The sequence below is a fragment of the Uloborus diversus genome, chromosome 4, assembly GCF_026930045.1.
Source record: "Uloborus diversus isolate 005 chromosome 4, Udiv.v.3.1, whole genome shotgun sequence".
NCBI lineage: Eukaryota > Metazoa > Arthropoda > Arachnida > Araneae > Uloboridae > Uloborus > Uloborus diversus.
Window position 1 is genome coordinate 79361530 of NC_072734.1, and position 132315 is coordinate 79493844.

The window sequence follows — 132315 nt, forward strand, 5'->3', positions numbered from 1 at the left end:
CACAGCACTGCATACACAACACGCACACACGCATACATACACACACACGAACGCCTACACTCACTCGCGCGTGCACACACAGCACTGCATACACAACACTCATACATACACACACACACGCACCCACACACATGCGCCTACACAAACACACACGCGCATTCATACACACATACGCTCGGGATTGCGAAAAACATAATTTGAATTCAAGATGCCAAAAATTCAAATTAATACATTTTTTTTTTTTTTGTGATTACGATTCCTTATTCGTAGAAAGGAAGTAAAGTGAAATGAATCAATGATCCTTTAAATCCCTGATAATCTTATCAATTTATTTCAGTTTGATTATTTTTTTTTTTTTGCCATCGGCCAACGGCATCGGCCATCGGCCATCGGCAATCGGCCATTTTGAGGAAAACAATCGGCCATCGGCCATCGGCCGTCTTTGAACAATCGGTCAACAATCGGCATCGGCCCATCGGCCAAAAAATGCCATCGGTCGAGCCCTACTCGTTATATCATGCCTCGTTATATCGCTCATTCAGATATATCGCTCTTTTCTTCTGTCTCCTGAAATATTAAAGCCTAAAATAAGAAAAAAACTTTACTTTAAGTTTGAAACCATTTCTGAAAACATATGGTATTGCACAGAGAAGGTCTCTTTTTTCTCTATTATGTCAATGAACAAAAAGAAGCAATTCTTCTGAATTCGCTGGAAAAGCAGCAGCAATTCCTGCCATCCAAATGTACATACCCACACAGTATATTTCAGTTTAAGATGGTCTGTAAACTACTTGACATCTTCTTTTGTATTGATACATTGCCTTTACAAGGAATGAGAGACATAGTAGTCCATGTAGAAGAGAACATACGCCCTTCTTTTAGTACAGAAAAGATTTGTAATTGGTTGCACAAACCAGGATTTGCAACAAAGAAGGGAATAATGATCTGGACGGGCGAAATAGTTTCCTGGAAACAATCTGGTTTATTTTACTTTTCACATCCTTTCTACTGCAAGTAAAACGGATTAGAAAGCCTACTCGGAATAAGAGGGTACTGGAATGCTCATTCTTATCTCGCGGTAGCTCAGAAAGATCGTCTTCATTCGCCATTTGATGATTTCAACTTTCTGAAGGTGAAAATTTACTTAAATTTTAATAGGTGTGATAGTACCCACATCGAAACCATTAGAAACTAATGTCAAAAAGAATGAATGCCAATTTACTTCTGTATTAGACATAACTATTTTTAATGCCCTGCGTTATATCGCGCTTTAGAATAGATCGCTCTTTTTTTTTTGTCCCCCGAAAAGCGCGATATAATGAGGGGTTACTGTATTGAACACCAAGAACACAATGTATTTATGAGTGTTGGGAAAAGAGTAAAATAATCTTTTTCAATATAAAAGCATATATGCATTATTTTTATTGGCGAACATTTCATTATGAAAATTTTACATAAAAATGCAATTCCAAACTTTTTGTTTTAAAATAAACTTAAAAAACACAAAACAAAAATATATATACACTTAATTTCTTAACTTTCTTAAGAACGCAGCCTGTGAAACTTTTTCAACCAGATTTGAATGTTAAAATCATATTCGAGAATACACAACAAAATTTTTGATTAAAGATATACAGGAATGGATTAAAAGCCTATTACTATCAAACATATTTGCAGAGTTCATTCGCGAGATTAAAAAAAGCGCGATGCAACTTAAAAGGAAAAATAAAAACAGGCACTATAAAAAGTATACATGACTTTAAAAAAAAAAACATACTTAAAAAAAGACATTTTTTGAAAAATTATATTTTCAGTCACACCCATTTATAGGGAAGTCTAAGAGGCTAAATAAAAATCTCGTTATCACCATAATTTCATTATAAAAATTTAAATAACACATAGCAAAACATGAAAAGGAATTGGAGCATTATCGCCATAAATTCACTAGCACATGGATTTGCTATAAATGGGCATGACTGTATATGTTTTAGAAAAAACTCAAAAACCATGACTTTGCACATTACCCAGTTAATATGCAGATTAACTGATTTGCTGCAATAACTAGCAGAAGCAAGAATTTTCTGCATTCTACTTAGGTAACGCACACAGTAACAGCTTCCCTATTGTTAAAGCTCAAAAGCTTTCCTCTCATTTCCAATTTTCCTACTCCTTCCCCCTTTCCTTCCATTTTCAGTTTACCCTTTTAAATGTTTTCACTAAGTAAGCATATTTTCCTCATATGTTTTAAAAATTAATTTCTTTACTTATAATATTTTAAACTAATTTAAAATTGCTTCTATTGCCTACTTTATTCATTACATTGTTTGTATAATTATGTTGATTGTATTAACCTGATCCTTTAGATATCAAAAGATAAATAACATTACATTAGTTTCTTTTACTTGATTTATCAACTTATTTATTGACTGCTTAATTGTATTAACTTGATTCTTTAGACATAAAAAAGATTGCATGGTAACTTCGGATGAAATGGTGAAAAACCAGCGAATGAAAACATGTTGATTAACTGGGATTTTCTTGTGTTGTTGAAAATTAAAAACTACATTTTTTTTCTAAATTCCTTTAGTCATCTTGTGCATTAATAGTTGAATATATGTACAAAAACTTTCACCAGGGATTGAAATGCAGGTTCCTTTACTGGTGTTGCTTCTATGTTGTTCAGACTACTTTACAGTTTACACGTAACAAGTATAAATGTTTTTTTTAAGGGCTATGAAAATAACATTTTAAATTGGAGTCAGACATTTTCTTCTATTACTGCAAATAGTTTTATAGTTTTAATAGTTAACTTTATTGCTTTCCCCCCAAAACAACTTATTAAGAAATTGTTACATAACAATAACTGCATATAATTAACTTCAATATTTACAGGTATTTATCAAAATAATGGAAACACTCTGTGACAAGTGTGTTGGGAATCGATATTCTGTCGTAAATGTTCTGTTAATAAAGGTGCCTTCTGACTAATCAATCACACTGGTTAATCCAGATACTGATTGAGTTCTGTGGTCACTTTTGCTGCTATTTTTCACTTTTTAGGCATTACAACCCGCTTCAATACCCATTGGTTTTTTTCACTGAGCTTATCTTTCCGCCCACTATTTTGCTTTGTCGGAGCTTTTCCTACCACGCTGTGTGTATACTGTCATAGTTTTAGATACTGTAATTCTAGAAACATAAAAAAGTTGATATGTTTAAGTTATACTTGCTCCAGCTAGACGCGCTCCAACAATTTGGCCTCTTTTAAAATTTAAGAGGTCCGACATTTCACGTGCTTGAAAAAAATCCAAGCCTTCCAGAATCCAACTTCAATTAAGTCAACATATGCTACCAGAAGGTGTACATTGCTAATGATAAAAAAACCAGATATCTAGTTTTATTCTTTATTAATTATGAAGCTTATTCAAAAATGTCACTTTTATTCACAGGTGTTTCCATTATTTTGATATATATATTTTTTTTTAAGTCAAAGTTTTTTCAACTGTCAAGTAATTAAAAGATTTATATGCATTTGATATTTAACATCCCAAAACAGGCATTCTTACCATAATACACGTTAAACTGAATTTTTAGACCAGTACACTGAGTTGTTATATATTTGCGGTTCTGTGAGTGGGTTCAACAACATAATCCACAAAAATAAACCTGCCGCAAAACATGACATGAAGATGGCCTTTTTAGGTTGTTCCAAGCTCAATAACTGCCCAAAATCTGGGAAGCCCATATGGTTGCAAAATGCATGGACGATGAAAGGAGCAGCAACATGACCTGGAAAAGAATAAATTAGCCATTTAGATAAGTCTTTTGCTCAGATTCTTATAACATAAATAACAAATTAAAGTTCTTGCAATCAAGAATGGCAGTCAAGCTATATTTCTGAATGTTATAAGATTGCACAGATTTTAGATTTTTTACTCATTTCCCGGTTAAGCACTGTTACTAGTTTCCTGCATTAAAAAAGTCTTTGTATATTTTTTGAAGCAGTTTGTTAAGCAAATAGGAGCTCGAGCTCTTTTGCTTAAGCAAACCGTACTTTTGAAAAAAAAAAAAAACAGTTTTAAATAAAATGATGCTTTAATTACAAATGTGTGATTTCCTTTTAAAAGAACTGTGGAGCAAATTGGTGCATTTTCTTCGAACTTAGATGGTTTCAAGGTAAAAAAATATTATTGATGAAAATTTACTTTTGGCTTCAATGACATGATTGAAATAGTTAAGGTAGTTGAAAGGTAGTTATATTTTCTAAAAATAAGTTCATAATTTAAATTTTTTTATGTCAAAAAATAAGTCTACATATCTGATGAATGTTGGCACAAAATTAAGGTTATGTGAATATTTTTGAATCTGATATTCAAAAGAGTCAAGCAACTAGTCTGACTTATCACAAAGACTAGTTTTCTCCTTCACCAGGCTGAGGTTCAACTGAGAGCAATTTAAATACAAAGGTGATGACCGACAACAGGCTCTGAGCCTAGCTAGGCTGGTCCTAGTCAGTTATTCTCCAATAAAGATCAAAGGCGCTTTTAAAGCTATCCAACCCCTTGCTCGTTATCCCCTCTTCCGGTAAGCTGTTCCAAGTGCCCACGACCCGACTAAAGCAGTATTTTTTCCTAATTTCCAGGTTAGCCACAAATTTAACTTACTTAAAACAATGAACCCCTCGTCCTGCTTTCCATGCAAAAATTTAACCTATTAACGTCTTTCGTTTTGATAAATTTAAACCACTGAATCATGTCTCCTCTGATTCTCCTTTGTTTCAGTCTATACATACACAGTGGTAGATCTAGAACTTGAGCGGGGGAGGGCGGGGGAAGGGGGGGGGGCTAACCTCGATCAAAGTGGAGAGTCACCGTTTTAGAGGGTCTTTTTTGCGGATACTCTCAATCTCAGTGGGGAAGGGGGGCGAAGGGGCATTGCTTTTAAAGGGACATACATCCTTGTTTAAACAATATGAAATTTTCTCCACAAGTGCTCCTTCTCCCGAAAAACTTAGGACTTTAAATAAGGTTTTTTACTTTAAATAAATTTATATAGTATACTGAAGAATATAAAAATTTTCGTGAACATTTTAAAGGTCTGAAAACACTATATGCACCTCTGTTGGATATAAAGCTGAAAGGTACCGCCCCATGGCCAGAGCTAAGACCGAATTACAAGCAAACACCGAATATGTCAGTTACAGCACCCAAAGATTGCAGATGCACTCTAGCTTTATGCTCATGAGTCTGGAGTAGCTAAAATAACCTCTTATAAAGCTGAGTAGATTATCACATTGGTAGATAAAAATACATTCGCATAACAGAAAGAGGTGTACCAACATAGCATGGCTCCCTTACGAAAGAGCGAAGATAAAAGCTAAGGGATAAATCTTATACCCCAGCTACTGCTAGAGAAAGGCAGTAAAAAGAAGCGGATGCGTTAAGAGGGTTAGGACTCTCCCGTAAAAATTTAAAAAATTGATGTCAAAAACACAATTTTCGAGACATTTTGGTGGTAAAGTTAGGTGAGAAGGGGGTTGAGGTTCCTTCTCGAGTATTATCCCTTATTATAGTCAACTAGCATTCCCGTACCCGGCATTGCTTGGGTAATGGAATTAGCAGGGGTTAACTGCTTGGTGCACCTAGTTTTGAAAATCCCCTATAATAATTATTTATTACCTATAACTTTTTCTAATTTGGGGAGGATCCCGGGGCTCCTGGACTCCTTACACATATGCCCTTGTCCTTAACCGATCTTTAACTGTTATTAACAATCCTTTTAAAGTATTGATTATCTTTGCAAACACAGGCCATCCACATTTTATTGATATACCTATGTTTAAGCAAAAACTTTTTTGTATACAACATTTTTAGTTTTATTTTTCTGGTGCTAAAATTATTAAGCTGCTTGATGAACTGACTTTGGAGCAAGCTACATAACATTGGCCGTATGAAAAAAAGTCTTCTCTTAAATCGATCCCTGCTACTTTTAATGTCTGTCCTTCTGACTTATTAATGGTTATTGCAAAACAAACTTAAACAGGAAACTGCACTCTTCTAAATTCAAGAGGATCGTCCGCCTGTGATGATGTTCATAAAAACTTCGTTTCTAGTTTTGAAAAAATGAAAGCAATAGACAGAAACATTATGATTTGACTTGAGAAAAGCCTCGAAGAATCACGTGAGAAACAAAAACAATATCAAATTTATAGTTCGCTATCGACCAAAAGTTGAGATGAAGTATTGAATAATGATTTGAATGGAGGAAAGCCTTCGAAAATAAGGGATTTGAATTTCAATGACAGGTTTTAATTTCGCAGAAATTAATGGGTTTTAATTAATTTCTCTCGAACTAATTGAGATTTCGAAAAATCCTTTCTTAGTGGTTACTTTTGTAATCATGCGGACATGCCTGCCAAATTTCAAGTCTGAAGCTTCAGTGGTTTTGGCTGTGCTTTGATATATATATATATGTATATATATATGTTATCTCAGGACATTGCTTTTTATATATTAAGATCTCAAGCTTTCTTTAGCGATATTAGGGAATCAAATGCGCTTTCCAGAAATTTGAACAAATAAAACGTTAAAAACGCAATTTTATGCTATCTGTGATGGCCTAGGGCAGGCCCGGATCTATGTAGCCACAAACCCCGCTGTGCGGGGTGCATCCTTAAGGGGCCCAAGGGCCTAAGAAATTGAATGAAAAAAATTTAAAAAAAAAATTAGCATTCAAGACTTCTTAACATTGCAAATATACACTGCTAGCCACCGGGAGAGGCCCTAGAGATTTTGTTGCAGATGGGCCAAAATTTGTAGATCCGGGCCTGGTCCAGGGTCTCTCTGAAAGTTTTTCGCTGTAGAACTTGGGGAAATCACTATTATAGACTATCTTTGGGGAAGTTAAGAGAGGAATTCTTTGGTGATTTACTTAGAAAAATTTTCAAAATTAGAGTCTTTAAGAAGGAGTGTTAGGCAACTCTTCAAAGGGGCTCGGGTGAGAGATGTAAATAGGGTTGCTGAAAAAAAGGGGGTATTTAATAAAGAGGATGTAGTTACTTTGTGGGTGGGAACTAACGATGTAGGCCATAGTAACAACGATGAGTTTACAAAGGAATGGGATTCCCTGTTGGACAAAGCAACCAACTGTTCGGCAAATGTCCAAGTGGTTGGTTTACTTCCCAGGTATGGAGTGCATAGGAGTTGGTTAAACCAACGGGCTAGGTGTATGAACCTGGTACTCAAGGAAATTTGCGTTAAGCGTAGTATCAGGTTTATTGATGTGTGGAGTAAATGTAAATGAGATTGGATTGCTAGGGATGGCCTACATCTGAGCTAGGGATGGCCTACATCTGAGCTCTACGGGGGTCAAAATGGTTAGTGGTTTGGTTTTAGAGGCTTCAGAATCAAAAAACTAAGTTGGAATGGGGGGCATGGTTTAAGGAGCAGAATTCGAAAGGGTACTAACTATTGGGATTTTAGTAGAAACAGAAATAGGGTGGCTTATAAGAGAAAAGATTTTAACACTTGGGATTCAAACAATCGTGCAGCGTTAAATAAAAGTAAGATGGGTTTACTTAAGGTTTTTTATACAAATGCTTGTAGTATTAGAAACAAGATGGAAAAATTGAAAAGCATAATTATAGACGAGAGGTTGGATATTATTGGAGTTACCGAGACATGGGCTACCGAAAGTGATGATGATTTATTATCTATTGCTGGGTATAATTTGTTTAGACAAGATAGAGTAGGTAAAAGAGGTGGTGGGGTTTTATTTTATGTCAGAGACACTTTAATTTGCAATGAATTGGTAATTAATGATAAACCTAATGAGATTGATATGATTTGGCTGGAGTTGATTAGTAATAAGGGCAAAAAACTACGTGTGGGGAATATTTATAGGCCACCCAACTTAAGCCAGGGTCAAGACGAACAGATGTTTAGTATTATTAGTGACATTTCTAGCAAGGGGTCAGTCATGGAGCTTGTTTAATTTATATAGGTAAAAACTTTAAATAAACTTGAAATGCATGTGAAAATTAGATGAAAAACTCACCTGTTCTTAAAAACAAGTAAGTTGAATAAGCACCAAACACGGTTGTGTAAGCAAACTGAAACACTGAAACATACTGAAAATTAGAAATCGTTTAGGTAAATATGTCATGGCAAACACAATATTCAAATTGCCCACAACTTGAAATCACATACCATGGGAAAATTATACAGCTACATAGAAAGAATCCAATACTTACATGACTGAAGAATGGCTACTTTGAATTTTGCTCCATGAGCTAGTTTTTCATTTAAAAGATGAAGATGAGCTAGAAAATAAAAATAAACAATATTTACAATGAAAATTTGAAATGTGTCACAGAAATTACATTTTATTTCAATTACTTGGTAATGCAATATGTTTTCATTCTAAAGATTAATTCTAATATTTGGTAATGGCAGATTATTGAATGGAGAAACGTATTTATTCGTACAAAACAGTTCACCACATTTTCAATTTCATTTACTTATATTATGAAGAAAAACAATTTATGTGATTAGTATTTATTGCTATTTGAGCACTTATAATGCTATTTGGTTTTTAATAATACAATTTTTTCTAAAAAAATATGTATTTTAATTTTTAACCCTCCACAGTTTAGCAGGTTTTTATTATTACACAATATGCAGGGCTCATAGCAAGTGGAAAAAATATATAGGAGTTTAAAAAGAAAAATATAGGAGTTTGGTAGAAAAATATATAGGAATTTTGAAAAAGTATAGGATCTGATAGATATATTTGCATAACTGTACAAAAAAAAAAAGAAAAACAGAGCGTCATTATTAATACAATTACAGGATGTCCTGAAAAAGACTGTTTTCAACAATTTATAACAGGAAAACGGTAAATGATAAAAAAATAGTTCTTGTAGAAAACTCATGTGGTGAGCAGTAAATTCTCCCCCCCCCCCCTGAGTTCCAAATTTTAGTTAAAAGTTTCCAATAGATGGAGCTGCAGATAGTAAGTCCGTAAATTAAAAAAAGATAGAAAATTACATCATAATTTTTTGAAAATAATGAACAAAAGAACAAAACATTATTTTCAAACAATCATCGGCTGTAATCCCATGTCGCAATCGGAAGAAAAATCGGTGAATTTTAATTCTTTTTTGACTTACCGGCTTACTATGTGCATTGCCATCTATTGAAACATTTTTGAACTAAAATTTGGGACTCTGAGGGAAAAAATTTAGCGGCCGTCATATGAATTTTCTGCAAGAACTAGTTTTTTATCATTAACAGTTCTCCTGAAGAACTAGTTTTTTATCATTAACAGTTTATCTTGTTATAGTTCCTGTTATAAATTTTTGAAAACAGTCAGTTTTATTCTGGACACCCTGTATCTATCATGCATGAAGTCATAGCAACGTGAAGAGTCACAGATGTGAGAGCAAATGAATTTTCGTACCCATTATATAAATCACGTAATTATGACAATTTTGATTCAATTTAGCAAAATTGTGCGTGAGTATTTTTTTTTTTAAGTGCAATTCTACATATAATTTAGGAGAACTTTTAATAAATCTTGGTCAAACGAGATATCAATAGAAGTATACCACGCACTCAAAATATCATTCTCTGATTATTTAAAGAATGTTATCACAAAACACTATGAAAAAGCAATTTCAAAATTCAGATTTTTACTTACGTGCTTTGAAAAATGCATCTCTTATTGATTGCTAAAACTAGATAATAATTATTCTGGACATTCTTTTTTCAATGTCATAAATTTACCCATAGTCCTTTGTATTGGTACCTCATTGCTTTAATATTAACACTAACGATTAAAAGTCCCGTCGACCGTGTGTAGTTGTGTATGTATGTGCGTGTGTGTAGGACATGGATGCAACCTGGAAACGGCTTTCGCTATAGGAGCAGCATCATGAGGAGCCAGTCAACGGTGATGGTGCGGAGGGTGGCGGTGGGAAAATAAAATGATAGGACGCCAAAAAAACAGTCAAATGAAAGCAATAAGCAATCAAGATTGCTCAAAAAAAAGAAAGAAAGAAATAGGCAAATAAAAACAAAAATAACATAATAACAATTATGTATAGTAAAGGTAAATTTAATACTTGCCAATGCCAAAGAAAAACGGGCATAAAATCACAGAAGTCTTATCTCCAAAACATGGCACTAATATTGGCAACATACAAGCTCGAAAAGTAAATTCCTCAAAAAATGGAGCCTAAAAGAAAAGGGGCAAAAAATTGTAAGTTTTTATAGTAAAACTCGTGAAAAAAAAAAGACACATATAAAGTAGAACAATCTTTTAAAAAATTATTTATACATAAAAATAACACGTAAAATATACCTGATAAATATTTTCAAGTGGTTCTATTTGGTTCAATAAAATATTAGGAGCATTTCACAGTAAAAAAGCAATAAAAATTTTCTCCACTAAAATAAAAGTTTAGTAAATACAGTTAAAAAAGAAACGTCTAAAATTCAATTATTGGCAACAGGTTGTAAGACGCAACAAAGATATATATTGCACACACAAAAGGTTAGCCATACTACAGTTGGATGTTTGGGGAAAACAAATTAGAAATGTCTAATTAAAATAATAAGTTGTGAGCAGAAGCAAGACCAAGCCCTCCAAATAACGAAGGAAATGAAGAATCAAATAGTGGTGAATATGAGAACAGAATGCTAATAGATAGGCAACTTCATTCACAAACAAACAACAGTTGTTTTTCTTTCACATATACATAAATATATTTTGTAATGTCAGAAAAACACTATCATAAAAACTATTATTGAAATGAGTGTATTATACTGCATGCAATAACTTGCCAAGAAATTTCAATAATTACATCACATGTATACTCTAAAAAGTTGTTTTTACATGCATTGCAAGACTTACATGAAATAAAACATTAATTTTAACTGTTACAAATTAATTTTTTTTAATTTTATTTTCATTGAAGTAGCTTTAAAATTTAAAATAAATCAATTGTGACACACTGAAAGGTATACAAATATTGCTAATCAAAGATATGGTTTTCATTGCAAAACTAGTTACAGTATGCTCTCGATATAACGAAATTGAAGGGACGGTAAAAAAAAATCGAGATATTGAGTTTTTGAGATAACAAGGTCATAATCACAATGAAATAATATTCAAAAAATTAGTCATATTTAAAAATAAGTGGAAACATGTAACGAAAGTTGAAAAAAAGTCTTAATACAATAAAAATTATTTTTAAAATGAGCCAAAAATAATAGAGAAAAAAGAATAAAAAAGAACACTCTAGTGAAGTAGCAGGGGCGGCAAATAGGGGGTGCAAGAGGAGGCGGTTGCACCCCCAAATTTTTCACTAAGAATAATATAAAATGGTAAAATTCAATTTAGATAACTTAGAAAATCATTTGCCTGAATTTTCAGAACAGAAAAAAGTGATGGAGGATAAGTGTTTGCCTTAACTAAAGAAGTAATCGCTTCATATGGGTGAAATATTTCAAAATTGAGTAATCTATCTTATGATGGAGCATCTTGTAAGAGATACCCGTACAGTGTAGAGTCTGTGAAATTTTCATGCATAAATTCCATGTCATTTTACATAAATTTTTATGCTCATATTATAACTTAATGTTCAGCTAGTAAGTGTTCATTGACGCCATGTACTAGAAACACATTTTAGCAACTCAGTGTATCATATGCTTTCATGGGAACTTTTTGTAAAGATATGCTATTTTTGAAAAACATCTCACATCAAAAAATACTTTCACATCAACAAATGTATCTTGAGGCTCTTTACTTGACAATCTCCGAGTGACACAAGATGGTCTTCAAAAGTTATAAAAGCCCCCTGGAAGAATTACTGGAAAGCGACCTTTTCATTGATAAAAAATTTGATGTCATTTTAATATGTATGCCTTTGCCTGAATTTTTTGTTTACTTTATTTATAATGCGGAGTGTTTTTTTGATAAATGCTACACTCTATCATAAAAATTTTAATTCACTAATCTTAATTCTTGGATTGACAATTGAAACTCTTAGTAATTTTCGCATTAATGCATACTTGAACCAGGTGTGGAACTTTGTGACAGAACTTTTCGTAACAGTTTTTAATGTATGCCAATGTGGAAGAGGTGACAAAACCCAGATGAAGTTTTAGTCAAAATATTAAATCAATATTTTGAATAAACTGATCAATTCAGTTTCTCAAGAAATTGAGACAGGATTTAATGAGATATATTTATTACTGGTCTTAACTTCAATATTATGTAGGTCGGTTATAGAAAGCGAAAAAGAAAATATTACACTTATAAGTAATGGCATGAGGGAAGAGGAATTGTTTTGTGAATTGTGATTATACTTTTTAATGACACAAAATAAATACTAGCCTACTTAAAAAGCTTTCTTGGTTATTTTAAAGAGAGGAATCTAAAGGAAATGTGCTTTTTTGACATAACTTTCTTGCTTCCATTGTTTTTTGACTGTTTCAATCAGGTCAGTCATTTGAAAGATGACTTCCGTGATTAAATTGAAAAACCGATGTAAATAAAGCACAAATTTACATGAAAATACAGCATATAGCTATTTCAAGGCTACAAAAATGGAGCCTCTTCATCGGTGTAAAAAACTACGCACACAACCAGAAAGTTGTAGGAGAACTGACCGTCAACCAATTTTGACTTTCGTGTCTCAGGCGGTTAGAGAATTGCCTTCGAAGCGCAATGAGGCAAAGCAAGACCTTCCTCTTTAGCTATACTGGCAATAAATTAAGTCATTGGATATTGATTAACTATAGTTACAAAATTTTCTGTTCTTCCCGACTCCAAAAATAGCAGATTAAAACTTTACTAAAAAATAAAAACTAGTACCAAGATATTTTGTGAGATAATTTATAACAAAATAAATTTAAAGCTTCGGTCTAAAAAATTTTAATTGTTCTTTACAAACCTAATTATTCTTAACATTAAAACCATTTAATTATCAGTTCTTGTGAAAAACAATATGTATTTTATACCGTTCTGAGGAAATTCATGTTCAAGAAACTTGACCCCCCAAACGAAATGCTGAAATGCCGCCCCTGTGAAGTAGCAAAATGTAATGATATAAAACGACTAAACTTATAAAAGATTTGGATTACCAAAAACAAAAAATGGTACAGAACAGTTTCAAATGAGTTTTGAGCAGCATGGAACAAAAGAAGTTGGACAAAGGATTGTACCATTCCTTGTATCTCTAAAGGGGCTTTCCGTTCATCTTTCATTTTTACAGAGGTGGAAATAGAGTCAAAAGGTCCAACGAAATGACGTGAGAAGGGGGGCGGAAAGTTTTAGGTAGGTTTCTACTTTCTTCTATATCTAATATATAAAAGAAAGTATTGGATTCGTGCAAATTTTCGAATTTCGAATCTTAACGGATTCAAACGTTTTGAGGTGTGCTGAGTCCATTTTGAACATTTTTGGAAAATGTTTGTTTGTCTGTGTGTCCGTGTGACCAGTTTTTTGTGGCCGCTCTACAGCAAAAACTACCACATGAAATCAAACAAAATTTGGTACACATATGTGCCCCTATGTGAACTTGTGCCCATTGGTTTTTGGTGCGAATTCCTCCAAGGGGGTGGAGCAATGGGACGTTTCTTGAGTTATGCGTGCCTGCTATTCCCCAGGAAATAACTGGCGGAATCAAACAAAATTTGGTCCATATGTTGTCCCTAACAGGTACAGGTGCTGATTCAATTTTGGTGTCAATAGCTCAAACGGGGGTTGATCTATAGAACGTTTTTGTTGTCAATTGTGACTGCTGTATCTCAAGAAATAATGAACAGAATCAAACAAAAATTTATTGACAAGTAGCCCTTAGAAGGTATAAGAGCTGATTCTATTTTGACGTCAACAGCTGAAAAGGGGGTGGCGCAATTGATCGTTCTTTTTTTTTCCCATTGTGAGTGCCATATCTCAAGAAGTAATAATACGTTCTGGATGAAATTTGGATAAAATGTGAATCTAAATGTAAATAGGCATTGGTTCAATTTCGGTGCCAATTGCTCCATAGGGGGGCTTTTTTTTTTGGGAATAAAAGTTTTATTAATGCAACAATAAGAAAAATAAATCGTAACAGGCTGTCGTCTGCGTATTTCTCGTGATTTTAATTGTATTGGAAACGTTATCTTAATAATTTAACATTTTTAACTGTTGCCATCTTGTGTCCGTTAACAAATAAATGTCTGTAATTATTTTAAGCAAGGCTTTTCAAATTATATTCAATTTTCATTCTTTGCTTTGCTTTTAAAATAAATCGGGAATTGGGAAGGTCGTCAAGTTTTGGCATCTGTGATTTTATTTTTGTTGGGAATATTACTTCCTCGTCAAGCATGGGAAGGGATCAGAATCATAAGAAAGATATAGAAGAAATTTTCGTGATGGCCACAACATACTAGTTTAAACTTCTCGCCGCTTACATTTTCTGACACCCCTGGGCTCTAGAAAGAAAATGACAGTGGATAAGTTTCCCCGAATCATTCCTAACCTGAGAGAAATAATGAAGGGTGAGAGAAATTTTTGGAAACATTCCTCGAGTTGCTTTGAGACAATAAACTGTGGTTTTTCCAAAAAAATTACATTTGACTTCGAAAAATATTCGGCATTTTTGATTGAAAACTCTTGACATAAGAACCAAAAATAACATTAGATAAATATGCAAAATAAAGGGGGAAAATAAATTTTTGTCATATCAAGGCTTTTGAGATATCGAAGATATACAAACAACAAATAAATACAAACACAAAAGTGCCGACCAGAAACAGGCTCTGGGCCCAGTTAGGATGGTTCTAGTCAATTTACAATCACCAATGAAGATCAATGGCCCTCTTAAAACTATCTACTCCCTTGCTCATTACCACCTCTTCCGGTAAGCTGTTCCAAGGTTCCACTACCTTGCTAAAATTATAATTTTTCCTAGTATCCAAGTTAGCCTGAGATTTAAATAGCTTAAAACAATGACCCTTTGTCCTGTTTTCAATGCTTAACTTTAGCTCCATAACATCTTTCATTTTAATAAATTTAAACAACTGAATTATGTCCCCTCGGTCTCTTCTTTGCTCAAGACTGTATATTTTTACCCTTCTAAGCCTGGAATCGTAGTCTAAATGAGAAAGTCCATTTATTAGCCTTGTAGCCCGCCTTTAAACCCTTTTCAATACATTAATATTTTTCTTAAGGTAAGAAGACCAAAACTGAACAGCATACTCCAAATGAGGTCTTACCAAACTACTATATAACGGCAGAAGAACTTCTTTCGATTTGTTTGAAATAGATCTATTGATAAACCAAAGTATCTTATTGGCTTTGTTACAAGCTATGCTGCACTGATGACTGAATTTTAAATCCTGACTTATTAAGATGCCCAGATCTGCCTGACTAATAACTGAACCTTGCAAATAATAACTTGTACACTTATTTCCACGCTCTAAATGTAGCACTTGACATTTCGCAACATTAACAGCCATACCCCATTTATCAACCCACTCCGTAATATGATCTAGATCCTCTTGCAGCTGATTTTCTTGTTCTTCATTATCTACAATCCCCATAACTTTGACATCATCAGCAAAACAATTTATGTTCACAGAAATATTTTTATGAATATCGTTCATAAAAACAATGAACAAAACAGGCCCTAACACTGATCCTTGAGGAACCCCACTTAAAACCTCACTCCATTTAGAATAATTTCCCCTTACAACTACCCTTTGTTTCCTTTCGGTCAGCCAGTTTTTTCTCAGATGAAAGTGTTCCCTGCTATTCCTATATCAGCTAATTTGTTAAGCAGAGCAACATGCGGTACCTTATTGAATGCTTTTTGAAAATCAATGTAAACGACATCTGCAGTTTTCTTATTGTCTAAAGCCATGTTAAATATCAAGAGTATACTGTACTAAGTTTTTTTTTTTTTTTTTTTTGACTAAAAAGTACAGTTTACAGTTGAAATACCATAAGAAGAAAAACATAATGGCATGGAAAGTTGTGTTTTTGTCAAGATGAACCACTATAAAATATTGAGCAAAACAACTTACTATCACATGATTTCTCAACCATATAACATTTGTCAGGCAAAATAACCACAATTTAAAATCTGAAATGAATTAATTCATTAAAAACTAAAAAGCAATAAATTAATGTGTATACATTTAGGTGAATTTAATAAAACACTCACCAAAAAATTTATTATAGATTCCATCATTGTAGTGAACAGATATTGGACCCATAAAAAGTATCTGTAAGATATTTTTCTTAAATAAAAGAGTTCAATGATAATGTTGGAAACAATCTTTTTGAGAAGTTGATAAAGAAAAAAGAATTTTGGAGAGGAACAAAGAATATGGTACAAAAGGCTGCACAACAGGACTTTTTTACTGTTTGATTTAATAACTATACAATTTCAAACTTGTCATTGACACTTGCAACCAAACAAAGCTGATTATTTTTAATACTAAGTTCAAGTAAAAAGTAAATTAATGTCACAAAAATATTTTTTTCGAACAACAATGCAAAGATAACTAAAAAGTTCTCGCTTGGAAGGAAATAGCAACCTCTTGCAAACAATTCTATCATAATTCATAAATCCATGGATGTTTTTAATAAAGCATAAAAATTATTATAAAAACTAAAAATGTGTATTCTCAACGCCAATTTTATTTGAAAAAGATAAAACCCTGCCACTATATCTGCAAAAATCATTAACTTTTAGCCCCCCCCCCCCCCCTAGATGATAACTCTATCTTTCAAGGAAAAGTCCTTAAAAACAATTTGGTGTAAATTAACACTAACACTAGTTAAAAACATCTTGAAAATTTATCACAAGGAATAAAAATTCAGGACAAAATATTTGCACCTACTATAGTTGGACAAATCTAACCTGGCAGGGTTCTGAAGGCTATGCGGATCCTAATCATAGCATTCCAACGCTGCCAGGTTAGGTTTGCTCTAAATATAAGATTTTTTGTTTTATATCCTCTTAATGTCTTTAAACAATAGTATAGTTGCTAACTCTCTCAAACCCTTAATGAAGCAAGTATCTCCCAAATTTTCATTAAGACAAAAAAATTCTCTAAAACAGATTTTTCAGTGGTTAGAATTGCATTAAAAATCACTGTAGTAAATCAATTATAATTGCCAAAACTAAACCTTTTCATACACATGTGTAAGCCTGATCATTTATGAAAGATATTTATTTCATTTTCCTTCTTTTCAAAATTTGATTCCCCCAAAAAATGTGGTAAATTGCTCCTAACTTTTCTCTTAAATTTCAAATTGCTGCACAAAATTTTTAGTATCACTTAAAAGAGAACACTAACCTATGCTTATTTTAAAACATTTTTTGTTTAAATCTAAATGTTACACAGTTTTTTCGCTTTAAAAAAAGTAATAATAGTAATCACAATTTTCATTTTTTTTCGTCCTGTCGGATTGCTGAAGCAGAGTCTATTATCCTATACAAGCTTAATTTAAAAAAAAAAAAACTTTATTTTAAAATCCCTCTTGCACTATAATTTTTGTTGCTAAATTTAACCATGCAAAGTATGCCTAGTTCTATGTATAAGTCTTCCTGGTTTTTAGCTTTTAATGTTTGCATCTATGGAATAGTGATACATGAAAATAGAAAAATATATTTGACCTGCTTTGAAAATTGTTACATTTTTAACACAAAACTTTAAATTAATCCTTTAAATAAATTTCCTTGAATCAAACTTTTTAGACAATTTAAATTTTAAAACATTTTGATTTAAAAGTGTTTTTAATTATGGTTGAGTAATAAATATATAAATTTAAAAGCTTCAGTGAACTTTTTATTTTAATTACAGTACTCTTGAAAATACGAGTCTCAAAATATGAGGTTCTGGTTAATTCAAGCTGGTTTATAAAATGAAATTTCAGTACTAAATCAGGTATTTTGTACAGTACATATTATGATTTGTAGAAAAATGAAAACAATTCAAAACTTACAAATGATTTTTTTTTACTTTTAATTCTTACCATAGTGAGAATCAAAGGCAAAAATATAGCTTGAAGAACTCCCGAGACACGTATACCCAGAAGGGACCAATAGTTATGATCCTAAAATTGAAAAATAAAAGAATTAAGAACAGTACAATAAAAACTGGAAAATATTAACTGAAAGACATGTTCATTTCATTTAGTTATTAATAATGACATTAACTGACAAAAATCAATCTTGTTTAAACACATATTTTCAGAAATATTGCATGAAACTATATTTCAAATTTATAAGGTATTGTGTCTCTAATGGAGAAAAGTTTAAAGTTTCCAAACAGAATGAACTAATTAGCTATCCTTCTGATAAAAAAATGTTCCTTTCGCTATATTAATTTCAAAAAAGACATGTTATGTTTGCACATTATTACCTGTTGAGAAATGTGTTAATAACAGGCCGATCATTTAGGAGCGTCAGGAGGAACAATTTACCATTCCTGCACCCCTCCCCCCCCCCAGCTTTGAGAAATCAATGTATGGTCAACTCTCGTTAACTGGAAGGCCCAAGGGACTGCCCAAAACGTTCAAGTTATTGGTAATTCAAGCTATGGAAACTTTCCACAAGTCTCAAAAATTTAAGAGTCAATGAAAACTTCAAGATAACAGAATATTCGAGTTATTGAGATTCAACTGTATTTCCATACATGTGGACGTGGTTATTAAGGTCTTTCAATTTCATATGCATTGAGTATATATACTCTTTGACACCTCCCCCCCCCCTCCCATGGAAAATTTATAAATGACCTGATAACTAGAAACCCATTATTATAATATTCATTATTAACTGCAAGGGACACCAAAGAAAATCTCATACTTAAACTAGCAATCAAAAACATTAGGCACCCTCTTTGATTGAGTTGGTTTTTCTCAAGTCATTATTTCACTAAAATTAAAAAATGGAACTTTGAATTGGGAGGAGACAGTCATACTGTGACCATCTTTCCTGATTTTGAGGCTGCGTCCAAACTTTTTTCCAAGAGTAGGTCATGTTCTCAATCATGACCTTAAAATCCAATAATATAGCCCAATTTAATTTAAAAAAAATCAGCTATAGAACGCTTTCCTAACCCCCCCCCCCCTCCCCTCCCTGCACCAGCTTCCTTAATCCTTGAAAAATAGAATGACATTATCACAATATTCATCATGGTATATCTAACTAACAAAGCAAGGCAATTTCTCATTATAATAAAAAGAAGTTAAAAAGATTAGATATAAAGTTAAAAAAGCACTTACATATCCAAAATAGGATCTATCAGCAAATATATATACAAATATGGCAGACACAAATGAAATCAAGAAGACACTTAAAAATCTCTTTTTTATTGTAGTAGGATGATCTCTGTAACAAAGAGAAGAAAATATAATAACAAAAGGCATAAATATGCTTTTTGTTGAGTTATTCACATCAAATATTATTTCAAACATTGATTTGTAAAATTTTTCAAATAAAATAGAGAACTTCACAAAATTGTCAAGAACAAAAAGTTAAAAAGCTTTTAATCAAAACTTTATGTGTCAAACTGCTTTAAAGTCAGCGTTCATGCGTAGGATTTTGACTCAATACGATTATTTCACATAACCACATGAAAATATAAAGTAAAATATATTTTTTAAGTGGTAGATGAACAGCATTACATACAAAGAAAGGTTAGTGAAGACTGACACAATAATATTTTTCTGGTGCAAACAGATAGAGTAGAAAGAGAATAATGTTATTAAAGTTACCTTGAGTGAGTATTACGCCAAATATACAAACTTCCTACGTATATTGTTGCTAGAAAGATGCATAATATAACGTTAGGGAAACACCCTAATTCCATTTGACCGATAAATAATTTGTTTATCATTTTGGAAATTTGGTTATTAAAAATTTGAAACTACTCTGCATCATAACTACGTTTAATGTGTACATGATCTGTACAGCAGAGCAATTCTAAGCCGCCGGTACACCTTGTAAACAACTCCATAACAACCAATAGTCACAAAATAGGTCTACCAGACACGTGATCTGTCACGGAACTTCAAGTCCGGAAGCGGAGCGTGCCGCTATGCTTCTTCTTTACCACATTCAGAAATTGGCAAGGAAGCAAAATGGAGCAAAAAAACATCCACTCAAGTCTGCCAAAATTCGAAAGTCCCGAAACACAAATTTTCTCTGATAAACATTTTTGCCAAAAGAAAGATAATTCTGACACTATTCGAAGTTACTTCACTTGAAACGACCGTTTGATGTCGTAAAACGAATGTACAATAACAACGCTTGTTTTCGACTATCAGTTTGTTTTTAAACCACATTTGTATGTGCTTCAGACCATACAAAGTCATTTCAAACTTTTCCAGGGGAGGGGGGGGGGGGGGGTCAAAAGAAACATATTTGTGACGCGTGATCATAGAACACATCACCCATTTTTGCCCCCTGATGTAAAAAAATAACTGTTTAAAAAATTTTGAAATGTTTATAAACGTTGCTGGAAAATTGTAGAAAAGTACGGAACTTCACCACAAAATTCATGCAAAAGATGTTGTGTAGAATATTATTTTTATCATGATAGTGTACTTTTTTTTTTTTTTTTTTTTGAGTAAAGAACATTTTTTAACGTAGATGAGCAAAATCTCTGCGAACCGGTCAATTTTTTTGTGGACCGGTGCCGTGCCGGACCACCGCGGTTGAGAATCGTTGAATCGATAATGAATTAGATATCCTGTAATATAGACCTATTTTCCAAAAAGAGGCAAATTTAGGGTCTCCACCACCCTTTTAACCTCCCTCCTTCTTGCATCGCCTTTCACCCCCCCCCCCCCCTCTTTTGGTACATCAGCCGCTTATATGGCCGCAAAAAAGTTTCGGTTTTAGTCCAATAGATATGAAACTAAAAGCGAAAATATTAAGAAAACCTTGAACCAAAACACGAAAAACTTAGTTTTAAATTTGTAGTAATGTCACAACAAGCTTAATTTTGCTTCTATGAAACATTTTTCTTTATTAAAACCAATTTCGTGATTCATTATATGCCATTTCATGTTTGAGATGCATATATTTTACGTTTCTTGATATTTTAAAGCAAATGCACATTATTCATTCAGGATTGCTACTATATGTATTAAAATTTAAAATTAATAGATCTGGTTTATAAAAGTGCTTCAATAAATATAGAGGCTCGCAAAAAATGTTCGGACAGCTTGAAATTTTGTAATAAAACTAAAATAGCGCAAAACTGAATTCGAATATGAAGTCTAATTTTTTTTTTCCACATCATTCGTATGCCATTCTAAATAAAACTCAGTAGTTTTCTTTTTTTTTTTTTTTTTTCAAAACATTGCCTGATTTTATTTTTGAAATTTGTCAAAAAACGAAGAGAGAGAAAAAAATACGCCACAAAAGTCATCGTACAATGAAATATTTTCGTCTAAATTCACATGGTTAAATTTATCACATTTCGCTTTTTTTTTTTTTTTTTTTTTTTGCATTGTGTTGATACTGCAAAGTCATTTGGCTTTACACAGTAGCCGTAAATTGGTTTGAAATATTCCTAAATTAGTTAATTTATACCATTCTAAAGTGAAGTCCTTGATAAAATGCTTAATTAAACAAAAGAATCGGATCGAAAACAAGGTAACAAAAAGTCAACCGGCAAAGTTAACAAAGCGTGATCGGAGATTTATAGTTAAAAAATTATGAAAAATACACATTTGAGTGCTGCAAAAGTTTCTGCAGAATTTAATGAAACGTTTTACGTTTAATTTTCACCAAAAATTGTTGTCCGAGATCTCTGATTAGCTGAATTAAATGGTACCATCCTCCCCGCAGAAATTTTCTTGTTCCCCCCCCCCCCCCCCGTGCGAAAAAACAGAAAACTTACTCTTTTTGTCCCAAAATCGATGATAAATACGCTCGAAATGTTTTGGAATAACGTCTTACTTATACGCGAAAATAGATTCAACATTTTTGGTTAAATTGTTGTATAATTGTAAATAGAAGAAAAAATTTGGAATTTAATCTTAAGAACTTAGTTGGATCAGTTAATCACGACGGTGGAGGTGTTATAGTGTGAGGGTGCATATCAGCATCAACACTTGGTAATTTGGAATTTTTTGATGAAATAATGAATCATGCCGTTCCTTCAAATATTTTAAAAACCGAATTTTGAACTCTTAGCCAAAAATTTGGTTATTGGAAACAACATTGTTTTTTATCAAGATAACGATAAGAAGCACACGGTTTTCAACGTTTGCGTCTAGTGCCTCGAAAATTGTCCTAAAGTTTAGAAAATACCCCTTCAATCTCCAGATTTGAACTTAATGCAACACATTTAGAGATATCTGGTGGCTAGATTACGAAAATACGGCTTTGAAACGAAAATAGAGCTAGAAACAGTAAGACTCAAAGTGTGGTTGAACACTTACTCAGAAATTACGCAAAAAAAAAAAAAAAAAAAAAAGAAAAAAGAAAAAAGAATGAAATTTATTCCAGGCGTTTAAAAGGTGTTGTTGATACTGCATGATATTCTACTAAATGATAACTTAATAAAAAGTTAGATTATTCAATAATATATAGATAATTTTTAAAGTGTACGAAGAGCTTTGTGAGATTAAATTTCGGGCACTTTTTGGTTTTTTTATTTTTAAAAAATTAAGTTTTAATATTTTTTAAAAACTTTTCATGTAGTTTTGTTAAAAAAATGATCATAGGTCTTATAATTAAATACCTATTCCGAAATATTAATTCTAACCAATGGGTAGGGGCCAATTTCGCTGAAAGTCGTAGGTGTACGAACACTTTTGGGAGTCACTGTAGGTTAGTTTCAAAGGCATCTATCTCTACGCCTCTATAAAATTTCTTCCAAATCGGAAATGGTCGAGTGGTGACCCCTAGGTCACTTGACATGGAATGACTCAAGTTATAATTTTTTAACGAATTCACTTTTTGAGTAAAATTATTATATGTATTAGAGATAATCCTTTACTTTATTTGTCCCAAGCACCAGTTTTGGCTTGAAATTCAGTTTAAGTCACTATTGAAGAAAAATTCAATGTAGAGTCCGTAACGATAAAAGTTGTATTTTTGATGTTTTGATTGCGAGTACATGGATAATATGAAGTAAATAAAGAAAACAATATGACATGCATGTCTTTTGGAATTTTCTTTTACGGACACCCCTATGTCACAAATACCGTGAAATGCTCCATTTATTTAAGGCGTTTTTTCTCAAACTTATTAATCCTATGGTTAATCTAACTGGGACTCATGGTAACAGAGGTGGAATTTCGCAATTTAAGTATGCAAGCCCCCGCGTCAAAGCAGACTGATAGGTCCGTAGCACGTGTTACACATTATTCTAAAGCACAGACAAAATCGTCCGAGGAAGATGCACTTATTGATACTCATCTTTATCTTTTATCAAAAAGATAAAACTTTCTAAGGAGTGCTCTCAAGGACATTCCATAGCAGCGATTTCCTTCTATCAGTATCTGAGGGCCTGACTGGAGGAGACTGGCGAGGGGTGGAAGAGAGATTAGGTAAGAAAATAAGATTTTCATTGAAATGACATGTGTTGTTGTGGATTAATGCATTCATCAAATGTTAATTATTTTGTTGATTTAAGGTGCATTATAATCTTCTCATGGCAAAATTTACTTCATATTTTGAAAGTTCTTTTGAAGCGTTTTTACTAATTAAATTAACTCGGTTTTCTCACAAAAATATGATTTTTAATAGTTTTTGACAGTGGCATCTTGTTTAAAAATAACAGCAAAGAAAAAGGACGCATTGGTATTTATTTGTAAACTGTAAGTTTTTACTGTTTTACTTTTCGGTTTTGCATCAGACAGTAAGAGAACTTTTTCGAGGGATGATTAGCTAATCGGATCCAATGCTGTCATTTGGAGCGATTTTGAGCCCCTCTCTAATTTCTTTGTGCCACTTCAAATTTTTTCTAGCATATTTGACTTGACTTTAAAAAAATAATAATAAGGTTCAACTCTGACTCTCAAGGCAAATAATAAAATAAGTTTCTTTCTTTTTATTTTATTTTACGAAAAAAAAAAAAGAAAAGAAAAAAGTAAAAAAAAAAGAGAATTGGCAATATTTCACAGTTTATTGCATCCTTCAATAATTCTGATGTTTCTGTTTGGAAACTATGTTTGAAATCGTTGATATTGCTCTTCCTACATTGCAGTCTTCTTTTCAATATTATAAATGATAGCAATCTTGTAATATTGTGACGTGCAGAGGAAGAACTTTTAAATAATATAGAAATTATATTTTTATGCTTTAGAGTTGCAATACTTTTGTTGAAATAATTGGTTTTGCATCCGGTTCTGATGCAATTAAGAAAAAAGGGCTGTATATGTATAAATAGGGCCCTGAATGGCTCGATAAATTTGAACCAGACTAATAATTGTTTTGCACCAGAAATGCAATAAATTAAGTGGGCAGTTTAAAATAGAGAAATCGTGGGCGAAAGGTACTCTGAATGACCTGTAGTGATTTTTTTTAATTGGTAAGCTCTAATCTTCAGTAGAGTTTCTCTTGGTATCAGGCACGTAGCTAGAACTTTGTTAAGGGGGGGGGGGGGTCCAAGGTTGCACGAACTTCAAAAGAGGAGGCATGCTAAAGCAGAATTAGTAGCTGATAGTTACACAAGATAAGATAAAATCAATTAAAACTGATTATTAAAATATGATAATTAACTAAAATTAATTAAATAATTGAAATTAATAGAGCCATTAGTTAAAATTAGTTAACAAAAATTTTATATTAAGTGGTAAATTAATTATTGAAAGTTTGTAAATTAACATTAAACTGAAAGTTATCACACACTAAGTTTCCAAACATGGGTGAACCTCTGTCCTCCTGAAAATGAGTGATATATTTTCTATTAATAAAAAGGGCACATTAAAAGAAAAACGGAAAACGAAAACTGTTCTAGAAATTACTTGGAAAATGCATGCGATAAGTTAATAAAATATTAAAGCTTTGTAATATATTTCAACAAAATATGTACATTTGTACTTATGCCATTTTATTTGAAAACTAGAAAGTAGCCCATCAAGGTATGACGGGTGAAAATTGCTTCAACTCTTCTACATTTGAGCGAAGCAATTGCCTGTTTGGTAATATTTTGATAGTTGAAATTTTAACTCTAACACCAGTGGATTAACCCTAAACTCCGGTAGATAGCGGTCATTGTTTTCGTTTCTTCATTCCTCTGAGATGACACAGTCTTACCAGTAGAACTGTTAAGTTACCGGATCGAGTTCAGCCTTGTCACAATAAAGCCTTTCCCTGAATGTTAATCATTACCAAAACATATTATCAAATTACATATCATGCCGTGGCGCGAATTCATTGTTGAAAACGCGGGTTACTCGATCATCGGCATTATTTATATGAGGATAAATAAATCTATATCTATGGAGTCGAATGTATAACTATACGAATGTTATATAACGTAACCCTGTCCGATTTGAACAACATTTCAGGCAAAATCCCACAACTCTCTCAACGAAAATATTAACAAGGTTTCATTTAAAAAGCTTGAATTAGTTTTTATTGATTAACATTTATAATATTCTTTTGATAATGCGAAATAGAATGATATTTCCAATCTTATCCGTTTTATAATTATCATTCCTTTTCATCAATTAAAAGCTTGAACAAACTATTAACTCTTTGAGAGACGGAGGCTTCCTTTGATGCAAACCTTTTTTTATACATATAAATTTTTTTCTTCAGCCAACTGACACAATGATTCCAGTTAGCTGAAATAAAAAAAGAGAAGCAAGAAATAAATGGGGTTCTCAAGTGAAGTCACTATTCCTCAAAGGGTAAAAGCTGTTCGAAAAAATTTTAAATATTGGAAAAGGCGTATTGCCGTTTTTTATCATTTTTTTTTTCTAATGGGGCTGTGTTAGAGGCTTTAGCCTTTTGCGGAACAAGTGAGAACCAACCATATGGCATCCAGTCATTCATATGCCACCATTAAGGCGCGGATGTGAATGTCAGAGAAAAATTTGATGCCCAGTTTCCACCAGATGGAGACACCTGAGCTCTTTTCGATGCGAAACTGCAAAAGGAATTTAATTTTGTCAAGAGCTCAAACGACCTAAGGGATCTTTTACATGCCGATTAATGGAATGTATACCTAATGAATTAAATTAAACATCTGTGTGATTTTATTTTAACAACGTGTTGTTAATTTTAACAACAATACATATCATATTTTACAACGCAGGCAATGATTTTTTTTCTTTAATACGATGTTAGCAAAACACTTTATTGCAAGAAATAGCAAATATCGTTAGCTTGAAGAAAATAAGAGTCGAAAAAATTTAAAAAAAAGCGATATAGAAACGAAAAACTCAAAAAAATTTATCTCGTATTCACCTTTTTTGTTTCTTTGCTTGTAACGCAGTAAATAGCGATAATTTTCACCTAGTAATTTATAGTTAAATGCAAATGCCTGTTTTTTGTTACGTTTAATGCTACCTTCACAATTTACTAAAGATGGATGCATAGATGCTAATTAAATAACTTCTCAGTACAATTGGAATACAATTATGCTTTATGGGACAACATCGAATAAGAGATGAAAGAGAGAGATAATTTTTCTTCAATTAAAAAACTAACTGTTTTTCTTTTGGGATCATAGAATCACAATTCAGTAAGATTTAAAAGTATTAATTCGTAATAAATTACTTATTACATGCTTTAATATGGCCGAACTTGTAATTTCATAAACTGATCACAGAAAAATATTCAAGTAATTTTCAATTATTTTTCTATAAAATTTTGATTTCGCAAAAAATTCGTTACATCAACTTCAAGTTTTATTTATTCATTTATTTTATTTATTTTACCTTCAAACACGAATTCTTTTTGGGCATTTAATATGTTCAATGATCATGCTTAAATATTGGGGGGAAAACATCAGAAAAAAAATCTATGTAATTTGTTACTCAGAAAGGAGAGAAATGTTAAAAATAATCTAAAAGTTCAAATAAAATTGTTATCAAAATATAAAATGAATCTGAAATGAACCATGCCAAAAATATAAAGAGTTAAAATGAAAAAAAAAAAAAATCAATAATAATTTTTTCTCATCCTCAAGCACATGAAATGTGTAGAATTTCTTTTTTCGCTGCTGGCTTAGAATCTAAAATTAGTTTTTAAATGGAAAAACACATTAACACGTAAAATTGCTTGTATTTTTAAGAAAACTTTAAAAGGGAGCACTGGCTCTTACCTAGTTTGGGTAAACTTAATTTTCTTTTGCATATATTTTTCTTCAAGATATGTTTCCTATAAGTATGATATAGATAAAAAGTGCGTGTTAAAACAGAAAAAAATCGGAATTCAATTACTGATTCACCAGGAACGCACCTCACTCTGGCTGTCTTTCGTGCAACATGCGTCTATGAAATCCGCGAAAATCCAAAAATTAAGGAGACAGAAATAAAGAAAACCACACCAATGGGACTGGGGGGCAATAAATGCTTGTTTTTACTTTGCCGATGGCAATCTGATGGACCAAAGGAGAGGGGCTGAATTTCAAGGTCACACGACCCAGCTGGTTTGAAAGACGATACGGACATTTCCCGGTTTCCGACGTAGTGCGCGACAGTAAAAGGCAGACAAAAGTTGGGAACCTGCAGTTGTTGCACGAGGTTCTCGTGTTCTGAATTGACTCAAGGACTGAGAAATTTTCCGATTAATGGGAATATTTAAGGGGAAAATGCAGGGTTTTATAAAAACATTCTCTTTCGGAAAAATTTTGTTGATGCGAGATGCAACAACTGAGTTTAAAGGACAGGGATCTTCCGGGAAGGGGGGGGGGGTCCGGACCCCATGGACCCACCCCTTGGCTACGTCCTTGTTGGTATACAGGAATTGACATAGACAATGTAAGTAGTCATATCTATTTAAAGGAACCAGGATTAGAATCAAATAATATTGTCACGATAAACCGTCATTTTCTCTGTAGTTCATTAAAATAATATTTATACTTAAAAAAGACTTAATTTGTTCAGAAGTGATTCTGAATAAACAGAATAAAAAAAACTCGTGTTTGGTGGGGAAGGCCAGTGGGTACAGCGCCTCCTCATGATCCCTTAAATGAGGCATCAAACCGGAAAAATAGTCAATTAAGTTTCCAACATTCATGACTTTAATTTCAAAAGCAATCATTTGAATTTTTTCCAAAATGATGTTAAAAAAATAGATGATTAATTTAGTTCATTATAAATACCGTAACTTATCCTAAGATACCTTAATTTACCAATACATTAAAAATAATAATAATAATAATGGCAATTAATGCCTTTACTACTAATAATTTAAAGTTTTTCGAACAGCTTTTAGCCTTTGATTGAGAGCCACTATTTTCATTCTTTCTTTCTTTCTTTTTTTCATCCAGCGGAAGTCACTGTGTTAGCTAGCGGACGGAAAAAAGTTGGTTGCACCAAAGAAGGCATAGTCGGCTCGTACAGGGGGGTCGAGGGGGAGACTACCCCAGTGGAGTAGCTAGGGTGGGGCGGAGGGCTGCGGTCCGCCCCCGGCGGCACTTTTTGAGGGGCAGCAAATTAGCATTTTTGATGTGAAAAAAATTAATGTATTATTCAAATAAGAAAATTATGTTCAGTAAGTTACCGCCCTATAGCCAGAGCTAAGGCAGAAATACATGAAATACACCGTCAGCTCAGTCAATTCCAACCGAGGACTGCAGTTTCGTGCTTATTAGCACTCATCAGCCAGGCATAGGAGTGACAGAGCTAAAGGTGGAAAACCTCTAAAGGAAGCCAATAGTGCCAAACAAACTGGTATCTATAATAACAGAATTAGGGCCGTGGTAGCCTGATCGGTAGAGTGTCGGATTTGGGGCCGGAGGGTCCTGAGTTCGAACCTCGATGGTCGAAGACCCACCGTCGTCATTAAAGGGGACTGGGCGACGTTAAATATGCTCGTGGTCTCAATGACCTCCAAGTGAAACGATACCTCTGGGAGTGCTAGCACCAGGTAGCTATTAGCTCCTGATCTAGTTCTAAATTCTCATTAACTGTTCGATCCGGTGATGGTGCTGCCATCTATCGGTATAAGAAAAATAATGGAGGCAAGGCACTTAGTATGCAGTCCTCGACATAAATACAGTTGCAGTCAGTTGTGACTCGGAATCGGATAATAACAGAATTAGCACTGACCAGACGAGTGACCGAAGCAATGGTTCGGTTCAACTCGAAGATTGAAGGCAAGGCACTCTTGGCTTCCTTAAGAGGTTTTCCACCTCCAGTTCAGTCACTTCTATGCCGGGCTGATGAGTGCTAATAAGCACGAAACTGCAGTCCACGTCTGGAATTGACTGAACTGGCGGTGTATTTCATATATTTCTGCCTTAGTCCTGGCTATAGGACGGTAACTTACTGAATATACCTGCCTTGCCTTCAATCTTCGAGTTGAATCGAACCATTGTTTCGATCACTCGTCTGGTCAGAGCTAATTCTGTACCAATTTGTTTGGCACTCTTGGCTTCCTTAAGAGGTTCTCCACCTCCAGTTCAGTCACTCTTATGCCGGGCTGATGAGTGCTAATAAGCACGAAACTGCAGTCTTCGACTGGGATTGACTGAGCTGGCGGTGTATTTCTGCTTTCGCCTTGGCTATAGGACGGTAACTTATTGAATATAGATGCCTTGCCTTCAATCTTCGAGTTGAACCGAACCATTGCTTCGGTCACTCGTCTGTTCGGTGCTAATTCTGTATCAGCTACCTGTTTGTTTGGCACTCTTGACTTCCTTAAAGAGGTTTTTTCCACCTCCAGCTCAGTCACTCCTGGGGCTGACGAAAGCTCATAAGCATGAAACTGCAGTCCTCGGCTGGAATAGACTGAGCTGGCGGTATATTTCAAGGAAATTATGGTTTTAATCTGTTACTGCAGGCAAAAAGAAAATCTTCGAATTGTAAGACTTTTGTGTCACCACCAGATTAAAATTACTTCTATACAAAACTTTCTGCTTTCTTTCAAAAGTCTTTCTTGACAGCATATCAGTGCAACCCCTTGTTCTTTTTCTGAGTGGACAGTCATGGGACCAATGTTTTTTTAGATTGTAGAAGTTAATTACAGGAAGAAAAAAAACAATGATTTTTTCCAATTTTCTTTTTTAAGAAAGAGTTAACTCTGGTTTTTAAGAGAGTTTCTTAAAAATCTCTTAGTAAAAAATTTTTTTTTTTTTTTAACTTCGGGAAAATGATGACAAGAGTAAGAAGGGGAGGTGGAGGTGAAAAATGGCACACGAAACAATCTATTGCTCATTACAGGGGTGGCTTTATATGTCGAAGAGTTTACTTTGATTTCTCATTCATTACAAGAGTTCTCTTCTTCAAAAGAAGTAAAAGGGATTTTTGTTTTCTCGCTTTTGAGAGTAGAAAATTTATCTGACAACTTTAGATCACATGTTAGTCTATTCCTTATGGAAGGTAAGCGAATTTCGTTTTTCAACATTTGGTTTGGTCCCTCAACTTGGCCAAACGTACTGTCCGACCATCACGAGAAAAACCACCGCCGAAATGTCTGCGCCTGTCTACTGCTATAGCAACGAAGCGCGTCTCATTTTACCAAGGGAAGCTATTAATGTCGGAAAAACCCGTACGACTGTACGAAGGCGAGCAGACGAGTGGGAAAATGGCGCCAAAAAGAGTTCCTGCCCACCCAAGCAGAAAATGAAAGAAGTCCGTTTCTATGGCAGTAGACGGGCACAGACTTGACGGCGAGAGCTTTTCTCGTGAAAGCCAGACAGTAGTCTCAAATTGTTTTTTATCATATTCAGTTTCAAATATTTCCGATTCGGAACCTCTCCCACCTCCACTCTGTAGCTTCTAGGAATTTTTCCGAGACAGATACCTTAGCCATCTCCTCTCCTCATTTAACGTCACCAAAGATTAAAACAGCGTTTTAGAAACTTTAGTTTTGAAAAATTTCCGAGGAAGGAAAGTCGAATTGCTCAGACCTTTTCCTAACGTCCCCAGAGATAGTCCAAAATTTCGCTCATAAAAATTTGCGCGGGTGGGAGAGCTTGCTAATCCTTCCTTCTCAAAGATAGTTTAAAATGAACTTCAGCTTTAAGAAAGATTTTTGGAGGGACCCCTCCCTCAGCCCCCTTTCGCTCCTTACATTATCAATATTGTTACGAGTCCAACCACTTCAAGAAATTCTTTAACTGACGACACAGTTCTTGAGAAAACACAGGAGATTTATTTCCAACTATGTAAAAGAAATATCGTTAGCAACTTCTAAATTAACCATAGTAATTAGGCAAATATCAATTAACACCGTAAACTCAACGGTTACACACGTATTTACATCAAAATACGCGAAAACACAGTGCAAAGACTGATACACACTTTCCAGCCCACGGCTCAGATCAGTCCAACTTTTTATCACGCGCGAAGGCTATTTATAAATCCTAGAGAAGTTTCGGCAAAATTCGAAATGCTTCTCGATGTTTTCTTTTTATTCCATTCGCAAATCTTATCATTCAGAAATGGAGGGCCGTATACTTCATTCGAATGTGAGGGGGATTGTATATTCATTACAAGAAACTATTTACAGGTTATGTTACTAAGACAATTTTGGATGAAAGATATTGGAATAAACGCCTAATTTAGCCAGATTACAAAAAATTAATCATAAAAATAATTACTATTTACAGAACTTGTAACAATATCAAACAAAGCCTAAAGTCGGGCGTCATTTACGGAAATTTTACATGACAGAGCCGCCTGGCTTCAGAATATTTTTGGTGCCATTAAGTGTTATAGGGAACCCTTTAAAGTCACCAAAGATAGCCTAGAATTGCGTTTTTGTGGCTTTGATGATGAACAACTTTCAAAGAAAGAAGCCGAACCTGCCGCAGTAAATCACCAAAGATACTCTTAAAATTTATTTCAAATAAAAAAAACTATTTCAGTAGAAAACCTCAGCGCCCCTCTCTCCCCTAACGCCTACAACTGCGTTAGAATACGCAATTGCGTTGCCAAAGATAGCCTAAAATTGCATATTTTCTGGGCCGAAAACTTTCGAATCGAGTATCATACTATTCCCGATTTTCTTAACCTCTCCACCAATTAGCCTAAACTGCATTTTAAAACTTTGATTTTGGAACATTTCCTTGCGGCGCCCACCGATCCCCTAACGTCAACAAAGAAACACTAAAAGAGACTTCAGTTTTGAAAAAAATCGGGAGCAAACTTGACCTGCCCTTTCCTTTCACTTTACTAAAACTGCGATTTTTTTACGTTAATTTAGCAATTTTCTCCAAGTGTGAGCCTCCCCCGCCCCCCCCCAGTCCTTTTTTTTTTCTTTTTTAAGTATGTTGAAATTAATTAACATCTTTTTTTCTTTAATTAAATTTCTAGTTTTAATTTGAACACCCTGACAGTTTAATGTATTTGTGATTTCACAACGAAAGGGTGGCAATTTGAGGAACCGTCCCGGGCGGCAAACACTGGCCACGCCACTGGACTACCCTCCCCCCTTTCAAAAGTGAAGTGGCCTTGCCCCTTCACCTTTCAAAGTAAAAATTCCCGATCGATTGAAAAATGATTTTTTACACGGTGGATTGATTTATTTCACAGAAATAAAAACTACGAGTAAAAATTCTAAATAAATGGATTTTTCTCACGTTATTTCATAAGAATGGAATTTTGAATTGGAAGGGGAAGTTGACGGTGGCCATCGGTCCCGATTTTTGAGGCCATGTTCCACATTTTTTAGAGGTTACTTAAGCATTATTACTGTTAAAAAATCCATAATACTGCCCAGTTTCAAATGAAAGTCAGCTTTAGGGGTACCACCAACTTACCCCTTTACACCTCTTTTGATCCCCCACTCTTTTGTGCACTAGCCGTCTATAAAAGGAAGTCACCACAAAGGGTTAACAGTGTTTGTTCAAGCTTTTTAATGATGAATAGAAATGAAAATTAGAAAACGGATAAGATTAGAAATTTCTTTATATTTCGTATTCGAAGGAATTTTATGAACGTGTAAGTAAATGAAGAACTAATTCAAGCTTTTAAAATGAAAATTTGATAATCGAGTTTTGCCTGTAATTGTTTTCAGATCAGGCAGGGTTGTAGAAATACGTTATATAGCATTCAACATTCATACAGTCATACTTTCGCTTTCATAGATATAGATTTAATTATTTTTTTTTTCAATAAAATGAATATAAATGTAAACACATTTCGTCGAAATACAAGTATGCTACCAAATTTTAATAATTTATTAAACTATCATCGGCATTTTGCAAGTAATTCCTAGAACAGTTAATATTTTCTGATTTTCTTTTACTGTGAACTTATTATTTATAGGAATTACATAACACTCATTTTCGAAGCATCAGAACATATTGTTCGAGAGGACGCTTATGTAATGGAACTTTTTTCCTTCATATTTGGAAACTTTATATGGGATAACTGTTATTAGTTAAAAGATAATGATATAAACTGACAGTAATTGATTTACTACTTCACATAGCATTTTTGTTAAGGGCAGTTCTCAAAAGGTGGGAGCAAACACAGACCTCAACTTTGAAGCTTCAACACCAAATAACTTTCATTTTAATTAACTCAAAAATTTTTGAGTTAAATTATAATACTGTATAGAGACAAGAATTGACATAAATTATGGAAAAAATGCTCTTTAAATGCCCTTAAAAAAATATTTTCTTTGCTAAAAGGCGCAATTTTGGACATACCAAAACGTTAACTGAGCAAATGTACCATTAAAGAAAAATTTATTAAAATTATTTCCATACGTTTCAAAAAAAATTTAAAGGTATGAATCTTACACTGAATAATTTTTTGTTAATATTTTACACAAATAACAAAAGTAAAGACAGATTATTCACTTTGTAAACGATTTTAGAAAATGGTAAGTTTGAAATTTGATGCATGTCCAAAATTTACGATCTTTACAATGTTTTTTTTTTTTGAGAACTAAGTATATGATGTTTTCATTTTAAAGGTGTTTATCGAGCCTCGGAATCAATTTTTAATTGTTTAAAAGTGTTTTCATAAGCTTTTATGCAGTATCTTAGAAGAAAAATAATTTTTTTTAAACGTACATGTGAGATGTCCAAATGGCGTTACGATCTTGACGCCGATAATTCTGTCCATTTATTCATAATTTTTGATGATCTACTGTCTTCTAACCTCAATAAAAAACGTTATCATAATGTTATCTTCTTTAATCCATTGGTATTCTGCATAATTAATATGTTACACATTGAACAATACATAAATTACAGTAGAAACATGGCTGCTTATGATCGAATCGAAAGCCATTTTGCGCTAAAATCGCCAAGCAAACCTCCGTTGGCGACAACACAGTATACGATAAGCTAAAGGTTACCAGAGGGAGATTCCAGTTTGACAAATGTAGTTTATCGTCAGCTGTACCAGTTTTGGCGACTTTATCACCTGCGCTAGCAATTTTTTTTTTTTTTTTTTTTTTTTCCGCTTTTATTATTTTAGAATTCTTTTTCTCTTCTTTCTTTTGGAAACATAATTTAACGATCTCCAAATAGAAATACGAATTTCTTTCTTCAATAATTTTTTTAGACATCATTTTAATTCTTATGACATTAGAAAAAATATTCATTATTAAAACTGATGTCACTTTTTACAATTGTATTATTTTTAATTTGAAGCTTTTTTTTAATCTTGCATCAATTTCTTCAAAATCATTCCAAAACTTTATTAAATGTAATGAGCAAGCATGTATAGCCATTCAAGTATTTCATTAATATCCTCTTTATTATTAAATTGCAAAATTTAAAAAGTAGTAAATAAAATTTTCATTGGAAAAGTTAAAAATCAGATTAACAATTGTCAAAAATGGTGAAACTTACGTTATGATGATGTCCAAAATCCGTTACCTACAGGAAAACAATGTCCAAAATCTGTTACCTACAGATTGCTGATTTAATTTGCTAATTAACAATTTTTACAAATACCTGCTGTCTTTTCATGTTCATATATTGTGTTCTAGATATGCATACTATAGAATAAAATCAAAATTGATGTCAAATTCGAAAATTTTTGAAATTGCTCAAAGTTAACTTTTTTGTTCCCACCTTTTGAGCATGGGCGGATTTATGGGGGGGGCAGAGGGGGGCAATGCCCTCCCAGTTTTGGAAGAACTTTATGTAGTAACAACACATCTTCCAAAAATAACAAAATCTTTTTTTTTCTTTTTTGAATAGTTCAGAAGAGCATGGGTGGGTTTATAGTGGGAGGGGGGGCATAGGGGCAATACCCCCCAGTTTTGAGAGGACTTTATATAGTAACAACACATCTTCCAAAATCTTAAAACAAAAAAATCATTACTTTTTTCTTTTTTGAATTTTTCAATGGAAATAAAGAAAATAGCGAATGTCCTTTTCTGATGGGAGAAAAGAAAAGAAATAAAAAGAAAAAAAAACGAACATTAAATACAAATAGCGCAGCTGTCACTGGGGTGCTGAAAATGTGTCTAAATTTAGTATTTTGGACTGAAAACCATTTGGGAAAGTGTATGAAAATGTAGGCTAAACAAGCTGTCCTTTAAACTGCAACACTTATAATAATTGACGATTATTTTAACAAATTAGAACCTAAAACAAACGGAGGAAAGCTCCCCCCCCCCTCCCATTTGCGCTAACAGAACGATCTACTCGTTATGATTTGTGTCCACTTTAAAATATATTTGTGCATAATATTTATGTTCTTAGTAAATTAATTGACTTTTTGAGAGATTCTAAAAAAAGAGGGTTTTTTTTCCTTTTTTTTTTTTTTTTTTTTTTTTTGAGCGAGAGAGAGAAATTTAATTCTATCCCAAACTGAATAAATTTCAGTTATCTGAGTGTTCTGATTAATTTAATCTTTTTGCTTTGAGGGAAAGTACAATTTTACTTACTTTATAAATACTGTTTAAAAAGTAAGGTAAGTCATAATCATCTAAGTCTAAGTGAGTCAGTCCTTGTCATTATTGAAATCTAAATAATTGTGTCATCAAAAGTTTCGGAAAAATTTGCTAAAATTTTATAAAAATCTAAAAAAACCTGACAAAGATTGGTAAAATCGTAAAAATCCTTTAATCGTAAAAACTGACGAATTTTTGTAAAAACTACGAAAAAATCAAGCAAAAATCTGCAGTTAAGAGTGAATTACAAACAGGGTTGAATTTGCCTATAAGATAAACAAGCTATTGCTTAGGGCCCGTGCTTTGAAGTGGGTCCCTAATTCCTCCCCCCCCCCCCCAAAAAAAATTGCATGATTTCGTTCCTTAAAAAATGGAAGTTGGTTGAAAAAAACTAATTTCATTTTCAAGTATTTGAATATTTGGAAACGTATAGATACAAACCTTAAATTTCAAAATTTCTAACAAATGGTTGAGGGAGAGGAATGCCAAAATTTGTCAAATTCGGCTCCTTGCCACATCCTGCATTAAAAATAAAAATCATGGTTCTCACGTTTGTAACATATTATTCGAAATAAATTTTTGTGACTCACATGTTTCATATCTTGCTATATATTCAATCTCGAATGCAGTATTTTGGAAATTCTTTTGTATTGATTGCTTTTATCTTACTTTTATTGCATATTCTTAATCTGTTTAGCCCGAAAAATAAAATGATACACTACCTCTATTCCTTTTCGTTTTCTGCACTACTTATAATTAAAAAAAGGCTGTTGTAATGAGAAATCTATAGTTTATTTTTTCTTTCAAATTTAAAATGGCTGTTTCTTAGAAAGTTTGAACAATACTGTACAACTGTATAATCTAGTTATCAATTTCTTTGTCTGTCCCATTAACCTTTATAAGGCTTCAAAATGCAGAATTTTATGTCCATTTTACAAAATTTCCTCCGGGGAAGAAACCCCCGGGACCCCTAAAAACGAGATATTCAATTTCCCATTAAAAGGAAGCCCTGTGTCTCTCTTAATACCAGCTCCCTCTCTTAAGGTCAATACAAAAAGGGTAGCATTAAACACACATTAATGAAAACAACACACAAAAAAGTAAAGCATGGACATGCATCACAGACAACAAACAAAAACATAAGGGTGGGGGTTATAAAAATGTTGCTCAAAAAAAAAAAAAAAATCCTGCCCCCCCCAGGAACTCAGTCTTAAATCCGCCTATGCTTTTGAGAACTGCCCTTAACTATTTTTAATCATTGACTCTTTCAATTTTAATTATTTTATTAATTTTTAGGCTAATTATCATATTTTAATAATTAGCTTTAATCAGATAAGTTCGTGTCCCCTCCCCCAATCTTGGATCCCCCCCTTCCTGACAAAATTCTAGCTACGTGTGCTTGCATCTTCGTTACAAAAAGTTCAGTTAATTGTTGACAAATAGTTGAAACGCAGACCAGAAATTTTCGACGTTAGTTTTCGAAGCAAATACTTAATAATTTTTTTCCCACGAAATACTTAACGGCCACCTTTCAAAATAAGGATGTTTTTAAGCCGCCCTATCTTACAGCAGCATTCTTTTTTCTAGAAATCTTATCATATCAATCACTGTGTTGTTTCGTAATGAGGGATCAGTTGCATTACTGCATTTTATCAATAACAAAAATCAACAATATTTTTTCCATTAAAATTATGAAATGAGCATCCGTCGCATAAAAGCTCGACTTTTTATTTTGAAAAGCCGCAATTCTGTTCCGAAACACCTCTTAACACTAAATGCTAATGTAATTTGTACTCATTCAAAATTTTCTACAAAGAGAACAACGAGATAATGATAACAGCTAACAACAAAATTGTTAGACAAAAGCTGATTAAAAAAAAAAAAACTACCAAAACAGAATAAAAAAAATTCTGAAACTCAATGGGGTCTTTTCCAAAATTTTAAAAGTATTTTTTTTCTGAAAGAGCATGCTAAAAAACATAGGACCTGACCATTTTTTAAATAATTTGTTCAAGTTTAATATTTTTAAAAAATTACTTAAATCGTTGCGCTTTTATTGTTTACACTTCTGTCGTGTGACATCACAAATGATGAAATGTCATTTAATATTGCCATTCACAGAACAAAATATTCAATTCGCATCTTTACTCACGTGTATTGGCAACGATATGGTTGATAGCAAGCGTAGAGCGCAATTTTAATTCGCTGTTTGATTATCATAACATGGAAACGCAGTAGAAAGATCAGCCAAATTGCATCATTTTTGACGTCATAAAGACCACGTCTTGTTTGAAAAATCGGACATTTAAAAAAATGAATTAAAAAAAAAAAAACTGTTGGGAAAATAAGAGTATTTTCTGGGTCCATGTAATTTTTTTTGCTCATTCTATCCATTTCAATCACTAAAAATAGCACTTTTGACTGAAGGAAACCACCCCATTGCCATTTTTTCACTTGAACATATTCTGCGGTGTGCAGGTAAAAGGCAGTAACTGCTAAATTTTCATTTTAATTTTTTTATTTAACATTCTTGTCATCTATTGTACGTTAGTTGTTTGTAAAGCTTGCTTATTAGGTTTCTGGTGAGAAAAACCGCGAAAAAAAGGTCTAATTCCAACATTTATCTATTCTTAGTAATGAACCCAAAACGCATTTCTTTAATATACATATCTCGAAAACTCTTTTCTGCAGATTATAGTAAAAGGGTTATATTATTTCCTAAGACAACATATTAGGGTCAAATGGGTTTCCTTATTTCTCAACAGTTTACATTTTTTTCAGAGTTCTCAACACTTAAGGATTAAAGAATTTTCGCACGTGTTATAAAATCGAAAAGCATATCTTCAAAATTCTCTTCCTACATCTCAAACCCAATATCACTTAACAAAGAAATTCTTCTGACAAGAACCGATTTGTAAATTGGCTTGGTAGCGGAAATCAAGCTTTAATTTTAGAGTAAAAGTATGATTACGACGACAAGTGACAAAGACAAATGAAATTTTATTTTTGTACTAGCCTGCGTGCCCGGCGTTGCACGGGCTACTTAAAAAATGAAAGAGCTGTTCAATTGAATTTTTTTGTATTATTCTGACATCAGTTTCTAAAGCGCTAAGGAGTAAATAATTACGCGTAATGCAAGGTTTGCAAAACACCAGTAGAGCATATTTTTGGCAAAAACCTCTTTAACGTTAATCATATTTATCAATAATACAAGTTATGAGTATTTTCAATTAGCACAAAAGATGAAAATATATGCATTCTTAACTATAATATGTGCTCACTTTAAACTGAATTAAATCTGATAGAATATATCTGAAATATTTATGTACAATTACAATCAGCTTTTTACATAAAATGACACACACTTTTTTGTTGATTACGTGAAACTAAAGCAGCAAGACTTATTAAATACCAATAAGCAATTATTTAATATCAAGCCATCAGATTCCCATTAAGCTTTAGTTAAAATCCTTAAAAACAATCTTTTTTGTTCAACTCTGTTTCACTTAAAGAAATCCAAACAATCTTAATTTAACGTGTTCTTTTAACGATACAAATTGTATTGCAAAAATCGAAACAGGAAGGAAAAAGAGATTTATTACAATTCGAAAACTCACCCATGTGATGGAAAAAAGTCCAACAAAATAAACATAATTAGTCGCACATCCTAAATGTACACAAATATGAGGCCGGTGAATGATAAACTTACACTTCAATCAATAAACATTACTAAAGAAACATTTTTCATATGCTGAAAAGAGTTAAGAACGTTGAATGTGAAAAAATAAGAAAGGACAGACGATAAATGTCCGAATAGAGCAACCAATTTTAAACTAATTAAAAATGAAATTCTAGATGGAAACCTTGTTTTAAAATTTGGACAGCAGCCAAAAAAATCTCTTTTGACACAATTATTAGAATTTTATTTGCTCACCCATATGCAAAATGGCAACAGGAAAGAAATAAAAATTCCTGAATAGCGTTATGTTAATTAACGTTTCAATTAATATCTCCGCCAGTGTTGGACATCAACTAAAAAAATCAACTAAATTTGTAATTAGTTGACTAAAGTAATCTGACTCCCATTTAGTTCAGACTAATATTTTTAAAATTTAATTCAATTGCAGACGAAGATTAACGTTAGTTTAAACTAACTCGTTAGTTGCTCAAAAAAACTAATTTAGTTCAGATTGATTTAGTTCAGATTAAATTAATCAGATTGAATTTAGTCAGACTAAAAGTAATCAGATTAAAAGTAATCAAATTGATTTGATTACATTTTTAATTCAGATTAAATTCGTAAAATATAAATGTCACATGAACAGAGGCACATTTGTATGTCTACGTGTATGTACATATTTATGCAAGCATGCACGAGTAAATACGTGTATATACGACTATGTGCGTGACAATACGTATATAAACGTGTTATCCCGCGTATGTTCGTGTACGGAGGTATACAGTGGCTCCCAAAAGTGTTCGTACACTTTGAAATTTTTTAGTAAAATCAAAATATCTCGAAACTGAATTCGAATATGGAGTCCAATATTTTTTCACATCATTCCTATGTCATTCTGAATACAACCCATTGGTTTTTTCAAAATATTAACGGACCTACTTTTTGAAATGGGTCAGAAAACGAAGAGACAGAGAAATAACACGCCACAAAAGTCATTGTACACCCAAATATTTTCGAATAAATTCATGATTAAAATTATCATATGCCGTTTTATTATTATTTTTGCGTTGTGTTGACCCTTATAAGTCATTTGGCTTTAATTTTTTGTTTATTTATTTCTTAATATTGTGCTTATTGCTATAAAATCGCTGGTATTCGTAAAAAACCGCAAACACCATTCAAAATTCGAATTTGTTTCCCACAGTTGCGGTAAATTGGTTTGAAATGTCTCTAAATTAGTTAATTTATTTGTTTGTATAGTAAGGTTCTTGAAAAAATGCTTTACAAAAAGGAATCGGACCGAAAATAAGGTAAGAAAAGGTCAACGGGTAAAGTTGACAAAACGTGATCGGAGATAAAGTTGAAAAAAAATATGAAAAAAACACATTTGAGTGCTGAAAAAATTTCTACAGAGTTAAAAAAAAAATTTTACGTTTAATTTTCACCTAAAATTTTTCGCCAAGTTCTCTGATAAGCTGGATTAAATAAGGCCTCTTCCCGCAGAAATTTTCTTGGTCGTGCGAAAAACAGAAAGCTTACGCTTTTCGTCGCAAAATCAATGATAAATAAGCTAGAAACGTTGTAGATTCACGTCTTACTTAAAGATAAAAATTAATTCAACATTTCTGGTTAAATTGTTGCATAACTTTAAGTAGAAGAAAAAATTGGGAACTTAATCTTAAGAACTTAGTTGGCTCAGTTAATCAGGACGGTGGAGGTGTTCTAGTGTGAGGGTGCATATCAGCATCAGGATTTGGTAGTTTGTAATTTTTTGATGAAATAATGAATCATGTTGTTCCTTTAAATATTTTAAAAACCAATTTTGAACTCTTAACCAAAAATTTGGTTATTGGAAACAACTTTGTTTTTTATCAAGGTAACGATATGAAGCACTCGGTTTTCAACGTTTGCGTCTAGTGCCTCAAAAATCGTCCTAAAATTCAGAAAAAAACCCCTCAATCTCCAGATTTGAACTTAATGTAACGTATTGTAACGGATTCGGTGCGACTTCCGCTTTCTTGAAATGAAGACACAGTTCTTGATAAAAACACAGGAAATTTATTTACACTATGTACAGGAAAGATCGTCAACATCTGCTAAATTATTCATCAGCAATAAAGCAATTATCACACAACACCGTAAACTCAACGTTTACACACGTATTTACTTCCAAATACGAAAACAACACAGCGAAATGCCTCGCTATAAACAGAGCAAAAATGCACTCAGTTCGAAAATCTCAATCGAAACTAACTGTTTATCCATCGCTAACGGCTTAAATACACCGAAAAGAATTTTCTCAAATATTCCACACGCTTCTCGAAATGCGTTGACCGTTATCCATGAAAAGAAAGAAAATAGGGGTCGTATACTTTAGCCGAATGAAAAAGGGGTTGTATATTCATTACGGGAAACTATTTACAGGTTACGTTCCTACAATATTTACTATTTATAGGATTTGTAACATTGCCCCCTTCCTAAGGACTGCACGTCCCGGGCAGTACAATCCCCAGAAAGGGTGCCAAACTTCTATCACAAGTTTACAAATATACACATTAATTAATAACTAACAGATCCAGAAAACACAATAATAACAAGAAATATTACTAAACATTAAAAGCAAAAATTATCTACAACTTTTATGTTATCAACCATGGTTGTTTACGTAATACTCATGAACTATGGCCATAGTATGGGGCTAACCGATCATAATGTACAACCCTAGGTTTTGCATTAGGTGATTTTTGGATCCTCACTACGACGTCATTTAGTCGGTTAAGGACTTTGTAGGGTCCATCCCAATGCGACTGCAATTTGGGTGACAGACCTTTCCGTCGGATGGGATTCCATAACCAAACCTTGTCGCCTTCGTTGAATTCATGTCCAGTAGACCTTGTGTCGTATCTGGTCTTCATCTTCTCCGCCGCGATGTTGATTCGCTCTCGTGCGAAGTTATGAACGTCTTCCAATCGGTCCTGGAGATCCTGGATGTACTCCTCAGGCGATGCAGGCGCATCCGGAGGACGACCGAAGACGAGATCACAAGGTAGCCGATGCTCTCGTCCGAAGAGCATCTGAGATGGGGTAAATCCAGTTGTCTCGTGGACAGCACTGCGGTAGGCCAGCAGGAACAAAGGTAGCTTCTTGTCCCAATCCTGTTGATTTCTGGATACCATAAGCGAGAGATTATTCAGGATTGTGCGGTTAAATCTCTCCACCATGCCGTCCGATTGTGGGTGTAGTGGTGTTGTCCTAGTTTTCTCAATTCCGAAAATTTGACATAGGCCCTTAAACACAGCAGAGATGAAATTCCTCCCTTGATCGGAATGAATCTGCAAAGGTGTTCCGTATCTCGAGATCCAATGTTGGACTAGAGTCTCTGCTACGGTAGTAGCCTCTTGATCTGGAATGGGATATGCTTCCGGCCATTTGGTGAAGTAGTCGATGGAAACGAGAATGTATTTGTTCCCATCAGCAGTTCTTGGTAGAGGACCCAGGATGTCGATCCCAATTCGTTCGAAAGGAGCTCCAACGTTGTACAGATGTAGCTTCCCTCTGCTTCTCTTCTTCGGTCCTTTACGAGCAGCACAGGCGTCACAAGAATGGCACCACTTCTCCACGTCATCCTTCGCCTTGCTCCAGAAGAAGCGCTCCCGAACTTTATTGAGAGTTTTCAAGACACCAAAATGTCCTCCAGTCGCACTACTATGTATTTCTTTCAGAACATCTGAAATCCTGGATCGAGGAAGTAGTAACTGCCACCTAGATGTCTTGCCGTCGTCAGATTCCCATTTCCGGTGTAGCACGCCGTTCCGTAAATGGAGTGAGTTCCATAAAGCCCAGTATCTTTTTGTTGCAGGACTGAAGATGGAAACGTCCTGCCAGCTAGGGCGTCGACTGTCACTTTCCATGAACTCTAAAATTGGTTTTATGTCGGGGTCTTCAAGTTGATCTTTTCGAACTTGGTCATCACTCCATGGATCAGGTTCTGATAATGTTGGAGTCACTGTCACCTGATAGGCGGTAGGGCTAGTCGTTCCATACTGTTTCTCGATTCGGGAACAATAGTGGCAGTTCTCAGGACAGGGTCTCCTTGATAAAGCGTCAGCATTCCCGTGAGATAACCCTTTTCGATGCTTGATCTCCATGTCATATTCCTGGAGCCGCTGTATCCATCTGGCAATCTGGCCTTCTGGATTCTTGAAGTTCAAAAGCCAAGTTAACGAGGCATGATCTGTCCGAAGCAGAAATTTTCGGCCGTAGAGGTAATGATGGAAGTGTTCTACAGCTTTCACTATGGCCAGTAACTCCTTTCTGGTGACGCAGTAATTTCGCTCCGACTTTGATAAGCATTTGCTCCAGTAAGCGATGACATGTTCATTTCCGTCAATTTCTTGGGATAAAACAGCTCCAATTCCCTCGTTGCTCGCATCAGTGTCCAGGATGAAGGATTTTTCAGGCTGAGGATAGGCGAGGATAGGAGTTGATGTTAAAGCCTCCTTCAGTCGTAGAAATGCATCTTCGCATTCTTTGGACCATTCAAACTTTTGCTTGCTCTCCGTCAGCTTATGCAAGGGTCGTGCAATGTTAGAAAAACCCTTCACAAACTTCCTGTAGTACGTGCAGAGCCCCAGGAAACTTCGCAACTGATGGATGTTTTCGGGACGACTCCAACTCCTGACCGCAGATACCTTCTCTGGATCGGTTTGCACACCTTCAGAAGAGATGATGTGACCAAGGTAGTTCACTTCCCGGCGGAACAAATTACATTTGGACGGGCTTAACTTCAGATTGGCTTCCTTAAGCTTCTGCAGCACCTTCCTAAGATTTGCCAGATGTTCTTCGAAGCTGCGTCCCACGATGATGATATCGTCTAAGTAGACCAGACAGGATTCGTAAGAGAGTCCTCTTAACACTGTCTCCATAAGTCGCTCGAACGTAGCTGGTGCATTGCAGAGGCCGAAGGGCATCACTTTAAACTGCCATAAGCCTTGTCCAGTTGTAAACGCTGTCTTCTCTCGATCCTCAGGGTGTATCTCAACCTGCCAGTAGCCGCTCTTCAAGTCCAGGGTCGAAAACCACTTGTGTCCGGAAAGAGTGTCCAAGGTATCGTCTATCCGTGGAAGAGGGTAACTGTCTTTCTTGGTGATTTCATTCAGTCGTCGGTAATCGACACAAAATCTGGTGGAGCCATCTTTCTTTCGGACCAAGACGATGGGAGAGGCCCAGGGACTGGATGAGGGTTCGATTACATCATTCTCCTTCATCTCTTTCAGGAGGGTCTCAACCTCTTCCTTCTTGGCGAACGGTAGTCGTCTTGGATGCTGTTTAATAGGTGGGTGTTCTCCAGTGTAGATCCTATGCTGCGTTAAATTCGTACGGCCAACATCCTCCGATGTAGATGAAAACAGATTCTTAAAGTCATCCACCAATTGTTCCGCAGCAGTTCTTTGATCTTTCGATAAGGGTGCACTCCCAATTAACTTCGATGTCAAGGACTCAGAAGACACAGTCTCGGGGGAATTGATTCTTCTAATGATGCAGTTTACTGGAGTACAAGTTGCTAACACTTCACCTTTCCGAATATTCCTTGGCCTTTCACTCGCGTTGGCGACTCTTACAGGAATTACATCCTTAGAAAGGTCCACAAGCGTAGATGCTACCAGCACTCCTTTTAGGCTATTGCTTAAGTTGGGGGATTCAATGAGTCCAAATCGAAAACTATTGCTTTCTTCAATGGAGCCGGGTATTAATGATTCTGACCTTGAGGGAATTGACAAATCTGTTTGGGCTATTATTTGATGAGCGGATTTGACATCACTTTCTGCAGGGAAAACGGCTATGTCTTCTCTCATCGAGTGCAGCTCATTAGTCTTGAAGTCGAGAGTGAAGTCATATTTCTTCAAAAAGTCCAATCCGAGAATGAAGGGGTCCGTGATATTAGCGACGAATGCCGTATGATGGTAGGTGGCATTCCCAAACAAAATTTCCAAGTCCACTTTACCGTCAATCTCAATTTTGTCACCTGTCACAGTCTGGAGACTTACGCGTGGCGATGTCCACAGCAGTTTCAATCCAAATTCACGAGCCACATCTGTCCTAATGATTGTCACATTGGCTCCAGTGTCAACAATCAGTCTGCAGGGGTTCCCATTTACATGTGCGTAAATGAAAAGTCCATCACTGCCACTACTAGAAGAGGAAATCTGCAGAGCTTTAGTGGTGTTGATTTCCTTCCCTCGCGTAATTTGGCGAGCCGGACAACTCCTTCGCAGGTGTGATTCACTACCGCATTTCCAGCACTTCTGCTCTTGTTTCTTTTGGGCTGTTATGCTGCTCAAATGTCTTGTCAAGTCACCGAGTTGTCTCTCAAGTTCAGCGAGGTGGGAAGACCTGGAATCAGACTCATCAGCTTCCTGAGTCCGGATTAGATGGCGATCCACACGGGTTGCTTCTTGGGCGGCCTCGTATCTCATCGCATACATCAAAGCGGATTTCAAGTCGTTTACATTCGCCATCCGGAGGGCCTTCTGGATCTCAGGATTCCGAACTCCGTCGATGAAGTAGTTGAGTGCCAGGTTGTCCCGAACATCCGCAGGACAGTCGCAAAAAGCAAGATAAGACAGTCTCTCGACGTCCGCCGCTAGCTCTTGCAGGGTTTCCCCGGTTTTCTGGAAACGGGACTTCAACTGGAGTCGGCTGAACTCTTTCTGGCACTTCTCACCGAAGCGAAGCTCCAACGCAGATGTGAGGGCGGCGAAATCCAGGCGCTGGCTGTCCGGAAGGGTCTGAAGGATGTCCGCTGCGTCACCTCTCAGGGATGCTGCAAGATGGCAGGCCTTGGTAGCAGAGTCCCATCCGTTCGCTTCCGCTACTATCATGAATTGGGTCTTGTACACCTGCCACGAACTTTTCCCATCAAATGTGGCCAGTTTAATGGACGGTCGAGCAACAGATGTGGGAACGCAAAACTGTACAGAGCTGCTTTCCGCGGTCGCCAATCTCCTTTCCAAGTTTTTAATTTTCTTCTCCACATGATTTTCAACTGTTGCGATACGGTTTTCTACTGTTTCAAATTTTTCATCAAAAGCATCAACTCGATGCTCTATTTCATTAAATTTATTTTCCATTACAGTCTTTACCGAAGTAAGGTCATTTTTAATTTCTACTTGGTTAGAAGCTAAATCATTTTTCAGTACCATTAAATCACTTTTCAATTGTTCTTGATTAGCCGCAATGTCATTTTTTAATTGTTCTTGATTAGCCGCCATATCATTTTTTACTTGTTCTTGATTAGCCGCCATATCATTTTTTAATTGTTCTTGATTAGCCGCCAAACTTTCAGCCAAGTCGCTTTTCGCAGCATTAATTGCTTCCAGAAGTTGTTTTAATTGGTCATCCATTGCGCGAGTAATCACCATAAAAACAAAGTCTATAAATTCAAACAGTCTTTATGAAAAAATGTCCAAAGTCACACTTACTCCAAGAAAGTCCAGAAGAAGCCCCACGTTGGGCGCCAATTGTAACGGATTCGGTGCGACTTCCGCTTTCTTGAAATGAAGACACAGTTCTTGATAAAAACACAGGAAATTTATTTACACTATGTACAGGAAAGATCGTCAACATCTGCTAAATTATTCATCAGCAATAAAGCAATTATCACACAACACCGTAAACTCAACGTTTACACACGTATTTACTTCCAAATACGAAAACAACACAGCGAAATGCCTCGCTATAAACAGAGCAAAAATGCACTCAGTTCGAAAATCTCAATCGAAACTAACTGTTTATCCATCGCTAACGGCTTAAATACACCGAAAAGAATTTTCTCAAATATTCCACACGCTTCTCGAAATGCGTTGACCGTTATCCATGAAAAGAAAGAAAATAGGGGTCGTATACTTTAGCCGAATGAAAAAGGGGTTGTATATTCATTACGGGAAACTATTTACAGGTTACGTTCCTACAATATTTACTATTTACAGGATTTGTAACAGTATTTAGAGATATCTATAGGCTAGATTACGGCTTTAAAACGAAAATAGAGCTAGAAACAGTAAGACTCGAAGTGTGGTTGAACACTTACTCAGAAATTACGCAAAAAAAAGAAAGAAAAAGAATGAAATCTATTCCCAGACGTTTAAAAGGTGTTATGAATACTATATGATATTCTACTAATTAATAACTTAATAAAAAGTTAGATTATTTAATAATAAATAGACATTTTATGAAGTGTACGAAGACTTTTGTGACATAGAATTTCCGGCACTTTTTGGTTTTTGATTTTTTAAAAATTAAGTTTTAATATTCTTAAAAAACTTTTCATGTAGTTTTGGTAAAAATTAATCATAGATCTTATAATTAAATACCGATTCCGAAATATTAATTCTAACCAATGAATTGGGGCTTATTTCGTTGAAAGTCGTAGGTGTACGAAGACTTTTGGGAGCCACTCTATATGAATTTTTAAGTGAATATACATATTTATGTGTGCATGTACGAGCAAATACGTGTATAAACGAGTATGTACGTGTAAACATGAGAATATGCATATGGATACGTGTAACCCCGAGTATACTCGTGTACAGAGGTAAATTTGCTTTTAATTGTGTATACACATACTTATGCGTGCACACAAGCGAAAATACGTTTATATACGTGTATACATGAGAATATGCGTATAGATACGTGTTACCCCGAGTATACTCGTGTAAAGAGGTACATTTGTATTTCGACGTGTATATACATATTCAAACATGCATATACGAGAAAGTACTTGTACATACAAGTATGTTCATGTACACACGAGAATATGCGTATAGATATGTGTTACCCCGAGTATACTCGTGTAAAAAGCTACATTTGTATTTGTACGTGTATATAGATCTGTATGCGTGCATAAACGAGAAGGTACGTGTATATAAAAGTATGTTCATGTACACACGAGAATATATGTAAACATACGTGTTACCCCGAGTATACTCGTGCACAGAGCTAAATTTCTATTTAAACGTGTATATACACATTGATGCATGCATACACAAGAAAATACGCGTATACACAAGAAAGTACGTGTACACATGACAATAGTTATATAGATACTTGTTTAATCCGAGTATACTCGTGTACGATGGAACATTTGTATTTCTACGTTTATATGCATATTTATGCGTTTATAAACGAGTAAATACGTGTATATACGAGTATGTACGTGTACAAATGAGAATATGCGTATAGATACGTGTTACCCCGAGTATACTCGTGTAAAGAGGTACATTTGTATTTCGACGTGTATATACATATTCAAGCATGCATATACGAGAAAGCACGTGTACATACAAGTATGTTCGTGTACACACGAGAATATGCGTATAGATATGTGTTACCCCGAGTATACTCGTGTAAAAAGCTACATTTGTATTTGTACGTGTATATAGATATTTATGCGTGCATAAACGAGAAGGTACGTGTATATACAAGTATGTTCATGTACACACGAGAATATATGTAAACATACGTGTTACCCCGAGTATATTCGTGCACAGAGGTAAATTTCTATTTAAACGTGTATACACACATTGATGCATGCATATACGAGAAAATACGTGTATATACGAGTAAGTACGTGTACACACGACAATAGGTATATAGATACTTGTTTAACCCGAGTATACTCGTGTACGATGGCACATTTGTATTTCAACGTGTATATGCATATTTATGCGTTTATAAACGAGTAAATACGTGTATATACGAGTATGTACGTGTACACATGAAAATATGCGTATAGATACGTGTTACCCCGAGTATATTCGTGTAAAGAGGTACATTTGTATTTCGACGTGTATATACATATTCAAGCATGCATATACGAGAAAGCACGTGTACATACAAGTATGTTCGTGTACACACGAGAATATGCGTATAGATATGTGTTACCCCGAGTATACTCGTGTAAAAAGCTACATTTGTATTTGTACGTGTATATAGATATTTATGCGTGCATAAACGAGAAGGTACGTGTATATACAAGTATGTTCATGTACACACGAGAATATATGTAAACATACGTGTTACCCCGAGTATATTCGTGCACAGAGGTAAATTTCTATTTAAACGTGTATACACACATTGATGCATGCATATACGAGAAAATACGTGTATATACGAGTAAGTACGTGTACACACGACAATAGGTATATAGATACTTGTTTAACCCGAGTATACTCGTGTATGATGGCACATTTGTATTTCAACGTGTATATGCATATTTATGCGTTTATAAACGAGTAAATACGTGTATATACGAGTATGTACGTGTACACATGAAAATATGCGTATAGATACGTGTTACCCCGAGTATATTCGTGTAAAGAGGTACATTTGTATTTCGACGTGTATATACATATTCAAGCATGCATATACGAGAAAGCACGTGTACATACAAGTATGTTCGTGTACACACGAGAATATGCGTATAGATATGTGTTACCCCGAGTATACTCGTGTAAAAAGCTACATTTGTATTTGTACGTGTATATAGATATTTATGCGTGCATAAACGAGAAGGTACGTGTATATACAAGTATGTTCATGTACATACGAGAATATATGTAAACATACGTGTTACCCCGAGTATATTCGTGCACAGAGGTAAATTTCTATTTAAACGTGTATACACACATTGATGCATGCATATACGAGAAAGCACGTGTACATACAAGTATGTTCGTGTACACAGGAGAATAACTGTATAGATATGTGTTACCCCGAGTGTACTCGTGTAAAGAGCTACATTTGTATGTGTATTTGTATGTGTGTATAGATATTTATGCGTGCATAAACGAGAAGGTACGTGTATATAAAAGCATGTTCATGTACACTCGAGAATATATGTAAACATACGTGTTAACCCGAGTATACTCGTGCACAGAGGTAAATTTATATTTAAACGTGTATATACACATTGATGCATGCATATACAAGAAAATACGTGTATACACAAGTAAGTACGTGTACACACGACAATAGGTATATAGATACTTGTTTAACCCGAGTATACTCGTGTACGATGGCACATTTGTATTTCTACGTGTATATGCATATTTATGCGTTTATAAACGAGTAAATACGTGTATATACGAGTATGTACGTGTACACATGAAAATATGCGTATAGATACGTGTTACCCCGAGTATACTCGTGTAAAGAGGTACATTTGTATTTCGACGTGTATATACATATTCAAGCATGCATATACGAGAAAGCACGTGTACATACAAGTGTGTTCGTGTACACACGAGAACATGCGTATAGATATGTGTTACCCCGAGTATACTCGTGTAAAAAAGCCACATTTGTATTTGTACGTGTATATAGATATTTATGCGTGCATAAACGAGAAGGTACGTGTATATACAAGTATGTTCATGTACACACGAGGATATATGTAAACATACGTGTTACCTCGAGTATACTCGTGCGCAGAGGTAAATTTCTATTTAAACGTGTATGTACATACTGATGCATGCGTATACGAGAAAATACGTGTATATACGAGTAAGTACGTGTACACACGACAATAGGTATATAGATACTTGTTTCACCCGAGTATACTCTTGTACGATGGCACATTTTTATTTCTACGTGTATATGCATATTTATGCGTTTATAAACGGGGAAATACGTGTATATACGAGTATGTACGTGTACACACGATAATATGCGTATAGATACGTGTTACCCCGAGTATACTCGTGTAAAGAGGTACATTTGTATTTCTACGTGTTCATGCCTATTTAAGCTTGCATATACGGGAAAGTATTTGTATATTCAAGTATGTTCGTGTACACACGAGAATATGCATATAGGTGCGTGTTAACCCGAGTATACTCGTGCAGAGAGGAGAATTTGTATTTAAGATTGTACATACAATTTTATGCGAGCATTATACGAGGAAAGACAAGTATGTACGAGTATGTTCGTGTACACAAGAGAATATGCGAATAGAAACGTATAACCCGAGTATACTCGTGTACAGAGGTACATTTGTATTTGTACGTTAATACGTTAAAAAACATATTTATGCTCGCATACACTTGTATATACGAGTAAAAACATGTATTAACGAGTAGTTTTGTGCATATCCGTATATATACGTGTTATCCCGAATATTCGTTTATACTGGAAATTTTGTATTTCTACGTGTATATACCTAAATAAGTACGTGTAAACACAAGTAAATACGTGTATATACGAGTAGATAAGTGTAAACCCATTTTTTTCTTTTTTTTTTTTTGCATTTCTACCTGTTATCCCGAGTATATTCGTGGACGGAGGTATGTGTAATTTCTAAGTGTATGTACAAATTTATTTGTGCATACACAAGTAAATACGTGATTACACGGTATGTACGTGTACACAAAAAATATGCGTATGGATACGTGTTAATCCGAGTATACTCGTGCACAGAGGTATATATATGTATATATATATATATATAATATATATATATATATATATATATATATATATATATATATATATATATATATATATATATATATATATATATATATATATATATATATATATATATATATATATATATATATATATATATATATATATATATATATATATATATATATATTCATGCATATACGAGAAAATACGTGTATATTCGAGTAAGTTCATGTACACACGAGAATAGAGGTATATATTCCTTTTTAGCCCGAGTAGTGTACAATGGTACATTTGAATTTCTATGTGTATATGCATATTTATGCGCTTATACATATTTAAATGCATGTATATACGATTATGTATGTGAACACACGAGAGAATATGCGTATAGATACTTGTACGCCGACTATACTTGTGCACAGAGAAATTTGCTTTTAAACGTGTATATACATATTTATGTGTGCATATAAGAGAATACGAGTATGTACGTGTTCACACGAGAATATGCGTGTAGATAAATGTTACACCGAGTATACTCGTGTGTAGAGGTACATTTGTGTTTAAGATTGTACATACATTTTTATGCGTGCATACATGAAAAAATACAAGAACATACGGTGTAGATTTATTTCAATCTCTCTAGATTTAGTATAAAGTTTAATCTGACGAAGTTTAATCTGCTTACTTTAGTTGACTAAATCAATCTGATTAAATTAGTTTGACTAAATCAATCTGATTAAATTAGTCTGAACTAAATCAATCTGAACTAAATTAGTTTTTTTTTCCCTACAACTAACCAAGTTAGTTTAAACTAACGTTAATCGTCGTCTGCAATTGAAAAAATCAGATTAAATATAATCTGAACTAAATGTGAGTCAGATTACTTTAGTCGATTAAGGATTTAGTTGATTAATGCACAACATTGGTTTAAACGCATATTCTCGTGCGTACACGTACATACTCGTATATACGTGTCTTTTCTCTTACATGCACGCATAAAAGTGTATGTACAATCATAAATACAAATTTTCCTCTGTGCACGAGTATACTCGGGTTAACACGCATCTATACGCATATTCTCATGTGTACACGAACATACTTGTATATACACGTACTTTCTCGTATATGCACGCTTAAATACGTATCTACACGTAGAAATACAAATGTAGCTCTTTACACGAGTATACTCGGGATAACACGTATGTTTACATATATTCTCGCGTGTACACGAACATACTTGTATAAATACGTACCTTCTCGTTTATGCACGCATAAATATCTATATAAACGTACAAATACAAATGTAGCTCTTTACACGAGTATACTCGGGGTAACACGTATCTATACGCATACTATCGTGTGTACTCGTACATAATCGTATATATATGTATTTACTCGTTTATAAACGCATAGATATGCATACACACGTAGAAATACAAATGTGCCTTCGTACGCGAGTATACTCGGGTTAAACACTTATTTGTCGTGTGTACACGTACTTGCTCGTATATACACGTATTTTCTCTTATATGCATGCATCTATATGTATATACACGTTTAAATAGAAATTTACCTCTGTACACGAGTATACTCGGGGTAACACGTATGTTTACATATATTCTCGTGTGTACATGAACGTACTTGTATATACACGTACCTTCTCCTATATGCACGCACAAATATGTATATACACGTACAAATACAAATGTACCTCTTTACACGAGTATACTCGGGGTAACAAATATCTATACGCATATTCTCGTGTGTACACGAACATACTTGTATATACACGTACTTTCTCGTATATGCACGCTTAAATATGCATGAACACGTAGAAATACAAATGTACCTCCTTACACGAGTATACTCGGGGTAAAACGTATCTATACGCATATTCTCATGTGTACACGTACATACACGTATTTTCGCTTGCGTGCACGCATAAGTATGTGTTTTCATAATTAAAAGCAAATTTACATCTGTACACGAGTATACTCGGGCGTATCTATACGCATAATATCGTGTGTACTCGTACATAATCGTATATATGTATTTACTTGTTTATAAACCCATTTAATATGCATACACACGTAGAAATACAAATGTGCTTTCGTACACGAGTATACTCGGGTTAAACACTTATTTGTCGTGTGTACACGTACTTACTCGTATATACACGTATTTTCTCTTATATGCATGCATCTATATGTATATACACGTTTAAATAGAAATTTACCTCTGTACACGAGTATACTCGGGGTAACACGTATGTTTACATAGATTCTCGTGTGTACATGAATGTACTTGTATATACACGTACCTTCTCCTATATGCAAGCACAAATATGTATATACACGTACAAATACAAATGTACCTCTTTACACGAGTATACTCGGGGTAACAAATATCTATACGCATATTCTCGTGTGTACACGAACATACTTGTATATACACGTACTTTCTCGTATATGCACGCTTAAATATGCATGGACACGTAGAAATACAAATGTACCTCTTTACACGAGTATACTCGGGGTTAAACGTATCTATACGCATATTCTCATGTGTACACGTACATACACGTATTTTCGCTTGCTTGCACGCATAAGTATGTGTTTTCACAATTAAAAGCAAATTTACCTCTGTACACGAGTATACTCGTGGTAACACGTATCTATACGCATACTATCGTGTGTACTCGTACATAATCGTATATATGTATTTACTCGTTTATAAACCCATAAATATGCATACACACGTAGAAATACAAATGTGCCTTCGTACACGAGTATATTCGGGTTAAACACTTATTTGTCGTGTTTACATGTACTTACTCGTATATACACGTATTTTCTCTTATATGCATGCATCTATATATTTATACACGTTTAAATAGAAATTTACCTCTGTACACGAGTATACTCGGAGTAACACGTATGTTTACATATATTCTCGTGTGTACATGAACGTACTTGTATATACACGTACCTTCTCCTATATGCACGCACAAATATGTATATACAGGTACAAATACAAATGTACCTCTTTACACGAGTATACTCGGGATAACAAATATCTATACGCATATTCTCGTGTGTACACGAACATACTTGTATATACACGTACTTTCTCGTATATGCACGCTTAAATATGCATGAACACGTAGAAATACAAATGTACCTCTTTACACGAGTATACTCGGGGTAAAACATATCTATACGCATATCCTCATGTGTACACGTACATACACGTATTTTCGCTTGCGTGCACGCATAAGTATGTGTTTTCACAATTAAAAGCAAATTTACCTCTGTACACGAGTATACTCGGGGTAACGCGTATCTATACGCATACTATCGTGTGCACTCGTACATAATCGTATATATGTATTTACTCGTGTATGCACACATAAATATGTATATTCACTTAAAAATTCAAATATACCTCCGTAGACGAACATACGCGGGATAACACGTTTATATACATATATTTACGCACATAGTCGTATATACACGTATTATTTCGTGTATGCTTGCGTAAATATGTACATACACGTAGAAATACAAATGTGTCTCTGTTCATGTGACATTTATATTTTACGAATTTAATCTGAATTAAAAATTTAATCAAATTAATTTGATTACTTTTAATCTGATTACTTTTAACCTGACTAAATTCAATTTGATTAATTTAATCTGAACTAAATCAATCTGAACTAAATTAGTTTTTTTAATCAACTAACGCGTTAGTTTAAACTAACGTTAATCTTCGTCTGCAATTGAATTAAAATTTTAAAATATTAGTTGGAACTAAATGAGAGTCAGATTACTTTAGTCGATTGAGGATTTAGTTGATTAATGCCCAACACTGATCTCCGCTAATTAAAGTCGTACAATTATGAGATTGATCCTATTGTTTTCTTTGGAAAATTTCGAATTGATCGGTATCTCGTTTGACTCCCGATTCGCAGTGGTTCTCGAGAAGATCGATCTTCAGACAGACAGACCGACAGACAGACGGACGCGAACAGATTTTAATATTATAGTGGATCTGTTATCATTCATTGGAAAAAAAAATGTTCTTTTGTGAGCAGTGGGCTATATTGCATCTAAATTGACTAAATAATCAAATAATGAAAATAACTATACTAAAATATAGAAAAATAATTAAGATGTTTTTACGAATTGAAATTAGTATCCTTAAAAAATTGTTGAAAAGTAAGTGCTAACACATTTGCAACAATATCGGAGATAAGTTAAATATGCAATGGGTTTCGCAACTTTCATCAATATTATGACATTGTTTTGGGAAGAGTTCATTAGAAATTTCTCATAAGTATTCAGCAGCTTTCAAGGTTTTCATCGGACGAAAACGTACAAACTAAAGAAGAATATATAACGAGAATTTTATAAAACCTCAAAATCTTCCTTGGGTAATCAAGCATGCGGCAAAAACTTCTTTCAATGCATTAAAATTCAGTGAGAATACTGTAAAACAATAAAGATTAGCAAAGTGGTAGTTTAGTGAAAACAATTCTCAAATAACACAAGGTTCATTCATCATTCATTCATATCGATAGTAGAATCTTATGCGAGAGAACACACACATGTTTTAGGAATGGATGAATTCCATCAGTGTTCTAAGCTATAGTTTACAGAACATTCTTTAACTAAAATTTAACTTTGATTTCGTTCCAACTGTTATAAACGATTTAATACTCAAACTGCCCTGGACTGGAAAATACCACGAAATAGTTTTCGTTTTTCATATTTTTGCATTTTTAACATTTATTTTAGTGTTAGTCTTAAGGATCAAACAGATTAAACTAGTTTCTAGAACAATGGGGTTGTGTCAAAGTACTACTTTTGTCACTGAAATTGATAGAAAAAGCATAATAATAATAATAATAATAATAAATAAATAAATAAATAATAATAATTGTAACATGGAGTGAGAAAAAATTTCATTTTCCCAAAGCTTAGTGTTTAATAAATTGTTTTAAATGTTCGATTTTGAAAATAAGGCGTGGTCTTTAAGACGTCACAAATGATGTACTTTGGCGCATCTGTCACCGCGTTTCCACGTTATGATAATGAAGAAGCGCTCTACGCTTGCTATCAACTATATCGTTGCCAACACATGTAAAGAAACGAACTAAATATTGTGCACTGTGAATGGCATCATTGAATGGCATTTCGTCATTTGTCATGTCATCGCAGAAGAGTAAACAATGAAAGCATACCGATAAAAGTAATTTTTTTAAATATTTAAACTAGTCAAATTACTTTTAAAAATTGTCAGATCCAATGTTTTTAAACATGCTCTTTCGGAAAAAAAAATACTTTTAATGTTTCGGAAACGACTTCATTGTAAAAAAAAAAACGGTTATAAAGCGATTTTAAGCGGTACGTTGTGCAGCTAATCGGCATTTGTTGCCAAAAAACTAGCTGAAATAATAAGAATTGTGAAGGGGTTGCTTTAAAAAGAATATAAAACTCAAGCGATCTTGACCAATAATTATCAGCCGTTTCAAATTGTAATAAGAAAAGTTCAAATTACATTTTGAAGGAATGCTAGTAGAGCTAATCGTTTACACTTGACCTGTTTAAGCAGTAGACCACGAGAGTCACTTATCTGAAAAAGAAGTTGCTTCTTTTCTGTTTCCCTATTACGCGTATCGCCACTCTCATTACTCTCAACAACACTCCGAGCGAACATTTCGTCAAATTGAAGAAACTGCTTTTGTTAGTGGTTTGAGGATGCGAATTTCGTCAAATGTAACGAAATATTTCTTTATTCTAGTTTCGTCAAATTAACAATCATTTTCGTAGTTTAGAGAGCATTTGTTTCGTCAAATTAATTTCGTCATATATGAGGACGTTAATTTCGTAAATTTTTAAGAAAATTTATTTCCTTTTTTTTTTTTCTTTGAGCACATTAGTTTTTTTTTTTTTTTTTTTGAGAATACAGTCGAACCTCGTTAATTCGAACACGCTTAAAACAAATAACTGCTGAAATGAACTTTTTTGCAATCCTTGTCTTATTGTTTATTGTTTTTTGGATAAAGCGAACGATGTTTTATAATAATCGATTTTAATAGTCCCTTTAAGTTCGTTATAACGAGGTTCGACTGTATTTTATCAGATTTGTGTGCGTGTGATCAAATCCTAACTTCAGAATCTTACCACCGTAGTTTCCCACTTTATTGCGTATAGACACTTTCACAGGCCCGTCATTTACGGGGTCAGGGGGTCAATTGACCCCCCCCCCCTCCCGTCTTGATTTTTGAACATTCATGTTTGTACCACGGACGTAAGTAGAGGGGAGCAGACGGGGCTTGTGCCCCGGGCGCCAGATTTTAGGGGCGCTAAACTGACCAAGTAAATACTGAAATTTATTTTTGTAAAAAAAAAGGGGGGGGGGGGTCAAATTATTATAAATCCAAAAAAAAAAAAAAAAAAAACTCAGTGCGAGCGCAGGCAGAAAGTTTGCATGGTTTTATGCGGATAAAGAATGGTAGAGATACACGAAAGAGAGTGAGGAGGGCGCAGTAAATAGCATGAAAGTATTTTCTTAGAGTGACTAGTACTTGTTATATGTTATTTAAAGAACATCCCTCTCAGAGGAGGAATATAGGAGCAATATGGGAAGTTCAAAAAACAGGGGGAAATGCTCAAACGTCATTTTTCTACAATTAAACGTCATAAAGCTGCCAACATGATGTCTTCCTCTCATTTACAATGACGAGAGCTAAGGTCTACCCCATTGGCCTAAAGGAAAATCGTTATACTGTTCCCTTGGCCTAGTTTAGTTTAAAATTTTCTCATTCTTGGAGAAAAATCTCGCACTAAAATAATGGAGATTCAACTTAAAGTGCGAGAGGCTGCCCAATTTTTCTTTAGAAAATACTGAAGTTTTTTAGAGATAAATTGAGCTAAAATGAGAAATTTTAGACTTAGTTTCGATACATTTTTGCCACATACACAATATTTTAAATATGCTTAAATCATCTACTTCAATTAATGTGTTAGAAATCAACTTTTTTTTACAACTCTCAAACTTCAATTTTGCTTTGGTACTTTTGATGCATATTTATATTAACAGTAGAACCTCGTTTATCTGGCTCCCGTTTATCCAGATCTCCAGCTTATCCGGATCAAAATTGTAGAATTAAAAAATACATTCACTAAAATGATGGTACTTCTAAATTAATGATAATAAGAACGAAACTTTAAATGTGCCAAATATTCGCTTATTTTGATTAAATACACAACTGCTATATATAGGTCTTACTTCGTGCAATAGATTATAGTCATCTAATAAACAACGTAACGTATCTGGAGTGTTAGTCTGACACCACTGCAGCTGAACTAGAAATGATTAAGTATTTGCGAGTAATAATCCGATGCAATTTTTTTACGAAGATCGTTTTTCGCTGCTAATAAAAGCTAAGTCTTCCTAATTACAAATTAATTACTGCTTATTATCCGCATTATCCAGAATTTCGTTTATTCGAATTGCCTTTGGTCCAAGTTAGTCCATATGTAATTGTACTGTAAATGGAAACTACCTGAAAAGTAGCTCACTGAAAACATGTAACGTTAATATGCTTAAGATTTGTGTTTTTAAAAAAAGATTAATAGAAAGAGTTTTGATATCAAGCACATTAGGTATCTGTTTTTCTATTAACTGTTTTTCAGATGTATAAACTATATACCAGATGTGGAGAGTGTGCGTTCTTGATAAAAATTAGATCTTGTAATAATTAATATTTAACTTTATAGATTGCGACAATTTAAAATGTGTTGCACATTAAAAATTATCAAGGTAATGTTTAAGTACAATCAATCAATGTAATGCTCGTTTTGAGCTATTGTAAGTTGTTGGCTTATAGTCATTATACTAAGTAGTACATAGTACTCAATTGATTTCAAGTGAAAAACAAAAAACAAATAGCCTACTAATTTTTTTCATCGGAGTTAAAATTATTTCACATATTATGGCGACACGTTGTTGAATACTGTTATTTTTCTTACGAATTTCTTCATAGTAGTATAAAAAAATACTTAAAAATAAATAATTGAAAAAATTTCTGCTTTATTGTTTTATTTGAAGTAGTAATTTTAAATTCGAATATCGATATATTTTTTTAAAAAAGGAACGTTAAAGAAATTATGAAAGGATGCCTGAGGCGGGCCTGCGTCCAGAAGACCTCAGACCCACTTACAGATTTGAAATTTTGTACAAAATTACTTCGAGGCCCGATGATTTGCAATTGGGGTTGCTTATTTTAAATTTCGAATTATTATTTACTTATTATTTTTTTCTGTAATTAATTTTTTAAGCTAAAATGTCACATAAATTGCCTATTAAAAGGATGAAAGATTTCTAACATCCCTTAAAATTTCATATTGTTCCAAAAAGATTTTTTCTGCATCAAATAAAGCTTCTAACAATTTTATCAACAAATTAGAGCAACAGGTATAAGGGTTTCTATTTTAGCGAAACATTCCAGGCTCAGTAGGGAGCTAAAGATCCCCTTTAGCACCCCTTAGCATCGCGGGAAAAAAGCTTTTTTTTTCTTCTAAAATATCTCGGTTATGCATATTTCTATCAAATTATTTTTATATTTTCGGGTAGAAGTGATATTGTGTTCTAAAAATGAGCTCCAAACTTAAATTATATTTTCTATGGGAGAGAGAGGGGGAATTTTCACTTTGTTCGAAACGGAATTCGTACTGCAAACGCGGGCTACTTTGGTCTTAAGGTCCTTCTTTAGCCCAAATGGATAAAAAGATACAACATCCTCTGTCAACCTTCAGAGCGCAATTTTTTCAAAATATTTTGAGAGATTCCATTAGAGAGTATCCCCAAGCACTCAATCATGTATACTAAGCAGTATTATAGCTCTGCTCAAGAAGCAACACTAGTGATTCTGCATTCCTTGTGCTAACATGTGAATTTATAACCTCTCAAACTTCTCTATGTAGAAGCAGTTCTAATTCAGCTAAGAGTGTTTTTAAGTACCTGTTTACGAGCACTATTTACTACTCTATGCCGTACTATAGTTGCACTTCTCATTTCTGTTTCGTTTTTTTTATTTATTTATTTATTTTAATTGACAATGACAGCATATCTCTTTACCTAAAAATTATGACCTACTTTGGTCCAGCATAGGAACTTGAAAAAATCGGCCAAAGAGATTTGGAAAAGTAAACACTAATTAAAATTAAGACTCTAAACAGGAAAAAACACAAGAAAAAACCTGGAATTCTCGAAAACGGATAAATAGAGAGATTGCAGACTCAATTCATTAGGGCTGAGTTACATAGCTTTCATTATGGAAGATGAAGAGGAATTAAAAGTTGCAGGAGGCTTTAAAAAAGGTTTACCCAGTTGCATCGATATATTAAAAATATTGTTAAATTTGTTGGAAAGATTATGGAATTTTATTATTGTAGATTGGAATGAGTTCATGTTTCCAAAGACAGCTGTTGATGCGAGAGAAGGAGCGAGTGTTGGAGCATGGAATGCATCAAAAAGTTTTGGCGGTGACTGAGAATTTAGGATCCTTTGTTTTATGAATGGTGTTGTCTTAGTAAAATTATTCAACCCTCAAAACTGATGAAAAGATGACTGTTCTCCGTCGGTAATTTCTGTGACTAGATATGCACACACATATTAAAAAATATAATAATAATAATAATATTCCTTAAAACAAAAATGTGCGACTCAAACTTCTCTTATATGTGTTTTTTCATTCAAATAAATAGTTTTTCATATGAACACCCGTATTTCTTTAGCTCTAGTTAGTTGTACAGTGATTTTAAATAGAGAAATTCACTTTGGGCTAAAGTAACCCAAACGCAAGGGGTAACATTGGCCCAAATAAAAAACACTAATAAAGGGTAAAAATACTTGGAAATAAACTGATCACTATTCAAAATTTAAATTAAGAGACCTCTAGATGCATTAAACAAGTTTCCACATCTTGGAAATATGAATCGTTATAAAATTATTGTGTGTGTGTGAGAAAAGAATGAGAAAAGTTTAAAATGTGAGCCAAAGTAACCCGTGTTTACGGTAACGTATTTTTCAATCTGATTCTGACAGACGATTTAAATCTTCGCGAATCAAATAAGGTTGCGAAGCAATCTTCGGGGTTGGTAAGCGTCAGTGAGCAGGAGGCAGAGCCACCTGGTAAAAAAAAAATAATGCAACAAGTTGTTAATTACTCTCTTGTGGAAACACAAAATATTTTTCATTGAAAAACTTCGTATGTAAAATAATAAATAAAATATTAAATTATTTTTACCGCCTATCGAAAATTTAAAAAATGCAATACAGTGATAAAACTGCATAAAAACTTACAATTACGTAAAAGTCGCATTTATAGGCTTATCAATGTATGCGTCTTCCTTAATTCTGCCTAATGTAAATTTATATATTTAGAATAATAATTTTTAAATATTTATTTTTATGGGGGGGGGGGGGGGGGGGTGGCGCCGAAACGAGGTCTTGCCTTTGCTCGAAATTCACCTAGTTACGTCCCTGGTTTGTACACATGACTGGCCGTTGTTTTAGTTGGTTTTCTGTAAAATTTTTATTGAGTACAGACTCTTTGTCATATTTGGGAAAAAATTGAAACAACGGGCCTGTAGCCCCCCCCCCCCCCCCAATAAAAAAAAGACAAGTAATTGTTAAAAAAAGAGGCACAAAAAATGTCAAGCAAATTTTTATTTATGTAAAAATGCAAACAAACAACTTCTTAAAAAAAGGTAAAACAAATCATTGCAGATTAAACTCCCCATGGTTTCTAATTAAACCCCCCATAATGGGGGTTTTCCTTCAAAAAATCTAATTTTTGTCGGATATTTTCCAAATTTGGCACAGAGGTTCGTTATTGGAGGCTCGGGAATTCACACAAGGTCGTTTATGTCCCTGTATGTGGGGGGCGGGGGGGGGGGGGGGTAGACAACCCCGCGTTGGAGGTTCTCCGTATTAAAAAAAAAGTTTTTGTCCGATCTTTTTAAAATTTGCCGCAGAGGTTTTTAGATGCTCAAGAATCACGCAGGGTAGTTTTCATTACTTTATATAAAAAACCAGTTTTTATCATATCTTTTCCTAATTTGGAACAGAGGTCCTCTGGTGCTCGGGAATTCACACATGGTAGTTTTCAACCCTCCATGATGGGGGGGGGGAGCAACCCCGCATTGGGGTTCTCTTCATATAAAAAAAGTTTTTGTCCGATCTTTTCTAAATTTGCCATAGAGGTTCTTTGATGTTCAGTAATTCACGGAGGTTAGCTTTCGTCACTGTATGGGTGGGTAGGGGCAACCCCAAGAGAGGTTTTCCTTGAAAAAAAATCATTTTTTGTCGGATCTTTCCAAAATTTGGCAGAGAGGTTCGTTCATTGATGTTCAGGAATCCTCATAGGGTAGTTTTCGCCCCGCTATGGGGGACAACCACCAAATGAGGGGTTTTCTTATAAAAAACCAGTTTTATCATGTCTTTTCAAAAATTGTCACAGATGTCCTTTAACGCTCGGGAATTTCCGTTTTCGTCCCGCTATGGAGTGGGAAACCACGTGTGTGTGCGGGGGGGGGGGGGAGGGTCTTATAAGAACCCAGTTTTTGTCTGATCTGTTCTAAATTTGGAACATTTGTCTTTTGATGCTTGGGAATTCTCATAGTGTAGTTTTCGTCCCGCTATGTGTGGCAAACCCCATAGGAGTTTTCCTTATAAAAATCCAGCTTTCGTCGGATCTTTTCCAGATCCGGCCTAGATGTCCTTTTATGCTGGAAATCCACATAGGATAGTTTCCCATGGGGTAGTATGGGGTACTACCCCATGTGATTAAAGAACCTATGTGCCAAATTAGAAAAAGATCTGACAAAAGCCTGGATTTTTGTAAGGAAAACTCCCCTAATCTGGGAGGGGGGGGGTGCCCCTAAAGCGGAAAGAATATTTCAAACTGTTTGAACTACATCTCTACATCGCGATGTAAGGATGGCGATGCATAACGATGTAGAAATTCCTACATCGCCCTGCAATACTGGGATTATAAAAGTGCTACTTCCTCAGCAGACATTGGGTTCTTGAAAAATAAATCATGTGTCACTTTTATGCACAATTAGATCAATATATGCTCGGGAGAAAATTGCTGAGAAGTTTTTTCTTTATTGCATCGCATGAAAAAATTCCAGAAAAAAAAAAGATTTTTATCCAACTTATACCACAAATTTCAAAGAAAAAGTACAATAAAATGGACAACTTTAAGTTAGTATATATTTGTTCTAAAATTAGATACAGAAAATAAAATTAGATAATATTAAGAAAAAGCTTACCTTTTTCTTTTTCCAATCAATTATTTGTTTTATTAATTTTGCTTGTATGTAGAATGTTTATTTGGCCAAATTTATGTTTATTACAGGAACTTTATTATTGCATGCATTTCATACTTTGAAAACAATTCTCTGCCAAAATTGCAAAAGGTATTTGAAAATATAAATCTTTGAAAAATGCAGATGTGCAATAAATCTTTTGGTAAAATTAATTTAGTGTAATGGTTGTTAAATAATTATAAAATATACCTTTGCTTTTTACCCCTAAGTTTTTATTTTTATTTCCAAACGTGTGTAACGTGAAATCAATGTATAATATACGAACATTTAGAATATTGTTATAATTATGAAAAAGTCTTCGTCTGTCCTTGTTCTGATTATCTCCGTGATGTTGGATCCATCCTAAAAAAGTTTTAAAAAGAGAATATATACATAATAAGTAAGTTCATGGGTGTATGCCCTCATGCACATCGATCTTTTTTCTATTTCGAGGAAAGTTTTACGATTAAATTCAGCAGTTTATTTCTGAAATAAAACATGTTTTCACGGTTTCTTTCAAAATCTGACTTTTTTTTTCTTAAGTTAAAAAGCTACGATTCGCTTGTGACTTTGAAAAGCATCTGATTTAATTTTCATATTTTTCAAAATATATGATTATTTCGATGCTGACAGCTTTTTTTCAAGCAGATTGCAAGAATGAGTTATTTTTACAGCGTATGAAAAAAAAAAAAAAAATTTTAGGCAGCTAGACTCTCAGTTAGTTTCTGAAATTAATTTCTGAATAATATTCTAGAATTAGAGTTTCTTCAATTTATCGAGAATCAGCATTATTTAGCCATTAAACGAGTAAATTCTTTTGCACATCAAGTCTTGAATTTTCATTTTTTTGAGCTATAACAAAATCAAGGGTGCAAAAATTGTTGATCTGTTATTTTTTTTTAAATTTATTTTTTATTTTAACTGACAGCCAAAATACACCTTTTTTTTTCGATTTTTTCCTTTTTTTTTCGAACGTGTTACGTTTTCTTCATGAATGTTTTCCGAAGTACTCCCTCCCTACCCAAATTAGTTCCAATAAAGTACTTATGAATTAAGTAGTACTGAAACTGGTGATTATGATCATATTTGCACTTTTTTCAGAGATTTTATACGTTATCAATAAACAACATTTACTTACCGAGCTTTACCTCCTTAAACCACTATCAAATTACAGTCAAAAACCCAGGGCTCCAACACTCGAAGCCACGCTCGATTTCATAAGTTAACTAGTAATTACATAAAACTATCTTCTAGCTGATGGATAGGGATTTAATAGAAAAAAAAAGATTTTTCTGCTATACTGGGGGTAGAGTAATTACAAAATGGGGCGTAGCTAAAGGGCGTGTGTACTTCGGATTTTTTTAACTCAGCTGGTAATGATTTTAAGAGGGAATGCTTGCCAAGTAAAGTTGTGAATTGACAGTATAGTGCCTTAAAATCTTTAAAAAATATTCGAACAAAATCATAAAATCGTCAGAATCAATCGCTAGTACAAAAATATTCAAACGTAGCTCTACTAGTTTGGGACGGAGACGAAGGGAGTATCACCTTTTAACTAAGCATATTTGATTTTTAAAATATGCAATTTTCACGCAGTAAATAAAAAAAAACGCCAAGGGAGAAGAGTTGCCAAAGATAGGGGAAACCCAATAACAAAGTGCATTTTCTTGTTTGTTTGTGTCTTGAGACGATATCAATGGATTTTTTTTCAAAGGTATATAATGAAAATAGGGACTAGTGTGGTGAGCAAAGCTTGTTACATATATAAAGCTTATCATATATTTTCATTATCCTTTCAATTTTTCAATTGAAGTTCGGTTAAATTTTCAGACATTTTACTTTATATCCAGCAAAATCACAACTCCAACTAAAAGATTTGGATTTATTGGAAGTTTATCAATAAAATGCTTCTTAGTCTGATTTAATGTAGACTGGGATTTCTCACTTTTTGTTGACAATATCTTGAGGCGGCAAATATGGCAATAAAATTAATGCTGTATTTATTTTAGCTGTAGAAACTATGTATAATGGAAAAATTCATAATTATGACAAATCATGTAACACAAATTGACATAGAAAAACTAATAAATTTTGTGCATGAAGTGGGAAAATAAACAACAAAATATGCTTATTATGGTTATTACAATTTTCAAACATGCTATACTATATTTTCTTTTCTAATCGAGGTTAAACATTAAAACTCTACCTTCAATAATTTATTTTAATTTGCGGAAATATTGAAAAAATATTGAAAATATTCTGCTGAAATATCAAGCACAAAGATAGAGTTCTTTATGGAAATTAATATTTTCTCTATCTTAAAATGATTTTCTCAAATTGATATTTACTTTACTTCATGTTTTATGCAGGTAAAAAAAAAATGGCTGCACAAATAATGAACATAAGCACTAAATGCTAGAAACATCTGCCGCAGGGAAAGAGGTTATATAAACAACATGGGGCAAGCTGGTAAGCATATTGGGGGATTGGTATATAGTATTTGTTTAAGGAAATAAAAATGCAGAATGAAACAAATTTGAATTATTAAACTAAAAAATACACTTCGTTTAACAGAATTATTTTTGTAAAATTTGAAGAATGAAAACACATAACCATGTAATATATTCAACGTTGAAATTAAAAGCTTCAAAGTTCTATGCCTTTTATAAAAGCGCTGTATTTATCATCTGTGTTAGTTAAGCTACGGTGGAGGGTTTTTTTTTTTTTTGTAAGTTTAAATTCGTACAAACTCTTTAGTCATGTTTGTAACTTTTTTAACGAAATAAAGAAAGTACGCTTTTGGAAACAAATGTCAACGAACCAACATTTTCTTTTACAAATAAAAAAAAAAAAAAAAAACGCTAGCTAAGCCTAACGTGGAGGTGACTCAAATTAACACACACAGAATTCTAAACCTAATCGAACCGTTTGTTTTCAATTTTAATGTGTTTTAAATACAACTATAAACACAACACTGAACAAAAATGTAACAATACATAAAAGAAGGCACATTGCACATACAAATTTCAATAAATACTAACCTTTTTTATGAATCCTTTAGAATAATTGAGGTAAGATAATTTAACGAGCAAGTACAAGATTGAAACGAAAACTCCCAGAATGCACTGCAATGTGACGAAATCGGGACGAAATAATTTCGTGAAAAATTTAAGATTTCTGGTTTCGTCAAATATCACGTGATTCGATGACGAAAGGATCGTCGAAAATAACGAAATAGTGCTCGAGGATTGCCGAATCGTCAAAATTGAGCGTTTCATTTTTGACAGTGTGGCTTTGCCCGTAATAAAAAATTAAAAGGTCTTTTGGTTCGCCTGTATATTTACAAATAATGTATGGTGAATTTTCTCTTCAATTGGCTTGTGCCCATGCTACGGTTCCACGCGTTATAATAATTTCGTAATTTACTCGTCCATCTTATGATAATTTTGTTCTTAAAATTGGAATAGAAAAAGAACCACATCGAATTTTCGAAAAATCGCTTCGAGGTGCACACCCCCATACTACAAACCAACTTTGTACCAAATTTCATGAAATACGGCCGAACGGTCTAGGCGATATGACCGTCACAGAGATCCTGACAGAGATGCGGACCGAGAGAGATCCTGACAGACAGAGATACTTTCAGCTTTATTATTAGTAAAGATTCGAAGATTAGTAAAATTTGCAGCTAAAAAATAGCTTTGAATTCATTGTTCACAGGTTAAACGTGTGAATGAAGTTCTTTAGTTCCTATTTTTCTAATTCTATGAATCTTAGTTTCCGTAAATATTTCTGAATCTATTCAGGAGGAATACTTTCGGAAGTTGGAAGCTGGAAACATCAAAAGATCGTTTTGTGTACCGGGCAACGGTTTCAGTCATCAGAGAATAAGTTTGATAATTAGAGCTACAATTGAATGGTTTAAAGAAGGGAACAAGCGCCAAAGTATAAAAATTTGAATTTTAGCGTTAAAATTTTTTTGAACCTTCAAACAATTTTTACCGCTAAAATTCAAATGTTCATATTTTGGCACTTGTTCCCTTCTTCAAACTACCGATTCAATTATAATTGTCTTTGCAATAATATGCAGAAGGACATTGATTCATTGTATTAACGTCTATTGTTAACGGCTGCAGCTTTCTTAGCCAATAAGCGAGTATTCCTTTTCAAGACCAACCAATATTTATTGATCGAAACAAAAATCAAACGAGTGTTTCAGAGCTGATAAAACCCATTGAGAAGGAATAGATGGAGAGAGTGCAACCCTACTATCCCGATACGGCAACAGTACCATGTGACCTGGGGAGCAATTTCGAGTTGACCGCAACCGCTGAAGAAGAGAAAAATTAGATTTATAGTAATAGTGCAGTATTCTAGCATTGTAAACTGTGAGGAAAAAGCCACACCAGGAGGTCCAGTAACTTCTCCCTAGCATGTACGAATGTCTTTCACTTCTAAATAAAGAAAAAATAACATTTACATGCATTCAACGAGTACATATTCCACAGTTGCCTATATTTTTTAAATTTTTGTACTCATTTTACCTATAAAAGTTATAAAACATTGTATATCTTATTGAGTGCAAATAACATTTTAGTTCCATAAAAACACTTTTTACTTAACTAGTAATTATTTTAACGGCTCTTAAGCATTTTGTGCACATTTGCTTTGTTGGCGAGTATCTTCTCGCCAAGCTCCTGTGAACAGCAGATGCGCAAGAATAAAGATTTGCTATTTTTATGATTCAATTTAAATACTAGTATGCCTGCATATGAAATAATTTCAAAACATTGATTACAATACATATGAATTCATAAATTTTCAGTCAATAACAGAACACTTTAAACTATTTGTACATGCCCGTCATTTCAGGGAATAAACATTAAAATACATGTTGCACACATTAAAATGCAGTTACATTGTGTTTAAAAATTCGGAAAGAAGTGGGGAGATGGAGTTTGAATAATAGGTTTGTATTTGTATCCGTTATTTATTTATTTATTTATTATTATGCGGTAAAGGAGTTGCAGCCAGAGTTGCTCTGATTTGTAGCCCCGACTTCATTATAGACGCCGTCTGAAAAATATTTAATAACAAAAGAGCGATTGCGTGTCAAAACGCGACAACTTCCCAGCCAAACAAGTCACCTGACCTGGGAAACATTGGGTCCCAAACTTATTCCACTGAGACATTTGCTATGGCTCCCTACATTAGTATTCCTTCTCAATGATAAAACCCAGTTCAGTTAATGTTTCACACTCTGGCACGGTCACATGAACGTAGGGTGGTTCAAAAATACATGCAAAAAAAGTTTTTCCTAGATAACGGGACACACCTCAATATTTTTAGACTCGTGGATAGCAATACACAGGAAGGATTTTAGCTTCCTATTTCAACTGAAAGAGGGTGCTCAACCCCCTCCCCCAAACTTCATTAGTATTGGGAGGGGGTTAAAAAATACATTGAACTGAAAAATCAATGCTACATATTATAATATATACTAGTAATATGCATATACATTGCAATAAAAATATTATTTACAAAAAAACAGCTGAGGGAATTAAATGTTCCTAAATTTGTGACATTTTCTATACTACGGCTAATGTTAAATTGAAGGATCATTGAGCACCCTTTTAAAATTTGAGTATGAAGCTAAAACGTTTACAGCATAATACTATTAGTAAGTCCAAAAAAAAAAAGGTGTGTCCTGGACTCCAGCTGAAAAAAAAAGTTTTTTTGAACCACTTTATTGAACATTGTCATATCCCTTTTATTAAATGGATTTGGTATCGCCGCGCCGATTCAAAGTGGTAACGAGTAGTCGGGAAATATTCTGCCAGGATTTTATAAGGCTCATGAATTGATTAATAATGCTCTTTTAAATATTATATCATGAAATAGTTGCACTGCGTTTTCGTCATGGGAATGATTTTCTTGCAGAAATGTCTTTTAAGAACGTAAAATATTCCACGCTGTTTCCTTTTCAGTAAGGAACACAAAAATTCAGCTTTCTTTTTGACGCTGTTATGTTATTTTGTTTCTCGCAAAAAATGTGGTACATTGTTTCTCCTCGAATAAAAATAGTTTGCGTTCAGTTAAGCACAAATCTAGGCAAGAAAGGCTGATTTTATCAGTCACCGTTTCTCATGCAAAACATCAAAAACTTCTTAAGATCTTGATGTATTTTGCTTCAGTTTATAATCTTTCAAAGCGTTTGTTTTAGATAGCAAGCGTATTTCTCATAGAAAAATAGTGATTTCTGCCAAGTATCAATGTCTTCATAAATCTTGTTCAATAGTTATTCTGGAAGTAACGAGACTTGAAAAAATTAACTGTTTCTTGTCAGACTGTTTCAAGACAGATGGCATTTTCTTTGTCGTATTCGATGGAAACCACAATGACGACTAACTTTAATCTGGCACAGCATTTTGAATTCTTTTGATATTGTTTCTCTCTATCTCTCTTTTAATGAAACTGATATGGAAAAATAAACTTATGAGCGGCTAACTGATGGTAGAACCCTTCTCACCCTTCTGCAGAACCCTACAGTTCCGTGGAACCCGCTTTGGGAATCGCTGCTCTAAGATGCTCTTTATCTTTATAGTGAGAAATGGGGCGGAAGGATTTATCATCATTCGACTTGTGATGCTAATATAAAGCAGAACTTTTAAGAAAAAAAAATCTGATAATCCAATTGAAAAACACTAAGGTCACACAGATGTCAGACTTATTTTCAACGTTTTTGACCTCCGTCTCTCACTTTGTCACAAAATGTCACACTTCACCTTACACCCTCCACTCCTTTTTCACACGTAGCGCTATTTTTTATAAACATATTCTTTTAAAAAATACGCGGTGTCACCATTTCTTGCTATCACCTCCATCTCCCCTGTCACAAACTCACAATTTCACGAATCTCCCACCCTCAAAAAGCTTAATAACATTTGTGAACAACCCCTATTTTCAAACCGGGCTTCCATCGCTTCCATCCCCCCTTTATGGTTAAGTAATAAATTTCATTTTCCAATTTAAGAAATAAAACTAGAAATTATATTTAAAAAAAGTAGAAATGTGTCAAAGTTTTCAGAACAAAATTATTTGTTTTACTTTGCATATCTGTTTACGAAACATTATTTAACACAAGCATTAATTTCCCTTTCACGTATTCCTTGTTTAGATTAGATGTTAGTAAATCAATTGTTTTACTTAAACAAGCCATATTTGTTAAATAAAATTATTACCAAGTGTTTGTGACACCTCAAAATACTTAGGGTTAAATAGTGTAAGTCTAACATGTCTAAGTGTTTCTTTGGAAAAAGTTATTGTGTACAAAATTCATCAAAATCTTAAGAACAACGTGATGAGTTAAGTTGTTCAACTTGCATCAATGTCCACTATCTGCTTCAATATTCTCAAAATCAACCCTAACAAAAGTTTGTACTTTTACCTTTTTGTCCCTCTTTTTAGCTGCCACAAACTCCCATGGTTTTTAGTTGTCTTCCCCCCCCCCCGTATAAGCTCCAATCGCCGCCACTGTTGAAAATAGACGGCTTTGTGCTGAAAACATTGAGTTTGACCTGTCCCGGCAAAAAAAAAAAAAAAATCCATGGAGGTCGAATATGGTGACAGTGGTGAACACCCTGTAAACCTTCGTCCTATCAATCTCATCGGCAGGTGGAATCAAGATAAGCCCTTACGTCGTATTGACGGGGGGGGGGGGTTAAGTCCTGCTGGAAGTCCCATTTTTCATTTCTCATTCATTTTCTTCACTTTTCATTCCCTAAACATTTCTTAATTAATTATTATCTCTTTAGCCAGAGTGGTCCGATAGTGGGCGTACCCCCATTTATTTTCAACATTATGTGTATATCAGTCATCTCATAGTCGGATGTTCGCTATGCGTATAGTTACCTTGCGGTCATAAACATGAGGCTCTGTGGTAGAAGCTTCACTTCATAAACCGGGGGCAGTGGGTTCGATTCCCACCGGTGTCCTGGGTGTTATTTCCTCTCTTTGGGTTGCAAATCTTTCTTATAAATGTAAAATAATGAAAGAAGTCCAACTTCTCGAGCCAATATATCCATTACATTTATCAACTATGGACACATCAACAGTAACAGCACCACCATCCATGTCCTATTTTGAGGAGATTTGGAGATGTTTTCCCGCAAAACATCTCCCAGAACATGGCGCAAAATTCACCTGAGTTACATGGATGGTGTTCGACCGATGTTTACGACTCTTAAGACTGCAAGGCTCACTCATAACTAACATATTTCTGAGAATGGAAGGGGTACGCCCATTTTCCGGTACAGACCACACATCATGGTTGAAATTTCCTTTATTCTGAAAACAAAACTTAGAAACACTATTATTACCATAATTATTATTACACACAAGTAACCGTGCTCCACACGACACAGAAAGCACAAATCAGAAAGAAATATTTTACACCAGTAAGAGAAGGAAGTAATATCCAGGGCGAAGACAGGAATCGAACCTTCGACCTCCTGCACTGCGAGCAGGGAGCTGTCGGGACTAGTCCTTTTTGCCGCTCAGCCACGGAGGCTTCTAGAAATATTGTTTTGTCACTCTAAACTGCAATTTTCATGCGTAAGGGAGGCAAGGCGCTCAGATTGAAGTTCTCATCAAAATAAAGCTGTGCAATTAAGCACCGAAAGAAAGAAAGAAAAAGCAATTATTCACCTCTATAATTTTCCTTCTTGGAAATCGTGTATTTTTTTATATTTTGACTTTTTTATCGTAAAATTACCACTGATTTAAAAACGTATCTTTTTTTTATTTTTAAAGGGGGTAAACGGATTATTAATAAGTGTTTAGGTGTAAAAAGTTTTAAAAGCGTGCTATGAAACTATTTGCGTAAGAAGTGTTGAGACTTAACAAGTTGTGCAACACAACATTTCGAGTGCCCCAACCTTCTGAAATAATCCTCTTATACGAGTTCCTTCAGTTTAGTGTAACGGTAAATTACACGCTAAGAGACTTCACTTTAATTAGCAGGGAAAAAATTATACCTTTTACCGGAGAAACCTTGTCGAAAATCGTCCATGTGTTGCGCTTCACCTGTAACATTCAGATTTCGACGTTATCCGAATAGTGTATTCAGCTGTTTACACAACAAGAGCATGGTGGTGGAATTTCTTGACTTCACAGTTAAGTCCTGCTAGCGCCTTGTCAACATCTTGTCCTCAGCAGAAAAGAGAGAAACTGAAAAAATTTAGGGCCGATTTCGTTTTTTTTTAAGTATTGATCTACGATATTATGGTTTGTGTTTTTCAATCAATAAGAGTGAGTACATTTGGCTTTTATTTTCATGTTGAAGTAATTAGAAGAATTTTAAGTTTGGAGATTTTTTATTGTCCTTGTATTCGTGTTTTGTATTTTATTTCTCGAAACAAGATGGGGGAATTTTTGTGGAGCAAAACTCTTGGATTAAAGGATTAATGAAAGCCCGTCTTGAATGTATTAGTAAGCGATTATATGCATGAATAATTTTAATTTTGACGTTTGTGCTTAAACGCAAATGTTAGCAAGGAGGGGGAGTAAAACTTCGCATAGTAAAATTTTATGATTTTTTTCCTTGAAGACAATCATATAGCTCTAAGCACTGGAAACCAACTGGGAAGAAAGCAAAAATAATAGTGTTATAGAAGAATGCTTTATCGTTGACATTCTATGTATATTAGAACAAATTGAAATAACGCCTTTAAAATTGTTTGTCTGGTATAACTTGTTCATACGTAAAGTTTTATTTTAATAAGCAATCTATAAAAAAAGCGAGGGGGGGGGGAGGGATGCAAAAGATGAAGTTCATATGTTGAAAATTGTATGATTATTTAACTTCAAGACAATTTTACAACTTTTAACTGTTGGAAGAAAATACAATAATAGTATTTACGTAGGAAAGCATTCTTCTATTACTGTTGTCTCTCTATGCAACTTAGAACAAATTTAAATGAATAATGCGTTGAAAACTATGTATCTAATATAACTTATTCAGTTCTGCTACATTTTATTGACTTCAATGTTGGGCAATTCACAAAATCCAAAGTGGAAAGAGATTGATTGGAAATGGAAATTGTAGACTCTTAACTCTAATAGGCGGAAACATTAAAACTTCTTTTTCTGTCAAAATTACGGTAATTTTCGAAAATACTGAGAAATAATCCGTATATATTTTAAGAAGTAATGTAATGTAAGGTAAGTATTAATTAGGAGCTAATTTTATAACCATACAGTAAGCATTTGGTTGCTGTGTGCTTTATCTTTTCCATCCCATGTTATTCACAATTGTTGCATCATTATGTAGTTTTTGAAGCGGTGGTGTACCTAGCATGGGTGACACCCAGGGCGGTTATTTGTGGTGTCACCCCTCCCCCAATCTATAGGTGCAAAAGAAGAAAAAAAAATATGAAAACATAAAAACATAATATTCATGCAATTTTCAGAAACAACTACATTTGTGTTGTAGCGAAATTAAGTGGGCTAATGTACAAAAAACAAATAAAAGTGGGGGGTCTGGGGGGTTACCTCCGGAAAATTTTCAAATTCGTAGTCTTAATAGAAAAAAATTTGGAAAATAAAATAGAACCGACTTCAAAATTGCTCTAAAAAATGAAAAATAATTTTATTCTTTAAACACCATCGATACTTTCAAACATAATTGAAGTTGGCGCAAAAACAAAAAGTATAATCCAGTTTAACCATACTTCGTTAATATTTTTTTCAGAAAATCATCCAAAGTTAGGAATGAAACATTTATATCGGTACTCAAATATGCAGTTATTAACGCATGATGTATGTGGTAGTGAAGAAATTAGACCTGGTTAAATTTTTATAGTTGTAGTTGAGTTATGGCTGTGTTCTATCTTATCTATCGTTTTTGCGCCAACTTCAAAAATTATGTTTAAAAGTATTATCGATGGTGTTTAAAAAATAAATTATTTTTCACTTTTTAGGCCAATTTTAAAATCTGATCTTTTTTTTTTTCAAAAATTTATTTCATTATTTTTAGTGTAAATGTAGGTATTTCAGTAAAAGTAAGAAGTTACCATTACGAAACTTCACCTTTTTTTACCATAAAAATTCTAAATTCCCCATACTAAAAAAAAAAAAAAAAAAAGCACGCCTTCAACTTTAAGCGATTGGCACTAAAAATTTTTCTTTGTTCCTCTCTGGAATTCATTTGTATATTAATTTAATTATAACCATTTAAATATTACGTTTTCCCTAACTTATTTGCATTTCAAAGCATACAAGTTGCTTGTGATGCAATCCTGTATAGTTGAGGCAAACCCAACTTGGTAGTATTGTGAAGGATAAGCAGATCGTGATCACTGCATCACTTCGCTTCCAGGTTAAGTTTACCCCCACTATGGAGCAATGACACTGAAGAAACTTGATGCCTGCTTCTGAGAAGCTTTTATTCAAAAATATCATTACAATTGTTATTAATGTTACTGTTATACGGCTCCAAACTTTTGTAACAATGGGTTTCATATTAAAAAAAGAAAAAGAAAACATACATACATACGTTATGAACTGATAATCGGCTCCTTTTTGAAGACGGTTAAAAATGCATTTTAGGTGCATATTTCTCAAAAACTTGCAATTACACTTAGGGTGTAACCCCCCAAAAGGGGACACCCGGGGTAGACCCCCCCCCCCTTTCCCGTGGTGACGGGGCTGTTTGAAGGTAATGGTATCGCTTAGCAATTATTTCAACTCACTGCTGAATTTTTAAGACGAAAAAGTTTTGAACTTTTTCAAATCAATAAGTCTTTATTTTCATTTTTTTTTCTTTTGTCCATTGTTGTAATAGTAGAAATGAATTATCAGATGAAATAAATTTTTATACATTCATTTGCGTCTCCATACGGTTAGAGAATGTAATTAAATGACATTGCTGCTATCATTAACCATGTGATTTGATTACTCGCTGTTGTTTCTGGCAGGATTGCTGTGAATGCACTGGACATCAAAACTCTAGTAAAAGGGCTCTCTACAAATGGTGTCGCGCTTTGAGGGGGCTTCCTGAAATTGTAACAACTGGTGACGGAGGGAGGGAGGGGTAACAAGATGAGTGACATCACGCATTAAAAAAAATGTTTATTAAAAATGGCGTGATGTGTGACAAAGAGGGGAGGGAGTATGGTGAAGTGTTATGTTTTGTAATAAAAGGGGGGGGGAATCAAAAAGTTGAAAAAAAGATTGAACTCATTAATAGACATCCCCAAAGCAGAAGTTACCTGTGGACTTCTATGACACAAAGTTTTCTTTGTAACAGAAATTCGATCGTCATCAGAAGGGGGGTCCGGAGGGGGGGGGGATCGCTACAAATTAAATGTGTGCATTTCAAAATATTGCTGCAACCACTCATTATTTTTATAATTTTTCAGTTTCCATTTAATTATTTATATTTTGGAAGAAGGGATAGTTTTTTTCCGCCTCTCTGGATACGCCCATGGGGAACGTTATAAATTTGATATTCGGGCTTAAATGGGGGTTCTGGGATTTGCCGCTAGTAATTTCTGGTCTCCCCTCCAATCCACACGTGGATTCACGCTCAGTGCTATCAAAAATATTGAAACTCTGAAAATTCTCAAAATTCTCTTTCCATTATGTTCATGTTAAAAATGTAAATGGCAATTTTAAGATAGAGAAATGCCGTTCAATAGGAAGAGTTCAGTAGATTTTATAGAGGTTCAAAAATGGTAAAATGAAGATTCTTTTGATACATATTTTTCCGTTTTGAAAAAGGTTCATTCTGAAACAATTCTGACCACATTCCTTTTGAATTTTTGCCCCTCCCCCCCAAAGCAGAAGAATCGGATGCTCTCTCCCATTCCTTGTCAAAAGAAAATATTATAATTTTGATAAGCATTATCATTTCCTTGTTTTCTCAGAAAACAAAGATCAATTTGATGCTTGAATGTAACATTCCTGTCCTGAGAATCAGTTTACTTATCTCTGAATGGTGGTGGGAATTCAAGTCCAAAATTCCTCCTGTCTGAAAAACTTAGATTTTGGTTGGTCAAATTGCTTGCGTGTTTCCCTGTACTTCAAATAGTGAAAGAGGGTTCCACGGTTGACAACGCATGAGGTTTAGTATCACAGTCCAAAGAGCAAAAGTTGATCTCTGATATTTAGTTGATGACGTGCAGCGATTCTTGTTCCGTTTGCACTAATTCAGAAATTATTCCCTTTCTTTTAATTTCCTTTCTTAAGCATTCATTGGTTGTAAAATCTTTATCTTTACTAATAATAAAGCTGAAAGTCTCTCTGTCCAGAGGATGACTGTAGGATGTATGTGACGCGCATAGCGCTAGACCGTTCAGCCGATTTTCATGAAATTCGTCACAAAGTTAGTTTGTAGCATGGAAATGTGCACCTTGAAGCGATTTTTCGAAAATTCGATGTGGTTCTTTTTCTATTCCAATTTTAAGAACAAAAATATCATAAGATGGACGAGTAAATAGCGAAATTATCATAACGTGGAACCGTAACATGGGCACAAGCCAATTGGCGAGATACGAAATTATCATACGTGGAACCGTATTATGGGTACAAGCCAATTGGCGAGAAGATTCACCATACATTATTTGTAAATATACAGGCGAACCAAAAGAACCACCTTCTAATTTTTCTATTTCGGGCAAAGCCGTGCGGGTACCACTAGTAGAATATAAATCGACTTTCTTCGAGTTGTTAGCAGGTTTTAGGCATTATCTTGATCAGTGAGAAAGGACCTTTTGATAACTACTTGATAATATAGACTTTCGGGTTAGGGAGGGTGAGTTCAAGAGTTTCATTTGCTTCTAGATTTTTGAGGTAAAACATCTGAGGCTAACTGTCTACTCAAGAAATATCATGGAAAATTTTTGATCCGCCTTTTTGATTTAGGCCACCAAATGTTATCCTTGTAATCATGTTATTGACCAAGGGGCAAGAACATTACTAGAGTCATCGGAACATTGATTTTACTGGTCAATTTACAGCGATAAAATGACCTCAAGAAAAGTTGTGGTTGATAAAGGACAGGGCTGCCGAAAGCAAGGCGGGCTCCTTCCCAGTTTGGTCGCTGAGGCTCAAGCCCTTATAAAATTTATACTACTTTGATTCCAAACTAGTTTCCGACTAGGCTGACATGATCTCTCGCCGGGCCTGAGTAAGGAGCAACAACAAGGTGGGAAAATATTAGAATTATAGTTTTTTTTTTTTTTGTTCTGTTGATTTAGGCCTCACCAAATTTTGTACAAGCCTCAGTTGATTTTATAGTCAGCAGGGCAGCAGGAGGCAAGAAAAAAGTAGAGGGCGGGAGGAAACCAGTCTAGTTAAATACGGCAGAAAATATTCACTCACTTTGGTGCAACTTATACACAATCAGCAGCATCTATTCGGTATCTTGTAGTCCTAAAAAATATTCTAAATATGCTTGCTTTCTAAATACAATATTAAAAAATAAATAAATAAATTGGACTATTAGTTCTTTTTAGTAACATAAATTAGCAGAAATATCAGTAAGAATAATGTTTATATTTATAGACCATAGAATTTTAAAATGTTAAAAAAATTAACTTTTCGTGATTCACATTACAGGAATTCAATCGTCTAACAATAATTATTTCCAATACTGAAAATACAAATGTCAAAAGAATGCTGTTATTATTGTCTTCTAATGGATTTTTTTTTCGCGGGAAATTGCAATCAATAAGTAGAAACATAATAAAACAATACAATATTTACCTTTTAAATTATTTCAAACGGAAAAAGATTTTCCCCAGAGTTTTTACTCATAGCACAAGACTTTATAACACACATTGAGGTCTATTCTTAGCGGAGAAGCTTTTTATACCTCAAATAATCCACAACGTTTTTCCAAATTTTATTCTCAGGACAATACAAATGAAAGATTTACAATACATGAGAATGGAAGGACACCCAGGGCGAGGTGGGAATCGAACCAACATCTCTGGCTTAGAAGACACAACTTCTACCACAGCGCCATCGAGGCCCCAACAAGAAGATTTCACATGAAAAGAAAATGGTTCTCCTGCAATTGACAGATTCTAATTTGTAAACATCAATTAATCGAAAGAAAATGATTCTCCTGCAGTTGCCAGATTCTAATTTGTAAACATCAATTACTCGAAAGAAAAAGATTCTCCCATAGACTAATAATAAGAGTAGACTGAGCTTTCTCATTCTTGCTGATGAAGAAAATTGGTTCATAGATGTATCATGTGACTAGTGGAAGGGCTTGGCGAAGACTTTGGCAGCATGGTTGCTAGATGGCAGCATTATCTACAGTTTGACACTCGACATGCATTTTACGACAATGTGTTTTCATTAAAAAAAAACTTCCAGGTGCAGAGATTGAACTGTTTTTCTTTTAGTTATGCATTATTTTGACATTAATAATATTTTTTGATCAGTTTTCGGTAACTTTTATTTCATTTGGAGCTGTCAGCGTTGGCGTGAACGAAATGGCGTAAACGTTCTGCGTTAACGCAAAAATGTACTAATCGGTATCTTAAATTGAAACTGTAGGTAAAATCTTACCGTTTGCTGATTCTTCTTAGTCGCTTGCATCTTTTATTGCTTAGAGAGTTATTGAAATTGACTAAAGAAAATGCACAATACTATCTAAACGAAAAACTCACTATATTAACAAAATATTTACAACTTAGAATAACAAATTTACAAATCGGACTCCATAAAAGATCATTCTTCCGTGTTCCATAAATTCTATTTATTTTATTACGCGTTGGCGTTGATCGTCTGCTACGATTAACACCCGCTGTTGCTAGGATATCCACCAGTCACATGGTTTGGTTTATGAGCAGCAAAAGGGTTGCCACAGCTCGGTCTACTCTTATTATTAGTCTATGGATTCTCCAGCATCTTTAGACAGCGTTAGTGGAATGGGACTCGGGTTTCTCCACGTAAATTTTTTAAATTGAAATCTTAAATACGCAATAGTAAGCAATCGTAGATGACATTATAAAGGTTGAGATTCGGAAACTTTCCCCTGGAAGTTTTTCGATATTACAGTATAAAAGCGAAAACTTGGGACAAATTTAATACTTTTGGCGCAGTCTGAGATCGGAGGCACCAGGCGTACCTCCGGAACGTTCTTAAGAATCAAGTACTAAAAACAAAATTTTAGACGAGCTTCAATGATGTGAGAGACATGTAGCTTACAAGTTTTCCTCCAGAAACGTTTTCTAATTTAAATCCTAAAACCGTAATTGCAGACGTACTTCATGATTTTACGAGAAATTATATAGATCGTCTGCATTCTCTGAAAATATTTCCAAAATTGAAATTCGGAACTCCAGCGCTCGAATACGCTACCTAGCGGTGATTTACAAAACTGCAAATGAAACTAAAACATTGCCACGTTGCGTTCCACGTGTGTCTGTTGACGTAAACACAGGCAGTTTGTTCTGAGTATTTATTAACGCAATCGATGTATCTTAGTTTGCTTTCAGCTACAGAAATAATTTCGTCCCTTAGTAGTATTCTCGAGCTTCTCAAAATAATGTTAGTCATCATTATTTCCTTAATAATTGGTGAAAGCGAAAATTCTGGATTAACAAACTTGGATAACGTTATACAAGGTAAAAAATTTTATTGTTTTGTATGAATTTGTAAGAATATGGGGGTTTTTTTAATCTTAAATTAATTAAACTTACCATATTTTACAGCAGCATTTAGTTGGAATGGACAGTATGCAAAATATTTTCTTGAATATATCATCGTAGAACAAAAAGAAAGAATTTACTTTATTCCTTTTATTCTCAGCTGAAAGGTTTCGCCAAATTTGTTTAGGGTTATAGTTTTATTGGGTTGTTCGGAAAGTCATTTCGTTTTTTTTTGGGGAACATGAAAGACAGTTTTCGTATAATGAATAAATATTTTATTAAATTATATATTGGCCATTCTGGTCCAACACTTTTTGCCATCTTTCTGGCAGTAACATAATTCCCCTCTCATAAAAGTTTTGGTCCTTGCTGGCAAAAAACTGGTTCAGGTGGTTTTTGACATCTTCATTTGAGGTAAAGGTTTTGCCATCCAAAAAATTTTGCAGGGACCGGAACAAATAGTAGTCGGAAGGCGCCAGATCTGGAGAATACGGTGAATGTTGCAGTACGTCCCATTCAAGCTGTAAAAGTTTTTGGCGAGTGACCAAACTTGTGTGAGGTCTCGCCTGGTGGAACACTACACCCTTCCTGTTGATTAATTCGGGCCTCTTCTCTTTAAGTGAATCATTCAATTTGTCCAGCTGATGACAATAGACTTCTGAATTAATCGTTGTATTGTCCGGCAAAAGCTCAAAAAAAAAAAAAAAAAAAAAAAAAAAAAACGATTCCTTTGACATCCCACCAAACGGAGAGCATCACCTTTTTTTGGTGAATGTTGGCTTTTGACACGCTTTGAGCCGGTTCATCTTTTCTGCTCCATGACCTCTTGCGTTTAACATTGTTGTATACAACCCATTTTTCATCCCCAGTACTAATCCGCTTCAAAAATGGATCATTTTCTTGACGTTTGAGGAGCGAATCACACGCGTCAACGCTTCGAGGTTAAGCCCATGCCTTTCAAATGGCCAAAAACAGTCGAATTCGACAAATTTAATCTCTCACCGATCTCTCGTGTGGTTATTCGCCGATTTGCATCAACTAATGTCTTTATCGCATCTTTGTCAGCTTCGACCGGCCTTCCAGACCGTGGTGCATCTTCGACATCAAAATTGCCGGATCGAAATTTTGCAAACCAGTTCTGGCACTGGCGTACTGTTAACACGCCTTCTCCATACACATCCGTCAATTTTTTTCTCGCTTGGACAGCATTTTTACCTTTTCTGAAGTAAAAAAGTAAAATATGACGAAAATGCTGCTTATTGCTCTCCATATTTAAAAGGGCACCAACCAAAAACTACTGCGTAGAATTTATAGAACTTTTTCACACACAAGCCTTGCAATATCAGCTCTCAAGACATATAATGGTTATGCGGCTTAAGTGTGAAGTTGGTTTCGAAAAAACGTAATTGAGTCCTCTGACGGGAAAAAACGAAATTACTTTCCGAACAACCCAATAGTATAGTGCGAGCAAAGTAGCCTTGGCGAGATTTCGCGTTTTTAGTTAAACCATTTTTAATTTTTATCATGAGTGGAATAAAATGGTAGTAAGATTACAGAATTCGATAAGTGAAAAGAAATAATGGTCAATCAACTGAAAAGAAAACTACCACCATATATCCGTGAGAATTTTGTTGATGATTTGCATAACATGACACAATTAAATCGTAACTCAGAAAAATCGAAACAGAAAATTTTTAAATTAACCGATTCGGGAATTCGAGAGAAATAACTCAGCTACAAATGGAAAACAATAAGCGCTAGCCAAGCAAGGCAAAAAAGTATCTTCTTTCGATAACAATTTGTAATGTCATATTGAATTTTCTAGCATTAATTGTTATTCTTGTCAGGCCACAATTATTATTTAGTTTTATCAAGAATTGATAAATATCGAATTCAACATCGTGGAAATAGCTGCTTAGAACTACGAACTACGTAGTTTGCATTAATCTTTGACGTTTAGTAATGCTTCTGGAATTCTCATTTCTTTCTACGTGGGCCAGAATATCCACAAGACTTTGAAAATTAATTTAAAAAGAATAAAGCGAAAAAATCATACGTACGAACAAAAATCTCAACACTTTTAGCATTTTCTTCGTTACCATGTGCGTTTGTTTTAGTTTTTAAGTCCGCCATTAGACAGTGACTTCAGTGCCTCATATAGTTCGTTGGAGTTTCGAATCCAAAAAATTAAAAAAAAAAAAATAATTTTTTAGTCATGTTATGGAGGGATGGAGTCGGGGCATACCCGTGTAAATTTTTCCAAAGTTGAGACACCAAAAACACCTTTGTAGGCAATCTTTGATGACATTAGGAAAAAGGGATGGGGTTCGGAACGCTCCACGATTCTTTTCAAAATTGATGTCTTAAGTACGCAATAATAAACCATCTTTTTAAATTTCTATTCTGAATGAAATGCATTTGTTAATTTCCCCTGATTTATCTTGGGTGATATTAACTGGGTTGGGTTCGAGATCCCCCCCCCCCCCCCGCGCGGAAATTTTTTGAAATTGTATTCCGAAAAAGGTAATTTTGGGCCTTTTTTTTTTTTTTTTTTTTTTGATAAATTGAATTGAAATGAAAGGATGGAGATCAGGTAATCTTCGACCACAATTTTTCGAAATCGAGGTTTTAAAATTGAAATTTTAGACGAACTTAAATAAAGTTGTGAGAGGGCTTTTGTGGGCGGGGAGAAGAAGAGGCTTTCCTGAAAACTTTTCAAAATTAACGACCTAGAAACGAAATTTTAGATGTTTATTGGCTGTAGCCGGGAGCGCTGCTTAATTGAACAAGTTTTGAAATTGACGCTTTAAAAACGAAATTTTAGTCCATCTTCAATAATGTGGAGGGCATTCGGTGGTACTTAACCAGAAAATTTACCGTTTTTTTCTTTTTTTCATGCATCTTTATAATTTTGGGGTTGAGCTGAAGTTGAGGAGGCTCCCCCGGTAAGTTTTCGAAATTCAAGTCCAAAATACAAAATTTTAGACTATTCTTAATGAAGTGAAGCGTTTAGGGCGATCCTGTAAAAATTTCAGAATTGAAGTCCTTTTAACGAGACTTTGGCTAACTTTACTGTTGTTGGGAAAGGAGGGTGCGTTACATTTCTCGTACCCGAACGGCTGCTGTCGCAGACTTGAATCGATATAAAATCCTTTTTTTCCTTTAAGGCTGGGAAAATTGAATTTTTTAATTTTATAGTTTCAATTTAGCGCTCCCGGGGTTTTACACTCGTGTACAGCAGGGGCGCATTTCAGCATTTCATTTGGGGGGGGGGGTCGGTTTTCTTAAATATTAACTACCTTAGTATGGAACAAAACACATTGGCTAACAGGAAGTGGTCATAAAATGCGTTTGATATTAATAAAAATTAGTGTTTAAAAACAATTTAAATTTTTGTGAAAAAATATTTCATTCATTTTACTATAAGTTATCATATAAAACATCTTGATTGTATAGTTTTTACCTCATATTGAAGTTTTCATGCATGATTTTTGCAATCCGAAAGAACAGGAAATCTTGTTACTAAATTAACTATACTCTTGTTATCACCAATGCCGTGTTCTTTTGCCACTACAGCCACTACAGATTTTTTTGCCCATTATGCTTTGAAATCAATTTTCTAACGTTCTAAAATGTAACAAAAGTTATGTATGAAAACACACTTTTCAGATCTTGCTCTTCAAAATCCCCCAAGCAGTTTTAAAAATTATGTGGGGATTCATTTTTCATCATTGAATAGTCTAATTTCTTTACGCAAAACAAGTCTTCCTGCCTCGTATAAATTTTATTCATAGCTGAAACATTTTATTTCTCGTTTTCAATATCCAATCCAGATAATATAGATCAAAGAATACAGAAAAATATTTATCATCAATTCTTGTGTTGATTTCATTAGAAGCTTAATCTATTGATTAATACAAAATATTAAATCATTGTTTGACTTCATATCATTTGGATATTTTTCACCGCTTCTAAGTTCATTTTTTTCCCGCACCTTTTAAAAATTGGCTCGGAGTAAAAATTATGTTTCTGAAAAGTTTCAAGCTTGTTTGAAAAACACATCTATATGAAATTTAATGACAGTTTCAAGGGTAGATTGAACTGAAGCATGAACAGACCGAAAAATAAGGTTAGCTACTGAAGATGTTTTGATCGAGTAAAGCATTATTCAAAAACTCTCTACAATACAAACAACTTGGGTAAAAATTTTGAACAGTCCGACATATTAAAGGGCATCCGTTTTATCACAATTGAAAGAGTCGTTTTCGAAAGATTGATTTCTTCCAGGTGTTTAATCACTGCTTTGAAATTATCGAGAAATGTTTTAATGGTTTTAACTCCTTAAGACTATCTTGTGTCACTCTGCCTATAATTAAAGAGCCCCAGAAAAAGTATTTGTTGATGTTGATTTGTTTTTATTTTTTTTTTCAAAAATTGCATGTATTTTTAAGACGTTTCTATGAAAGCATATAGTCTAGTCAATGAACACATTGTAGCGTGCATGGAATATGCGATAATTTTTGACTTCAGAATATTGTTAGGGGTAGTTAGTAAACATACTAAAAGTCCCCACCTCTAGGGGGTGAGCTAAAGGTGGGAGGGAGGGGGAAGAGAATTTTGGGTTTTTCGAGAAAATGTCGGAAACGGTGAAAAAAATGCGTTTAAAACAAACATTCAAGCTAAATAAACTTCCTATGAAACTGTTTCTACACATATTTGCCAAATTTTCAATTATTTTCCGCGTATATGTTATGAAAAATCGATGATTTTCGAAAAATTCTCTCTTTTTTTCTCTCATTTGCTCCTAGTGCCTCCCAAGATCAGTATTTATGAAAATTATCACTGACAAAGTTATAGAACTTTAAATTTCCTTCAATTTGATATACTATTATGTTATATTTTATTCAACTAATCAAAAGTTATAGAATTTCAAACACGCACCTTCATGGCAAAAAATGGAACACTAGCCATTCACAAATTTCAAACTGACTCAAAAGGATCGCGCAGTTCCTCTTTCCTCAATGAACTCGACAATCCTAATAGACAATAAAGAAGTATTTGTAGATTACTACAACACAAACGATGTTTAAGAGGGGGGGGGGTCGGGAAATTGTGACTTTGTGACAAGGGGAAAGGAAAGAGTAAGAAGTGTGACATCAAGCATTCTTTAATACAAATATGTTTATGAAAAGTAGCTTGTAAAATAAACTTTGAGATAGGGGGTGTTAAAAATGTTGAAAAAAAAAGTATGACACTATTTATGGACAGCCCTTTACCAAGGAATCGGACAAAGGTTTGCAAAATTACGTATACGCAGTATGAATTGGTGAACTGATTACGTGCAGAAAGTCAGCACTTTACATACTGTTTGAGGAAATTGATAACGACATCGATTTAATTTAATTTGAATTTGTTGTTGCAGATGATACCTAGTGAACAAAACTGTTATGCAAAAAGAGACAACTGTATAAACCATATAGACATCATTGTCAGTTAGAAAATGGAAACGACGCTACGGTCAAGCAAGAAGTTTTCTGTCCAACTTTCATAATAACAGTCAGCTGACCAGCTGAAGTGTGGCTGAAAAATGATCTAAAAACGTTGGTGTCATCATGAATCCGCTTTGAGAAAATTGGCATTGAATATAGAAAAAAAATTCATTTTCTGTCATTTTTAAACGGAGTTTGTGGGCGTCACCCTCGTAGTGACACCGATTTGACAGCTGTAACAGTATCTAACAAGACCATATAATAATATGGAATTAAAAAATCCATGTCATTGTAAGGGCGCTTCAAGCAACAGGCACATTAAAATCTGCAAATTTGAAAAACCAGTAAAAATGTGCCACGCCCCCTAAACTAAAAAAAAAATATTTTCTCAAAAACGGTAAGTCAGACAAAGCTCAAATTTCGGATTTACATTACATTCATGATAAGAGGAACAACATATGTGAAAATAAAGAAAGTTAAAAATGTCAACAATCACAAATGCCTTAAACTGCCTGATTCTTACAGACAATGACTCTTAAACTCCGATCCGGCAAGCACTGGCACAGTTGCGGACTTCGAGGGAAATTGATTGACTCCATCTCTTGAAATTTTAAACCTTCGATTCCCAACTCCGACTCCTTTAGCGCAAAACCAATCTGACTCCAACTCTGCAGCCCTGCCTAGAATGACGGACCTGCATCCTATCATTTCGAAAAAATTCCGTAATTCTTAGGATTTTCAATTTAGTCATAAAATATTCTAATCTCTAATTCCCCTCAGGATGTTTCTTTCAGTAATTATTATTTATTTATTATTTTTTTTTTACATAGCCATTTAATTTTCCCAATCAGTTTATGGATTTTCAGCTCTGCATTAAATTTATTCCGCAGTCCCTATAATCCGCTCGCTCCAATGCAATGACTGTGCCATTGAAATTTTTAAGGTGGTAATTTTTGAGAGGGATTTTTATTTCAATTGAAGAGTGCACCGTAGCATCTGAGAGGGGTGCGCCATCGCCATTGGTTGATGTCCCTCCACTCTCCCGCTCAAATTTAGAAATTCAGAACTTAAGATTAGGATAAGATTTATTTTAATAAATGCTGGATCAGTTTCTTTCAAAACACTCTCTCGAAGTCTTTTATCACTTACTCAAGAATTAAGAATCGTGTAATTTCAATCCCTACTTTAAATGCAATAGTTTTCGTAACGTTATTTTTTTCCAAAGTGTTCTGGAATGCATCTTTGAGATGAAAGAGATATCTCATTCAATTGATAAGACAAAGGCAGAGCTGAAAAGAATTCTTCCTTCTTGGTGAAGGAGGAACACGTGCTCCTAAAAGCTCAGTTGTTGCATAACGTAGAAATTTATCTGTCATGCACGTGATGACAAACAATTTTTTTGTTGTTGAAATTATGATATGCTAACGTGTATGACAAGAATAAATGGGGGGGGGGGTGAATGCGTAAAAATGTTTCACTATTCTAAGTAAAGAAGGTTTCCTACTATTAGAACGCGCAGGTCTTATTTTATTTTTGACAGCAGGATCGGATCCACCTGAAAGCTATATAAGCTATGGCTGAGGAACCCTGCGTTATGGGGGGCCCCAAATCGCGAAAATCAAGCATCAAAAACGAGTGATCATGTGTTTTCTTTCCTCTCCCTCGCTGTTTTCTTCTTAGTCGCTTAATGACATTCATTTGTCGAATCACAAGCAATTTTCATTTTGATTGATCTTAATTTCAAAATAACGTATAACTTTTAAAAAAATTTGAAGTTTTTTTTTCTTCTGATATTTTTGTAGCCTCAATAACTCTTTCTAAGGTATCAAAATGAAGAATTTTACTACTATTTTTCAAAATTTTCAATTTGGGGTCTAAAGTGATGTTCTCTGACGAATCTCGTTTCAGTGAGACAAGTGATTCTGATCACCAACTACTGTGGAGAGCGCGTGGAACACGTTATGCACAAAAATTTATTTGCGAACGTGATCGGTACGGCCCAGGCGTCATGGTGCGGGCAGGTATCATGCACAATGGCAGAACACCGCTTCACATTTTTGAATAAGAAAGCAAATACGTCGCAAATGTATTGCAAAAATGTTATGCTGGACCATGTTCGTCTGTTTAGGGGGGCTGTAGGTCTAGGCTTTCTCTTTACGGACGACGATATACGGCCACACTGGAGCATTGAAGTGTCAGACACACTGCAAAGTGAAAACATTCTCCGTATGTAGTAGCCTGCCTACTTTACCTACTTAAATCCAATTGAACTTGCCTGGAAGGCTCTTGGCAGACGCGTTGCGCGAAGAACCGTCCCTCACAAAACAGTATAAGAACTCAAATCCGCATTGAGAGAGGAGTAGGAAAACATCCCCCAAACACTCCTCAATGATTAGTGGGGAGTATGGAAAACATATGTAAATTGTGCTTTAGTGTCTCTAGTAATCATAAATCATATTAAGGTACTCATGTCTCCATCATTCTGACATAGATCATTTTTTTTTTGTTGTATGAAGATCATCTAAGTAGGATTATTTTTTTATTTGTAAGTTTTTACTTCATTGATGCAGTAATATCTGTATTATTTTGTACTTGTAATAAAGGCACATCTTCCCCATTAACTATATATTTCGTTCTGTTTCTTTAATCATTATCAATTCTTAACTATTCCAAAAAGCGTAATTGTTCCTTAGCAATTGTCAAGCAGTGTAGAAAAATCAGACGCAAATGAAGCCGTTGCATTCTCTGAGTCTGATACAAGAACTCCGGATATGTTTCCATCGGTTTTGGGTTCTTCAGTGTTTTTCAACTTTTCAAAAAAGACAACAATATTTTGTCACCTGAACGCTTCATTGTTTTTGTTACAGGTAGTCCTTTTTCTAACTAACCCAGCTTTTTTCAGCACAATTTCCGTCTAAAACGATGGGACGGAAACTTTCGTGTTACTAGGTTTTAGGCTAACACGATACTAAAATTTTACATTTTCTGCCTGACACCAAAACACTGATTTAAACTATTAACAGCTCATTTAAAAATAAACTCAGTACGAATAAAAACGAAACTATCTAAAACTCACAACAGAAAGGAATCTGGCGGCATATACATAGAAAAGTGACATGTAATACCACAAAATAAAGGAGGGGAATTCAAAAATTATTTATTCCTCTTTCTTGTGGTTTCGGTCAGTTTTTCTTCTCTTTCCTTTTCAAGCAGTCATTTTCATTACACAAATGCAACCTTATAACAGATTGCAAAGTATTGTCGCAGATTGAGAGGAGGGACATGACTCTCATGACCCCCCTTCCCTCCTCTTTGTATCCATCCTTTCATGTAATGCCATAAAATATTGAATTCAAAAATTTATTTACTTTTTCTTATGGTTTCGACATTTTTTATTTTTTCAAGCAGACATTCAAATATTAACACGAGGTTTTTTTTTTGGGGGGGGGGGTCATGACCCCCCCCCCCCCTTTTATCCCCCACTGCTCCTGTGTAGGACTAATGGTTGCATAATAGAAATCTTGCTGAATATTGACAGAATCGGGACTTTTTTGTGTGTGTGTGATCGTGAACAGAGGCGAAAGCAGAAACGTTTGGAAGAGCCCCCATCCCTTTTGTCTGAGCTCTTCTGCGCCCTCAAAAATCACTGAATTAACTCTTGTTGTTTGAGCAGATACTTACGTTAGTAAGTTTTCAAGCTGCCTAAATAAACGCCTACAGTTTCTAGAATATTTTTATTGGATGAACGGAAAGGATAGAGAATGTTTCTTACGTGATTTGTGTTTACTTTCTTGAATAATTCATCCTCCAGTTTGAAGATCAAGGTCAAGTTGTTTTCTGTTTTCCCAGACGACTAGCTTCTCTTGTTATCTCAAGGCGTGAAAAAAAATTAAGTCGTCTTGCACGATTTTTTAATATTTTAAAAGATAGTGATATCAAAATTTCTTTAAAACTATTGATCTTGATGGTGCTGTATAAGTTGCAATAAAATGATCCATTGTGACGATCCAATGAAAACAGGCATATTTTCTTAAGGGGCTCTCCTCTCTCCGCAATTTATGTCAAGCTTTGAGGAGGGAGGAAGGTTCCTGAAAGTATGACAGCTTGTGACAAGAGGGAAGAAGAGGGTAACAAAAGTGTGACATCATGCATTTTGTGTAAGAATATGTTAATGAAAAATAGCGTGACATGTGACAAAGGAGGGGGAAGGGAGGGGTGTAAGGTGAACTGTGACACTTTGTGACAAAGGGGAGAGAGTGGTCAAAAATGTTGAAAATAGTGTGACATCAAATATGGAAAGTACCAAGGGAAATTGACCTTTCCTCAGGGGAAATTCGATTAATGGAACTTTTATTACTACGCATGTTATTTTGATTAAATATGGGTTGCAACTTGCAAGCGTCCTACCTACATACTTTTTCCGACAAAATAGTTTTTAAAAGAAAACCTATGAACATTTTCTTAAAAATACTAATAAATTGAATTCGCGTCTGACAAATCGAAATTTTAAAATTAAGTAGGTCAGATTTAAAAATATTTAGGCTTATTTCAAAAAATTGATTTTTTTCCATTTATTGTAGATAAAATAAAAACTATATATATATATATATATATATATATATAGCACGTATGGGGCACGTATTTAGGCGTGCAGATCTGGACCCGGTTAAAAAGCTAACTTTTTCGAAGATTGAGGGTACAAGGAGAAGGGGAAGACCAGCAACAAGGTGGCTGGATAGTGTTGAGAAGGACTTTAAAATTTTGGGAGTGAACAGGTGGAGACACTGACGTGTCGTACCGCCTGGAGGAAGCAGACGGAGAAAGCCTTGGCCTGCACCAGGCTGTTGTGCTGATGAAGAAGAAGAATATATAAAGGGTGTCCCAAAATTAACGTAAGATTTGAATTTGCCACAATTTTTGCTGTGAATTGTTGGCAGCCACGGAAAAAGAACAATTTGACAGCTGGGAGTTTGGGGTTAGTAAAAATGGAGTGTTATGCTATTATACAGCCAGCGAAACAATTCAATCACTGCATGAGGAATTTCCTGTTCGTGTACTCTCTACCGTTTCGGTGATATGAATTGTACCCTAGATCGTGTGATTTTACATCATTAGACTTCTCCCTATGGGGTTATTTGAAGTCAAACGTCTATGTCAGCAATCCCACAACCACCTGCGCATTACCTAATTGCGATATCGAGCGCCAATAGCAGTAAACTGCTTGACTCGCCCAAACTTTCATTATTTTTCAAATAATTGTTCGATAATGAAAACGCATTATAGAATCGAAAACGCTCCATTTGTAATAACCCTAGACCCTTAGCTGCCAAATTGTTCTTTTTTCAAGATTGCCCACAATTTATTGCAAATGGCGGCAAATTCAAATCTTGCGTTAATTTTGGGACATCCTTTATATATATATATATATATATATATATATATATATATATATATATATATATATATATATATATATATATAAAGTAAATAAATCTTGCCAAACAAACTTAAAAGTTGGCTGAACTTTATTTTTTTCAAAAAGTATTCTTGTAGAAAAATTTACTTTTTAAATGGTATTTAAATAATCCTACCGCACGCTCCTGCGGGGGGACACAATGGGACAGAGCAGAGAGTTCAGAGAGGCATTGAGTATGACGCATACAAAATCAGCCGTATTATACTAAATACAGGCTGAAATATTGCACATGTAAGTTAAGTTTACATTATTTTTCCAACAGTGATAGAATAAATGAAAAAGGCAGCATATTGGTTAACTAAATTATAGCATACTTTTAGAATTATTGGGAGCTAGAATTTTGGGACAGACTCGAGTTCTCTGACTATATCACTCTTTCCTCTACCCTTAAAAATGAAAATTTTCAATCTTTATTTTAAGTTATTGTTTGCCAAAATATTGAGCATTCCTTCAGTATTAACGTTGTGCCATAGTGGTACCGCTCAAGAAAAGTTTCTCCTCTTTCCAAAGTCCTTCTCACCAAGCCAATTCTCCACCTTTCTGGACTTCAAATCTCCAGAATATTTTTTGAGCAATTCAGGAAAATCGCTTCGGTTGCTCCAGTCTCCTGATATCTAATGTTTGCACAAGAAGATTACTTTGCAACCGGAGTGGGCGGAGAAAGTCTTGCCCTCTCAGCCGGCGTAACCATGCGTAGTATCAGATCATTGAACTTCAATCTCTTTTTTTTTTTAACTGAAGGTGAAGAAAATCCAGAACAGGCACTGAGAGAATTTCTAACCTTCTTCTTTCTTAACCCACATAAACATGCCAAGTTTCATAATTTATCATAAAATGCAGTTTCTTCCCCCGTAGCCCACTGACTACTTTGTTTTTTCATAAGCGTGTGTCATTGTATCAGTGCATTTGATAAGAAAAATACTGTGGACTTTTTGTAAGTTAATGGGGATATTTTGAAAAATGTCCACAGTTATTTAATCTCAGTAAAACCAAATGCACTGAAGCCACATCACGTATTTTCTTCAAGCGCATTATTTTTTGAGCAAAAATTATTTATTTCTTGCTAGCAACTTTTTTGGGGCACACTTTTCCTCACCTGATGACGGATTGGGATCTAACTTTGTAGCGCTCTGCAATTGATGTTACGGAATTCGGTAAGACTACTTATTCAAGTAACAAAAGCCATCATTTCTAAGAAGCAGAACTTTTTCTATTTGACATTAAAATTAAATTTTTAGAAGAACAAAGTCAATTCCGCGGGATTGACTCCTTACAATCCCGAAATCCCGCGGGATTGAATTCTGCGCGGGATTGGAAACCCTAGTATGTATGCGCGTGTGTATGGACGCAACCTGGACCCTGTTTTTGCTAGAGGAGCAGCATCGTGAGGCAGCCGGCCGACGGTGGTGCTGCAGAGGGAGGCGGAGAGAAAATAAAATCATAAGAATTCAAAACAGTCAAGTGAGAACAATAAGCAATGTGATTGTTCGATAAAGATGAAAATACTGGTTGAAGGAAATGCTTTTTCTGTCATAGGCAACTTAAACAAAGCACGGAGACGTTACTGAGAGCCAAAAAGCGTTTTAAGTGCAAATAAAATTTAATAACTCGGGCTATTTTTCTAAATTTATATATGAACCGAGGACCCATGCATGATTTTTTATTGCCATTGATTAGCATGAACATATTCTAGCTTTGAGCTCTTTTACAGTTGTATGCTCGAAAAATTGCTTTTTTTTTTTTTTTTTTTTTTTTTTTTGGACACGCAGTGATAACCAAGCTATTCATACAGTTGATATTTTAAAAATTTATTATAATTATGAAACGTTCAAATATATGTGACACTTTTTATCTTAACTTCTAAGCAGTTCATTTGATTGAAACTCAAAACGCAGAAGATTACTGAGGCATATAGAAAATATCACGCTTTTTCATTGAGCACAATATCAAAGTGAAGTTTCAATTCGATTATTCCTTATTAAAAATTGATTACATTGAAATAATGAAAAGATAATACGCATGTTTATAAGAATTGAATAACTACATTTGTACTTGACGTTTACTTATGTAATAACGTTTTATTACACAAGTTATGCAGATTGTTGTAGACACGTGTTTCTGGGTTTTAAGAAGTCCCTTTTTCAAGGCAATGAAAGTTAGATTTAAGATGAAAAGTCACTCAAAACGTGCTTTCTTTCAGCATGACCAATTTCGAATGTATTTTATTTGAATACATTAATATTGATCGTTTCTTGCCTATTGCAAATGTATTTTACATTTAGGTTGCATTTTATGTTTATTACTAGTCGAATGAATTTGAACAAAAACATTTACTGCGTTTAAATAATTTTTCAAAATTTGTTTATTTTTCCCTCAACATTCCTGTTTGGAGCAAATTACTTTTCAAAAAACTACTGTTTTAAAAACCCAATTTTTGACGATCTTGGGTGGCATTAAAGAAAAAGAGCTCGAGGGCCCATGCTCGAAAATTTTCTGAAACTGAAGTCTTGAAATTTGATTGTTGAACACATTTGGTAACGTTAGGGGTCCGGCAGTTTTTCGAAAATGGAGCTTCAAAACTGCAATCCTAAATGATTTCAGATATTGATAGAGGGCGAGGTGTTCGGGAGCTGTCTACTAATGCTTTTTCTAAATTGAAGTCCTGGAAACGAGATTTAAGATGCTCTGAGGGAGAGGGCTTCGGAGGAGTAGGATGCCCATGACTATAACAGGCACTAATGCTTCGACAATTATTTAAGCAAAAACCTTGAAATGCTTATTGCCAAAACTATAACGAAATATTTTCCTTCCATTTATTTTTAAAATTAAGGTTTTTGTTGCTCAAAATACAAAAATTTTACCAATTCCAGAAATAGGTTTCTGACTGAAGCATGACTTTCACTTATATTTCAAAGTATGTAATATGATTTCAAGATAGAAAAAAAAATACTCATTTATGTAATCCTCGATAAAGGAAAATAATAAAGCTGGATGCTTTCCAAATCAGAATATTTATTGTCTTGTTATTGCGCATACCGTTTTTTCGTGTAATCTTTACTTCATTCACTGATTGTGAGAAACTACTCCAAAAAGAACGTAAGCTGCTGCCATTGAGTTTCGTGCAATCACGTCGTTTTGTTATCAAGCAAAAAATCTTGTTCATGACTAATTTATGTTTTGACTTTGTAAATCAAATTTGAAGTAGAGAATTGAAAATATCATTTTTTGGAAAAAATTTTATTAAAAAGAACGACGAGAAGCCATGTCAGCCTAGTCGGAAACAAGGGGTCCAGCCCTCTCTGGTGCTGGGGTCCTGGCTCGGAATTGGAGTAGCATAAGTTTTTCATATTTTATAGGAGGAGGGACTCAAATACCAAACTGACAAGGGAACACGCCTTGGCTCTCGGCAGTCCTGAAAAGGAAGAAAAAAAACTGGAAAAAAAGGAACACTTTAATTCCATTATTAACCAACTCCATCAAATACTCTTCATCTCCTAAACGCGGATCAGGTCATGGGAATTACGTCCCTATGCCCAGGGGAGAGAAGCCAGAAGGGATACCTGTTGGCCCGGGCTCGAGATTTTTAAAATGGGAGGTGAAACATATGTAGGGACGTAGGGATAAACAATTTGGACGAGGGCCCATGAAAGTCATTTGTGGCTTGGCTCTAAAATTTCTGTGCACGCCTCTGCCTATGCCCTCCTCGCTCTCTTAAGGCGACCAAAGATAGAAAGTTTTGAGGACGTCAACCTCGAGAAACAACCACAAGAGCAAGTGTGGATTAAGCTTTTGGTATTTGGAGGATATCATAACTTTATTATTCGGGCGCTAAAAGATAAGTCAGTGGCGCAACCATTAACTAGTTTTTTTTTTTGGGGGGGAGGGGCGGCATTCTAAAAGAAAAAAAAATCCCATCTGATAGGGAGCCGTGTGTTCTCCCTTGGCAGAAATTTTAAAATTGTAGTTTGAAAAACGCTGTTTTAAATTATCTCTAGGCAGAAATTTTAAAATTGTAGTTTGAAAAACGCTGTTTTAAATTATCTCTAGGCAGAAATTTTAAAATCGTAGTTTGAAAAACGCTATTTTAAATTATCTCTAGTGATGTTAGGGGAAAGCAGGCTCGTCATTTAGGGGACTCAAGGGGGTCCATTGCCTTCCTGAATTTGAAAAACTAATGTCTTTGCACATAAGTTTTCTGATATAATTTGCATTGAGTACGCACCCTTCCCCCCCCCCAGTGGAAAATATCGAAATGACAGGCATGGGGGAAAGAAAGGATCAGGGAACCCTCCGCGGAAGTTTTTAGAAATTGAAGTCTTAAAAGTGCGATTGTAGGCTTCATTAGTAGACGTTAGGGTGAGGGATGAGACTTAGGTACTGTTCCCAAGCCATTAAAAAAAAAAAAAAAGATTGAACTCAACCCCCCTTCCTTTCATTGTTTGAAATTAAAATTCCAAAAATGAATTGTAGACAAACTTTGATGTTATTACAGGGAGGAGAACTTGGGAGATCCCCTGGAAATTTTTCACAGTTGGAGTCTTTTTTAAGTTTTTAAGCGACTTTGAATGATGTTAGTGAAGGAAGGAGTTTGGAGGCTCTCCGTAAAAAAGTTTTCGAAGTTTTCCTGTTTTGAAAACCCAATTTTTACGATCTTCGATTGTGTTAGAGAGGGGGAGCTTGGGAGGAAAGTCAATTGCCCGAAAATTTATGAAACTCAAGCCTTAAAATATGATAGTAGAACGAATTGAAACTTCAAAATCGCAACCTAAAATGATTTTCGATATTGTTAGAGGACGAGGTGTTCGGGGGCTCTCTACTAGAAATTTTTCTAAGTTGAATCCCCGGAAACAAGATTTGAGATGCTCTGTTATGATTTTGACTGGGGGAGGAGACTTCGGAGGCATAGCATTTTAAAGAATCTTATTTATGATTCATTATTTTTGGACGGACTAGGAAAAAAAAAAGGAGAAAAATTAAATAAGTGCGGTGGGACGTAATTAGCTGATCAATAATCTGCAATTACAGTCGAGTCTCGACTTACGCGAGGGATGCGTTCCAAGATTCCTCGCGTAAGTCGAAATTTCGCGTTGTTGAAAAATTTATGTATATTTTTTTTAGAAACGTACCAATTTCTTTTAGACACTTATAAACACCCTTCAAACTGCTTTAAAGCATTCCTCAACTGTACATTACAGTTTTTTACTTAAAGAACTAAACTTTTACTCTATTTGAAAAATTAAAACTGTTTAATTCAACATGAAATACTTTAATGTGCACAAAATGAATGAAAATAAAACTTAACTTAATATAGCAATAGAACTTAAATAAAACAACACAGTACGCACAATGTGTAATGATAATAAAATGCTGCACTACAATAGTACTGTACAGTGGATTAGTAATAATATTCAGTAAAGTAACATTTGAGTAAAAAAAGGAAGATGATGATGATTTATGCTCCATGATCAGATCGTTATCCAATACTTTATTAAATTCGGTTGCTTTGCCTTTTCTTTAAAATGTTCCCAATTATGGCAACAGTCCATCTTCCCAATCTCTTTAATATACAGTACAAGAGCAGCTTCCATTTTCATAATATTTACTTTGCTTAGACTCTGCAAGCTTCAATATTTAAACTAAGTTCTGAGCTTTTAGGGATATCATTTTGTTTTGACTTTTAATTGTACGTAGAGAAGATTCACTCGTACTTATTGCGTTGCTACCGGCGACGTTTTGTAGTTGTTCCAAGCATATAGAGAATCTTAAACTTTTTTCTTGACTGTCAGTTTCTTTGTTTTCCCATCTTCACAAACTTTACGTGAAAAACCGCGCTAAGGTGCCATTATATTTCATCAATAGAATGAAAAAAGAATAAATAAATAAATGAAAGATGCTGAGCGGTTATTTGATGCCCTAAGAACGCGATGCTTAGACTAGTTTGATATGGGAACTTTCGCTGTCAGTGATGATAAAGGGATAAAATAACATTCGCGAAATCAATATTTAGTTGTTAATAACGAAGCCGAAACTTCCTTCCAAAAAATGTTCGTGTTGTTGACGAGAAATTCGTGTAAGCTCTAAAATTCATAACTCGTGAAAAATTCGCGCTATAGCCATTTCGCGTAAGTTGAATCGCGTTGTAGCGGGAGCCGACTGTACTGTAAATTTTTAACTTAATGATTTCTTTTTAAAGGAAATTAAAAATATTTCCTTATATATATATATATATATATATATATATATATATATATATATATATATATATATATATATATATATATATATATATATATATATCCTTAAAATAACTACGTTTCTTTCAAGACTAGTTCTTTACTTCTGTTCTGTAGTGAGTATCTTTTTTGAAAAACATTCAACTCAGCATTCTAGGGGGTATCTGGCGAATTTTTTCGAAATGCAGCTTTCAGCTGAATTTGGTCGCTCAAAGCGGGAGCATGAGCCCTATCTGGATCCGTGCTTGCTTGAAAAAATTCCAGAATACCGAATTGTGTCCGAATTTTTCATAGTTAATTTTAGTTCTTATATCAGTTCAAAACAGGATAATTACTGAGTTTCGTGGGGGGATAAATGTTAAATGTCACCTTCTGAACTAAAAATGTTTTATTGAAAACGTTATTTACATAAATTTAAATTTTTAACTTTAAAAAGTTTTTTTTTTTTTTGGAGAATGTAACACATTTATAACTTCATATTTAAAATTTCCCGTCAAAAGTACCCTTCTTCAAACAGATTTTGGACTTAATAATCAACGTGACGTGACGCTTTTTGTGAATACCAATTACATAATCACTAAAAATAATCAGAACAGTGGTATATGATGCCATTTATAAATTTATCTGAAGTGAAATCATGAAGGTCGCTTTATTCAACAAAGTGCGAGCTCCAAAGAAAGCAGATTTGTACGTAGTTAAGTTCATGTTGACTTGCGATTTGATTACTAAATTTGTAACTTTTGTGCCTTTCTTATCTCCTCTTCGAAGCACGTGGTTGTTCCGTGAGAATAAGAGTTTGTTTTCTGGGTTTTACTCCGTTTCATTCTTCGTAGAATCTTTTTTTCTTCTTCAAGAATCTTAACATTATGATGTTTTTTTTTTTTTTTTTACTAAGAATATTCACATCATTTTTACAATGCATTTCGAGATTTTGTTCGATTAGCCATTATATGGTACAGTGAAATGCTAACTAATTTTAAAATCGGTGTATGAAGTGCGAGTTTAATTTCAAAACTAGAAGTAAAACCGTTTTGTATTTAAACTAAAATTCTTCAACGTGGTCGTAAAATCATGGATTTTGCAGGTAACAGCTTCGTAGCTCATACTAGTACTTCAATTCAACAGAATATAGCCATATATGATATACTGATTATTTCATTCCGTGCTGTTGAGCTGATTTCCTACTATAAGTTAGTGAAACGCTAATTGATTTTAAAATTGCTCGATTATTTTGAAACTAGGAACAGAGACACTGCACATATTCAAACTAAAATACATTGACGTGCTCGAATAAAATTAAATCATGGACTGATATTTTGATGGAACTGCGTAATAGTTTAAACTAGGACCCCAAGTCCATAGATTGTCCGTGTTGATTATCCGTTCACGAGTGATATGCTGATTATTTTAATTGAACTGATTTTTTAAAAGGTTTGAACAGATTGTGAAACTGGAATTATTTCTTTTGCAGTTCTGGACTGTCGCTCATCTGAAAGCCAATCAATATCAATGTATCTCTATGTGATTTTTTGTTCCAACTCCTTGTGCGGGTGCTGGCTCGGAAGTTCTAATGGCTGCAGGAGACGTCTCTTTTCCTTAGATTTGTCGAATCGAAGATGATTTCTACGTATATCGTGTAGCAAGTGAAAGAATTGAAATAGCATGGCAGTAGATTTTTTTGCAGGCTGTCTTGGAGGTAAGTTTATTTCCTTATCACGAAATATATGGGACATTCTTCAAAAAGTGTAACTTTTCTGTCACACGCCTTTTACAGTAAAAGTTTTAAGGAACAATTCATTTAACGATGATTTTTAATTTCATAAAAAATATATCTATTTAAACCAACCAACAATTTCGTAATAATTTTATTTTAGTATATTTTTGGTTCACATCATGTGAATTCTCATCTCCGTGGCATGTCACACACCCTGGTGTGACTGTTTATGTTGCTTAATAACTTGTTTAATTAAAAGTATATACTTATTTATTTATTATTCCTTTCACAAGAGTCTCAAATAATTGTTTAAGTATATTTAATTTTTTGATATTGTGTTTAAGTTCGTTTTATTAGCACAAGGAATAATGTCTCACGAATTCTCACCTCCATTACCTAAACACAAAATGCCATTTCTCATTAACACGTGACAGTAATGACATCACATTTTATTTTCAATGATACAAGGGAGCCCTCTTGTATATTTTCAGCCATAAAGAAGTTGTGAGATTTTTGTTTAAAAAAAAGAAGATAGATTTTGTTTTAAAAACTAAGTGTGGTTCTTGTGAATTCTCACCTCTGTGAACTTGAATTTCAAGGATGTAAGTTAATGTAAAAAAAGATGTGAACTTATTTTCATATGCTTAACATGTGTAGATTGTAGCAACGAAGAAAAAAATTTCCTTGAAAAATGTATCCATTAGGTTTATATTAATGGAAAATTCCTCACCTCCGTGACAGACCCTTATCAATGTCATTATTTCTGAGGTGAAAATAAATGATGGAGAGGAAATACATCAATCTTAGGCATTCTACCAAAATTATAAACTGCCGGTTTATTCTCAAATTTACTAAATACTATTTTTAACACATATTTGAACTAAAAGGATAACCACTAATTAAACCGTACTTTAATTAAGAGAGTTTAGTATTAGACTTAAACTAGTCATTAAAATAGCTCATTGCTTGCAAAATTAACAAAATTACTACTTTAATATTAAATTAGCCTCGATTTTTAAACATTAAAAGTTTTTTTATTTTTATTTCGGTGAACAAGGCATTTTTATTTTTTTATTTATGAGTAAAAGAATTGGAACTTAGCTACTTTTAGAGTAAATATAAATTATTCATAAAAGGAGTAATGTAAGAATGAAAAAAAAAAAGAAAACAAAACAATAGGTTTTGAAATTGAAAAATATTTGTGTTCAAAAGTTACATTTTCTGGAGAATGAAGCATATGTTTTTGTTTTGAGGAATTGATCAATTCATTTATTTATTTGATCCAAAAATATATATTGTATAAAACTCTCGACCCGTCATTTCGAACTTTTGCATTGGGGAAAGGGGGGCAGAGAAGGGCAAATTCTTTCAAATTTGCAAATTGTATTGAAACACAGGTGGGCCTATATCGAATCCTGATTCTGTTGCTGTTGTGTGAGCAAGGCCGCAACTGTAATTTCTTTTCTCCAATCCCCCTCAACGCCGTATTTAAAATCCCTTTTGTGCATATTGCACACCGACGACAATAGTGGCACGCTTTAAAATCATTTAAAGAGCGTAATAACAATTTAAAACCTGAATTTAGTGCTCTGTCTTGACACAATGCTGTCACAACATTAGTTCATATAAACTGATGAGTGGTGGTGTATAAACGGTACAACCAATAGAGTCAAATCGTATTTCCGGATTCCTATCGCATTCGCGGCTAATTAGTATTTCCCAATTTAGAAGAAACATTTACAAACGTTTTCATTGTTTTAGGCTACAAAAACCAACCAGTATTTTTGCACAATTCGATAAAATTAGTATCTGAAAACCTCGGTTTTTTTTTTTTTTTTTTTTTTTTTTGTACCGCTTTGTTCTTTTGATTTTCATTCACTAGTGATATGTCCTTACATATAAGATTTAGGAGCGTGCACAGAAATTTTGGGTCCTGTCACAAATGACTTTTCCTGGCCCCCTCCATTTTGTTTACTCCTGTTTTCGACGCCTAGTTTAAAAAATATTGGGCCCCCTTCAGGCTCAGGCCCGGACCAACAGGTGTCCCTTCTCACCCCCCCCCCCTTTGTACATGCCCTTGAAGATTTCATCAGAACTCATCAGTTCTCTGATGAGTTCTGATGTTCTGATTTCATCAGAACTCATCTGCGACGGATGATCTGATTTCATCAGAACATCAGGCTCGCAGCCATGGGTTCAGAGGGTTTAACACCAAAGTGCTCTTCCTCTGGTTGCCATCAACACTGGAGTCGTGGAATCATAAAAAACTTCTAGATGTTGGACTTGGGATGTCGGATTCCCCATCAGGGTACCCGATCTAGGAGGCGGGTCATCATGGTCATTGGGATAAATTTGCTTAGTTTGCACGGTGTGAGGGTTAACGGAAGCTCAGGTCCTCAACGTTTCAATTTTATGCGAATTTTTACACATTAGACGAAGTTCCGACTATTTTAAGTCTGACTACCGATGAGGTGGAAGGGTAAACATTCGGTTTACAGGCGGAAATGGACGCGTCTATTAGTTTTTAGGGATGCCAGCTTTTGCAGGTGTATGTTAGCATCTAAATTAAGCAGAGCCACAATGAAATTAACGGAAATTACACATTAAATTTTTAGTTTTCCCCCTCATTCAGATAGTCTGGTCTGAACTGGACGTTTGCCAATTCCATATCATTCGTAGGCAGACTGAAGGTATGAAAATATTTCGCTAGAGATTAAATCGCGAGTTGACGTTTCTGAGTACCTATTCTATTTAAGCAAAAGTCTAGAAATCAACATTTATGCATGTAAATTTTTCAAACGTCGTACACTACTGATACTGTTGGAACCTTAAAAAAAGGGAAGCCTAAGTCATTGATTCTCCTATTTCTTCAGCATTCCCTCAAAACCCGCTGAAGGCAGAAAGGTTTCCTCCATAGCCTATCAACTGTTCAAATGTTCTCTCACGGATATCAGCTTCCTTGACACTTCTTCCCAACCTGCTCAGTTCATTCTCAACTACAGATGGACTACAAGGAAACAACCAGGATACGAAGAAAGATGCTGCCTCTTTACCGTTATTCTCGTGATCCAACTCGAAACTAACTCAAAAGCCTGTTAATTCTCAACTATCTTCACACCCACCAAATTCCTTGACAATTTGCCGTCTTAGAACATAATAAAAACTTCAAGATAAAGGAATATAAGAGTTATAAATCATCGAGTTATCGCGAGTTGACTGTATAACGAGTTATATTTGTTTACTTTCAATAATAAAGAAAAATTTGTTCGTTTTCATTGTTTCATAAACCTTGATTTCAAAAATAACATGTTCGGTAAGTATAATAATGTGCTGCACAAATAAAAACACAAGTACAGTTGATTCTCTATTTAACGACCTTTAAGGGACCACAAAAAATCGTCTTTAAGTAGAATGCTTCTAAAACTACAGAGGAGCATTCGGGACCGTGAAAGGTCGTCGTTAAATAGAGAAAGTCGTTAAATAGAGCGTCGTTAAACAGAGAGCCAACTGTACATTTTGGTGGCAGTAAATAACTTCAACTTAACTAGATTTTTGCGAGAAGTTATTGCAAACTTAGGTGAAAGTGGGGTAAGATGACAATATTAAGCTTCAAAAATGTTTTTGTCGCTTTAGGGTGAGAATTTAAAAAAAAAAAAAATGAAACTTATGCGCACGACTCCTTTAAATTGTTAAATTTAATTTTTAAAAATTGACAATGTAGTTATCTTTTTTTTTCAAATATAAAAAATATGTCATCAAAAACAAAAGTCATCAAAAAGGCGTTTTTCGCCATCTGCCCCAGGCCTCACGTATGTGGCTGAAATGCCCACTTAGGAGGTCATGGAGCAGACTGCGCCATTAAATTGGTAGGACCAGTAAATGTTCTCTCGTCCCAAACTCTGAACATGATAGGAGCGTGTTTTCGGTGTCGGTATCTCTTTCACAAATAATTCCACAACCGGAGAGAACAGGGCTGGATGGCTCTGATGGAATAATTCTTAGTGATTAATTTCTTGTGATAAACTCCGTGAGTCTAACAGATTCCCCAAATGTTCTATGATGTTGCTACACGTCGAATAAAATCATGTCCACACTAAAAAGTACTTTTCTAAATTTATTTTATTTTATTTATTTATTTTTATTTTTTTTTTATTTTTATTTATTTTTTATTTATTTATTTATTTATTTATTTATTTTTTGACATAAGCAGAATTTGTTCACTTATGGTTTTGTTCCAAAACTTTCTTCTGATATTAGTTTTTGTACCTAGTAGTGGAAAAAAGCTACTAATAATGAAACTACGTTGAAAATATGGTTAGAAAAAAAAAAGCTTCCTCATTTTTTCCTATTTATTTCCTTGGTGGTCATCTAAAAAAGAGAAAATCTTCTTCTTACTTATCTCTCTGTTCTGAATCAGATCAGATCCATGAGGTTGTTCGCCTTAATCAACTTCAAGACAGAAGCAGATCTCTTCAGTAGATCCTCGCGTACCAAGCCAACACAAAAAATCAGATGTTGTGCAGTTGCCTCTTCAGTATGACATTTGGTGCAAACTGGAAAAGTCCTATTACCGTGGGAAAATCTGAGGGTTTTAGATGACCTGTTTTCAGGCGAGTCAAAGCAGTTTGATCCCTCCTGTCACCCTCAAATCCAAGGGAAGCACCAAGACATTCACAAAAATACCATGGATGCTCAGGAGGACATCTCCAAGAGCTGTTTATAGTAGCCTTACATCTGGAGTATAGTTCAAGGTACGTCAGAGGATCCCCACTATTCTCAGTCATAGTAGAGCCCTCTTTCTCCAGTCCATCCGCTATATCGTTAACTTCAAATTCACATGAGATGGAATCCATTGTAAATGGAGGTCACAAGAACCGGACAGACTCTTGAGTTTTTTTAACAATTCTTATTCCCTTTTTATCTGCAATGAATCTCCAATTTTGCAAGTATTGGATTGAACTACGGTTGTTTGATAGGATCCATGTCTCTCTAGGGAAACGTTGCTCAGATATGTAAACCAGAGCCATGTCAATGGCGATCAATTCAGAGCAGAACACGGAGCAGTAATCAGTAGTTCTACGTTTAAGAGATATTTCTTCATCTCCAGACTTAACAACAATTCCACTCCCAGTGTTCCCTTCAATTCTGCTGCCGTCTGTGTAAATCAGAACAGCCTCAGTAGTAGGAATACTATTAATCATTTCTAAAGCAACCTGTCTTAAGTATTCAGGATGTTGAGTTGTCTTATTTGTGCGGATAAATAACTCTGTATGAAAATAAACCCCAGGCATCTGGTCCAATGGAGATTCGATGGGCTTTAAAGAATTGAATTCCACAGTAAGTTTTAATACGTTTAACTTCTCAGCACTGCTGAGAGAGAGGACTATTCCTTTTCAATCTTTAGTTATTTTGCCATCCACATACAAAGTTCGCAGTAAGATACTGATCACGGTAACTCATGAGTTTGCTGAAGTATTTTGTAAGGTTAGAGGGATACTTCTTAACCACAACGGCTGCAAATCAGCCTCATAGAGGATAATATCGGTTGGGGTGCTTTTTCGCAAACCTGTAATTAAACATGCCGCACTCAGCTGTACAATATCTAGCTTTTTAAGATTTGTATCTGATGCGACATGATATATTTGATATCCATATTCAAGAATAGGTCTAATTAAGGCAATATAAGTTGTTTTCAATGTTCTGGCGTCAGCGCCCAATCGCAACCGGAGAAGAACTTTAGTATATTAAGTCTCTTTCTAGCTTTAGATACAATCAAATCTATGTGCTTGTTACACGTTATTTCGGGGTCAAGTACGAAACCCAGATATTTGGGATTTCTCTCACATTGCAAGAGATGACGTTTAAAATAGATTTTTGGACAATATTTATACAAATGTTTGTTAGTTGTGAAGGAACCAGTGACAGATTTAGTAGGTTTGAAACATAATTTATGTTTTGTAGTAAAAAGCTGAATTCTCTGGAATGAGCTATTTAGACTGGACTCCAGTATGTTAATGTCAGATCCACTGCTCCAAAGTATAATGTCATCAGCAAACAAACCTATCTTACAGTCACTAGTAATTACAGATTCTATTCCAGAGATAAATAGATTAAATAGTAGAGGACTCAATACAGAGCCCTGAGGTATGCCCTGTTTTGAGCAGAAAGTGCCAGAAATAGTTCCGTTGTAATTGACATTAAATACTCTATTTCTGAGAAAATCGTAAATCCACAAGAGGGCCTTCCCATCAATAGAAAAGTTTCAAAACCCATCAAAAGAAAATGATGAGCAAATAAATTACAATGATGAGCAATATGAATTACGGGTTTTAAGCTCTTGGGAAGACTGAGGAATGGGTACTTCCCGTAACTGGGAGGTTTTAGCTGATCCCTTGGGACTTCGACCTATCGAAAGTTGACTGTGATACGTAGAGAAAAGGAGGTTAAGATGACGAACTAAGCATTTCTGTCATTCTTTCACTGATCAACATCTGTCAAAGTACTTTTTGACATTGAGGTGTTGTGCAACGAAGCTCACTGCAAGTGATGTCGGAAATATTCATTTTATTATCCCTAACCAGGAAGATGGATTTTTTCTTTTTTGTGACTATATTTTTTTATTAACAATGGAAAAAATTACTTGACTACAGTAAGTTAGTTTTTTCTTTAATTTTTTTAAAATACAAGTTATGTTAAAACCATGTGTGGTGTAGGATGTCGCCTATAAGCTACAGTGCTGAAAAATAAACTCAAAACGAAAACTGCAGAATGGGATAAAATGACGAGTGGATTGTTCGTCAATCATCTTACTGGATACGTTTCTGAGTACCTATTCTATTTAAGCAAAAGTCTAGAAATCAACATTTATGCATGTAAATTTTTCAAACGTCGTACACTACTGATACTGTTGGAACCTTAAAAAAAGGGAAGCCTAAGTCATTGATTCTCCTATTTCTTCAGCATTCCCTCAAAACCCGCTGAAGGCAGAAAGGTTTCCTCCATAGCCTATCAACTGTTCAAATGTTCTCTCACGGATATCAGCTTCCTTGACACTTCTTCCCAACCTGCTCAGTTCATTCTCAACTACAAATGGACTACAAGGAAACAACCAGGATACGAAGAAAGATGCTGCCTCTTTACCGTTATTCTCGTGATCCAACTCGAAACTAACTCAAAAGCCTGTTAATTCTCAACTATCTTCACACCCACCAAATTCCTTGACAATTTGCCGTCTTAGAACATAATAAAAACTTCAAGATAAAGGAATATAAGAGTTATAAATCATCGAGTTATCGCGAGTTGACTGTATAACGAGTTATATTTGTTTACTTTCAATAATAAAGAAAAATTTGTTCGTTTTCATTGTTTCATAAACCTTGATTTCAAAAATAACATGTTCGGTAAGTATAATAATGTGCTATAAAAGCTCTTTTGTAACCATCTTCTCTTCTAATGGTTAGAATACAATGAAATTGGGTATATTTTTAGACTAATATGAGCGAAGCAACTTCATTTACGTTGTATAAAATAAGATATTTTTCAATCAGGATATTAAACTTAGTGTTCACTCTATTGCACAAACGATCCCTTAGTTTTTTTTTTTTTTTTTTTTTTTGATAACAAGGAAGGGGGTTGAAAATTTGACGTGTCAGTGTAAATCTATTTGTGTATTTATGTCCGTCTATGGTACCGTAGCTCCTATACAAAAATTCGAAATGCATCTATTGCAAAAAGATCAAAAATGATATTAAATAAAGCCATTATTACATTCAATCTAGTTACTTCAATCATTAAACATTGTAATGAACGATTCATCATGCAAATGTGGAATATTTTCTGTATAAAAAATGATTTACTTATTTTTTATTTAAGTTAATCTAATCTAAATTTTTGCCTCTTTCAGGTTGTGCTGGTGTATTAGTTGGACATCCATTCGACACTGTTAAGGTAACCTATTTTACTATAAAAAGAATACATTCTAAAATTATCTGCATATAACCAAGAGCATAAATAGATAAATGAAATTATAACGATGCCGCTACTTGCACATTGATTCCATACCTTTCAAAGCACGTGTAAATTTTTGGAGCCCCCCCCCCCTCATTTTATTAAACAGTAGGACATTCTTCCTTTCTTTTTCGTCTCCCTCAGTCTTCTCCCATACATTGCATCTTTCTCAAGTTTTAAAATTTTATTAATGTTTAATCGTAACTTCAATGTGCCAGTAACCACTTTCTTCCCCCATGTGCGAATATCAACTTTTCTCTGACATTGACTAATTTGTTCTCATGCACTCAACAATATTACTGTTTACGTAAACATAAAAAACTAGCTACTATAAACACGAAAATAAAAACTTATTAAAAAATATAAATAGCGTTTTCACCTCATTTCCTAGGTTTTCTCTTATCTCTTATAATATATATATATATAGTTTTTGGATTAATAACTAAGATTTCAAATCTAATTATCACGCTAATATTGTTTTTGAAGTGAAACTTTTTTAACAGGCGGCTTTGAAATTCTGATCGGCAAGTTTTTGCGTGACGAAAGTGACGTAGTTGTTTTGTAATTGTTGCCAAAAACAAATGACAATAATAGTAGTTATGAAGTTAATTTTGTTAATAAACTTAACAAATTAATTTCAAGGCTGAACTTAGCATATATTTGTGGATTTAAATTTTCAAATAATACAGGTTTCTTTGATTCAAGTCACCAATTTAAATGCGGAATGAATGTTGTTTAATTTCAGTCTTGAAATTAGTTTATCAACTTATTATTAACTTATCATTATTAACTATTTAATTACTTTTTTTCTTTTGTTTTTGGCAACACTCCGGAATTCCAGTATTGTTTAGTTTTCTTGTTGTTTATAACAGACATTAGAATATTCAATTTTATTGTGAATATGTTTAAATCAGGCGCAGAAAGAACAAGAGCGTAGCGGTTGAGAAAATGTGTGAGTCAAGTAACAGTTCGGAATGTATAATGTAAAAAAAAAGATAAAAGTTTCACTTCTATTGTGTCTTTACGGCACACAATTCTTTTTTATATACACTTACATGTACTTCACTTTAAGTTTTTCGATTTCAGGTTCGTTTGCAAACACAAGACTGCAACAACAAAATCTATAGAGGAACATTCCATTGTATATCAACTATTATCAAGCAAGAATCGGTAAGGTCAATCACCTATCAAAATAAGTAAAAAAATACTTTAATATAGTAGTCTCTCGAAAACACGGCCTAATTTGAACCAAAAAAAGTGGTCGAGTTAGTGAAAATGCCGAGTTATGGAGAAGGCGTGCGCAACCGATTGAACCTATTTTTATTCGTGTGGCATTTTATGTTTTGCAAATGCGTTATGTTGAACAATATTCTATCAAAAAAACTAATGCATATATGATATTAAACTTGAAAAATTCTACATTGCTTTGTAGTTTGATTGATATTCACAGAAAGTGTTTCTTCAATCTGTCTTCCATCTTCTATTCGGATTTTTCTATCAAATTTTAATACATTCCATAAAAGTTGTTTCTCTTAGACAAGACTTAAATAGTTTATATTACATGTTTTTGACTTTTATAGAAAGAGTTTTTCACAGTTAAAAATAATAACAATAAAGTATGCAGAAAATTTCAATCCATTTCAAATTCCATGTTTTGCTTCTAAGCCCTTATCCGGTGAAATGGAGTGTTTTACACCCCAATAGAATTGGACTGTCGCAATCAAACTTCTGTTATGTTTACATATCATGACTTTATATTTTCGGATGCATTTGTGTAAATAAGTAAATAATGCAAAAACCATTGGACATTTTCCTGCTCTAATTTGCTATATTATTATGGAATGCGCAAGAAATCTAGTATTGGGGTAACACACATTCTACTCACAAACAAACAAAAAAAAAATCACCTTACCAGCTAAGGGTGTTGCGAAATATGTAAATTTGTTCAGGTGGCCCTACTTCTCAGTTAAAAAGATGTGTTCAGAATGAGTGTACACTGCGATGCAAAAGTTTAGACAATGACGTTCTTCAGCTGTAGAGTTTAGAATTGTGATAGTAGAAATACAAAAGTCTGCCAACATATTCAAAAACTCTTTTGAAATACAATAACCAAAATACAATTGTTTGATTTGCTTTAACAATACTGTTTTGGATAAAAATAGAAATTTGCTTGTTGCAAAAGTTTAGACACTATTACGTGTTTCTGTGAAATTTTTTTCGTGTATGCAAATTTAAAACAGATGACATCTCAGACATCTTGTACTTAAGGTCTGCCAACGATAATACTTGGTTGTCGAGATGCCGCGAGCTGAGCAGATTAAAGCGGATGAGGTAACTAAGATTTGGCAATTGAAAGCTGAAGGTAAGCTTGTTCCTGAAATTTCGGCTATTATTAATAGATCAAAGAAATCTATTTATCGAGTTTTATCAAGTCACTGCAATTATAAAGCAAAACGCAGATCTGGGAGTCCGCGTGTGACGAATAAACGGGATGATCGTCAGATCCAAAGACTAGCAAGTACCCTACAAATGACTGTTCGTGAAGTTCAAAGTTCCTTGGGGCTTTCGGTATCAAAGGATACGATTCGTAGACGAATTTTGGAAACAGGGGCAATGGTTCACTACAAAATGAAAAAGAAACCAGCTCTAAAGCCACATCATAAATCACAACGAATGTTGTGGGCTCGAAATCATATCTCATATGGATCGAAATGGATATGAGTAATATTTAGCGACAAAAAAAGTGGAATCTGGATGGTCTAGATGGCTGAACATCATACTGGCATGACTTACGGAAGGAACCCAGATGTTTTTTTAGTTGCCGACAAGGTGGTGGCTCTGTGATGGTTTGGGCAGCGTTTTGCTACAATGGACAAGTGTCTTTGACCTTTACTAGTGGTCGCCAAACATCACAGCATTACACTAAGACACTAGAGGATAATCTCCTACCATTTGCTGAGCTTATAGGGGGCCCTCAGTGAGAATTTCAGCAAGACAATGCTTCGATTCACACTGCAGGAAACACAAAATTTTGGTTAAATTCAAATAACATAAAAAAGTTCTCAATTGGCCAGCGTGTAGCTCAGACCTCAACCCTATAGAGAATCTTTGGTGCATCATATGTCGCAAAGTTTACAGCAATGGTAGACAATACACTTCTGTATCGGAACTTAAGAGATCTATTGAGGAAGAATGGTACGAAATTGAGCCCCAAACCATGCAAGATTTAGTTTCTTCGATGAAAACTTGTATTTATGAACTAATAAAGAAGAATGGATGCACAAGCAGGTTTTAAAATTGTTTTATTTAATTTTTATCTCGTTTGTGTCTAAACTTTTGAGACAGTCGTCATTAATCGTGACTGGCCGACGTTAAATATGCTCGTGGTCACAATGTCCTCCAAGTGAAACGATACCTCTGGGGGCGCCAGATCAGAAAGTTATTCGGCTCCTGGTCTGATTCTAAATTCTCGAACTGTCCATAGATGGCACCACCATCTATTGTGTTGTCTTCTGAAGGCAAGGCGCCTGGCACGCAGAACTTCATAGTTTGAGGGCCAGAGGTCTAGTTGATAGTTGCATTTAGTCGCAAATACATATTAAGGACTTAAGAGTGAACTATATTTTAAGGAAATAGCATATCAAGATGTTTCAGCGTTTTCAATCTAGCTGTTAAAGTGTTACTTTAACTATTTGTGAAGAAAAGTTTTGCATGAGAAAACATCCAAACTTATAGCAAATTAACACTTATATAATGATTTTATCATCCCCACCAAAATGGTTTCCTTCAGACTCCCCCTCTCCCCCCCCCTCCCACCATGAAAAATTTCTCGCTACGCCACTGCTTCTGTGTGTAGTGGGTTCAGTCCATGCCCTTATTTTTTTTCCCACTTCTTCGTTCTCTCATTTACCAAGAGCTTCCTTCGCTACTTTTTATTCTTGCATTGATCTTAATTTCTTACCTCTTGATCTTTGGATGAGGAGATTGAGTACATGGTTTATCCCAGTTTCGCCAACATTTCATATTTCCTCCTTCCTTTAATGTATCAAAAGGTATGATTAAAACTGAAAAATAGAGGGGGGGGGGTGGAATGAAATTGGGGAGACACCAGCTTACATTACTTCGACTCCATTTTTATTGACATAGGTAAAATTTGTCCCATTCGCACTACCAATAAACTAAAGAAATTTTCTTCCTATATAAACACCATTTTAGGCTTTGAAAAGTCAGCAGCTAAACATTTTTCTTTTGTAGCGAAAATTTTCTTGATGCGTAAGGCCTATTTATTTTCAAAGAGTATAAACAAAATTCAGAGTACACGTTTTTATCTGAGTACTTTTCAATGCACAAATCATAGCATGGAAATGGTATACAGTTGCACAAGTTGCTTTTAAAACCTTTGTGTGCTTTCAACATAAGATCATTTATAAACTTAGGTTTTTTTTTTTTTTTTTTTTTTTTTTTTTTTTTTTTTTTTTTACGTGATTGCATTTCGAATCAACTAATTTATTTCGATATTAAAAAGAAAAAATTATGGTGATTTTTTGTTCTGTCATTTCTGTACGACTTAAACAAGTTCTTCTCTCCCATGTAGTATCAAGGACTCTACAAAGGGATGTCTTCCCCCATGGCCGGACTTGCTGCGGTGAATGCCATTGTTTTCGGAGTATACGGAAACATCGTTAGATCATCTTCATCTCCTAATTCTCTACTGAACCAATTCATGGCCGGCAGCGCTGCTGGCTTTGTGCAAAGCTTCGTCACGAGTCCCATGGAACTTGCCAAAACGCGAATGCAATTGCAAGGCCAATCTGATCCCAATATTAGATTGCCCTACTGGAAAAAGAAGAGGGTTCTGTACAAGAATCCCCTAGATTGCTTGATTAAAACTTTCCGAAATGATGGGCTCTTCGGATTTTACAGGGGCCTTGCCACCACGATCATGAGAGACGCCCCTGGCTTCGGCGTGTACTTCGCAGGGTATGAGTTCCTAACCGAAAAAGTGACCGATTCCAAAGGAAACGTCAACACTTTGTCATTGTTGTGTGTCGGCGGACTAGCCGGTGTGATGTCCTGGATTGTTATCTATCCGTTTGATGTCATCAAGTCACGACTTCAAGTCGATGGCATGGATGGAGGTGCTAAAAAATATAAGGGATTTCTGGATTGCGTGAAGAAGAGTCACAAAACGGAAGGACTGACCGTTTTCACCAGAGGTCTTAACTCGACAATCATACGTGCATTTCCTACAAATGCGGCAACATTCGCCGTTTTCACTTGGGTCTTCATGATATGCGATTCCTCTGTCAATGCCAAACTTGATGTTGATGAAGCCAAAAGTGTTCTGATGCTTGACAAAGATATTCAAACTCTTACTTACTGATTTCGATGCATTTTTATGGCATTCCTTTAGAAACTGACCGCTGCATCGTGATTATGTATAGTGTAATTTTACAGACTACGTTGAGATATTTTAATTCATGACTTTTTGGATTTTACCTCAGTGTGGGACTACCAAAAATGGTTTCCCCATTCAGAATTGAAGCGTGTGCATAAAATTGAATGATATTTATTTTCCTGGACTGAATGTTGAACCAATCTCGCAATGAGCTTTGGTGATGTTATTCTGCAAAAAGTGAATTGTTTTACGATGTTTAAATTTTATTCAATAAATGTTTTTATGTAAAATCCGAGGAAAGATTATTTATCACTAGATCTCACACTGCTATTTAGCCCAGGCCCGTCATTTTAATTTTTCTAAGGGGCCAGGGGAAGGGATAAAGAGAGTGCATACTCAATGCCTTTTTTTCTAACAATAAACAGAACAACCACGCTCACTATATGTAAAAACATTAAGTTTTCAAAGCTATTGGGGATTGACCCCTCTGATCACCTGAATGACAGGCCTGCCTCCCCCGTACTCATACACTGACTAAAATGAGAATGAGACCCTTATGTTAAAGTTGCGTGATTGTCACATATGGTTCCTCGTGACGTTACACTGTCAACACGTCACTGAAAAGTCATCAACAGGTCAAGTTGCGCCAACTTACGAATATCATGATCTAATTACACGTTCCAACTTTAGCTGCAGTAACTTCCTGCAACTCTCTCCGCCCACTCACAGGTTTATCACAAGACGATTGCCGTTTCACAGTTCAGAATTTATACGTTATCGCTTAACTAATGTATTTTATTTTTATTATCAGATTTATATACTTTTTTTTCCTTCCGCACGAAAAGTTTATGGAAATTGCCTTAGTGTGGACAGGGGTGCCCATCCCCCCCCCCAGCTCAATGGCGCAAATTCCTCCCCCCCCCCCAAATTTTTTTTTTCTCGCTTTCGAATCGGGTTAAATATAAGTTTTTAGAGTGTCTAATTTCCAGTCAAATTCATGGGGGGGGGGGGGTTAGCGCTAACAAATAGCATTTGAACTGAAATATTGTTGGATTGTTGACCTGCCTTGCCTTCCCAAGTTTTACAACGTGCACCTTGAGTAAACAAGTTTTGTGTACCTCTGAATTTTGCTGCACCTTACTTTTTTTTTTAAAGTATGAACAATTACAGGAAAAGTGGATTCAACTTTCTGGCTTGGGAATTAGTCATTACTAGATGTATACAATATGAATCTTATTTTATTGTCACTTAGATACGGGGTCCGAGGATTTCTCCCCCGGAAAATTTTTGAAATTGTAGTTTTAAAACTAGTTTTAGACGATCTCTGGTGATGTTTGAGGGATAAAAGGTTTGTTGTGCACTTCCCGGTAATTTTTCAATATTGAAACTTTAAAAGCGCAATTGTAGATAGTTAAACAATGTGTGAAAGAGGGCTTTCCTTTGTTTTCAAAATTGTAGTTCTAAAAACGCAGTTTTAGACTATGTGTGGTAATGTTAGGGAAAGAAGAGATCCTAGGGCTCGCCCCAGGTCTTAAAAACGCTATCTATGATTGGGGGAAAGGCAGTTTTCTGAAATTGAAGCTCTAAAATCGCAATTGTAGCCGAACTTTGTGACGTTAAGAAAACAAATTTTCAGAAGCTCTCCTAGAATTTCTCGAAATTGAAGCCTTGAAAACCAAATTTTACACGATTTTTGAATAATGTTGACGATAGTAGGGGGGGGGGGGAGAGGGGCGCTCCACTTAAATTTTTGATTTTTGTAGCTTTAAAAACGCAGTTTTGATAGGTCTGGATAATGTTAGTGGAAAGTGAATTTCGGTGCCATTCCCCCAGCACAAGGGCGCCCATATAGGGGGCAAGGGGGGGGCTCAAGCCCTCCTTGGAAATTAGAACTTTCTTGCTTTTAGTACTTTTTTCTTTGCAAACAGGTAAAAACATTTCTTCTCCAGCCATTAATGAATAAGTTATTAAAAATGTCAAATTTCAATCACCCTAATCTGTCCTGAAATTTGCTTCCATGAAGGAAATATCCTGCTAAACCATGGTTAAAATATGTGAGCCCCCCCCCCTTACAATTCTGCATATGGGAGCCCATGCCCCGGCAATTATAGGAAATTGATACTCCAAAAACGCAATTCTAGGTTTGTCTTTGATCGTGTTAAGGAAAGAAGGGGGAATCAGGGGCTCTCTCCTGTAAATTTTTCGAAATTGCTGTTCGACAAACGCCGTTTTAAATGATTCTTGATGATAAAGAAGGTGTTATTCTGGCGCTACAGTGGGGGGCGCCCTCCTGGAAGTTTTCCAAAACTTAAATTGCATATCCTAAAAAGATGGATCAGACACACCGTGACAGATATGTTTTGGAAATCCTGAAAAATGGATTCAGCTATTGAATCGAAAATCAGAACTCGAGAATTTTAACGAATCAAATATCCTTCTACACATATCAGATATAGAAGAAAGTAAATATGATTTACAAAAAATTATTTAAGCACCTTACTGTTCTACTTCCATCAACGAAAACCAACATCACTGAAAGTTTTAATAAAAATCATCTAATGATAAATTGAAACAATCAGTTTAAAAATGTTAGAGAAGATGGGAGTAAAGTGAAATGAAAAAATTTTCACAAGCTTAAGCTCGTTAATGAAGAAAATATATTAACTCTCAATTGAAAGGATAAAAAATATGTTATTCGCGAACTTCAAAACTAGTTCTTAACGATTGTCGAGGTGCAAATGAATCAATGGAAGACTAGAGCATACTGGTCAGAATTATTACAAACAATAAAAAAATTTTGACCTCTCTCCCTCTCATCATTTTTACACACGCATTCATCATGCAAAATTGTGCTACTTCCAGAAAATTTACAAAACATTGAAAGGAAATCAAATCGTCTGATCCAGCTTTGAAACGGACACCAACTCCATGCCGTCTTTGATATTCCCTTCATTGAAAAAGAGACACTGTCATTAAATTTTGGAAAGAGTACCAGCCGTCGCTAGGTGAAAAATCTGGGAGGGGAGGGGGGGGGGTACGCTTTTGGCGGCCCGTTAATTGTTTCACACGCATGTTCTAATATGTAGAGAGAGAGAGAGAAGATTTGGCTTCTGGTTTATCCGGGATAGTCACACCTTAGTACTAGCAATATAAATTTAATCGTAAGGATAATATTTAGTCAGAATTAGGGAGTGTCGGATGGCTACCTTCTTGCATTATTTCGAAATTGAAGACATAAAAACGTAGTTTTAGACTATATTTTGAGTTTGGGAGGAAGGGGGAGAGGAGGTCCAGGATAGTCTATCCCTACCATTTTTCCAAATTTAAGTTCCCAACACAATCGTACGTTATATTTAATTATGTTCAGAAGAGGGGGTCCGGACTTCACCCGCAGGAATTTTTAAGATTGTTTTTTGAAAAACACAGTTTTAGAAGACCTATGGTGATGTTAAGGAAGGAAGAGACTCGGGGTCATCGTTTTGTAATTTTTCAAAATGCAAACTTCAAGCATGCATTCCCAATTGTGAATTATTTGTGATTGTGACACGTGAAGGGGGGTCTGGGGGCTCTGCCACGGGAAAAATCTGAAAATTGTAGTTTGAAAAATGCAGTTTTAGATGATTTATGGTGATATTAAGGGGAAGAGAGATGCGCCCCCCCCCCCCGAATTTTTTTTAAATTTTGAAGCCTTAAAAACGCGATTGTAGACTTTGTTTGTTAAAATTTAGTGCACCGCCAGTTTCTTGAAATTAAAGCTCCGAAAACATAATCTAAGCCAACCTTCGATGAAAGGGGGAACTGGGAGTTTTGAAGGGGCTCGAGACCAGAAATGTTTCGTAATTGAAGCACTGAAAGCGAGATTTAAGACATTTTTCGATGATGTTGGCGAGAGGAAAAAATTCGGTCTGTTGAAATCGCAGTTTTAGAAGATTTTTGGTAATGTTAATGGGTGGAGAGATTTGGAGTCCTCCCCAGACAAATTTTCAAAATTGAAATTCAATTAACGCAATCGTAAACAATTTTAAATACTGTTAGAGGAGTAGAAGGTTTTGGAGATTATTTGCTTGGATTTTCCATAATAAAGTTTATAATAAAGTATATAACAATTTCCCGCCTAATATTTTAGTTTTCTTGCAATACAAGCGTTTGCGGCCTTAGAAAAAGGACTTTTAACACTTTGAACGGATGTGGTAATTTTCTGCGATACCTTAGGTCTCTATTCCACTTCATTTTATTTTAAATATGCTCTTGATCAAACTGATTTATTTAAGATTTTTACATTCAAACATTTAGAACTTTTGGTGTGAATATTCATTATATTACTTTGAATCTCTCTTTGCATTTAAGTGGTTTTTTTTTCTCTATCTCTCTATTTCAAATTTATTTCGGCGACCAATACATTTTCTGTACCTAGCAATGATTTTCAGGACAACATTTTTCATCAGAAAAAAAAAAAAGTTTATACATATGGGAATGTTTCGGCAACTTCTATGGGCTGTCCTATTTATTTATGTATTTTTATTTTTATTTTTTTATTTTTTTAACTGCAGAACCATGAAGCATGGTTTTGTATAACCAGGGCCATCGAGAGACAAGGCGTGCAAGTGTTGTTGCCGGTCCTCCCTCCCATTATTCAAATTTTATTCTATGCACAATACTTTAATTCGAGCCGAGCCCATAGTTTCCGACTTGGCAGACATACGCACTCTGCGACCTATAGTGAAGAGTGAACTGTACTGAATACTTTTTTTTTTTTTTTTGTGTTAATAAAAATGTTTGAAGTGTACATGGTGTGATCCAAAAGTAATGAGCCTTCGTTTAAAAAGACAGCTTTATGAAGCTGATCGATACAACTGCCTAATAGTCTTAAAAATAGGCACCTCCTGCTACAATGTACTTCTGTAGGCGGCTTTTCCAGGCTCAAAGGCATCCCTTAAAGCCTGGTTCGAGGTATCTGCAAGGGCTGCCTTGACATGTGCTTGGATGTCCTCGATGGAGTCGAAACGTTTGCTTTTCAGCGCTGATTTTAATAGTGGAAACAAGAAGAAGTCAGGAGACCACAAGCCCGGACTGTAGGAAGGCTAGGGCAACACGAGAGCGTGGACTCGGACCTTCTTCAGCCAGAACTTTCGGCACAAGACTTTCCGCATGTGCAAATTCTCCGTAGCAATGCGTTGCACCGTTGTTTCCGATAAGTCCCGGGCATTTTCTACTTGGTAGAGACCCAAACACTAGTCCGTGTTCAAAAATTCACATACTCGTTGCAAATTTACATCAGTATGGGCAGAAAACGGGCGTCCAGACTGGGGTTCGTCAGTCACCACTTCCTGGCCTTACGAAAGGCCTCGTGCGATTTCTGTACTTGCTAATAGGACAGGCACTCAGTCCCAAGCGCCTGTTGAAGCATTGCGAACATTTGGGAAGGAAACCTGAAGCATAATTTGATCTCTTTGCGTGTCTCTGACGAACTTTTCATATCGCCGTGTCACGAATCACCGTATAGGGGTTACTGTTAAGGCCGATGGTGCCGCTCCGAAAGCTGGGAGGCAACTGATCTGTATTGCGCTGTAAAACCAACAACCCCCAACACCGTCTCTGTCAAGCGGAGCGAGCTGCAGGGTATGCATGCGTCGGTATAAAATGAGGCTCATTGCTTTTGGATCGTACCATGTACATTTCCGCAGCCCTTACTTAGGTACTCTTGATAAAAGAGAATCATGGATGTTCCTAAATTGTATTTTAAGATTACATTTTCGATTCAAATTTGACAGAAAAAATACTTTTTGTCGCTATTATTTCACTTGTTCATTTATAATTACTATTTTAATTTTTTAAAACAACGAAGAGTTTTCCTTTTTCTTCGTTAGTTGCATCGCTAAAATGAAATTGGCGGCCACACTTTTGAAAAACGGGGAGGGGGGGGGGGTTGCTACGACGACGGCCCTGAAAAGTAGGAGGAAAAAGTATCATTAATGCATCTATTTCTTGTTGAATGAGTTTAAATATTTTTTCTTTCCAAAATTCAAAAATTTCATGTTTTAAATTTAAAAAAAACCTTCTGAAAAAAAAAATCCCCCCAAAAAATTTTGATGGCGCAACTTGCGCCATAATCCCCCCCCCCCCCTGTGGGCACCCCTGAGTGTGGATATGAAACACGTCAAATCGGCGACTAATCTCCTATACCGAACATTTTTATGTATTAATTTCGGGTTCGTTTTGAATAAAAACCAATTTTTTATTACTTACATTTTTCGGCAGTTTTATTATTATTATTTCATACATTAGCAAAAACAAATCTTTTTTAATTTTATTTGTTTTGAAAAATAAAGTCTTGAAGTGTTTTTTTGGTATTTATATTGAGATTACAAAAAAAGAAAAGCGCAAGCGCTTGAGAATATGCTTGGCGAAAAATTTTGAAAACGCGCCAAGTGTCTCTATTATGGCAAATTCCATCAAAAGTTGTGATGAGTTGTCACCTTAATAAGAGTCTCTAATTACTAGAGTATGGTAGAAATACATAAAGTTGCAGGAAAAAGTTTCACATGGTTGCACCGTGTAATAAGACCATCAGTATGCGGCGACGACACAAAGTGACATTAGTGACGTAGAGACGTCTTCACAGCGTCCCAAAGTGACCGGTCACAAATTGTTACCATGAAGTCACGTTAAATATGACACTAACGTATCACAGCTTTACTCCCAAGGGCGTATTGGAAGAGGAGGGGCCCTAGCCCTTCCAAAATAAATTCAAAACCTTTCATCTTAATATATAAAAATCTTCTGTGCGGACGTTTGTCACCATAAGGCTATTAAACGGCTGGACCGATTTTGATCGAATATTTTGTGTGTAATTAAAATGTAGCAAGCGTGGTTTGGAAGCGCGATGGATCGAATTGGAAACGTTTTTGTTAATCAATTAATTAATTAAAACATTGGATGGTTGTATCTTCCAAATGATTAATATTTATTTTAACCTATTGTTGAGCGAGAACTGAAACAAACATTTAACCCGTTGCCAAAGGACAATAAGAAAGCCAGATTTGCATCAGTCGAGTCCTAATATTTTCTACTTCCATCATTTAGTAAAATAAAAAATAATGTAGGCTAATATTTGCTAATGTAATTACAACGACTTCCAACTGTCAAAAATATTACAGTATCAACCAGGGCTGCGGAGTCGGAAGAAAAATTGCCGATTCCAACTGGATTTTGAAACGTCCGACTCTGACTCCAACTCCGATTCCGGCATTTTTATAATACTTTTTTTTTCCAAATCCCCCTTCCTCATGGGAAGGGGGGGGGGGTAGGGAACATCTAAACAGAGATTTAAATTTAAACTAGAGGACCCGACAGACTTTGTTCTGTTCAAACTTTGTAATTTGAAAAGTTAAAAAAGATTCAATAAACCATTAAGTGTTTGAACCGTTTTGTTAAAAAAAATAAGTAAAAGGAAAATGTTTTAAGCTGCTTGATGTTAGTATGCGTATAGTATTTATTGCAACTTGATTTATCTAATGCCCACTGAGCAGTTATTTTATTAACTATTTTTTCTCCCGTACTTGATGATTGATGGTTTGTTAATTCCGCCATACTCAAAGGATAAAAAGCGTCCTCAGATATTAAGTGTAAAAAGCTAACTACCCATCGAGAACAAACGAAAAATCCCGCTGCAACATCCCCCATGTGAAGAAGAATAAAACAATCGAAATGATATCGTTTAAAAAAAAAAGGTAAAACAGTTCTCTGAATAAGCGAAAATCACTCATCCCTCCCCCCTCCCGATGTAAAATAAACACATTCTTCGACTAAAATGACTAAAAACTCCTTAAAAACGAAAAACAATTCTTTTCAATTTGAAATATTTCGCAAAATAAACAAAAATACAATAAATTATATAAACAGTAGCTTTAAAATGTAAACAAATGATCAAGCAACTCGGGTGTTTATAGCCAAAGTGGCCAAGCCACCACGTTACTGTAATCCAGCCGATCAGTGCATCATTGCCTAATTTGTTCTTTCCACCAAAGATAAAAATCTTCCACGTCACTGATCTTTTGTGTACAGAACTTACCCTGTAGTAATTTATTTGGACGAAAATAAAATTTGTTTCGTCTTTAAATTCCATCACCTATTCCTTAAATTATGTACTGATTAGTTTGATAATCCTTAAAGTATTCTTGACATTGGTGCCAAAACTCAGATGGATTTGAGCCGAGAAACAAATGTTGCTAGGTACGGTACTTTCTGATCATTTGGTTAGGAAAACCTAAAGCACCGATTCGGTCACACGGTCAACTACGACGACAGAACACACGTTTTGCGTGAACTTTCCAGTACTTTACTTGAAAATATATCTCGGGACCTAAAATCGTTGCTTTCAAGAAATGAAGGCTTCACTCTCCCTCTCTCTACGTTTTATCTATTCTCAATTGACAAATCACAGTAGGATATTTCATATTCGCAACTCCAACGAACTATAGGGGGCACTGAAGTCACTGTCTAATGGCGGACTTAAAAACCAAAACAAACGCACATGGTAATGAAGAAAATGCTAAAAGTGTTGTGATTTTTGTTCGTACGTATGATTTTTTCGCTTTATTCTTTTTAAATTAATTTTCAAAGTCTTGTGGATATTCTGGTCCACGTAGAAAGAAATGAGAATTCAAGAAGCATTACTTAACGTCAAAGATTAATGCAAACTACGTAGTTCGTAGTTCTAAGCAGCTATTTCCACGATGTTGAATTCTATATTTATCAATTCTTGATAAAAACTAAATAATAATTGTGGCCTGACAAGAATAACAATTAATGCTAGAAAATTCAATATGACATTACAAATTGTTATCGAAAGAAGATGATACTTTTTTGCCTTGCTTGGCTGGCGCTTATTGTTTTCCATTTGTAGCCGAGTTATTTCTCTCGAATTCTCGAATCGATTAATTTAAAAATTTTCTGTTTCGATTTTTCTAATTTCTGAGTTACGATTTAATTGTGTCATGTTATGCAAATCATCAACAAAATTCTCACGGATATATGGTGGTAGTTTTCTTTTCAGTTGATTGACCATTATTTCTTTTCACTTATTGAATTCTGTAATTTTACTACCATTTTATTCCACTCATGATAAAAATTAAAAATGGTTTAACTAAAAACGCGAAATCTCGCCAAGGCTACTTTCCTCGCACTATCTATTCGCAACTCCAACGAACTATAGGGGGCACTGAAGTCACTGTCTAATGGCGGAATTGAAAACTAAAACAAACGCACATGGTAATGAAGAAAATGCTAAAAGTGTTGTGATTTTTGTTCGTACGTATGATTTTTTTCGCTTTATTCTTTTTAAATTAATTTTCAAAGTCTTGTTGATATTCTGACCCACGTAGAAAGAAATGAGAATTCAAGAAGCATTACTAAACGTCAAACATTAATGCAAAGTACGTAGTTCATAGTTCTAAGCAGCCATTTTCACGATGTTGAATTCGATATTTATCAATTCTTGATAAAACTAAATAATAATTGTGGCCTGACAAGAATAACAATTAATGCTAGGAAATTTAATATGACATTACAAATTATTACTAAAAGAAGATGATACTTCTTTGCTTTGCTTTGGCTAGCACTTGTTTTCCATTTGTAGCTGAGTTATTTCTCTTGAATTCCCGAATCGGTTAATTTAAAAAATTTCTGTTTCGATTTTTCTAATTTCTGAGTTACGATTTAATTGTGTCATGTTATGCAAATCATCAACAAAATTCTCACGGATATATGGTGGTAGTTTTCTTTTCAGTTGATTGACAATTATTTCTTTTTACTTATCGAATTCTGTAATCTTACTACCATTTTATTCCACTCATGATAAAAATTGAAAATGGTTTAACTAAAAACGCGAAATCTCGCCAAGGCTACTTTGCTCGCACAATACCAAAATGATAACCCTAAACAAATTTGGCGAAACCTTTCGGTAGAATTACGGTAACCGGGTCGCGTTGGCGTATTTTTTCAAAAACAGCCAAATTTGGCACCTACGACTCAATGTAAACAAAGTACTACACTGCAAACAAAGGAAATCTTCCAATGAGAGACATCCAAAGAAAATGGGCGGAACTTCCGATTCATCGAACTATCGCCTTGGAAACTAGAACTGTTTATTAATATTTTTCTTTCTCTGATCATAACTGTAAAGAAGCAAAGAAAGAAATAATAAAATTCTTTTTTCATTTTTAAGTGATGAAAATATAGCAAAATATGCAGAAAAATATCATTAAGCCTAATTTTTTATAGAACTTTATTAATTTTCTTATTTTAAAATTATGTTTGCAGAATAGACAAGTGAGAGGTAACTTTTTTCAAGATGTTAACATAATCTGCGTGGGAAGATCAAACGCATAAAACGAAAAGGTTCATGACATAAATGATGTTACACTTTTTATGTTTGATTTCCTTAGGAACATAACGATGAAACATACACTTCTAGCAAATTTAACAACATTAAAAGTTGGATAGAAAACGACATTAATCTGAAATAGTTTGTCAATAAACAGAAAGAGCCCTTAAGTAAATGTAATGTTCAATTAAAACTTAAAACGATTAACTAACTAAGTTAAATCACATAAAAGATCCATCCAGAAACGTTAGAACAAAAATTTTAATTCACACTTACTGAATAAGTTATTACGATAAGTAAGAAATTTTAAATTGAAGCTGGAACAATAAAACACGAAGGAAATTACTTACTGACAAAACATTCCAAAAAAGTGTCCAAGGATATGAATAACTAGTTTTTAAATCTATAACTTAAAATACTTAAAAGTAACAAACATTCCGCGATGTAAAATTTTATAAAATGTTCCTAAGATTTAAAAATTGAAGAAACACAATATATGTTGCCAGTTTTCAGAAAAAAATCTCCTTTGAGGAAAGTAAAAATATTGTTCTGTGGAATTAAAATAAAAATATTTAGTAGACAAGTAAATTACAATTTTGTGTTGTGAACTCTGAAATGGTTGATTGGCCAAATGAATAGCGAATAAGCTTTGGTGTAGGGTTGCCGAAATGACTCCGTCGCCAAGGTAAGGTAGCGGGTTGCCAGAATGAAATATTTATCGCCGCGACCCGGTTACCGTAATTCTACCAACCTTTCAGCTGAGAATAAAAGGAATAAAGTAAATTCTTTCTAGGTTAAACATTTTTCATTTTGTTCTACGATAATAAATCCAAGAAAATATTTTGCATACTGTCCATTCCAACTAAATGCTGCTGTAAAATATGATTAGTTAAATTAATTTAAGATTAAAAAAAACTCATATTCTTACAAATTCATACAAAACAATAAAAAATTTTACCTGGTATAACGTTATCCAATTTTGTTAATCCAGAGTTTTCTTGTTTACGCGTCCACCATTTAATACTTTTTTTGAAAGAAATAAGGAAAACTAACATTATTTTGAGAAGCTCGAGAATACTCTTAGGGGACGAATTAATTTCTGTAGCTGAAAGCAAACTAAGACACATCGATTGCGTTAATAAATACTCAGAACAGACTGCCTGTGTTTACGTCAACAGACACACGTGGAACGCTTCATTTGCAGTTTTGTAAATCACCGCAAGGTAGCGTATTCGAGCGCTGGAGTTCCGAATAGAAAAGGAGAGCTGGCTTTCTTATTGGAGCGTCCCTTGGCAACGGGTTAAATATTTATTTCAGTTCTCGCTCAATAATAGGTTAAAATAAATATTAATTATTTGGGAGATATAACCATCCAGTGGCTAAATTAATTAATTAATTAAGAAAGACGTTACCGATTCATTCCATCGCGCTTCGAAACCATGCTTGCCACAACTTAATTACACGCAAAAAATTTGATCAAAATCGGTTCAGCCGTTTAAAAGCCTTATGGTGACAAACGTCCGCACAGAAGATTTTTATATATTAAGATATTAATTCCTTTTTATGAATTTTTCGCGTTGTATTTTATTGTAAACCTAAAATGTATACACAACGGTAGAAATTCAATTTGAAAATCAAATTATCCAGTATTGCGATTTATAAAGTGAGATTACTTAAATATCCCATTTTTTTCAAAAAGTGAATAGGATTAATATGCTCCCCTTAAATGTTTAACGAACAGATATTGATAAAATCCTGGGCTTTCAATTTTTAAAAGCTGTAACTCGGGGGATTTTTTTTTTTTTTTTTTTTTTTTTTTTGCTTAGTCAAAAAAATTTTTTTGACAGGGAGCGGTCCTCCCTCCTCCCGAGTGACACCCTGAACCTACGCTCTCCTAACATTACCATATACTGTCTAAAATTGAATTTTTAAGACTATAATTTCAAAAAATTTCCGGAGGAGGGGCCCCCCGGACCCCCTACTTCAGACTCAATGTTGATCTTTCCATTAAGTTTATATTGCTAATACTTTAATGACTCCCAGAAGCCAGAAAGTTAAGTCCTCTCTCTCTTTGTATTGATATATGTGTTTGAAAAAAAATTAAGAGGCTGCCAAACTCGTGCCCGACCCCTCCCACCAGGTTTTTGACCTCGCATCGAGTCTGGGGGGGGGGAGCAGTGGCGTATATATGTTTTAATTTTGGAGGGAGCCCATATAACCAAGATTAGCCTCCCCCCAGCCACTTTTTGTTTTGGAGGGGGAGCAACAGTGCCTTGACCTTTTCATTTTTTTTTTCGAGGTTTGGCTAGGACTTCATACTGTCACCGAGTGGTCTAATCAAAAAATAGTTTTAGGAGTGCACTCAAAATGTTCTCGCTTCTGGTCGGTGGAAGAGGGAGGGGGGAGGGTACTGGGATTCTCCCCAGAATTTTTTTGGATTTGTAGCACAAAGAACGCAGTTTTAGGCGGTCTCTGGCGATGCTATGGGGGAAAATTCGGAAGGCCTTCTGCGGAAATTTTTAGAAATTGAAATCTTAAAAACGCTATTATAAGCTATATTTGTTGACGTTAGTGTAATGAAAGGAATGGGCCTTTTTGAAGTTGCCCCCGATGGCTTTTTAAAAAAAATAGAGTGAAATCCGTCACCCCTCCGGGGGGGGGGGGCGTCAGAGTATGGCAGTATAAAAAAGGAATGTTTTTGACATGGCCCAGTAATGTATGTTTGTGTCGAGGGACCCATCACGTTCTAAGACGGCCCTAGTCTTTCACCCATGAACATCGCTAGATCAGTTTCATATAACAGGGCAATTAAGTTACTTGTTGTGACTGCATAAAAGGACATACTAGCCAAGCTGTGTTATCATAACGGAAGTATTCAATCAAGTTCCGGATATTATAAAAATACTTAAAAATGGACAATTACAGTCACAATTTTCCTCAAAATGAGGTTTAGCTAATACTTTATCAATTTGTTCACCATTAAAGCGCAGAAGTGTTCCTATTTGTTACATTTTGTTTAAATAAAACATATTTAGTTGTTAAGAATAATTTCCTCATATTTAAGTGATATCCCAATCGTTAGGTAAAATTGAATATCTATAAAAGCTATGGGGTCGCTTTATCTCCTAATGCCAGGGCCAATTTTTTCAACCAATCCGCCACTGCTTAGAAATAGCATCTAGATCTTTTTAAAAGCCTAATTATGCTTTTCGAGAATAGTCGAGGTATTATATACATAATTTCGTCGCTAAATTTCCCCGTTTGCTTTGAGTTTCTCCTCTATGGCAGCATTGAGTCTTATCTGATAGCCTCCGTCATTATGGTCGGTTCTGTTTCCGAAGCTTTTTCTGCTACTTTGAGTGGTGTTAAGTATTTTTTCGTGTATTTTTGCGCTAGGACCACCAAAATAACAAGTTTATGAGTGATTTTGTTTCGGGGAACAGTTTTAGAGTTTGTTTTTATGTTTTCCCCTTCGAAAATCGGTTTTGGTGAATTTTTTGAAATGGGTAAGCTGCCTGGTGTCTCACTACGCAAGAAAGCGTTGGTTATGTGTATGTTACACCAAAATACCTTTTCACAAAAGGAACTTGCAAAAACACTCACTATTTCCCCTAAAACTGTCAGCAGAATCGATGTTTCTGTCAAAGAAAACATACCAGTTGTCCCAAAGAAGTTGAGAAAATGAGGCAAAAAATGCAAAAGGTCTCCAAGAATGGAAAGAAAACTTATTTAAATGATCACGGCCAATAGAAGAGCAACTTGGTAATAGTCTGAAGCATCTGGTGGGGAGGTGGACTCACCATTGGTCCAGCAAAGACTCATCGCCAGTGCGATGCCGAGTTTGCTCAAAGGCCACGCAGGAAGGCCAAAATCACCCTTAATATGGCAAAGAAAAGTACTTAGTGGTCTCGAGAACATCCCTTGCATAGATTTCACTCAGTGAATCCTTTTCTTTGCCATATCCGGGGTGATTTTGGCCTTCCCTCGGGGCCTTTGAGAAGGCATCCCGTTAGCGATGAATCTTCGCGGGATCAATGGTGGTTCCACCCAGGGTCGCCGAGAGGGGGAGGGGGCAGCAGGGGCAAAGTCCCCGGGGCCCGGCCCTAGAGGGGACCCGGGCACCTCCTCAAAAAGAAGAAAAAAAAATTCAGAGTATATGCTGCTTAACTGAACTTCTTTTTGGTGTTTGAATGTTGGAAAAGCAAAAACATCTCTCATTCAACATTTTAGCCAATTATTCAACATCTACATGTTCACAGCATCAAGTGCTTGTCGACCAGTTCCTTATGGAGCTGTCTTGTAGAGACGTTTCTATTGGGAAAGAAAACGATCAGCAGCGTGACCACCATGACAAACAGCGCGCGCTTTCCTCCTTTTACCCGGGCCCGGAGCACGGTTGGGTGACATCAAGGTAGGAGTTCTCAAACTTTCGGTCGAAGCCCCCAAGCATTTCTTATGAGGTGGTGACATTATCCCTACATTAAAAAATATATCACTGCGTAGTTTAAAAATTAAAATAAATAGGGGAAAATACCATTTTAGAGTTGTATCAATACTTGAGTGCAGTGGCGAATCCAAGAAAAAAGCTATAGGATTGCAGAACCTCCCTCCCTCTTATACCTGATCCCACAACATACTCTACTAAATCTTTCATTTTGGTTTAGGGACTTCCATCCCTACAAACTTCTACGAAAGAGTCCCAAATTCACCTCCCTCTAACAAAATATAAAATCGTCTAAAATTCCGTTTTTGGAACTTCAATTTCGAATAATTTCTGTGAGAGATTCTCTAAACCCCAGCCCTTATCATGAAAGATGTCATTTTCTTGCGTCATCATAAGATTGCTTAGGATTTTCTTCATGTTCTCAACAGATGATGCAATACTTGGGTTTTTCTTTTTCCCAAGACCAGCTGCCGATATAGTCACGAGAAGTCGTGGCACAAGGCAGAACAAAGCAGAATCGAGTAAGACGTTCTTTTTTGACACCATTGGAAAAAGCGATATTTTTTACTCCAGATCCATCTCGACCTTTGGTCGAAAAACTAATCTCGAAAGGAAAAAAAGTTAAAAGCCTATTTAAATCAAGTTTAAAAAATCTCATTTCCACTGAAATTGTTACCTATTTTCTTTCGCATTTTAATCCCTTAAACTTATTTTATTTTGTGCTTCCATGGTTACGCTTTTTAAATCCATTTTTCCTGATTTAATTTCTTAAAATTATATTAATATCTGTCGTCATTGTTTGGGAGGGAAATTTTGCATGTTTTTTTTTTTTTATTTATTTATCTATTAAAGCCTGATTGTTGAATATACGTCACTTGACACAATTTTTAATTTTCAAGGTGAACTGGGCAACGCAGCTAGTATTAGATATAGAAGAAAGTAAAAATAAGCAAACTAGGAGACGGCGTAGGTAGTTGTTACAGAAAGCTTGATAAACAATCAAGCCAGCTGGCTGATTACTACAATGACAAGCATTTTATTAGTAGGATGTAATCAAATTAATTGGTAGTCAGTTTTTTAAAAAATGTAAGGAGAGTTAGTGAAAATTCAAGGAATAAAAAAACCCGAAGTCGGCATATTTTCTAATGACTCCGACTCCACAGCCCTGGCATCAACAAGATGCAAAATGATTGAAATCCTAAACATAGGAAGCAATTTCCCCATGATCTGCATACGAAATATTTCAAAAAACTAGATTATTTCATTAATTATATTAAAACAAAAAGTAAATTGAATTAAACTTTAGTAATATGCTTCAAAATAACTTTCAACTGCACAAAATACTGAATACTTACAAAATGTAAAAGGATTGAAATCTCAAACACGGGAAGCTATTTCCAGCCACGTACCTTTTTAATGATTGCATGTCTGCTAAAAGTAAATTATTTCCTTAATTATATCATAAGAGAAAATAAAATATGCTTAAATCTTTGGTAACACATTCCAAAGATATTCGATAACAGTGTTTAAATAAAATTCTTAATCCTTAGAATTTTTTTAGAACTTTTAACTGTTTAACTTTTTGTTTTATGTGGTTAAAGCACCAACTGACGGCGAAATTTCATTTTTTGGCTAAACTCTCGTTTGCACGATTTGCATAACATATATTTGAAGTTTCATTCGGATCCCTCCAGTAAAATCGGAATTATAAGCCTCTAAGTACGGTCAGATTATTTTTAACCACCCTGGATACTAAGATGATGAAAAATACTTTAATTCTTCTTAAAATAACAAATTGATTTTTTCTTAACACCACTAATTTTGCAAGTAACACTTTTTTCCTATCACTGGAAAACAAGACTTAAATACGAATTTATGTTAGTTTAAAAGAGTCGAAACAAATTATCAGTAGAAGAACAGGACACAGTTTCACAAAATCAAAGCTTTAACTAAGGGTTTTATGTACACTTTGAAAATTAACAAACCATAAGATTTCACAATAAACGCTTTTATTAAAGACAAAATACATTCTTACTTATAAACTATCAGAAAACGCTTTAGCAAAAACAGAGATTATCACAAGTAATGCATGAAAGAAAAGCAGTTAGCGATAATTAACTTCAGTAATGAAGAACATATCTTTCAAATAAAAAACCTATGAATATAAATAACAAATAAATGAAATTTTAAATAAATCAACAAAAGGCAATACAATCTAGACTAAAACTTAAAATACACAAAACTAGTGACTAAATACATTTTTTTTATAAATCTCATTAAGCATTTTTTAAATATAATATATTTAATGTTTTTTGGTGTTAAAAATACACATTAGAACCTCAATAAGAAATCACAGATTTGGTGCTACTGGGATAAATATGGCATTCAAAATAAGGCATTTCTTCTCTGCATAGGAATTTCAAATAATATTTAATCTAACCTACTCATCGGATACAATGAAGTTTTAAAGTTAGATTATTCAGATAAAACAGAAGTAATTAATAAACATCATTTAAAATATTTTAAACAGTAGTCTGCATCACAAAGATTCTGCTTTTGAATATGAAGATTCAAACATTTAACATCAGTTTGCAATTTTGATTACAAAAATTAGCCTTAGTAATGAAATTTACATTTGAGGCAGCGAGAAGCAAAGGGATGTAAGTGGGCGTTTTCAGTTTTGAGTAAATCACATTTAAAGTTATGGTTCTAGACAGGCTTACATCGAGAAGTTTTTCCAAATTATGCTGCATAGTAGCACCTACCATGGCTACTATTATTATCCGTTGCTCCAAGATAGAGGAGAGGTTCACCTACCATTTGTACTTGTTATCTCCAAATTTTTAATTTTGGCACTTATATCCCTTTGCTTCTCACTGTCTCATCTGCGGTAGTGAGAAGTAAATGGATGTAAATGGACTTTTTGAAGTTTTGAGAGAAATGCATTTGAAGTTCAAAGCATAGGTATGCTTTCATTAAACTCTTTTCTAAATCCTACTGTATAGTAACACATACCAAGAAGATTAGTTCTATCTCTAGCCCTGAAACAGAGGAAAATTTCTCTAACCATTTGTACAGGTTATCCCAATTTTTTTAAATTTTGGCACTTGCATCCGTTTGTTTCTCACTGCCTTGTTTATAAGCGTTTATTCTTACAACTGCTAACATAGGAAAGTATTGAATAAAACAACAAATACTGATGATTTACATCAAAGGAGGCAAAATCAACAAAATGATTATATTGCAATGAAATGGAAATTTTCTCTTTCAAAGGGCAAGTGCATAGTTGAAGTCACATCAAGGAACTTATACATAAATATTAAAGAATTGAACATAATTCAAAAATAAAATAATAAACTGGTATAATATATCAAATATCTGATGTTTTCTTTTTTGAATAACTTCAGCAACACAGGATAATGCTGTGAAGTTAAACACAAAGGCGCCTTCAGGGGGGGGGGTCAAGCCCCCCCCCCCTGAAATTAGAACTCATTGCTTTCAGTGCTTTTTCCTTTGCAAAAATGTAAAAACATTTCTTCTCCAGTAATTAATGAATAAGTTATTACACATGTTAAATTTTAATAACTCTAATCTGTACTGAAATGTTTCTATGGGGGAACTATCCTACTAAACTAAGGGGGAAATATCTGAGCCCCTCCTTAAAATTTTGCATATGGGCCCCCTTGTTAAACACCATTTTGTCATCAGTTGTGACACCTTAAAGAGGTTCTACATCAATAATAACGATTTAAAAATAAAAAATATTTACATTATTCTTTTCCACACACACATAATTTGCATGTATAATGAAAAATTTCTTAAACATTGAGGTAATATTTAATTTCTTTACAAATGCAAAATTTAAGGAATAATACATACATAATAAAATGTTATGTAACTATATATACTTTTAACACACTATACTTGATTCAATATTAAATCAAATTGTTCTTAAAAATGCGG

At 34.5% G+C, this 132315-nt stretch overlaps 2 protein-coding genes across 3 annotated transcripts; one reads left to right on the top strand and one right to left on the bottom strand.

Moving 5' to 3' along the window:
- Window positions 1-1405: 1405 nt before the first annotated feature.
- On the bottom strand, window positions 1406-20028 carry LOC129220126 (CAAX prenyl protease 2-like). The gene is made up of 9 exons (XM_054854470.1): window positions 19783-20028; window positions 19291-19396; window positions 18040-18120; window positions 16220-16280; window positions 16080-16138; window positions 10128-10236; window positions 8252-8320; window positions 8056-8118; window positions 1406-3789 (listed from the first exon to the last, which is right to left on the bottom strand). The coding sequence occupies exons 1-9, from the start codon at window positions 19902-19904 to the stop codon at window positions 3578-3580; spliced, it is 882 nt and encodes a 293-aa protein (XP_054710445.1). The 5' UTR covers window positions 19905-20028; the 3' UTR covers window positions 1406-3577.
- Window positions 20029-23480: 3452 nt separating this feature from the next.
- Window positions 23481-113767, top strand: LOC129220181 (mitochondrial basic amino acids transporter-like). Of its 2 annotated transcripts, none has more exons than XM_054854538.1 (5): window positions 23481-23574; window positions 99877-100101; window positions 108023-108066; window positions 109213-109296; window positions 112721-113767. In XM_054854538.1, the coding sequence occupies exons 2-5, from the start codon at window positions 100068-100070 to the stop codon at window positions 113507-113509; spliced, it is 951 nt and encodes a 316-aa protein (XP_054710513.1). In that variant the 5' UTR covers window positions 23481-23574; window positions 99877-100067; the 3' UTR covers window positions 113510-113767. The 2 variants fall into 2 exon arrangements, with proteins under 2 accessions (XP_054710513.1, XP_054710512.1); XM_054854537.1 differs by lacking the exon at window positions 23481-23574 and adding an exon at window positions 73701-73849.
- Window positions 113768-132315: the final 18548 nt, after the last annotated feature.

Coding starts and splice junctions, on each gene's coding strand:
- LOC129220126 (XM_054854470.1), bottom strand. CDS start 19,904: ATGATAAACAAATTATTTATCGGTCAAATGGAATTAGGGTGTTTCCCT. Junction 19,397..19,782: donor TGGCGTAATACTCACTCAAG/GTAACTTTAATA, acceptor TCTTTGTTACAG/AGATCATCCTACTACAATAA. Junction 16,281..18,039: donor TGCCTTTGATTCTCACTATG/GTAAGAATTAAA, acceptor AATATCTTACAG/ATACTTTTTATGGGTCCAAT.
- LOC129220181 (XM_054854538.1), top strand. CDS start 100,068: ATGGCAGTAGATTTTTTTGCAGGCTGTCTTGGAG. Junction 100,102..108,022: donor TTTTGCAGGCTGTCTTGGAG/GTAAGTTTATTT, acceptor TGCCTCTTTCAG/GTTGTGCTGGTGTATTAGTT. Junction 109,297..112,720: donor CTATTATCAAGCAAGAATCG/GTAAGGTCAATC, acceptor TCTCCCATGTAG/TATCAAGGACTCTACAAAGG.